This window comes from Choloepus didactylus, chromosome 3 (genome assembly GCF_015220235.1).
Source record: "Choloepus didactylus isolate mChoDid1 chromosome 3, mChoDid1.pri, whole genome shotgun sequence".
Classification (NCBI taxonomy): Eukaryota; Metazoa; Chordata; class Mammalia; order Pilosa; family Megalonychidae; genus Choloepus; species Choloepus didactylus.
Genome location: NC_051309.1, coordinates 199,176,317 through 199,305,028, shown reverse-complemented (window position 1 = coordinate 199,305,028; position 128,712 = coordinate 199,176,317). Strand labels below are relative to the sequence as shown.

General features: G+C 36.5%; 2 protein-coding genes and 1 pseudogene across 8 annotated transcripts; 2 read left to right on the top strand and 1 right to left on the bottom strand.

The window, feature by feature from the left end:
- Positions 1 to 7,063: 7,063 nt before the first annotated feature.
- TRAPPC11 (trafficking protein particle complex 11) lies at positions 7,064 to 92,846 on the bottom strand. 3 transcript variants are annotated; one of them, XM_037831077.1, is made up of 30 exons: positions 92,716 to 92,846; positions 90,208 to 90,432; positions 88,134 to 88,303; positions 87,409 to 87,479; positions 86,384 to 86,498; positions 71,486 to 71,585; positions 71,049 to 71,122; positions 69,256 to 69,352; positions 67,467 to 67,600; positions 66,661 to 66,808; positions 58,600 to 58,693; positions 57,786 to 57,865; positions 57,601 to 57,679; positions 57,463 to 57,517; positions 56,983 to 57,128; positions 56,483 to 56,544; positions 56,232 to 56,364; positions 55,504 to 55,634; positions 52,397 to 52,552; positions 50,745 to 50,932; positions 50,477 to 50,625; positions 50,181 to 50,302; positions 49,499 to 49,618; positions 45,959 to 46,024; positions 45,692 to 45,848; positions 26,154 to 26,265; positions 22,934 to 23,025; positions 21,581 to 21,714; positions 20,062 to 20,229; positions 7,064 to 9,097 (listed from the first exon to the last, which is right to left on the bottom strand). In XM_037831077.1, the coding sequence occupies exons 2-30, from the start codon at positions 90,409 to 90,411 to the stop codon at positions 9,053 to 9,055; spliced, it is 3,402 nt and encodes a 1,133-aa protein (XP_037687005.1). In that variant the 5' UTR covers positions 90,412 to 90,432; positions 92,716 to 92,846; the 3' UTR covers positions 7,064 to 9,052. The 3 variants fall into 3 exon arrangements, with proteins under 3 accessions (XP_037687005.1, XP_037687008.1, XP_037687007.1); XM_037831080.1 differs by having other exon boundaries at positions 92,755 to 92,842; XM_037831079.1 differs by having other exon boundaries at positions 92,731 to 92,834.
- A 227-nt stretch (positions 92,847 to 93,073) lies between these two features.
- Positions 93,074 to 108,068, top strand: RWDD4 (RWD domain containing 4). Of its 5 annotated transcripts, none has more exons than XM_037831076.1 (8): positions 93,074 to 93,354; positions 95,977 to 96,057; positions 99,700 to 99,805; positions 99,890 to 100,037; positions 101,406 to 101,523; positions 103,717 to 103,766; positions 103,907 to 103,909; positions 106,228 to 108,068. In XM_037831076.1, the coding sequence occupies exons 3-8, from the start codon at positions 99,780 to 99,782 to the stop codon at positions 106,258 to 106,260; spliced, it is 378 nt and encodes a 125-aa protein (XP_037687004.1). In that variant the 5' UTR covers positions 93,074 to 93,354; positions 95,977 to 96,057; positions 99,700 to 99,779; the 3' UTR covers positions 106,261 to 108,068. The 5 variants fall into 5 exon arrangements, with proteins under 5 accessions (XP_037687004.1, XP_037687002.1, XP_037687000.1 ...); XM_037831074.1 differs by having other exon boundaries at positions 99,696 to 99,805; positions 101,449 to 101,523; XM_037831072.1 differs by having other exon boundaries at positions 99,696 to 99,805.
- Positions 98,099 to 98,198, top strand: LOC119530698 (annotated as a pseudogene).
- Positions 108,069 to 128,712: the final 20,644 nt, after the last annotated feature.

Below are 128,712 nucleotides of genomic sequence, written 5' to 3'. Positions count from 1 at the left end.
CAGCCTTCACACACCTGACCTCCCAGACGACCCTCACAGATCAAGAGGAAGCATTCTGCTCAGGGCCCACCTACAGGCTTTTGCGTGGGTGAGTGGGGGGGGGGTCTCCCACTGCTGTTCCTTAAAAAATAGAACATTTATCATTCTCTTATTGTACAAAAAATGTTGACGGCAGAAAAAAATCAAGAACAAGTATGTAAAATGAAGAAAATGTAAATGATGCAGGATCCAACAATCGAGAAATAATGGTTTGGTAAATAGACTTCTGGACTTTTTCCTTTGGGTATGTATTTGTGTAGCTTCTTGCTTTGCTTTGTTTTACAAAACAGGGTCATATCATATATACTGTCTTGTGACGTGCTTTTTTCTCTCAACAATATGCGGGGACCGTTTCCCCATGTTACTGTGACCGGACCTACATATCCTGTATAAAGGGGAGTCCACCGAAGAGGAGGGGGCCCTTCTTACAAAGAAAGATTTGTCCGCCAAGGTTTCGGGCCCCGCTGCTAATCTGCCAAACCAAACAGAGAAAGAATGAAGGAGGGATCTGCGTTCCGAAGCCCTTCAGATCAGCCACGGAGAAGGCTCTCCCTTCTGGGAGCAGAAATTCCAGAGGCGGCCGAGTTTATCTCGAGGCGGAACCGCTTGCTGCTCTAGTCTCCTATAAGATGCTAGTCGCTCTCTTCAGAAAGCGATTCTTCCGCTTCTTTCCTTCAATTAGGAGTCCTAGTGCGGGAAGCGGGGTTGGGTGACGACGGGAGGGTGTTAGGAAACCGCGTGGAGAGACCAGCGCACCCCCCAGGCACGGCGGGCTCTGCTCCTGCTTGGCGAACCGAGTCTAATCTAGACAAACCCCTTCCGTTTCCGGACGAGGTTTCCTTCTGGAAAGGAAAGGTCAATTTAATACTGCCTCACTTCACAGGTCCGCTTTGCAGAACTCCTGGGAAGGCATTTTGATTAGGCCTCCGGAATGCCTGAGGCTGGGCCTCGCGGAGATTTGCAGCTGTACCTTTTTTCAGGAAGCTGCTGCCCCTGTATTTAAGGACGAGGCGGCACCGGCCACGTCAATCTCCGCGTGCCGGCCTTGGCTCTGCGCGCACTCGTTGCAGGCGGGGCTGAGAGGCGCTTTGGGGTTGTTATCTTGCCACCTCCAAAACCTCGACTGTCGCGGGCCGCGCAGAGGCGGTACCCGAAGCCTGGGGGCCGGGCAGAGCCCTGCAGGCACGTGGTCAGAGAGAAAAAGAACCCGGGGGGCGCAGAGTGCGGGTCGCGCTCCACAAGCACGAGTTTCTGCAGGTTTGTTTAGCTAAGTACAAGAAAACCTTTTGGTTAGTCACAGCTGGGTTCTTGTTGAAAAGCATAAAGGCGCATTATCCTGAAGTCACTCAGCCTGCCAAACCACTTTGCCAACTTCACTATGCTCCGCAGAATTTTGAGGCAGTCACCCACATTGTCCTGAGTAGTGAGGAGCGGTATTATAGATGCATGGAGGCCTTGCCGAGCGTAGCTCTCTAAAGAGGCAACGCTAATTTAATGTTCTGTGAGTAATGGAGAAGCAAAGCTTGAAAAGATTCAGCTTAGCCAGCACTCAGGCACACGGACTGTACGAACGGTAGACACTCCACTATGTGATGGAGGACGAATAATTCGCCTGAGAAATAAAATATTATGGTTAACAGTTGTGTGAAAAATAAAATATTATAGTTAATGGGTGTAAGTGTGAATCTCCGTGTGTTTTAGTATGTGGTAAAAGATCCTTCAGTCCATGATTACCTGTTTTCAAAGAATTAGCGTAAAATACATTTATAAACATAAGCTAACCTTTCCCCCCATGTTAGACTCTTACACTGATTTCTTAAGATAATCAGGCGTAACATCCATCAATTGATACTGCTTTTTAGGTGTATGGTTGATAAAAGTTTGAAGAAGTGAATGTCTGATACCAATTTGTAGAAAGTGTCTTGTTGGTTTTACCATTACAGCTGAAGAGTCCTTGTCAACTTTATTTTTGAAAGCAGAAGCTTTTAAACAAGCGGGCATACTGTATCCCCTTTTACAGTTATAGCCAGTAGAGGGCGGTGGACCTCCTTTAAAGAAGGTAACGGCTGCTATCAAAAATGCGGGAAAGTCTTCATTTCAGCCTTACGTTCATGTTCTCCAACTTTTCACCTACATTATTATTTCAAAGAATGGGCAGGGACAGAGTGGGGGAAAAACCCCTAAAGCTCTTGAATAACATTAGAGAAAGCTAGAGCACCAAGTCATTATTATGAAAATTATAAAGAGGATTAAGTTATTAAATTCTCTCTTTCCTATAGGAACTATATTTCAGGGTAATTAGGCAGACCTAGTGAATGAGGAAAAAGTTTCTGTAAAAAAAATTCCCAGTTAATAAATGCAGAGTAGCATTTAAAAATTACCATTTGGCATCTCCTAATGAAATAACTGGTTCAGACAATTGCCACTGATGGATGTTTAACTGAAAAAGGGGGTTAAGATGTCACCCCCTAAACCTATTGATCAATCTTAGCATCACTGAAAGTGAGACAGTTATTATGTGTGGTAGTAAGAAGTATAGCACACCACCCATGAGATATGAGAGAGAGAGAGAGAACTGGAATTTAGTCAAGCCTTTAGTTATCACTTTTGGTCTATAGGAAACACCAGAGACAAAGAATCAAGTTAAATGACACCTTGGGAAAGCAATCAGTGAAATCCAAAATGGGGCATATTTTACAAGACAACCGATCCCCATTTCTTCAACAAATCAATGACATGGGGATAAAAAGGGGGAAGGAAACTATCCTACATTAAATGAAACTTTAACAAGACTTAAGAGACATAACTAAATCAGAAGTGGCTCTTGTTTGGCTCCTGATTAAACAAACCAACTGTAAAAACACTTCATAATCAATTTTAGAGAATTATTGTTTATTAAGTGTAATAATGCATTTTGGTTATTTTTTTTTAAGTCCTTTTATTTATGGGCAAAATGATGTAAGAGGGGAATAAATGATAGCAAAAGTGATTGGGAATTTGTTACAGTCTATAGTTTTGTGTATTGTGGAAACTTTCACTGTAAAAAATGAAATTATATAAAGGATGGCAATCAGAAGTGGAGAAAATGTATATTTGACCACCTAGTGGTCACCTCTCATTAAAAAAAAAAAAAAAAAGATGAGGTGTCATGGAGTTCTGCCCATCCTAAACTTAAATAATTCAATATTTCATCCAGAATTTGGAACTTCTTTTTTCCTGTTAAATTTGTCATTTGAGATTCAGTTCTTTGTTGAGACAAAGTGGTTGTTGAATTATCACCCATGATCAAATATTTCTCAAAGTACAATTCTTCAATCCAATGTGTAGTATAAAGCTAAAAAGAAGACAAACTTCATCCCCCAAATAATTCCAGTAGAAACAGCCCTGCTCTCCAGAACAACGTGCTGACAGCAGGGTGCACTCTTTCAACTTTAAGTGATATTCATTTCCCCCTAATTCTCTTATCACTGAATATAAACCTCTAAGGGAGCAAACACAAGACTAGCATTACTCAACACTGGACAAGTCAATCTGTGCTAAAAGCACTGGCATAGTCCTCGCAGGAGTGGATGCCAGCATATTCTCTCATCACCTGGAAAGCTCTTCCTTGATTTATTTTGCAAACTTTTGTCCTCCAGAACCCAGCTCATATAACATTTTTTGTTCATGGATGTTGAAAACAGTACCATGCATCCAAAAAAGAAAAAAAAAAATTTAATTATGAATATAAACAAAACCACTCCAATGTGGCTCAAGGAAGCCCTCCCTCCTTTCTGCTTCCCCACTCGTACCTTTTAAAGTTAATCACCTCCCTGTTTGTTCCTCTCTACATTGTACCTTTTTATTTTAATGGAAACTTGCAAACATACCCGAAAGTAGAATAGTATACCTGACCCGTAATCCCCATCACTAATCTTTAATAATTATCAACATTTTGCATATCTTGCTTTATCCATTTCTCCTCCATTCAGTTTGTTGTTGTTGTTTGTTTTTATTTTCTGGAATATTTTAAAGCAAATCCCAGAGATCCCATCAATCCATGGGTAGCTGCGTAGTGTAGCGGTAAAGCATGCAGACTTTGCAGGCAAAGTGCCTTGACTTGAATCCCAGCTCTTCTGCCACTTGCTAGCTGTGTCATTGGACATAGACTGTATTTTCCAAAGATGGTTGCAACAATATCTCCTGTCCCACATGCTCTTCCAGGATATGGCAATTTTCTCATCAAGAGGTCGAGTTTACATTTGTTCCCCTTGAATCTGGGTGGGCTTATGACTTTGGCAGAAGTGGCTTTATGTGATATCTGAACAAGGCCACAAAAGGCAGTGGAGATCTGTGCTGCTCCAAAAGAGCACATGGAAGGGCCTAAAGACTAAATAGATAGAGATGCCTACCTAGCCCCAAGTTCTTCAGTTCCATCCTGTTCTAACAATATCCATTATTCTAACTCTAGCTACTCTCCTACCACAACTGAATGAGTAACCTCAAGCTCAAATGGCACAGCTGAACCCTTCCCAAATTCCTGACCCACTGAAACCATAAATGATAATAAAATGATTGCTGCTTTAAGCCACTAGGAATTAGGATGATTTTTTTTTTTTTAAGCAACAGAAAACGAGGACACTGGCCAAGTTACTTACCCTTTCCATGCCTCTGTATCCACATCTTTAAAATGGGGATAACAGTACCTATACCCCATAATCAGCTTTTACAAAGATTGAGTGAGACAAGAACATAACACAATGTCTGGCACATAATAGCACTCAATAAATGTTTGCAATTATCTGGACAAGACACATGGTTTAGAAATCCTGACCAATCCAACAAGGGTAATATTTACAAGTTCTCATTTGCCATGTATGCTGATAAGTTTTGGATAGGGGTGTATGCTATAAATGAAAAATGAACTTCAAGGTTGCTATGCATTTTTCATTGTCAATGATTGTGAGGAAAAAAAAATTGAATGTTTGGGGTATAATTTGCATGGTAGTTATGTCCTGAAATGCAGGACTGCTTGGCAGTTTTGATTTTGGTTCTGTTTCCCCGTCTGGTAAAACATGCTTCAGAAAGCAAAAACAATAAGGTCTTGTGACCATTTTCTCTATCGTTCTCAGGCAAAGTAAATCGAGTGGAAAGTTAAGTTTTGATCTTTGAAGAGGAGCTCAATATTATTAAACTATGAACTTCTTTGCTTTCATGAAAATATGGGATTTTACACTCATTTAGTGAATTTTATGGAGCTCTTTAAGTAGATGTGACCAAGAATAGCATACTTTAGAAGTTGGTTGTGGAACTCATCAAAGAACAGCATGAGTATCACTCATTAGAAATACTGTTAAACAAATAATCATATTTTAAAGTTTTTTTAATGTTGGAACAGTAAAGTAAGAATTTATTTTGCTATATGTATATTACTAGACAGGATCAATGTGTTTTCTTTTACTTAGAAAAATTCATAATTTTTTATTTGAATCCCAGCTCTTCTGCCACTTGCTAGCTGTGTCATTAGATATAGAGAAGATTTAATCCTTTAAGTTGTAGGTTGAATTCATATGGTATGAAAAAAGTGTACGAGAAGATAAACGGTACATTTCTACTTGATAGCATGATGTTGAAAATTAGTCACTAGCATTTATTCAGTCCACCACTAAACAATACAACCCATCTCTCCAATTTTCAAACTAGGAGTTGGGGCACTCTGTGCATTTTCTGGGGTTCTAAAGTCAAAAGGGGGAGCTTTACAGAAAGATTTGCTGGGACTACATGGACTCTTCCTATTAAAAGGGTGAGCTTAACATTTCCACTTGCAATGTCTCTTTCTCTATAAGCTTTCCCTCTCCCATTGCAATGCATGGAAATTACAATTCAGAATTCTTAGCCATTATTAGGGACCATATCACTGGAAGACTTATATATTTTGAGTGGAGTTATAACATGAATCCTGGAAGAAATGACTGACTTAAAACAAAAATAAAGAATCTTTCCTTTAAATAACGTGCAAGGCATTTTTAAAAACTCAAAGCAAGGGTCAGTTATTGGTTGAATGGTGTCCTCTAGAAAGATATGCTGGATCCTAACCTCCAGTCTCATGAACCTGACCTATTTGAAAATAAGATCTGTGCAGCTGTTACTAGTTAAGATGAGGCCAAACTGGAGTAGGGTGGGCCCTAATCCAGTGTGAATGGTGTCCTCATAAGGTGAGGAAATTTGGACACAGTCATGCCATAGAGGCAGAGATTGAGTTATGCCTCAAGCAAAATCCTACGGACTTCATAGGAAGCATGGCCCTATTGACACCTTGATTCAGACTTCTAGACTCCAGAATTGGGAAACAAAAAATTTTTGTTGTTTAAGCAACCAGTTCGTGGTGCTTGGTTAGAGCAGTCCTGAGAAATTAAGATAGTCGTGTTCTAAAAAACCCCTTAATTCTTAGGAGAATTCAAGGATAAGGAACCTAAGACCTTATGAGGAAAACTGAGTTGGAGGGACTAAAGTTGCAAGTTGAACTTTCAGGATCACTAAGATATACAATTAAGCAGACTAAACATTTTTCTCCCAAAGACACTATCTTTCTCATCCTCTTGGTAACACTCTGATTATTTACCGGTGCTTACCTTCATGATCCAGGAGTACATACACTTTTATACATACCTTCCCTAAACTTAAAATTCTTTATTTAAAAATCTGTATCCTGAGTGGTGTATACTAGTACAGGGCAATACTGAGAACCAAATATTTTCATGAGCATTAATATATTTTCATGAGAGACAGATGATTGTGGCTGATGGCACAGAGGCAGGAAGGGAAAGACTGGGAGGTCCTTCTTGACTCTTGTAACCTTGGTGAGTCAGCTGCTTCAACACTGAGGCTGTTTTGATTTTGGATCCAGGGAATTTTCGATTAAAAAAATACATAAAATAAGTTTCCAAATAGTTAAATAGAGTAAATTCAAAATAGAATTTAGAAAAGGCTGGTTGACGAAGGATTACTCTATTGCCCACTTTAGAAAAGGTCAAGGAAAAGCACAGACCTGTTTATTTAGTACATATTTCAAGCGGCATACACAGTTAACATGAGTCACACTGACATCAGTTAGTAATTTTAGTGTATATGTCAATGATCAATTTGTTCAAATGTACATTTCATGTTTAGACAATGGCACATGAAGTCTTTGTTATAAAAGCATAGAATCAAAGAACTGCAGAATTCAAAGGGACCTTAAAGATCTTTGTTCAGTATTTTAAAATGGCAAGTTACACCCCATTAGTGGGTCACGAAATCAATTCAGCTGGTTACAACCACAGAATATGAGTGCATAGCATGCATTACTTCCATGAAACTTTTGTTTGTAAATGAATATATTTATTTTACATATACACACACACAAATATATATGTACATTTTTATATACTGCATTACATAAAATGTATCTCTTGTAGGTGACGGACAACAAAGTCTAATAAACACAGACCCATCCAGCAGACACATACATATCCTCTTCAGCCTTCCCATAACAAGTAATTATAACACAGATGACACTGGTAAAGTACTAACTTTGGCACTATTCCAAGCTCTTCTCAAGTATCCATATATTAAATCCTCATAACAAGCCTATGAGAGCTAATTATTATTATCTGTATTTTCAAGATAAGAAATCTGAGATAAACAAAGCTTAAATAATTTGAACAAAGTCACCCAGTAGTAGGTAGCAGAGCTGGGATTTGAGCGGAGACACTGTGCCTCCAGAGTCATGCTCCTGTGGCATCTACCTGAACAGCTGTGGTAAGAAGGAACTCACTCCTCTCCAAGATAGCCTATTCCATTGCCCAAAGTCCCCAGAAGTTAGCAGAGCCAGTTCTAGAATGCAGATCTCCCAACTTCCAATCCTCAAAAGAGTACCCACTGCTTTCAGTTTTGTTGCTGCTGTGGCTGTTTGTATTCATGCACACATGCATATTCGTGTGCATGCTCAGGTGTATGTATGCACGTACACACGTGTGTGTAAGCCAAGGGCTTTGACATTCAGGGCAGGAATGGAACAAATGCTCCTCACTATACTTGATGAATAGTGTTCTTAGTAAAGCTGTTTTGTGAAGTTGATATCAAACAAGCTCAAAATAATAAAAGATATATACAAGTATATTTGAAAGAGAATAAAATTTATTTACATCACTTATTTCCTTTTTACAACTCCTACATGTTAAATAATAAAATTTTCCAGGAAACCAGGTAGTTTTACATTATTAAGATATTTTAACAAAGAAAATCTTCACATTAAGATTTTTATTTACATGAATTAAGAGCTTTCAATAGTTTCTTTGAAACTGCACAGCACAACTTAAAGCTCTTACTTAGACCTTATATCTTTTCCAAAACCTCTTAGTTTAGGAAATCATGCTTATAATCACACACTTATAAATGTGAACCTGTTTCATAAGAGATTCACATTTTGGCTGCAAGCTGAATCTATTTGATATGTTTTAGTGGTAAAGAAAGATATTTTTTGGACAACTTGTTTAAATTGCTTGCTTAAAACTTTCTGAAAGCTTTCTCTATCAGTCATACAATTGCTTATAAGTTGTTGTGATCTAGTCTGAGCATACATTAACTCTATGAAGATGGATGTATTTCCAGTTTAGACAACTCTGAAAAGAAACTCAGAAGATTTTTCCTGTCTTTGTTCAGCCATATTTAGGATGCTTAACTTTTCTCCTCTGATATTATACATGCAAATCACTTACTTTTTAAAGAATTTACTATTCATTAATGAACTCCAATAATAACAATGGTCTGACATCCTTTCATGTAGCACCGACAGTTTCAAATATTTATTAGTGAAAATAAAGAGGATAGATTTCCTTAATATTTTATGAGTTCCTCTGAACAGATGGTATACCATTCATTAAAAAATAGACAAGATAACTTTTTACCATGAACAAAGTTATAGTTCACAATGAAAACCTATATAGCTCTGCCTGACTTCTCTCTCAGAACAGCCAAGGGCCAGTCTTGAACACTATGCAGCAGCAACAGAGTTATCATCCATGAGCCGACCCTGTGGCTTTAAGGGGGCACAAAAAAAAAAAAAAAAAAAAAAAGAGTTTACAAAGTGATAATAACAACAGCAGCTCTTTCAATGGAAAGGGTTTTGAAATTCTTGGAAGTGTTTTACAAAAACAAAACAAAATAAGTATGTGTTAAGTACCAGGATAAAATTAATTTTTCTTCCTTTTTTGCCCCACATTCTTTTTTCTTTACCCTGCAGATGCCAGCTGCAAAGCATGGTTGCTGCCCCTCTTGTCTCCAACACCAATGGCAGACATCACCGCTGATCATGTCCCTCTATCTGCTGAATCCAGTTCAGTCACTATCTGTCTCTCAACCTTGCGTTCCAGCAGCTACTACCATCTACCACTGACTGCCTATGGAATGAAACCTTTTTACCACTCCTGTTTAATTGATAAATTTTTATCCTCTCTGCCTTCCTCAGGGCCCTACTTATGTCTCAAGCATTAAAAAGGTCAAAAAACTGAGCTGATAGAAAAGTTCCCTTTGGGGATTCAAGGTCTCCTGTTCTCCCTTTTGATAAAAGGGGATTTGCAATGAACACTAGGGTATTTAACAACAAATACTGCAAGGATAAAGGCAGATTAAAAACAAAAATTGTCCTTTCTTAAGGTAATTGACTGAAAAAGTTTAAAAATCACATCAGAAAAGTCAAAGCTAAAAAAAAAATGAATAAAAGGTCTCACAATTGTTTTTAGGTATAAAATTTCTGACAGGTTAGTTACACACACCAGAGAGTTACCCAGTAGCTAAAAGAAAGAAATTCTTACAAATAATTTTATTATACAGATGTACAATAGCAGATCTTTGTAAGGATAGCATGAGAAGGCGGGAATCAGGAAATGAAATCCAACTTTGTCACAACTTCACAAAGGCCAGTTTCTATATTTTAAGCAGAATGATGCTTGGGGGAGTTCCCTGAGGCAGTGAAGAGAATGGCTGTGGTTTTATGTATGGATGGATGTACGTATGTATGCGTGCATGCATAGGTCTCTCACATTCAAGGTGGGAATGGAATGAATGAAAGAATAGCTCCAAATCTTTTACATTTCATGTAATATTTTAGTACTGATGGAGGATGTTCAGTTTTAGAAACAAAATAATGGCTTGGCTAAATCCTTGCCAAACATAATTTTACAAACAGGGGCAGAAGACAAGAATATCATGCAATTAGAAAGCTGAATTGTTTCATTTGAAGGAAAATATTGATCCAACCTTGCTCTAGGGCAGCACTGTTCAATAAAACTTTCTGTGATGATATATCAGTGTTGTCCAATATACCAGCTACTGGACACATGGGGCTACTGAGCATCTGAAAGGTAGCTAGTGCAACTAATGAACTGATTTTTTAATTTATTTAATTTTAATTAACTTTAATTTAAATCTCAGTAGCTATATGTGGCCAATAGCTACCATAAAGGTCAACACAGCTCTAACAGTATGGTGGAATGTAAAATTTTAGTCAGTGATTGTTCAATGAGCAGGAAAAGGGTTATCTTCATTCACCATCCTTAGTGTGACAGATAAAAAATCTTAAGTGTAAGTTTCCCCAACCAATAAAGGGTCTGGCTCTGATGCTTTCAGTCAATATTTCTGGCAGTAGTTAAGTTACTTACATTTACAGGACACAATCATGGCAGTGAGAAAAAGGCACATTAGGTATGTTAAAACTTATGAGTAGAGGCGGGGCAAGATGGCAGACTGGTGAGCTGTATGTTTTAGTTACTCCTCCAGGAAAGTAGGTAAAAAGCCAGGAACTGCGTGGACTGGACACCACAGAGCAATCTGACTTTGGGCATACTTCATACAACACTCATGAAAACGTGGAACTGCTGAGATCTGCGAAATCTGTAAGTTTTTGCGGCCAGGGGACCCGCGCCCCTCCCTGCCAGGCTCAGTCCCGGGGGAGGAGGGGCTGTCAGCTCCGGGAAGGAGAAGGGAGAACTGCAGTGGCAGCCCTTATCGGAAACTCATTCTACTGATCCAAACTCCAACCATAGATAGACTGAGACCAGACACCAGAGATCTGAGAGCAGCCAGCCCAGCAGAGAGGAGACAGGCATAGAAAAAAAACAACACGAAAAACTCCAAAATAAAAGCGGAGGATTTTTGGAGCTCTGGTGAACATAGAAAGGGGAAGGGCAGAGCCCAGGCCTGAGCTCAGGCCCTGAGGCGCATATGCAAATCCCGAAGAAAAGCTGATCTCTCTGCCCTGTGGACCTTTCCTTAATGGCCCTGGTTGCTTTGTCTCTTAGCATTTCAATAACCCATTAGATCTCTGAGGAGGGCCCTTTTTTTTTTTTTTTTTTTTTTTTAAATCATTTTTTCTTTTTCTAAAACAATTACTCTAAGAAGCCCAATACAGAAAGCTTCAAAGACTTGCAATTTGGGCAGGTCAAGTCAAGAGCAGAACTAGGAGAGCTCTGAGACAAAACGCAATAATCCAGTGGCTGAGAAAATTCACTAAACACCACAACTTCCCAAGAAAAGGGGGGTGTCCGCTCACAGCCATCATCCTGGTGGACAGGAAACACTCCTGCCTATCGCCAGCCCCATAGCCCAGAACTGCCCCAGACAACGCAGTGTAACGGAAGTGCTTCAAATAACAGGCACACACCACAAAACTGGGTGTGGACATTAGCCTTCCCTGCAACCTCAGCTGATTGTCCCAGGGTTGGGAAGGTAGAGCAGTGTGAATTAACAAAGCCCCATTCAGCCATCATTTCAGCAGACTGGGAGCCTCCCTACACAGCCCAGCAGCCCAGAACTGCCCTGGGGGGACGGCACTCACCTGTGACATAGCACAGTCATCCCTCAACAGAGGACCCGGGGTGCACGGCCTGGAAGAGGGGCCCACTTGCAAGTCTCAGGAGCCATACGCCAATACCAAGGACTTGTGGGTCAGTGGCAGAGACAAACTGTGGCAGGACTGAACTGAAGGATTAGACTATTGCAGCAGCTTTAAAACTCTAGGATCACCAGGGAGATTTGATTGTTAGAGCCACCCCCCCCCTCCCTGACTGCCCAGAAACGCCCCATATACAGGGCGGGCAACACCAACTACACACGCAAGCTTGGTACACCAATTGGACCCCACAAGACTCACTCCCCCACTCAACAAAAAGGCAAAGCAGGGGAGAACTGGCTTGTGGAGAACAGGTGGCTCGTGGACGACACCTGCTGGTTAGTTAGAGAAAGTGTACTCCACGAAGCTGTAGATCTGATAAATTAGAGATAAGGACTTCAATTGGTCTACACATCCTAAAAGAACCCTATCAAGTTCAGCAAATGCCACGAGGCCAAAAACAACAGAAAATTATAAAGCATATGAAAAAAACAGACGATATGGATAACCCAAGCCCAAGCAACCAAATCAAAAGATCAGAAGAGACACAGCACCTAGAGCAGCTACTCAAAGAACTAAAGATGAACAATGAGACCATAGTACGGGAGACAAAGGAAATCAAGAAGACCCTAGAAGAGCATAAAGAAGACATTGCAAGACTAAATAAAAAAATGGATGATCTTACGGAAATTAAACAAACTGCTGACCAAATTAAAAAGATTCTGGACACTCATAGTACAAGACTAGAGGAAGTTGAACAACGAATCAGTGACCTGGAAGATGACAGAATGGAAAATGAAAGCATAAAAGAAAGAATGGGGAAAAAAACTGAAAAAATCGAAATGGACCTCAGGGATATGACAGATTATATGAAACGTCCAAATATAAGACTCATTGGTGTCCCAGAAGGGGAAGAAAAGGGTAAAGGTCTAGGAAGAGTATTCAAAGAAATTGTTGGGGAAAACTTCCCAAATCCTCTAAACAACATAAATACACAAATCATAAATGCTCAGCGAACCCCAAATAGAATGAATCCAAATAAACCCACTCCGAGACATATACTGATCACACTGTCAAACACAGAAGAGAAGGAGCAAGTTCTGAAAGCAGCAAGAGAAAAGCAATTCACCACATACAAAGGAAACAGCATAAGACTAAGTAGTGACTACTCAGCAGCCACCATGGAGGCGAGAAGGCAGTGGCACGATATATTTAAAATTCTGAGTGAGAAAAATTTCCAGCCAAGAATACTTTATCCAGCAAAGCTCTCCTTCAAATTTGAGGGAGAGCTTAAATTTTTCACAGACAAACAAATGCTGGGAGAATTTGCTAACAAGAGACCTGCCCTACTGGAGATACTCAAGGGAGCCCTACAGACAGAGAAACAAAGAAAGGACAGAGAGACTTGGAGAAAGGTTCAGTACTAAAGAGATTCGGTATGGGTACAATAAAGGATATTAATAGACAGAGGGGGAAAATATGACAAACATAAACCAAAGGATAAGATGGCTGATTCAAGAAATGCCTTCACGGTTATAACGTTGAATGTAAATGGATTAAACTCCCCAATTAAAAGATATAGATTCGCAGAATGGATCAAAAAAAATGAACCATCAATATGTTGCATACAAGAGACTCATCTTAGACACAGGGACACAAAGAAACTGAAAGTGAAAGGATGGAAAAAAATATTTCATGCAAGCTACAGCCAAAAGAAAGCAGGTGTAGCAATATTAATCTCTCACAAAATAGACTTCAAATGCAGGGATGTTTTGAGAGACAAAGAAGGCCACTACATACTAATAAAAGCAAGAAGAAATAACAATCGTAAATGTCTATGCACCCAATCAAGGTGCCACAAAATACATGAGAGAAACACTGGCAAAACTAAAGGAAGCAATTGATGTTTCCACAATAATTGTGGGAGACTTCAACACATCACTCTCTCCTATAGATAGATCAACCAGACAGAAGACCAATAAGGAAACTGAAAACCTAAACAATCTGATAAATGAATTAGATTTAACAGACATATACAGGACATTACATCCCAAATCACCAGGATACACATACTTTTCTTGTGCTCATGGAACTTTCTCCAGAATAGATCATATGCTGGGACATAAAACAAGCCTCAATAAATTTAAAAAGATTGAAATTATTCAAAGCACATTCTCTGACCACAATGGAATACAATTAGAAGTCAATAACCACCAGAGATTTAGAAAATTCACAAATACCTGGAGGTTAAACAACACACTCCTAAACAATCAGTGGGTTAAAGAAGAAATAGCAAGAGAAATTGCTAAATATATAGAGACGAATGAAAACGAGAACACAACATACCAAAACCTATGGGATGCAGCAAAAGCAGTGCTAAGGGGGAAATTTATAGCACTAAACGCATATATTAAAAAGGAAGAAAGAGCCAAAATCAAAGAACTAATGGATCAACTGAAGAAGCTAGAAAATGAACAGCAAACCAATCCTAAACCAAGTACAAGAAAAGAAATAACAAGGATTAAAGCAGAAATAAATGACATAGAGAACAAAAAAACAATAGAGAGGATAAATATCACCAAAAGTTGGTTCTTTGAGAAGATCAACAAGATTGACAAGCCCCTAGCTAGACTGACAAAATCAAAAAGAGAGAACACCCATACAAACAAAATAATGAATGAAAAAGGTGACATAACTGCAGATCCTGAAGAAATTAAAAAAATTATAAGAGGATACTATGAACAACTGTATGGCAACAAACTGGATAATGTAGAGGAAATGGACAATTTCCTGGAAACATATGAACAACCTAGACTGACCAGAGAAGAAATAGAAGACCTCAACCAACCCATCACAAGCAAAGAGATCCAATCAGTCATCAAAAATCTTCCCACAAATAAATGCCCAGGGCCAGATGGCTTCACAGGGGAATTCTACCAAACTTTCCAGAAAGAACTGACACCAATCTTACTCAAACTCTTTCAAAACATTGAAGAAAATGGAACACTACCTAACTCATTTTATGAAGCTAACATCAATCTAATACCAAAACCAGGCAAAGATGCTACAAAAAAGGAAAACTACCGGCCAATCTCCCTAATGAATATAGATGCAAAAATCCTCAACAAAATACTTGCAAATCGAATCCAAAGACACATTAAAAAAATCATACACCATGACCAAGTGGGGTTTATTCCAGGCATGCAAGGATGGTTCAACATAAGAAAATCAATCAATCTATTACAACACATTAACAAGTCAAAAGGGAAAAATCAATTGATCATCTCAATAGATGCTGAAAAAGCATTTGACAAAATCCAACATCCCTTTTTGATAAAAACACTTCAAAAGGTAGGAATTGAAGGAAACTTCCTCAACATGATAAACAGCATCTATGAAAAACCCACAGCCAGCATAGTACTCAATGGTGAGAGACTGAAAGCCTTCCCCCTAAGATCAGGAACAAGACAAGGATGCCCGCTGTCACCACTGTTATTCAACATTGTGCTGGAAGTGCTAGCCAGGGCAATCCGCCAAGACAAAGAAATAAAAGGCATCCAAATTGGAAAAGAAGAAGTAAAACTGTCATTGTTTGCAGATGATATGATCTTATATCTAGAAAACCCTGAGAAATCGACGATACAGCTACTAGAGCTAATAAACAAATTTAGCAAAGTAGTGGGATATAAGATTAATGCACATAAGTCAGTAATGTTTCTATATGCTAGAAATGAACAAACTGAAGAGACACTCAAGAAAAAGATACCATTTTCAATAGCAACTAAAAAAATCAAGTACCTAGGAATCAACTTAACCAAAGATGTAAAAGACCTATACAAAGAAAACTACATAACTCTACTAAAAGAAATAGAAGGGGACCTTAAAAGATGGAAAAATATTCCATGTTCATGGATAGGAAGGCTAAATGTCATTAAGATGTCAATTCTACCCAAACTCATCTACAGATTCAATGCAATCCCAATCAAAATTCCAACAACCTACTTTGCAGACTTGGAAAAGCTAGTTATCAAATTTATTTGGAAAGGGAAGATGCCTCGAATTGCTAAAGACACTCTAAAAAAGAAAAACGAAGTGGGAGGACTTACACTCCCTGACTTTGAAGCTTATTATAAAGCCACAGTTGCCAAAACAGCATGGTACTGGCACAAAGATAGACATATAGATCAATGGAATCGAATTGAGAATTCAGAGATAGACCCTCAGATCTATGGCCGACTGATCTTTGATAAGGCCCCCAAAGTTACTGAACTGAGTCATAATGGTCTTTTCAACAAATGGGGCTGGGAGAGTTGGATATCCATATCCAAAAGAATGAAAGAGGACCCCTACCTCACCCCCTACACAAAAATTAACTCAAAATGGACCAAAGATCTCAATATAAAAGAAAGTACCATAAAACTCCTAGAAGATAATGTAGGAAAACATCTTCAAGACCTTGGATTAGGCGGCCACTTCCTAGACTTTACACCCAAAGCACAAGCAACAAAAGAGAAAATAGATAAATGGGAACTCCTCAAGCTTAGAAGTTTCTGCACCTCAAAGGAATTTCTCAAAAAGGTAAAGAGGCAGCCAACTCAATGGGAAAAAATTTTTGGAAACCATGTATCTGACAAAAGACTGATATCTTGCATATATAAAGAAATCCTACAACTCAATGACAATAGTACAGTCGGCCCAATTATAAAATGGGCAAAAGATATGAAAAGACAGTTCTCTGAAGAGGAAATACAAATGGCCAAGAAACACATGAAAAAATGTTCAGCTTCACTAGCTATTAGAGAGATGCAAATTAAGACCACAATGAGATACCATCTAACACCGGTTAGAATGGCTGCCATTAAACAAACAGGAAACTACAAATGCTGGAGGGGATGTGGAGAAATTGGAACTCTTATTCATTGTTGGTGGGACTGTATAATGGTTCAGCCACTCTGGAAGTCAGTCTGGCAGTTCCTCAGAAAACTAGATATAGAGTTACCATTCGATCCAGCGACTGCACTTCTCGGTATATACCCGGAAGATCGGAAAGCAGTGACACGAACAGATATCTGCACGCCAATGTTCATAGCAGCATTATTCACAATTGCCAAGAGATGGAAACAACCCAAATGTCCTTCAACAGATGAGTGGATAAATAAAATGTGGTATATACACACAATGGAATACTACGCGGCAGTAAGAAGGAACGATCTCATGAAACATATGACAACATGGATCAACCTTGAAGACATAATGCTGAGCGAAATAAGCCAGGCACAAAAAGAGAAATATTATATGCTACCACTAATGTGAACTTTGAAAAATGTAAAACAAATGGTTTATAATGTAGAATGTAGGGGAACTAGCAATAGAGAGCAATTAAGGAAGGGGGAACAATAATCCAAGAAGAACAGATAAGCTATTTAACGTTCTGGGGATGCCCAGGAATGACTATGGTCTGTTAATTTCTGATGGATATAGTAGGAACAAGTTCACAGAAATGTTGCTATATTAGGTAACTTTCTTGGGGTAAAGTAGGAACATGTTGGAAATTAAGCAGTTATCTTAGGTTAGTTGTCTTTTTCGTACTCCCTTGTTATGGTCTCTTTGAAATGTTCTTTTATTGTATGTTTGTTTTCTTTTTAACTTTTTTTTCATACAGTTGATTTAAAAAAGAAGGGAAAGTTAAAAAAAAAAAAAAAGAAAAGAAAAACAAGGAAAAAAAAAAGATGTAGTGCCCCCTTGAGGAGCCTGTGGAGAATGCAGGGGTATTCGCCTACCCCACCTCCATGGTTGCTAACATGACCACAGACATAGGGGACTGGTGGTTTGATGGGTTGAGCCCTCTACCACAGGTTTTACCCTTGGGAAGTCGGCTGCTGCAAAGGAGAGCCTAGGCCTCCCTATGGTTGTGCCTAAGAGCCTCCTCCCGAATGCCTCTTTGTTGCTCAGATGTGGCCCTGTCTCTCTAGCTAAGCCAACTTGAAAGGTGAAATCACTGCCCTCCCCGCTACGTGGGATCAGACACCCAGGGGAGTGAATCTCCCTGGGAACATGGAATATGACTCCCGGGGAGGAATGTAGACCTGGCATCGTGGGACGGAGAACATCTTCTTGACCAAAAGGGGGATGTGAAAGGAAATGAAATAAGCTTCAGTGGCAGACAGATTCCAAAAGGAGCCGAGAGGTCACTCTGGTGGGCACTCTTATGCACACTTTAGACAACCCTTTTTAGGTTCTAAAGAATTGGGGTAGCTGGTGGTGGATACCTGAAACTATCAAACTACACCCAGAACCCATGAATCTCGAAGACAGTTGTATAAAAATGTAGCTTATGAGGGGTGACAATGGGATTGGGAAAGCCATAAGGACCACACTCCACTTTGTCTAGTTTATGGATGGATGAGTAGAAAAATAGGGGAAGGAAACAAACAGACAAAGGTACCCAGTGTTCTTTTTTACTTCAATTGCTCTTTTTCACTCTAATTATTATTCTTGTTATTTTTGTGTGTGTGCTAATGAAGGTGTCAGGGATTGATTTGGGTGATGAATGTACCACTATGTAATGGTACTGTAAACAACTGAAAGTACGATTTGTTTTGTATGACTGCATGGTATGTGAATATATCTCAATAAAATGAAGATTAAAAAAAAAAAAAAAACAAAAAACTTATGAGTATTTATTTTCTGGAACTTTTCTTTATGAACTTACATACTACCCAAAAGTTTACTGTGAAAGAAAATCAAAAGACTGACCTAGCATTAGTTGGGGTTAGGTTTGGGCATATGCTGAACTACAGGGAAAGAAGTGAAAGAGATTAATTGATGGAACTGAAATTCCTGTTTCTCAATATGATCAACTCTAGCATCTCAAACAAGCTATGTTTGTAAAGCTACAATATGATCAAGATGTATATGCATATCAATACATATTTCACACTGATTTAAAGCAGTACTTCTGAACTTAGAAACAGCAAACTTCAAAAAGTAAAACAGCTAAAAGGACATTACAAAGATTATCCATTCCCCTTCCCTCTTCCCCACCCTGGGCATGAGACTTTTCTCCTGCAGGATGATGTCAGACATAAGAGCAAGGAAAGGCAAATGGAAATGGTTTTAGAACACTATCAGGTAAAAATGTTTTAGAAAGCCACTGTTAAACATAAGGAAATCAAAAATTACAAGATTTTTCTTTTACAACCTAAAAGTATGGTGTGGGATAGGAGCTTGGAAGGGTTTATAAAATTATATGTTTTTGAGGATGTAGAAAAAAACTGTTAAGTCCAGAGAGATGAAAGCTAAGAAGGGTATGAAGGACCTACTAACACAGACCAGATTACCAAATTCTGGATTAAAATAAACAAGGGACAGTTCCCCAAAACATGATTAAGACAGACAATTTTTTTTTTTAAAGCAACAAGTAATGTAACTTGACGTCCCAAATAGGAACAAACCTAAAATAAGAAGAGGTCACACAGGATTCATATATATTCATGTATACCTGAGTTACTGAGGGAAATCAACTATCAAAGGGACAGCCATAACTTAAGGCATCTGGGAGTGACATATCAGAGGTGGAATGCTGAATTAAAAATGAACCATTTATCCAGCCCAATTGACTCACACACTGTTATATAGGATGAATGACTAAATCAGCCTACATACCCTTTTACTATAGAAACCTGAAAATCATGATTAAAAAAACCCTAAACTTTAAACCAGGGTATAGATTCTGACAGATGACCCAAATCCTGTATTACATAATTAGAGAGAATTAGGAAACTTACGGATCACATTTAGAAAGTTAATCCATTTTTACTAAGCACTAGTCACTAACAAACTACAATTTGAAACATACTTTACCAATCCAAAGAGAAAATATGCTTAAGGATATGATAAGGATAAACTATCAGAATAAAAATTTCTGAAATTAGATTCTATAAAATGATAGTAACTTTATAGAAATGAATTAGCAATATGGCCTATTCAATATAATAAAAGTCAAAACTATCACTATCACTATTAGTCTAAAAATATTATTTAGTGAAGTTTAAAGGGAAGTCTTTTGTTTTTCACACATTACATTTTAAAAGAACAAAATGTCTAAGCCTTACCTTTACAAAAATACTGGTAGGTATAAAACGTCTGAGCAGCTGATTAGTGAAGTTAGGAAATCTAAGCAAGTTGATGTTGAGAGATGGCAGCTGCTGGTATCCGGCCATTAGGGGATAGAAATTATATAACATTTCCTGTTCAGTGCCAGGTAGTATACGTAATCGAATCTAAATCAGAGAAAGTTATGAAGAAAGATGATCACATAACCATACTTGAAATATCTTTATGTTGTCCTCCCTTGATTATGTTTACATAATTGGACACCCAAACCCTTCTGGTGCAATGTTCCCTCTCTCTCCTATTCCATCTTCTAAACAGATCCCAAACTGTAGGGTAGAATTAGTAGTATGAGTTTGGACCAGGCAGATGGTAACTGTAAATATTATTATCTATGATTTCTCAGTTTCTGTCAAGATCTAAAAGGCAACTTGTACTTGCTTAAGAATGAGAAAGTTAGATGGGTCAGTATTTTCCGTCTTAGACCCAGTAGATTTTTATATTGAAAACATTATACGATCATTTCTAGAAAAGTGCCCATTTGTAAACATTATCAACATAATACAAGCTAGTTGTTTCTGGTTTTCTTTCAAAATTTTGCCTTCATTTTAACATAATTTCAGGGGGAAAAAAGATGTTTGAAAAGCTGTAACAATGTCTTAGGAAAAAACACAAACTGACAAGATGTTGGTATCTTCATATTTTCTATTTATAAGTCAAAATATGAAAAAGATCAGGACATTCAGGAAAAGCTTACTCTTTACAAATGAGTACATATATGCATATGACATGTCCAAGGTAATAAATGCACATGTATACCAATATACTATAGCTAGTTTTATATTCAATATCATGTATCATTAATTAAAAGCATTACATGGAGCTGTTAGTAAAAAGTATTTACTGACTACTGAACTCTGACAGTGGGTGACAATATATAATTTTGCCTGAGTGCTATGTTCACTCACTTAAAAACCAGATGAACTTGTCTACCTTAAATTTAATGGATCAATCAAAATACCTGGGCAATTTATTTTTAGATATAGATAAAAAATTGTATCTAAACCTACCAAAAATAAGTAAATTACATGTGAAATAAAAAATATCACTGACAGCTCAGAATAAAAATAGGCTTTAATATTGGTATAGCTATGCCTCTAGGCCTCAAATTAAAAGAGTCACACACGCAAATAAACTTATCAGTAATAAAGGGGAATGCTTAACTTTTTAGGAATTCTAATATAATATAGCTCAAGGATTTACGAGCTTTTGTTTTTTAGGGAGTAAGAACCTATATGACTGATATCAATGATGTGAAAAGATATGCACTGCCTATTTAATCCACCTCTATAAAAAGCTGTACTTAGTTTTTAAAAATGACTAAAAATTCACTATGATCAAAACAATAAGGACTACGGTCAGCCTTAATCAGTTCATTTGTAAAAAATAAATGTCCAACTACCCATTTCCTGACCATACTTCTGTATCCACATAAACAACTAAATGAGATATGACCTGTACCTGCTTCAGACCTGAGAACATGAAGGCATCACTGGGTTCCACAGAAATTTCTACATCTTGAACTAAACTAGTTTTATTCCGCAGGTGATACTTGACAGGTAAAGACTCTCGGACACGTCCAAATGACGGCAGGTCTGCAGAAGAAGATGACAATTTATTTTTCTCATAAAAAAAAAAAAATAGGTCACCATTTAGGGGGTTATTCTGTAAATGTATCTCATTATATAAACAAGGAATTACTTAAATTATAGCATTGCCAACTAAGAAAATTCTCTGGACAATATTCATAGGTCTATGACAAAACAGGCTAAGAAAAGCAGTCTCCTTATAAAAATAAAAATTGACTTAATAAGGGTCTTGGCTATCAGGAGTTGACTTACATTTTAAGAATTTTTTTTTAAATCTACAGAAGACTTCCCTAAATATAATGTTTCCTAAACCAGAATAAATAAAAACATATGTGTAGTGAAATTATCAGTAAAACATTCATATGTGTGCACTTTTTATTTCCAAAATTGTTATAGACATCAGGGTAACCAAAACCGTTAATAAAGGGAAGTTTCTCTTGCTATAAGTATTCAAGTACATAAAGAAAGATATTACATGTCTCCCAACAGGAGTACATATCATCAACTACGAAATATTCTTGGCAAAAACTTGAACTGAATCTGACCAAGCCAAAAGATTTAATAACTGATTTAGAAGGACAGAGAAACATTCAAAGCACACCATGCAATCAGCAAAATGCAGGATGTGGGAAGCTCTAAGGGAAAAATAATTTTTCAATAAATAAACCACAAAGAAAAGAGAGAGGCAGAGGCAATGGTGGCAGAGAAAGTAATGTCGGAGTTGGTGACAGAAAACCCAGAAGGGGAGAAGGGGAGAGAGAAGAAGGGGAGGAGGAAGAGCCAGCCTACAGATGAAAAGCATATAAGAGACTTCTATATCGATTGCAAAGTATAGACCTTATGTGTCTCCTGATTCAAACAAACAGTAAAAACCAGAGTCAACTGAGGGAAGTTCAAATACTGGAATTAGATGATATTAAGGAATTACTGCAAACTTTTTAAATCATGATAACGGTATTGTGATTGTGTTTAGGAAAGGAGCCAATAATTTTTAAAGATACTCACTGAAATATTTATGGATAAAATGGTATTTGTGATTTGCTTCATGATAATAGTGGTAGGAGGAGTGTTCAGGCATACAGATGAAACAAGACTGGCCATAATCTACTTTTGTGAAAGTTGAAAAATTTTTAAAAATAAAAAATTTAAAGAATAAAATCTTAGAAGTGAAAATAAAAATTACCATTGCATTCTTTTATCCAAGTAAAATTTGAATTACCATTACCTGCATTCACATGGAGAGGAATATTTTCTACAATCACATGTGGCAGAGTGATGATAGTACTGATGATAGGGATGTTTTCCATGGCCGAAGTCCTATGGCAGAAAAGATCATCTTTTAAACTTACATTGCATGTAAGAGGTTAATAAATAAAAAATAAATAGGGAATACGTATATTCACCAACTAGTTTCAAAGGAAAGATAAATTATCCATTTCCCAAAAGTTTATTAAGAAAACTAGCTTTGTAAAGTAAGAGCTTTTAGAATTCCATTTATGTTCTGAGTATTCCCAGTTAACAAATGTTATAACCCGACACTGCTGTTTGTTGCCAGTGGGTGATGAATGAAGGAACTGTGCCACAATGAAACACACCATTTTAATACAATGTGCTGGTACTTAAGGCTTTCTCGGTGCAGGAAGAACTGCAATGATCTACTCTGTTACACAAACTCTTATCTCCTTGAGGAGTGTTCACAGACAGGCAGAGGTCTGTAGACCACCCTTTAAAGAACACTATCATAACACTGCAAGTACACAGCAGAAACTGAAGAATTAAAAACAGTTTACTATCACTAAACATAGTGGTGTTCCAGTGTTTTCTGAGATAATGTAACACTATAAATCTCAAATATTTTCCCCATATTATAGTTAGGTGGGAACTAAAGGGGCAGCTGGTAACTATCTAACTGAAGAAAGTCCTTAAGAAGCATCTGCATCCAGGAGTGGAAGAGCTGTCCTGATGTGCAAATGCCTACAGAGCAAAGCAACAGGCAAAAACATGTAACCCCTCACCATTAATAAATAAATATATCCTTATAGTATTAAGGCAGCATGATGGAACAATTAAGCAGTGCCTTCAAAATGCTATTTCAACTCATACAACAACTAAACTAAACATCAATATAGAATTACACACAGATGATAAATTCAGACAGGGGAAAACAAGGACAAGGTAAGTTAGATTAGTTCTTTTTGTTCTTTAATGATGTTACTTATTTTTCTTTTCACATTTTTAAATAATAGAACTGTATTCCCTATTCTAATATTTATTATGAAACAATTAAAAATAAAAAGAATAACACATCAAATATTATGTATCTACCTTCCAGTCTAACAAAGAAAATACTACCAATACAGTCCTGGGAACCCCTTCCTACTTTCATCTCTTCCTCCCCTCCTGAAGTAACCACTCTCCTGGAAATTCGGTATCTATTATTCCTACGTTTTTCCTTACACTGTTCCAAATTATGTATGTAGCCCTAAGCAATAAAAGTATGCATGTTTTGCAATTTTATATAAATGGAATTTGTTTATATTTACACTACAGTTTGTTTTATTCACTTAACATTAATATGTTGATAGGTATAGCTTTGGTTCATTTCAGTTTCACTGATACATAGTCTTCCATTATATGAATGTGTCACAACTGATCCACTTTCCTGTCAATATTTCATTTGTTTCCAATTTTTTATTATGAATGTGTCACAGTTTATCCACTTTCCTTTCAATATTTCATTTTTTCCAATTTTTTATTATTATGATCAGTGTTGCTATGAACATTCTTAGACCTATCTGCTTTCTGTACCTGGTTGAGATGTCTCTGAGGACTGCAGAATACAAACATCTTCAACTTTACCAGGTGCTGATGCAAGTGTTCCAAATCAATTGATTCCATTTATAATTATTCAAATTAATAACCTTGGTATATTGTTAAACCATCTTATTTTTCTAAACTAGTGGGAGTACATTTGAATGTCTGTGTAGCTTTAATCTGTCATTCCCAATGACGAGGAAGGCTGAGCTTCTTTCTATGTTTATTGGACATCTAGCTTCCTCGGCTTAAGTTAAACTACCCTCTCAAGTATTTTGCTCAACCTCCTGTTAGGTTACTTGTCTTTTTCTTAGGATTTGTTGAAGTTCTTGATATGAATATTAATCTTTTTTCAGTTATATATGTTGCAAACATCTTGCCCCAGTTTGTATTTTGTCTTTTAACTTTCTTTATGGTGGTTTTTAACAAACAGAAATATTTAATTTATAAGAAATCAAATTCATCAGTTTAGTGGCTTCTACCTTTTGTGTTTTGTTTAAAGAAACTCTTCCCTACTCCAAAGTCATAAAATTTCTCTTTCATATTTTCTACTAAAAGTAACAAAATTTTGCTTTTTACAATCAGATCCTTAACATATCTGTAATTAATTTTTATTTACAGTGCAGTGCACAGTACAGATCATTTTTTTTCTTGAGTGGATAGTCATTGTTTGGCACTAATTACAGAACAGTTCATCCTTTCCCTACTGAACTGCAATGCTGCCTCTGTAAGATATTTCCATACATGGGTAGATCCACGGATCTATTTCTAGACACTCCCTTCTGTTCCACTGGTTTATTTACATATCCCTGTGCCAATACTACACTGTCTCTACTACTGCAGACTTATAATCAGTCCTGGCATCTGGCAAGGCAATTATCTTTGCCTAGTTTTACTTCTGGAGTGTCTTGACTATTTCTGATTCTGCCTTTCTGTGTAAATATTAGAATCAGAGTCAAGTTCCACAAAACAAAATAAGACAAAACAAAAAAACTGTTGCAACTTCAACGGAAAGTGCATTGAATCTATAGATCAATTTATAATATTAGATCTGCCCCAAGACCATCGTGTATCTCTCCCATTTATTTAGGTCTTCTTTTAATGTTTTGAAAAGTTTTATAATTTTCCTCATAAAGTTAATGCATATCTTCTGTTAGACATAGTCCTCAATATCTCATAATTTTTGTAATACCTAAATTAAACTGTACATTGTCTAGCAGTTTACTACTGACAATTGATTTTTGTATATTGATGCTAGATTCAGCAATTTTGCTGAACTCCATTACTCCTAATAATTTGTTCATTCCCTTGGGTTTTCTATGTAGATAATCTTATTGACTGAAAATAAGGACAATTTTGTTTCTATTAGCATTTTTCAGCAGTTCTATTTTCAGATTTAGTTTGGCTAAACGTTTATCAGCATATAAGTCACAAACTGTAACAAAGATAAATTAATGTTTAATTATCCTTTTCACTTTTTAATTTTTGTGTTTCTGACAGAAACTGAAGAGTAACTTCTATCTACTCTCCAGAATGACAGAACCTCAACTATTAAATGACGATGACAGAGAGTAAAGGTTTAAGACCAACAAAGACATTAAAAAAAAAGGTAGGATTGATATAATTTTTACCTCTTCCAGGAGATAATATAATGCCCAGTTGCTACTCCACCTTCAACATTTCCAACAGATGGGCACTGAAGACAAAAGCATTCACTAGCACTCTCTCCAGTCTGTAAGACAACTGTGAGAAAGAGCCTTTATAATCCTTATGCATGTAGGAAAGGCAAGTGTCATATCCAAGCAACACAACTAAAAAGAAACACTTTATCATTTATATATTAGTTGTAGAGACCTGGAAACTAAAGCTGAGAGATGGTTAAGTGACTATGTCAAGGTCACAAAACTAGTAAGTGCTTGAGGTGATAAATCAAATCATTTCCCTGATTTCCCTATTCAGTATTTTTCTAAAATATTAATATTCCATTATAGTAAGAACAAGTGAGGCATCACATGTCCATGGCAAGTTCCTACTGGAACAAATGCCAGGAAAACATCTAGAAACAGAAACATTTCAGGGTAGGGAAAAAGAAAAAACTTTAGCTACTCCTCAAAGTCTCAAAATGTCATTCCAAATAACTAGCTTTCTCTGACTCAACACATACTTCTGATACCATTCAACTGGAAATATATCACATATTGCCTCATTATTGCCTAAGGTGGCTACCCAACTATTATGCAAGAACGCTTTCTGCTTGTCAATTTTACAGTAATCCCTAATGACAAGATAACTACTCATCTATAGCAAGCCTTCACTACATTTCAGTACTTCACAACCTGCACTATCACTCTTTTATAAAAAAGTGAACAACAGTGCCTAATGCTAACCTTAGCAAATCTGTGAATGAAATTCTGAATACTACTAACAATAAAGCTCCTAAATATTTGTAATTGTTTTTATGGTTTTTCCAGTGAAGAAGGTTGTGACAGAGTAATGGAATTCTGATACAAGCAGTGGAAGACAAAAAAAGCTGGGTCAATCTTTACTTTAATGAACCAGTTTTAAGTTACAGTAGCAACTAGGACATGATATTGTAGCCTAGTAAGTGAAACATACTTGTCAGACCCCAAAAAAGAGAGTCTAACATATAGAAGGAATGTCTGATACAGGGGCCCTGCTGCTTATCTCATAGATACCAGGTGCACCATAAACTAAGGGTTGAACGCTGTTTTAGAAATCCCAGTCATAGTGGCACATAGACCCCAAAAGGGCAGATAAGGCAAGATCAGATAGGTCCATAAGATGAATGACCACAAACAAGCCAAAAGGCCTGCTTCCTCCACATAGATAACACAGTGCACATCAAAGAAGAGTAGTGTGTTAGAGCCCCAGTAACCAGTCAGCTCAGAAGCTGATAAGCCCTCAACCACTCAAAGCACAGGACACCCTTCCCTCCCCACATGGTTTTTTCCTTCAAAAAATGCTGCTCTCAGAGAGCCAGAGCCATTATCTTTCTTTCTTTTCTGCTGGCTCCCACCTGCTTTCTTCCTCTAATAAACCTTAAACTCTCTACTTAAACCATGACTCACTGTGTTGTATGGATTCCTGAACTACTCCGACCTAACATCTGGTGCCGTGACTTGGACACGGAGGTTCGACTGAAGCTTGAGTCTCCAGCCCCTTAAGGGGTAACAAGACAGCCTCTTTTGGTCAACCCCGTTCGGAGGACTGACTGAGATTTGGGTTTCCCAGCCCCTTGGGGCAACAGGGCAGCCTTCCAGTCGACTCCGTTCCTGGACTACATAGTCATTCAGGTTTCCATGCATTCAGCAGCTTGAGTCCATCAACTCAAACCACCTTAATGCGATGCCGCACACCCGCATGGCTCTCAAATATCTGCAACTAATTCGGCCTTAGGTAAGATCCTACTTAAGGATCTTTCTGCCCAGATCCTCCCCTTGAGAGTTTTGTTCAGTGTCCCATGGACACCCCAGCCCACTCAGTGTGGCGCCTAGGCCCGCTCTAACATGGCGCCCCAGCTTTGTAAGCCTAGCAAAATCTGAGCGCTTGTTCTAGTTTGCTAATGCTGCAGAATACAAAACACTGGAGATGGGTTGGCTTTTATAAAAAGGGGGTTTATCTGGCTACACAGTTACAGTCTTAAGGCCATAAAGTGTCCAAGATAACACATCAGCAATCGGGTGCCTTCACTGGAGGATGGCCAATGGCATCCGGAAAACCTCTGTTAGCTGGGAAGGCACATGGCTGGTGTCTGCTCCAAGTTCTTGTTTCAAAATGGCTTTCTCCCAGGACATTCCTCTCTAGGCTGCAGTTCCTCAAAAACATCACTCTTAGTTGCACTTGGGATATTTGTCGTCTCTCAGCTTCTCCAGAGCAAGAGTGCTTTCAAAAGCCATCTTCAAACTTTCTCTCATCTGCAGCTCCTGTGCTTTCTTCAAAGTGTCCCTCTTGTCTGTAGCGCCTCTTCAAAACATCACTCACAGCTGCACTGAGTTTCTTCTCTTTGAGTCAGCACGTTTATATGGCTCCACTGATCAAGGCATGCCTCCATGGAAATATCCCATCAGTTATCATCTACAGTTGGGTGGGGCGCATCTCTATGCAAACAGCCTAATCCAAACATTCCAACTTAATCCCCACTATTATGTCTGCCCCACAAGATTGCATCAAAGAATATGGCTTTTTCTGGGGGACATAATACATTCAAACCGGCACAGTGCTCAATCAAAACTCTCGATGCTCCGGGAGCATTTTTTCCCCACTGCAGCAGTCAAAGTAACTTGGGGGATGCCTTGAGCGAAAGACTGCAGGCAATTTCCTGACCCCCAATGACAAACCGGGGATGCCTGCTTGGTTGTTGTGACCAGGTTATATGGATCTGGGTTGTTAGTCTCACTTGAGCAACGTTTTGGGTGGCCTCTCTAAGCCTCCAGAGGAGTGGGGGGACTGTGAATTTCTCACAGGTGATCTCCGTAAGCCTCCCACGAGCATAGCCCCAACTCATGTCAGCCTCGTTCAGGGAAAACGTAAGCCTCTGAAGGAGCAGGAAACCGTGTATCTCTCACGGGTGATCTCCGTAAGCCTCCGGCGAGCAAAGTTCCCTAACAAACCACAAGCCTCTCAAATTTCTTAAATAATCATGGGTAATATACAGTCACTTTTCAGTAGCTCCAAAAGTGAATTTCCTCCTAAATCTACCTCCTCAGCTGTTTCAACTTCAATTAAAAGGGGAAGTAGAACCAACACAATTTGGCCGCAATATCCTTTAGAACAACAAAAACATTAGCCAGAAAATGGCTCTTTCAATTGGCAAATTCTCTCTGAACTTGATAATTTTATTCGGCGTAATGGCAAATGGTCTGAAGCCCCTTATTTTCAAGCTTTTTGGACTCTTTGATCCCGGCCATCCTTGTGCCACTCTGTCGCCTCCCACCAAATCATCCTCCTTCACAAAAAATCCTTCTAAGTCTTCCACTTTCCTCTCTACAAAAGTTAACCCTGAAAAGCTTTTAAGCAGCTTCTGCTTCTTTAACCCTGCAAGCCATCCCCCTCCTAACTCCTCTCTAACCCCTTCTGCTCCCCTCCCCTCGCCATTAACCCCCTACCCCCTTCTCGTCCCGTTGCCGCTGCCCTCTCAACTCACCCCGCCTGCGCCCAGCCTGCTCGCCGTCTGCGCGCCCCTCCCCCCGTCTCCCACATCAGCCCACCTCTCCCGGGCAGGGGTTTGCAGCGTAAACCCAGAGCACACATACCTGGCACAACTGGAGGATAAATGAATAAGGCGAAAACTCAAGTTACTGTCTCCTGCTGTTCTACTATCAACAAACCCACCCCATCCCTAACAACATTTAGCCTCTAATTACAAACACTGCATTTACATCCTAGTAAGCTGCTTCAATGTGTAGACAACCTCCTACTGTGCAGCCCCCCTGAAGCCTTATCGCAAAAACAGTCACTCTCCTTAACTACCTCCAACAGAAAGGATATAAAGTTTCCAAAACTTATTTCTCTATTTGATATGAGATCAGGTGAGCCTAACTATTTAAAACCGTGTTTTCAAATGCCCTGATCCATGTCTCATCGGCTGGACCCCTCAGCTCTGTGTCTACCAGCTGCCCAGAAATTTTTCCTAGAGTACTGGAACTGGGAAGTCCAGGTGGAAGCACCCACCACAGACAAACACCAAACACATCTGAGTTAAGGTAGCTTTGCAATTGAGACTTTCCCTGTGCTGGGTAAGTGTGTAATCTTTTGTTTATTATGTTCACTTTGCTTTCTTTTGTTTCAATTAGTCTGTTGTACAGTAAGGCTAATTAAGTTGATCCAAGGGTCGTGCATGCAAACTCAGTGGGTTTAAGCCCCACTAACTGTAACCCCAAATTTGTAGCTGTCCTTTTAAATTTTGTGCAGTTTGCACAGTTTGCATTTGTGTGAAAAACCAGTTACATTTAAACAGCTTCTACTCCTGTGTTCTGTCTTTATAATTTCTTTTGCTGTTGCTCAGCCATGGGAAACTCTCAAAATATGCCAGCTACATCTCCCTTAAAAACTATTCTTAATAATTGGTCTAAATTTGGAAAGTGTCATTAAAATTGTTAATGAGCCACAGCTGCAGCCAACTGGCCTTTATGTGTGGTATGGCTAGCTACAGCAAACTGTCTCTGTAAGTTAAAAGAAAAGTGACAGTTTAAAAAAAATATGCAGACTTCCACCTCTGCTTTAATATAAAGATTTTCAAAGCAATTAAATAAAAGAAATAATGTAAATGTGCTAGCCTATCAGTTTTTAAAATTAAGAAGTCAAAAAGACCTAGTCAAAAGGGTCTTTGCAAAAAACGTAAAATTGCTGGAAGGACATCAAAAGTAACTGATACAATTTAAAAATCAGCAAAAGCGCAAACTGTCAAACCAGTGTCATAAAATAATATCTCTACTAAGGAATCTGATAATGAGAACTTTCACTCCCTCTCTCTATAAAGAATGTTTTGTTTTAAATATTTAGCATCATTCTAACAAGTTTGATTTTGGTGGTAATAGCATGTTGTATAAAAGGTATAAAGAATGTTTTTCTAATTAAGGGGAAAAGGAAAGTAGCTTTGCCCTAAATGACTGATTGTTTAGGAATGTGAGATAAAGCCTGGATGGACAGGAATGTGGGATAAAGCCTAGATGGATACAGAAAGTTGCAGAAGGTTTGTAGAGTGGAAAATTTATTTCTGTAGTCAAAGTTGAAAGATAGATACAGAAAGCTGTAAAAAATCTGTGAAAACAATTATTTCTGTGGTCAAAGTTAAAAAATGGTAAAAACTAGTAATAACACTGCTTAACAACAGAACCTCAGAACTTAAAGACAAAAGTGGTTTTATAAAACAAAATAGCATTAAATATTTTAACCACCACCCAAAGCAGTAATTAACCTTCAATGTTGTGGGTATGTGCCTAATAATTCACAAAATATAAAACATTCCTCACCCTACTGCAAGCTCCTCACGTTACGGTCTTCTGCTGTTTTTATTATGAAAAAAGTTTCCTTAAATTATTAAAGTGTTATTTCTTAATAAAAGGTTGTAGAAGTGTTTTTCTGAGTAATCAGTGTAGGGAGCAAATAGTCTATTTTATCAAAATAACTTCTTGCACTTCACGTTAACATTATTATGTCCTTGATGGTTTATTTAAATTCTTGTATTAAGCACTCTTTACTTTTAAACATTGTCTGTAAGCACTCTCTACTTTTAAATTATTGTCTGTCCTTATACTCTTATTTGAATGGGAGATTACTTAATGAAACCCAAACTGGCTGAACCACTACCTATTAAGGCTCAGGCCTTTTCTAATAGAAACCATAGGTTTAAAATGTAACAAACAAACCTGTAACACTAGCACAAAGTCCCTTTAACAGCCTTGTTTAGCCAGTAAATAAAACTATGTTTACTCGTTTTATATTAAATAAAACTTTGTATAAAAATATTATTTGTTTTCTAAGCTATCCATGCCTCAAATAAATGTATCCATCAATTACTTAGTAATCACTGCAGTAAACCTGGAGTATATAGAGAAAACATCTTCACTTCAACTTGTCATCAAACCTCAAATATTTAACAGTATTAAGTTAGCACATGACATTAAAAAAAATAATAATAATAAGAGAATACTTTGCCAAGTAATTAATTAAATTAGAAAAACTTCTCCTTGTAATCACAAAGCAAAAGCTTTAACCCATATCCTCCTAATATGTCCCAAACCTACCAAGAAAGCTGCCTTAAAGCACATAAAAAGGTGGGCATAAAAGGCAGCCAAAAAATGGCAAATAGCAAAACCCTCTCAAATACTCTAATTTAACAGTTGTTATACAAGATTATAAAGCTTATTCATAACTGCACCCTTGTTCAGTAATATAGTAATCAACATATTCATAGAGCCAATATGCAATAAAAATTTAACAAAACTAAGAAAACAAAATACTTTCATGAATTTCAAAATACATGCAAAGTTAAACCATTGCGTGCATTTTTTTAAGAGAAACAACGCAACACCTATACATTCCATTAATCCTTGCCAAAAATTGTTTACTACTATTTCAAGATGCATTAACTAAAGTGTTTTAATTATTTAGCAATATTCTAACAAGTTTAAACCTATGTATATATTTTTTAGTCAAATGTTATAAAATGTTTTCCTATTTGAATAATCAATGTAAAAGGCAAAAAGTCTATCAAAACAACTTATTGCACTATATGTTAACTTTATCATGTCCTTGGTTGTTTAAAAATATTGTCTACTCACTTTTAAAAGAGCTAAGTCTTTTCCTTAACTTTAATTAAAAAAAAAAAAATACTGCTTCAAACCTAGTAACTTTTAACATTTTACTTTCTCAAGGTCAAACCCTAAAGAATATCTTTTTATTCTCAACAGTTACAAAGAATTTGTTCTTTCATCTTGGAAATAAATAAATAAATAGATAAACAGATAAACAGACTACTAAAAATGATTAAATTCATGTAATATAAGTTGCAGAAGAAATGTTTAGACAATGTTATAAAAATTAAAAACTTCTAACCTTCTTTTGGTTACTGATGTGTATAACATCAAACAACAATGTAGTACTGCTAGTTATAATTTCAGTTATTTTTAAAGAGTTATCTGTCACAAAACAGCCAAATTTCCTTGTAAGTTACATTGTTTTACTCTGATGCTTCTCGGAAAGTGCTTGCAGTTAGCTACAAGTCAGAGCTTCATCTTCAACAACAAAGAAACACTTTCACAAAGAAGCAAGGCAAGTATATAAATTATGTTCTACCCATTATCTAACATAACCCTAGTAAAAATGTAAAGAAAAATTAGACCTCTATTTTAATTGAAGTGCTTGCATGTTTAAACCAAGCTCCTAGTACTGTGCCTGCATGCTCTCTCCCCATCAGAGTTATTGGTAAGACCCATTTCTGTGGTCCCTAAAGCTATAAGGGTTGTCAACCACATCACACGGACGTGCTCCAGAAGTAGATGGGGACATGCTGTTACTGGAAACACCTTTTACTACAGACACCTTTGCCTCTGCCCACCAGACAAGACTCGATCACTCTGGCTTTTCAGTGGCCACTGCCTCCAGACTGGCACTGTAAAACAGCCCAATGGAACCCTGGAGCCCACCATCCTCTTTCCCAGAGGACCAACGACGCTGCGCTACAACTATACAAAGAAGATACCTCCCGGAGCTGTAATTGCCAGTGTGATGTGGTTGAAACTTAAAAACATAATTAACACTAAGGCCTGTTCTTATGAGGGGACACCATGTATGATATTGTAAACTTAACACCCAATGCAGCTCAGGAAAAACTTGAGCATTCATTAGCATTCAGTGCTACACTTATATACCAAATAAATATAACAATGTCTCTTCGATATTAAATCATATGCAAAATAATAATAATAATGTTAAAATTATAATAAACCAAATGCATTTTCTAAGTGGTTAATAAATTTACCATGGAATAGAAAATAGCCCTTATTACCATGGTTTTTATTCTGCTTGTCACTTGTTTGTCTTATTGTTGCCTGTATCTGTAAGTTTATGTCCAGAGCATCTTCCAAATTAATATAAGAACCTATTCACCTTTGCGTAGCAAAAAGCAGTTACAAGGGAAAAAAAACCTCCACCCACTTTTCCTTTTCAGAAGATGCTCACAAGATACCATTTCTTAAAAATAAGAAAATGTCTCATAAAAAGGAGGGATTTAATTATTGAGTAAGTCTGAGTAAGTAAGCAATATTCAATAAAACTTTCTCTCAAATTTTCTTTCATTCTTTTCTATGCAATATTCAATAAAACTTTCTCTCAAAATTTTCTTTCATTCTTCTCCATGCCTCTACAAGCTATTCTACTCCCCCTTATGGGGCCAGTAATTATCCTTATATTAATTTTCCTTTTTGCTCCTTGCCTCTTACAATGTCTAATTAAATTTATCAATAGGTCAATAACAGCTGTGACTAACCAGCAAAACTCCGAAAACATCCTACTGCTGCAATGAAAATTTGAAAATCTGCTCTTGCCGCAAAAAAAAGCCTCACTACCAGCTAGTTCCAGCAAAAAATAACTAAACATCAATCTAATAATGCTAGAACTTAGTTCAAAGCAACTCCTCCCCAACTCCGTCCATGCCCAGCCGGAAGTAGCTAAGAGACAAGTGCAACGTCCCTTTTCCCTACAAAGGTTGCTTCGAGCTAAGTTAAAGCGTTAACCCAAAATCAACCCAAACCCGTACCAATTTTTTATTAAAAATAAAAGGCAAGAATGTCAGACTCTAGGAAAAAAAGTCTAACATACAGAAGGAATGTCTGATACAGGGGCCCTGCTGCTTATCTCATAGATACCAGGTACGCCATAAACTAAGGGTTAAAGGCTGTTTTAGAAATCCCAGTCATAGTGGCGCCTAGACCCCAAAAGGGCGGATAAAGCAAGATCAGATAGGTCCATAAGATGAACGACCACAAACAAACCAAAAGGCCTGCTTCCTCCACATAGATAACACAGTGCACATCAAAGAAGAGTAGTGTGTTAGAGCCCTAGTAACCGGTCAGCTCAGAAGTTGGTAAGTCCTCACCCACTCAAAACACAGGACACCCTTCCCTCCCCACACGGTTTTTCCTTTAAAAATGCTGCTCTCAGAGAGCCAGAGCCATTATCTTTCTTTCTTTCTTTTCTGCTGGCTCCCACCTGCTTTCTTCCTCTAATAATCCTTAAACTCTCTACTTAAACCATGACTCGCTGCGTTGTGTGGATTCCTGAATGACTCCAACCTACTAATACTGAAGGGGGAAAAATGCATCAATTTAAATGTCTTGAGATAGCTTCCTCAGTGCATTCATATTTAAATCCCCAAAGGTCCTCCCAAATTCTGGGAAGTTAATGAAAATGATCACAATATTTATCAACGATTAACATTAGGGAAAAATTTGTGATATAGAAAAACTGTGTTTTTAATGTACTAAACACAAATTCTACAGCGCATTGCTATTCCTGGAGATTCAAACTAAGGAGTATTCATTAATGTAATAAACATTTATTGACCAACTACTATGATGCTGGCAAAACTAAACTAATACACAGTTCTGTCTCTAAAGGAGCACATAGTCTTGCAGGTGAGTCAGATCTATAAATAAATATTTACAATATGATGAAATAAGTGTTATAAGAGAAATATATACAAAATACCATGGAGTAAAGAGGGAATAATACTTAGCTCCTTTGAGAGGATCAGGAAGTCAAAGCTTACATGGCCTCTAAAGAGCAAGCAAGAGTCCAACAGGTTGAAAAAGAGGAGGAAGAGGATTTTATATAAAATAGCATGTTCAAAAGAAGATGGGAGCAATATTTGGTGAATGAAATAAATTTGGCTGGCTGAAGTCTGGGAAAGAACACAGGGAAGTAGAGAGATTGGTGAAGAAGAGGCTGGGAAGATAAGCCAGAGACTGATTGCAAAAAGTCTGGTATATTGGGAAAGTTTTTTTAAGGAACAACAAGCTCCAATTAGTTTTTCTGAGAAACCAAACTCTGGCAGCAGTATGAAAGATGGACTAGAGGAGAGGAGAATGACTGGCTAGAAGGAACCAGCTAAGAAGCTATTTCTAGAGGCCTGGTAAGATGATATGAGGATAGCAGACTGGAGATGAGAAGCCAGATTTAAGAGTTGTTTGCAAGTAGAACTTGGTGTCAGTCTGGATGTGAGCATGAAGAAGTCTAATATTTTCTCTGCAGTTTCTCTAACTGAACTATAGTATACAGGCAGCCAAAGGCAGTTGAAGACATATAGAGAAAGAAAAGGGGGCCCAAAGTTAGGATCTTGGAAATGACCAACATTTAAAGGCCAAGAGAAGGAATCAGCAAAGAATGGGCAGATAACCAGCTTTTGCAGAGTACTTGTTATGACCATTGGGCTAAAATATTTCATATATGTTATTTCCTTATTTCATGTATATTATCTCCTTTAAGTCTGAGAAATAAGTGATAAAATGAACCATTCTGAGAAGTAGTCAATGAAACAAAACAAACTATCCAAGTTAACAAAAGAACAAGTAACAGGGATGAGAACTGAATCTAGTTCAGTCTGACACTAAAGCTAATGATTATTCCAAATTAGCACAGTGAGGAGACAAAGGAGAGGACAGAGAAAGGAAGCAGAATCAGAAATAATGATGTCCAGAAATGCTAGAGAAAAGCAAGTTTCTAGAGAGAGAATGACAAAAACTTGGCATTCTGAAAGCATAAAATGTCTTTTGTTATTATTGTTTTATTATCATTACTATAGAATATGAAACATATTTTTAGTATTTAAATAAATAAGAGACACTTTGGGGCATACTTTATTTTTATCTTTTGATCTTACATAAAGATCCGATGCCTATCAGATTCTGAGGGAAAATGATGCCTCCTTTATGATGCAGTTTCCTAAGATGCATAGAAGCAAAGCATGGAGACTGCCTGTTGTTTCTGGTGATTTATTTTTGATTTATTGATGATTTACTGATGTATATGGAAACTGATTTTCAGGGAAGATGGAAAAAATATGATGGAATTCTGGTAACTGCTCATCTAATTTTAATCTGTATCACCAATCAACTATAACCCGTAACACTGAAGTCAAGCAGTGGATAATACAGCAAATAAAACAACTCATTTATATATGGTTTTAAGAACACATTACGATTTTTTTTTTCTCAGAATATTTACCTTTATTATTCAGTTGAGTACAATTTTGCTTGGGTTAATATTAAAACTACTTTCATTCCCCCAAAAAACTCAAGAAGCATACAACCTAAAAGTACACTGCACCAAAAAGATATCATCCTAGGATTCAATGTGTTCTATAAAAAATCATTTTACTTGATGATTTAGAAAAGTTATCTTTTACTTTTCTACAGTTTTCCAAATTTCTAATAAACAACTTTTCCCATCTCAACTTAAAAAACAAGAGAATTCCTTAATTAAAAATTACTAAGAAAAAACAATCAGGGAGGCGGGGCAAGATGGCGGATTGGTGAGGTGTATGTTTTAGTTACTCCTCCAGAGAAGTAGGTAGAAAGCCAGGAACTGCGTGGACTGGACACCGCAGAGCAATCTGACTTTGGGCATACTTCATACAACACTAATGAAAACGTGGAACTGCTGAGATCAGCGAAATCTGTAAGTTTTTGCAGCCAGGGGACCCACGCCCCTCCCTTCCAGGCTCAGTCCTGTGGGAGAAGGGGCCATTAGCGCTGGGAAGGAGAAGGGAGAACTGCAGTGGCAGCTCTTATCGGAAACTCATTTACTGATCCAAACTCCAACCATAGATAGAGACCAGACACCAGAGAATCTGAGAACAGCCAGCCCAGCAGAGAGGAGATAGGCAAAGCAAAAAACAACAAGAAAAACTCAAAAATAAAAGCGGAGGCTTTTTGGAGATCTGGTGAACATAGAAAGGGGAAGGGCACAGCTCAGGCACTGAGGCTGATTTGCAAATCCCGAAGAAAAACTGATCTCTCTGCCCCCTGGATCTTTCCTTAATAGCCCTAATTGCTTTGTCTCTTAGCATTTCAATAACCCATTAGATCTGCCAGGAGGGCCCTTTTTTTTTTTTTTTTTTAATCTTTTTTTCTTTTTCTAAAACAATTACTCTAAGAAGCCCAATACAGAAAGCCTCAAAGACTTGCAATTTGGGCAGGTCAAGACAAGAGCAGAACTAAGAGAGCTCTGAGACAAAAGGCAATAATCCAGTGGCTGAGAAAATTCACTAAACACCACAACTTCCCAAGAAAAGGGGGGCATCCGCTCACAGCCATCATCCTGGTGGACAGGGAACACGTCTGCCCGTCACCGGCCCTATAGCCCAGAGCTGCCCCAGACAACCGAGTGTGACGGAAGTGCTTCCAATAACAAGCATACACCACAAAATTGGGCGTGGACATTAGCCTTCCCTGCACCCTCAGCTGGTTGTCCCAGAGTTGGGAAGGTGGAGCAGTGTGAATTAACAAGTGCGATTCAGACATCATTTCAGCAGACTGGGAGCCTTCCTACACAGCCCTGCAGCCCAGAACTGCCCTGGGGGGACGGCACTCACCTGTGACATAGCACAGTCACCCCTCAACAGAGAAGCAGGGGGTACAAGGCCTGGAAGAGGGACCCACTCACAAGTCTCAGGAGCCACATGCCAATACCAAGGACTTGTGGGTCAGTGGCAGAGACAAACTGTGGCAGGACTGAACTGAAGGATTAGACTATTGCAGCAGCTTTAAAACTCCAGGAACACCAGGGAGATCTGATTGTTAGAGCCACCACCCTCCCTGACCGCCCAGACACACGCCCCTTACATAGGGCGGGCAACACCAACTACACACGCAAGCTTGGTACACCAGTTGGACCCCACGGACTTACTCCCCCACTCACCGCAGAGGCAAAGCAGGGGAGAACTGGCTTGAGGGGAACAGGTGGCTCATGGACGCCACCTGCTGGTTAGTTAGAGAAAGTGTACTCCATGAAGCTATAGATCTGACAAATTAGAGATAAGGATTTCAATTGGTCTACAAATCCTAAAAGAACTCTATCAAGTTAAGCAAATGCCAAGAGGCCAAAAACAACAGAAAAATTTAAAGCATATGAAAAAAACAGACGATATGGATAACCCAAGCCCAAGCACCCAAATCAAAAGATTAGAAGAGACACAGTAGCTAGAGCAACTAATCAAAGAACTAAAGATGAAGGATGAGACCATGGCACGGGATATAACAGGCATCAAGAAGAGCATGAAACAGGATATAAAGGACATCAAGAAGACCCTAGAAGAGCATAAAGAAGACACTGCAAGACTAAATAAAAAAACAGATGATCTTATGGAAATTAAAGAAACTGTTGACCAAATTAAAACAATTCTGGATACTCAAAGTACAAGACTAGAGGAAGCTGAACAACGTATCAGTGACCTGGAAGATGGCAGATCAGAAAATGAAAGCACAAAAGAAAGAATGGGGAAAAAAATTAAAAAAATAGAAATGGACTTCAGGGATATGATAGATGACATAAAACGTCCAAATATAAGACTCATTGGTGTTCCAGAAGAAGAAGAAAAGGGTAAAGATCTAGGAAGAGTATTCAAAGAAATTGTTGGGGAAAACTTCCCAAATCTTCTAAACACCATAAATACACAAATCATAAATGCCCAGCGAACACCAAATAGAATAATTCCAAATAAATCCACTCCGAGACATATTCTGATCACACTGTCAAATACAGAAGAGAAGGAGCAAGTTCTGAAAGCACCAAGAGAAAAGCAATTCACCACATACAAAGGAAAGAGCATAAGACTAAGCAGTGACTACTCACCAGCCACCATAGAGGTGAGAAGGCAGTGGCATGATATATTTAAAATTCTGAATGAGAAAAATTTACAACCAAGAATACTTAATCCAGCAAAGCTCTCCTTCAAATTTGAGGGAGAGCTTAAATTTTTCACAGAAAACCAAATGCTGAGAGAATTTGCTAACAAGAGACCTGCCCTACTTGAGATACTCAAGGGAGCCCTACACACACAGAAACAAAGAAAGGAGAGAGAGACATGGAGAAAGGTTCAGTACTAAAGAGATTAGGTATGGGTACATTAAAGGATATTAATAGAGAGAAGGAAAAATATATATGACAAACATAAACCAAAGGATAAGATGGCTGATTCCAGAAATGCCTTCACGGTCATACCGTTGAAAGTAAATGGATTAAACTCACCAATTAAAAGATATAAATTCGCAGAATGGATAAAAAAAAAAAAAAAACGAACCATCAATATGCTGCATACAAGAGACTCATCTTAGACACAGGGACACAAAGAAACTGAAAGTGAAAGGATGGAAAAAAATATTTCATACAAGCTACAGCCAAAAGAAAGCAGGTGTAGCAATATTAATCTCAGATAAAATAGACTTTAAATGCAGAGATGTTTTGAGAGACAAAGAAGGCCACTATACACTAATAAAAGGGGCAATTCAAAAAGAAGAAATAACAATCATAAATGTTTATGCACCCAATCAAGGTGCCACAAAATACATGAGAGAAACACTGGCAAAACTAAAGGAAGCAATTGATGTTTCCACAATAATTGTGGGAGACTTCAACACATCACTCTCTCCTATAGATAGATCAACAGACAGAAGACCAATAAGGAAATTGAAAACCTAAACAATCTGATAAATGAATTGGATTTAACAGACATATATAGAACATTACATCCTAAATCACCAGGATACACATTCTTCTCTAGTGCTCATGGAACTTTCTCCAGAAGAGATCACATGCTGGGACATAAAACAAGGCTCAATAAATTTAAAAAGACTGAAATTATTCAAAGCACAGTCTCTGAACACAATGGAATACAATTAGAAGTCAATAACCAGCAGAGACTTAGAAAATTCACAAATACCTGGAGGTTAAACAACACACTCCTAAACAATCAGTGGGTTAAAGAAGAAATAGCAGGAGAAATTGTTAAATATATAGAGACGAATGAAAATGAGAACACAACATACCAAAACCTATGGGATACAGCAAAAGCGGTACTGAGGGGGAAATTTATAGTACTAAACGCATATATTAAAAAGGAAGAAAGAGCCAAAATCAAAGAACTAATGGATCAACTGAAGAAGCTAGAAAATGAACAGCAAACCAATCCTAAACCAAGTAGAAGAAAAGAAATAACAAGGATTAAAGCAGAAATAAATGACATAGAGAAAAAAAACAACAGAGAGGATAACTAACACCAAAAGTTGGTTCTTTGAGAAGATCAACAAGACTGACAAGTCCATAGCTAGACTGACAAAATCAAAAAGAGAGAAGACCCATATAAACAAAATAATGAATGAGAAACGTGACATTACTGCAGATCCTGAGGAAATTAAAAAAATTATAAGAGGATACCATGAACAACTATATGGGAACAAACTGGATAATGTAGAGGAAATGGACAATTTCCTGGAAACATATGAACAACCTAGACTGACCAGAGAAGAAACAGAAGACCTCAACCAACCAATCACAAGCAAAGAGATCCAATCAGTCATCAAAAAGTTTCCCACAAATAAATGCCCAGTGCCCAATGGCTTCACAGGGGAATTCTACCAAACTTTCCAAAAAGAATTGACACCAATCTTACTTAAACTCTTTCAAAACATTGAAGAAAATGGAACACCACCTAACTCATTTTATGAAGCTAACATCAATCTGATACCAAAACCAGGCAAAGATGCTACAAAAAAGGAAAACTACCGGCCAATCTCCCTAATGAATATAGATGCAAAAATCCTCAACAAAATACTTGCAAATTGAATCCAAAGACACATTAAAAAAATCATACACCATGACCAAGTGGGGTTCATTCCAGGCATGCAAGGATGGTTCAACATAAGAAAATCAATCAACGTATTACAACACATTAACAAACCAAAGGGAAAAATCAAATGATCATCTCAATAGACGCTGAAAAAACATTCAACAAAATCCAAAATCCTTTTTGATAAAAACACTTCAAAAGGTAGGAATTGAAGGAAACTTCCTCAATATGATAAAGAGCATCTATGAAAAACCCACAGCCAGCATAGTACTCAATGGTGAGAGACTGAAAGCCTTCCCTCTAAGATCAGGAACAAGACAAGGATGCCCGCTGTCACCACTGTTATTCAACATTGTGCTGGAAGTGCTAGCCAGGGCAATCCGCCAAGACAAAGAAATAAGAGGCATCCAAATTGGAAATGAAGAAGTAAAACTGTCATTGTTTGCAGATGATATGATCTTATATCTGGAAAACCCTGAGAAATCAACGATACAGCTACTAGAGCTAACAAACAAATTTAGCAAAGTAGAAGGATACAAGATTAATGCACATAAGTCAGTAATGTTTCTATATGCTAGAAATGAACAAACTGAAGAGACACTCAAGAAAAAGATACCATTTTCAATAGCAACTAAAAAAATAAAGTACCTAGGAATAATCTTCACCAAAGAAGTAAAAGACCTAATACAAAGAAAACTACATAACTCTATTAAAAGAAATAGAAGGGGACCTTAAAAGATGGAAAAATATTCCATGTTCATGGATAGGAAGGCTAAATGTCATTAAGATGTCAATTCTACCCAAACTCATCTACAAATTCAATGCAATCCCAATCAAAATTCCAACCACCTACTCTGCAGACTTGGAAAAGCTAGTTATCAAATTTATTTGGAAAGGGAAGATGCCTTGAATTGCTAAAGACACTCTAAAATAGAAAAACGAAGTGGGAGGACTTACACTCCCTGACTTTGAAGCTTATTATAAAGCCACAGTTGTCAAAACAGCATGGTACTGGCACAAAGACAGACATATAGATCAATGGAATCGAATTGAGAATTCAGAGATAGACCCTCAGATCTATGGCTGACTGATCTTTGATAAGGCCCCCAAAGTCACTGAACTGGGTCATAATGGTCTTTTCAACAAATGGGGCTGGGAGAGTTGGATATCCATATCCAAAAGAATGAAAGAGGACCCCTACCTCACACCCTACACAAAAATTAACTCAAAATAGACCAAAGATCTCAATATAAAAGAAAGCACCATAAAACTCCTAGAAGATAATGTAGGAAAACATCTTCAAGACCTTGTATTAGGCAGACACTTCCTAGACTTTACACCCAAAGCACAAGCAACAAAAGAAAAAATAGATAAATGGGAGCTCCTCAAGCTTAGAAGTTTCTGTACCTCAAAGGAATTTCTCAAAAAGGTAAAGAGGCAGCCAACTCAATGGGAAAAAATTTTTGGAAACCATGTATCTGACAAAAGACTGATATCTTGCATATACAAAGAAATCCTACAACTCAATGATGAATAGTACAGACAGCCCAATTATAAAATGGGCAAAAGATATCAAAAGACAGTTCTCTGAAGAGGAAATACAAATGGCCAAGAAACACATGAAAAAATGTTCAGCTTCACTAGCTATTAAGGAGATGCAAATTAAGACCACAATGAGATACCATCTCACACCAATTAGAATGGCTGCCATTAAACAAACAGGAAACTACAAATGCTGGAGGGGATGTGGAGAAACTGGGACTCTTATTCATTGTTGGTGGGACTGTATAATGGTTCAACCACTCTGGAAGTCAGTCTGGCAGTTCCTTTGAAAACCAGATATAGAGATACCCTTCGATCCAGCAATTGCACTTCTCGGTATATACCCGGAAGATCGGAAAGCAGTGACATGAACAGATATCTGCATGGCAATGTTCATAGCAGCATTATTCACAATTGCCAAGAGATGGAAACAACCCAAATGTCCTTCAACAGATGAGTGGATAAATAAAATGTGGTATATACACACGATGGAATACTACACGGCAGTAAGAAGGAACAATGTCATGAAACATATGACAACATGGATGAACCTTGAAGACATAATGCTGAGCGAAATAAGCCAGGCACAAAAAGAGAAATATTATATGCTACCACTAATGTGAACTTTGAAAAATGTAAAACAAATGGTTTATAATGTAGCATGTAGGGGAACTAGCGAAAGAGAGCAATTAAGGAAGGGGGAACAATAATCCAAGAAGAACAGATAAGCTATCATGGGTAAATTTAACGTTCTGGGAATGCCCAGCAATGACTATGGTCTGTTAATTTCCGATGTGTATAGTACGAACAAGTTCACAGAAATGTTGCTATATTAGGTTACTTTCTTGGGGTAGAGTAGGAACATGTTGGAAGTAAAGTAGTTATCTTAGGTTAGCTGTCTTTTTCTTACTCCCTTGTTATGGTCTCTTTGAAATGTTCTTTTATTGTATGTTTTTTTTTAATTTTTTAATTTTTTTATTTTTCATACAGTTGATTTAGGAAAAAAAAAAAAGTTTAAAAAAAACAAGGAAAAAAATATGCAGAGCCCCCTTGAGGAGCTGGTGGAGAATGCTGGGGTATTGGCCTGCCCCACCGTGATGGTTGCTAACATGCCCACAGACATAGGAGACCGGTGGTTTGATGGGTTGAGCCCTCTACCACAGGACTTGCCCTTTGCAAGACTGTTGCTGCAAAGGAGAGGCTAGGCCCCCCTATAATTCTGCCTAAGAGCCTCCTTCCGAATGCCTCTTTGTTGCTCAGATGTGGCCCTCTCTCTCTAGCTAAGCCAACTTGAAAGGTGAAATCACTGCCCACCCCCCTACGTGGGATCAGACACCCAGGGTAGTGAATCTCCCTGGCAACATGGAATATGACTCCCGGGGAGGAATGTAGACCCAGCATCGTGGGATGGAGAACATCTTCTTGACCAAAAGGGGGATGTGAAAGGAAATGAAATAAGCTTCAGTGGCAGAGATTCCAAAAGGAGCCGAGAGGTCACTCCGGTGGGCACTCTTATGCACAATATAGACAACCCTTTTTAGGTTCTAATGAATTGGGGTAGCTGGTGGTAGATACCTGAAACTATCAAACTACAACCCAGAACCCATGAATCTTGAAGACAATTGTATAAAAATGTGGCTTATGCGGGGGGACAGTGGGATTGGGGGGGCCATGGGGATCACACTCCCGTTTGTCTAGTTTGTGGATGGATGAGTGGAAAGGTAGGGGAAGGAAACAAACAAACAAACAAACAGACAAGGGTGCCCAGTATTCTTTTTTACTTTAGTTGCTCTTTTTCACTTTAAATATTATTCTGGTTATTTTTGTGTGTGTGGTAATGAGGGTGTCGGGGATTGATTTTGGTAATGAATGTACAACTATGTAATGGTACCGTGAACAATTGAATGTACAACTTGTTTTGTATGACTGCGTGGTATGTGAACGTATCTCAATAAAATGAATATTAAAAAAAATCAATAAGAAATCCAAATGTGAAAAGATACTGTTATTTTACTTTTAAGTATATATTCTTAGTAGTAACTTCCTTAGAGTAGCGAAAAATATGATCTTTTAAAATAAGGTATAATCAAGCAAATTAGAAATGTTAATTCTACATTAATTCTAAATGTAGTTGGTTTTACGAATCTAAGTCTCAAGATCCTTCACTTAGCAAAAATCTCTTACATTGCTAACTTTCACACACACATACACACACGCACATATCTCTTCTGCTAATTAAATGGGAATGATATGAATTCTCACCTTTGTCCACCTCGGACTCTAGCTGATCAACTGGGGTCATAGAAGGTGCAAGCTGTAGCTCACTGGATACAATAGTGAGGGCCCATGGTGAGGCACTTAAAATGTCTGTCATCAACAGAAAGGGGATGTCAGCATACACCCTTTCCAGGTGCTCAAACTGTCACAAATGAAGAGAAAAGGTCTGTCAGCAATTACGTTTAATCCATATCATTCTGTCGTCAACTCTTATAAACTAACTGATTTTCAATATGGTTCACAGGAACCTACCTTTGTAGAAACAAATTTAACTGCAACATCAAATGGAAAGACTGTTTCTATTGTTACAGTTTCATCCTGGAAGAAAATTTAAAGGGCACATTCAATGTCTTCTCTAAATCTTAACAATAGATAAAGTTTTTAAAATATAATGTATACAAATACAATCTATTACTAATTAGCAAACAATCCCAGTTTATATATTAAGAAGGTGGGGTTTTTCCCTTAGATAATATTTTCATTAGTAATATAATATTTTCAATAGTAGCCTATTATTTCTAATAAATTATCTTACATAACACTGCAAAGGACTTTTTCTGCATTATTTATCTCAGAATCTAATGATATGGACAGGACAAGCATCATCATTTTACAGAAGAAGAGCCAGAGACTAAGATTCAATGACTTGCCTAAGGCCACAGAGCTAGTGTTGCCAAGCCTAGAATCTGGGTCCTCTTTCTAAGTTCTTTACTCCACCTTGACTCAAGATGACTAAAATAATAATAATAATAATAATAATGTAAAATGACAGGCATTGTTACACTCACTATACATGTATTATATAATGCTCACAATAATTCAAGGAAATAGGTGCTCTTACTATTATTTCAAGATGAGGAGGTCGCATACTAATAAGTAAGTGGAAAAGGCAGGAAACAAATCTAACCTCAGAGCCCATACTTTAAATCATGCGATGTTGCCTCTCTCAAACAGTAGGTTCGAAAAATAATGGGGTCATATCTTTCAAAACAAGCAATCCACCCTGTTAGTCAGAATCTGGTCATGCAGAAAACTGGTTAAAAGCTCAGGCTTTAATGCCAGATAGATCTGGATTCTAATCCTGGCCAGACACGACTTACAAGCTGTGTGATCTCAGACATGATGCTGTGACTTTGGGAAAGTTTTATGACTTCTTTAAACCATAATTTCAGTAATCCTCACAGGGAGGTTATGAGGATAAAATGAGATAATATAATATAAAGCATTAGTAAAGTATCTAATTAATTATTACTATATACTTCAAATTATTTTCTCCCTCACTTTTTGAAAAGAGTGTAATAAGATAAGTAAGACAGTCATACTCATACTATTGATTGCAAAAGTGTGCAATGGTTCCATGTAAGTCTAAAGTCTAGGATCTCAAGATTTTTCCACCCAAAAGATCTATGAAAATGAATAAGCAACAAAACAATTGGCTAAGATTTTGCCTACTTTTTAATTTCTTCAAGACCTATAGGGCAGACACACTTTTAAGAGAAAAATGAAACTTAATCTAGTGAAGGGAAAAGCATTTACATTTACTGACCATCTATTATGTAACAGATGGCTTATATAAATTCTCACATTTAAATGTCATAGCAAGCCCCTGAGGTAGGTTCCATTATCCCAGTCTTATAAATAAAGTTAATACTTTGCACAAGGTCCTAGACAGTAACAGAGCTGGGATTTAAACCTAGATTTCCATTATTCCAAAGCTGATACCATGCCAATTTCTACAACATGCCAATTTCCTAAACATTGTATACGTCTTTCCTCTCTACTATAAAAAATAATTCCTATCTATAACTATAGTATCATAGACAACACGGCATGCTGCAATTTATGCAAATTCAAATACTATGAAGAGTTAAGGTCATAGTCCTTTGTCAAAAGAACATAATAACAGAGATTGCATTACATTTCCACAATGATAACATTTCTTTCTACATATTAGAACTGTTGTTTCTTCTTTTAGGTAAGACAGTTTCTCTTTTTGTGTCTAAACTCTCTCTCTCAACTGGGGTTTCTTGAAAGAAGTATGCCCTAACGTCCCTTAGAATCCTATTGTTTGTAATGACTTAACTTCTCCCCAAGGTATCCACATGTACTATCCTTCAGAGAATAGGATTTGAAAAAAAAAAAAAAAGTCACTCTAATAAGTTTCTGTGTTCCGTGTTTGGTTGTAGAACCTCAAATGAGAAAGGCTGCTGGACTGCTCTCTAGTGATCATTCTTTGGGCTGGAATGGGTAGTCTCTATAATCTACAACAGACATTCCCAAAATGTCTTCTAAATAACAGGACCTGTAAGACATTCCATGAGAAATTTTTTCCTGGAAAAACAGAAGATAAAAGATAAAAGATACAATGCCTTTTGTGGAAATTCTTGAAACATAAGCAAATTAAATGCTCTGCTAAGTCCTATAGTAAAAATAATCACTTAAAATCTTATAATCCAGTATTTTCCAAACATACGTGACCAATTCCTTTTTGTGTAACATCTTTTCTAACCCCAGAACCAGTGTCCCTTAAAAATGTATCTTAGGAGTGGACTGGCTGGTAGAAGCGTAAATATAGCCTTCTCTAACAAAAGATGCATGTAACCTCAAAACTATCATGTCTTGAGAAGACAACATTGCTTAAAGATACAGCAGCATACCACTTTAGCTTTATTCAAGGATAGTTACTAGGCAGTACGTAACTATTAAAAAGAAGGTATATTCCAAGTCTACTATAAACTTCAAAACCAAGGTTTAGGACTCTGTAGCCAAAGAGAATTTTAACATTCTTATTTTATGGATAAGGAAACTGAAGCCAAAAAAGTTAACTGACTTGCCTGAGTTCACAAGTTAGGAGGTAGAACTGAGATTAAAGCAGCACCCTTTCTCCTTTTTCACCTTCTAGAACTCTTTTTATTATACCAGGCTATGGGAAATTCTTGACAGCATATAACCTTTTTCTCTCCCACTTGGGAAACACTCCTAAATCTTTTGGAATTTTTCTCCCTCCTAGTGATTTATACATAGCTCATGGCCAGGCTCTATGCAGTATCCAAACCACAAACTCCCAATTTTCTTCTTCTCTACAGGGATGGGGAACCAATTTCCTAACAAGAGGCCTGACACAATACTGCTGCCAGGACTGAGAAGATTTTTAAGAATTATTATTTTTCATTAAAAAGAGAGGACACATGTACTATCTACAATATGTTTAAATCTATATAGAAAAGGACCAAAAGAAAATTCCTAAAATAGAAGAGACCAGTGAGAAATACAAAAAAAGAGTTAACAACAGCAACTGCCTTTGGATTGTTGGATTATGATTGTGATAGCTTTTCTAATTTTACCCCCTTCTATGTGCATTAATAAAAAATAAAAAAACAAGGAAATAAATAAAAAATTAACAAGAATCATTTCTAGAAACAGAAAAGATATTTCAAAAAGGGAGAGCTCTCTTCCTCCAAAACCTTCTACAAAATGACAGGTTTTACCTAATATGTGATTTTATAAAGAACTAGATATGTTTAGTTTCAAGGCTTTTTACATGCGCTCTCAAACCTGTCGATTCTATGTATGACAAGCCATGCAGGCCCCTTTTATCAGTTTAATGCTGGAGCAAGGAATGCCAGTATAAACAAATGTAAATATAAATGATTTTTAAAAGCCAAAACATGTTTAATTAAAACTTAGACTATAAGCACCTAAGCTGCTTACTTTACAGGTTAACTAAAATAACACAAAATAGAGGAACAATCAATCTATGATGCTTCATGAAGTACTACGAATAAAAAATACCTTGTGACATTTGCAAACAATTTCTTTTTCTTCAACAGTTGTATTGACCAGGTAAGAAACATACACAAGGAACATTCTTGAACCCACTGTTCCACAACGAACATATAACATTTTTTCCAGCTATAACAAAATAAAAATGATATAATTTAATTAATATTAAAGCGATTTCTCCTTGACATATATTCTAGGATAATGGTCCCACATTTCAAAGTTTACCATACCAACTGACTAAACTCTTTAATACTTTTTACAGGCTGTTACAGTGTAACTAATAAAAGATCCCACTGTGGAAAAGTATATTGAGTCTACACAACCCTGCCATAGCCTAAAAGAGGGATTGTTACTACTCCATCTTCTTTTTATCATTCTCATCTCCCCAAGAATTCCCTGTGCTTGGCTTGGAAATGCAAGATGCCTGAGGTGTTATTTCATTAAATTACAAACAAGTTATTTTATCAGGCAACTAATTATCCATAATAGGGTCATTTGTTCTAAAGGCCCTTGATGAAAACTGCTTAAAGCATTTCCCACATTTAAATATGTAAAATGAGTGTCAAAGTTCATTGTAAGTTTTAGTCCCAAGGGATGCTTTTAAAATGGCCTGAAATTGTCTAAAATTCACTGTATATTTAAAACTACAAACTAATTTATTTCCTCTCCAGTCACAGTTGGCCAAGTTCACCTGTTGCCCTGGATGTAAATCTCCAACAGGAATGTCAGTGAGTAAAGCAGGGTAGGACTCATCACATAGTTCTGTTCCATGGAGAGTCATTTGAGTTTTCTGAGTTAAATTGGCATCTTGTCCTGAAAGTGTTAATATTTGTGTTTTAATATAGATAGAATTCAAACATTATCATAATAACCAATACTGTATAAAGAGCACTATATCATAACCATATTTTAAACAAACTCCTACATTTCACACCACTGATACTGTTCTATGCTGATTTAACATTGAGCTTAAAAAAGAATGTTTACCTGGTTTTAGACCAGCAGTGAGCTTCACGTCTCTGATTTGAGTCTTTTCATGGGACTGAACAGTCACAAGCAAACAATACATTTCATTAGTCAGGGCAGGAGGCTCATGCCGCAGACATACAGAGATGTTTGGAACTCTGGAAATGATCCTTTGAAAGAAACCTTAGCTAAATAACGGTTTTTTTAAAAACAAACAAATTATTTAAATAAGGTACTTAAAAGAAGTTCAAGATGACCTTTAACAACTTGCCTACCAAGGTGGACTTACATTGTGCTTGCCTGAATGACTATGCTGTCCCAGGGAACCTCACTGTCGGGTAGCTTAGGCCGTCTTTTGAAAGAACGCGCTGCCAGTAAGGCTTCTTGGGCAGAAGCGGCATCTCCTCCTCCTCCCTGCCAATTTAAAACTACACATCTTCCTGTTTCATTGCCTAGAATCAGATCCACTGAAGTAATCTAAAAGAGAAAGGTCTATCAGAAATGAGATCTCATACTTGTTTGTCACCATCTCCTTACAGCAAAATGACACTGCAGACTGCTACTGGATGGAGTTTATCAAGAGAACCACAGTATAACAACTCAGAACGCCTGCTCTGAGTCTTATTCTGGCCATCTATAAGCTGGGACACTGGCTAACTGTCCTCTGGATCTCAATTTCTTCATCCTTAAAAGACAGGTAAAACCTGACTTTCTAATCTAAGGGACTGACTGCAGAGCACAGTTGTGATTCTAGCACTTAGCACAGTGCTCAATAAAACAGAAGCTCACTTAGTGTTGTTGAATGAATTAAACGAATGTTTTGATGATAATTAATACATTCATAACTTAATTTCTAATTCCACAAACATTCTTCTTCCTAAAAACATTTATAGTATTAGCAATGAAATTCTTTCTTATTTGAAGAAATGTTTCCTTCAATTAACTCCATTAATAAATAGAATCAAAACAGGATTATTAATTATATTTGTGTCTGGTAGGCTTGCTCAGGTACCAAGTAAAAATTAAAATATGTAACTGAGGATTCAGTCAATATCAGGAGGTAATTAAAAAAACTGGATAAGCAAAAAACTCTGGATATTGGTTAAACTGTTATGGAAATACTGTAGGCCAGCCTTATGTTTCTTTCTTAGAAGTGATCCAAAGTTTAAATTAGCTAACTATTCCCATTCCAATCATGGAAAACCAGGCACTTAGTGAGCACTTACTATTGTGCTAACTGCTATTCCAAGCAATTTATTTACATTAATGACTGATTTACTCCTCAAGAAACCCTTGGCAATAGGTACTATTATTATCCCTACTTTGCAGATGAACAAATTGAGAACCAAAGGGATTAAGAAACTGCCCTGAGTCACAAGCTAGTAGGCTGGAATTTAAACCCATGTACTTCTTCTTTACTTTAATAACAAGCAATGCAGCAATGTTTAAACATCAAAAAAGCTACAGATCTTTAATCTGAATTATATTGTATAATATATAATTGTTATATTATGTAATATATATATTGTTTAAATCTCTGATTATTTAGTACTATAAAATGATCTTATGTACTAACACAAAATGATGTCTAATATACACTATTAAGTGAAAGAAAGCCAGTTACAAAACATTATCGATGTTATACTCTCAATTTTTTTTAATTCAAAAAAATTTTTAAACTACAAATATGCTGACAGAAAAATGTCTGGAAGGAAACACCTAACTATTATGAATGGTTTCCCTTTAGAAATCCAAGGGGAAGATTTTCAACTTTTACTTAATAAATTTCTGCATTATTTAAATTTTTTTCCCAACATAAACATACTACTTTTCTAATTTAAAATATTTTTAAAACAAATTTCAAAATTAATCTCAATATTTCCAACATAAACACACTACTTTATAATTTAAAATATTTTTAAAACAAATTTTGTAACTAACCTCAATTTTCTTTCCCACATCTTCAGTTTTTGCAACAAACTTAAATAAAAATTTTCTCGTTTTACCAGGAACTAAGCATATTTTTCCCTGAGCCAAATTTTCTAAAACTTCACTTGCTTTGGATGCTTCTTCTAGTACACAGAACTGGTTGTATTCCTGAAAAAGAATTTAACAAGGGTCACAGTTTAAAACATCAAACATCAGATGTGCTAACACTAAACACCAAGTGAACTAGAGCTTATTAAGTTTTACTCCACTAAAATTTCAGCATTATGAAGGGTTATTAATAAAAGGAAGTGTTTACATGACAGTTGGAGGCATTTATCAATTCACTGCTGTCAGCCAAAAATGACCACTGACTACAAGAAGCTAATTTCTGAAAACATTTTGATGCCTTTTTCCCAGAAGGAAACAAAAAGATTTGTTCTTATTGCACTGGACACTACTGACTATCATCTTTTTTTTGAAAAGCTCTCTTTTTTACTTGGCTTCTGTGCAACACTATACTAGCATCTGTTTCTCACCCTCATTGGCTTCTTACTGTTTTTCCCTCAAAAGCATTTTATTCCTTCTTCCTGTCCCCTCCTTAACTTGAGGTTCCACAAGTTTCCGTCCTTAGCCTTCTAATCTTCTCTCTCTGTTTGCGTCACTAGAAAGTTTATCCATTTCCACATACTCTGCACCTCTGTGCTAATATCACTCACACAAAAACTACTGAGTTTTTAACTTCTATCCTATTTCCTTACCTACAAGCACATGCCCATAACTGTGCAGAGGACATGCCCACTATCATCTCAAACCCAGCATGGTCCCAGTCTGAATGTATTTCTGCCTTCTCTGAAGAGCAAATGCCTCACAGATGAACAGATGGAAATATCTTTAATGTATATTATCTATGGGATCAACATTCTCATCTATTCAATAAATACCAAGAACTTTCCAAGAGCCATCTTCCATACTAGCAGATAAATTACCCTCACCCAAAATTCTTATATGGTTCAAATTTTATACTTTCCCTCTAATTTTCATATCCATCCTATGCTAATGAAACCTAAGTACTATTTTTTTCTTGTAATTTGTAACTTGAATTTCAAATAAGATATTCAGAATAAATATACTTTTTAAAGCTAATTGTTTACCATTATATTTTAGCATTTTTACTAGTTTTCAATTATAAAAATACTATATGTTTATTGTTAAAAAAAAAAAAAAAAAAAAAAAAAAAAAAAAGGAAGATACAAAGGAATCATACTATTTAAAGGGGAAAGTAAATGAGTCCCAAAATTGACACTCCAATCCCAGATTTAGGGGTATTTCATGATGAGCAAAAAAATGACCTATCGTCGTGGAACTTAGATCCTAGTAGGGAGAACAAGTAATTTACTAAATAACTACACAGATAAAGGTGAAATAATAGCTGAGACAAGTACTATGAGGCTATGACAGGCTGGTTAGGTGAATCAGACATGTAGATTGAAATAGTAATGCTTTTAAGTGGAGAGATAAAAATCAAGGAAGAATTAACTTTTCAAGAAGAGGAGGGAAGACAAATCCAAGCAGAGGAAACAGAATGTAAAAAAGCTCCTGCCCTTTTTTCACATTATTCCCATTATATATACTCTATAGACACACAGCAATCTGGACCTATCTATTTTAAATGCCTCTTGTATTCCTCTATCTCCATTCCCATCACTATCATCTTAATTTAAATCTTCATGCTTTTGCATCTGAATTAATATGAAGCAGTCCTGGTTAGTTTCCATACCATTTCTTTCTCTCTATTTTGCTACTCAAATAAAGTCTCTTAAACAAAAATTTCATGCTCTTGCTTTAAATCCTCAAACTAATTAGAAGGAATTCTTGGGTTTGGGTTTGAAGTTGAATAAAACACTGATCTTCAGGCAATCCAGGTTCATCTAACTATTTTTCAGTTCTTATGAGCCAAATCCTTTTATAATGTATAATATCCTTTCTTCACCACCCAATAAACAGTCAAATGGGTGGATCGATAGAAAGAACAAGAAATGAACGAAAAAATAAATTTTAAAAGACTTCTACTTACTCTCCATGTGAGTCGTCAAGGTTCCTTCAAGCCATCCAGCCTTACTTCTCAATAGTGCCCATTATAAACCCTCTGCTTTAGTGAGGCTGTTGTCTTCACTTATCCACAAACACAGAATGAGCCCTCCTTCTTCCATTCAGAGTTTTCATTGCCATCTCCCTCTCCTATCTTCTTACATCTAGTTTCATTCCAGAAACTTCTTCCCTTTTCTCTGGCATGCCTATTGTAACTGTACTTCTAGCCTATACTAAACTTAGTCTTCATTACCTAATCAGGCAATCTGTGAGTTATCCTTGCCTCTTGTCCCCAAAATGCTTACATTTTAATAAGCTTGAGATGTGCTATATTTTCTCAGGTTTACCCTGATGCTAAGAACACAGTAACTCTCATTAAATGCTTGTTGGTTAAAGACTCCATGTATCTTGCGGATAACCAGAAGATGATTATCTATTAAGTGAGCTTACACTTGAAAGAGCTAGTATGTAATCAAGTCTTTTGGTGCTTGTCTATAAACTGTGTCATACTTCAAAAATGTCCAAATGTAGGAAACACGGTACAATCCCAATTCTGTAGGAAAAAAGTTGCTTACCCAGAAAATGCCTAGACCATTCAAGAAGTTAATGGTGATGCTCTCTGAAGAATGGAAATCGTATGATCACACATCTGCACATTTAACTTTGTATCAACCTATTCCATTTCAATTTTTTAACATCAAACTTGTGTTACTTTTATTAGGAAAAATTAATATACATGTTGAAATAGAATATAAAGCAAATGATTTTGAAAATTAGATTGCATTCATTCTGAATATATCTTATTTGAAATTCAAACTACACATTACAAATAGTTCTTAGGTTTCAATAAGCATGGAATGAAAGTAAAAATAAGAGTAAGGAAAAGTATAAAACTTGAATTCCTGGTATAAAAGTTTAGAAGTAAAAATACATTTATTTTAAAAGACCTAAAAATCACTAAGTTCATTCTAGTTTAATGCAAGCTACAATGAGATTCACAAGTAGTACCAACACATTAAAAGGAACATTACCTGATTGTTAAAGCTGACACAGAGTTTGGAAAACCTAATGGGATGTGGACAATCAGCCTTCAGATAAATATCAAACTGAACAGGAACATCAACATGAAAACTTGGAGCATGAAACTTGGCTTTGCATTGTACTAGAAATAAAACAAAAAGGTCTGAGTTATACACTATAAGATACTCTAGACCCACATACATTATTCTCTGAACTACATTTACTCTTCAGAAGAGACTTTAGAAAGGACCAGCCAGTCTTATTGATATCTGCACTTAAGACATTTCAACAGACATTAAGTACAGCTCACTTTTTAAAAGCAAATGAAATCTAAATAAATCATAGTCAAAGATCATCTTTAATTTTAAAAACATAGTAGCCACCAAAACGTAGGTGCACAGGATTTTAAAGAAAGAAAAAACAAGTTTTTTTTAAAAATTATTTCAAAATACCTGTCAATATTAAAGCATAAATGTTAAAAATAACTCTTTTCAAATGCATTTCAAATAATACCTACACTACAAATGAACAAAGTATATTTTAAACCTAAGCCTAGTATTTAAGATCTTGATCATCTTTATTAAGTAAATGGGAAGAAAGAAAAAAAAATCATATTCAGATTATCCATAAAATGATTGCACTTTAAAAATTCTTTCTTTGACTTTTATACTGTATCTGTTCATTTTGTAGAAATAAGGGCCATTTTTCTCAAATAATACTTTAGATGTTGGCTACTCACCAAATGGTACAAAGTCCTGTACTCCTATTGTGAAAACATTGTTGCCAGCCAGAGAAACACGGTCCGCCCACAGCTTCTGAGCAGTCTTCACAGCTAAGATATCACAGTCAGGTTCAGGATCAGGACTTTCATTCTGCACCAACACAGAGTTAAACATTTGTTCAATCAGCTTAAAAAAACACATATATGCAGATATAAATTCAGGTATAAATAGTCTAAGAAAATACTTTATATCAATAACTTCAACCTACCATTAAAACATTTATGAGGTTCTTTTCTATCCGAGATTTCTGGTCATCTTTCAGAGTTGATGCTAATATTAAGAAAGGAAAACAATCAGAACCAAAAGAGAAGCAAGTAAGTCTACTCCCCCATTTAGTGTTTTTAAAATATTATAGAATAAATACCTCCTTTAAGATGGCTAAGAACAATTCTAGAAAATTTACAGAAAACACAGCTTTCTAAAAGTTGGCCCCAATACTTTATATACTTGCATTTGAACCCTATGTGAAAAACATCTTATGCCATGTTTAAAGAAATAAAGCAGAATAATTTTGACCTCCATTACCAAAACCCCCAACTGTAACAGTACCATTAGGATATGAATCCCTTCACTTAGCACAGTGACTTGCACATATGAAGTACTAATAAATATTTGAGAGAATGAATATTATTCTTCAAATTTTAAAAAGCTTAAAGATGCTATGTAACTTTAGAGATTCAGAATTTTACTGAAAGAACATGGAATTACCTCTTCCAAGGAGTTCCAGGGAGTAAGTAATATAATCCTTCAACTGGGCCATGAGGTAGGAACATTTCAGAGCTGTGGTCAATATAGATGTGAGGAGAGTCCACCATCCTTCACTCCGGTAATCACACATCACATAATCCAGCAGCCTAAAGGAAGACAAAATGTAGGACGTACTGAACCAGTTTCACAATATAGGATTTAAAGAGTTCTTGGAGGAAATAAAGTACTTTCCTCATTTTATATAAACAAATAAAACCTCACCAGGATCCTTTAACAGGTATTTTCAAATATAGTTAAACATGAGGTTTCCTAAGACTGAAAAAGACTGTCAGCAGATGGCACTTGAAAGTATATCACAGAAATGGGTTTAAGAAAAGTAGAAATAAATACGGGAAATAATACATCTTCAATAAAAATTCATATTCCAATTTCTCTATAAGGTAATTTGAATACTCATAAAAAATAGTGAATAGGACTTACTTTAAAGCTTTGGTATAATCCTTTGCATAATAATATTCTTCTCCCATTTGAACCACTATAAAAGAAAAAAAGATTTTATGTATATAATTTTAAATTATTCAGAACTGTATAAAACTGTGCCGTGCTATGGATACATACTTAGATGACTTTTCATTCTTGGACACTTATACTTTTTAAATTGTGCAACAGCATTACTCAGAAGAGTTATTATTATTTCCTGTAAGAAAACATAAAGTGTGAAACATTTTAATAAAAATAATCTCATGTTTTCCTAAAACATTGTAAAAAAAAAAAAATAGTTTATATTAAAAAAAAATACTTACAGAGTGAACAATATTTCTCTCCTTCAGCTGAATGGCAAGAATTCCTCCCTTCTCTTTTTCAGGGTCAGAAAGATCAAAACCTGTATACGATAAGACACAACCCATTTTAGATAGCTCATTTAATATAAATCTTTCACAAGAAAACTGTATGTGCACACTCCTTGAATCATTACTTTAATGTATCATAGATTCTTAAAACATTCTAGAATTTTAAAGATTCTAAAGATAGCTGTATTAATATGGAAACTTCTCTGTGATCTCTGTTCTGAAGAGAACATTGTTGAGTTCAATTTTTTTTAACCAGAAATCAACCACCTGAAGAATAATATCAGCATCATTCTCTATATAAAATACATTCACTGGAGATTAAAGTAAAAAATTCCTTACATTTAAGGTTTGATTGCCACAGAAACTGCTCAAATTATAGATAAAACATAAAGATGCAGAGAAACTATTTTTAAGGCAATAGAAATTAATGACATTTTAAAATGTCAAATATAATAAACTGTGAACACTAACTGGAATTAAAATATTTAAATAGACCACAGTGGTTTGTTAATTTTGTTGTCTAAGGCAAGAGGAGTCCAAATGCTTTAAGCACATCTTTAATCATACTCTCAGGTATAGTGATAAAAACAGAACATTCTGAAAATTAAAGAAACTACAAATCTTTAAAAAAAAAAAAAAAGTTAAAAAGCAACATCTTTACCTCATATATTTCTTATGCCTAATGCAGCCAGTGGAAAATTTATGACACTTATCTTTGCCTCTACTCTGAGGCTGAGATAAAAGGGGGAAGGGAAAAAGTATTTACTTAGTATTCCTTGCCGCCATGATCTTTGTCCATAAAAGTCAAGAACACCTGTTTCTGTTTCTAAGGGATCAGGACTGGGATACATTACAGATGCCTGTAAATGAAAACACAACCCTAAATAACACATCACAAACTAATTCTTGCCCAATCTTTGTATAAATTTAAAAAATTTCAAAAATACAATCACCAAACATATATTCAAATATCAAAATTGTGAATTTTATTTTAACATGTTAAATTTTAACTAAACCTAAACTTAAAAAATTTCATTTACTAGTTAGTCTCATAAAAATTAAACTGAATAAAGTAAGTCAATATGATTCTAATAAAGATTTCATAGTAACTAACATTTTTATATTTTCTTTTTTACACTTGCCACAAGACAGTACAAATATATTACAAATTATGCAAACCAACTGGATAATTTTTCAATGTTTTTTTCATATAAATATATTCTGCACATTTCACCATATCATACACTATTTCTAAAACATAATTTTTCATGGTTGTCTGCTGTTTCATATTTTAACAAATTCCTCATAGTGATTCATCTTATTTCTGTTTTATATTACAAGGAATAAAACTGTGGGAACAACTTTATAAATTGGTGAGATGGTATTTATCTCTTAGGATCACTTATATACCTTGGGATTCCTGAAAGAGTAATTGGGGATCAAAAGAAATGCACATTTTTAAGGCTTCTGAAATTATTATTTATATTATTTAAAGGAAAAAAACCCATTATTTAAAGTACTAATATGCAAACATTAGTTTTTTAGAACGGGGTTTTAATAGTTCTATTATCAGTAGGAAAACATTCACCTGTCATTAGAGAAGAAAACTGCAGATTTTAAGAGAAAGTAAACTGATGAAACTATATGAATGTAGAATTTTGAAAAAAAATAAATAAAAAAGAGAATCAACAAAACCAAAAGTTGGTTCTTTGAAAAGATTGTTAAAATCTACAAACCTTTAGCCAAATTGCACAAAGAGAGAAAGGACACAAATAACTATAATCAGAAATGAAAGGGAGAACATTACTACTAACAACACAGAAATAAAAAGGATTATTAAAGGATACTATGAACAACTGTACGCCAACAAATTATAAAACCTATATGAAATGGACAAATTCCTAAAACACACAAACTATCAACAGTGACCCAAGAAGAAACAGCTCTCATTAGACCCATAACAAGTAAAGAGATTGAAACAGTAATCAAAACCCTCCCATTAAAAAAAATAATAAACGAGGATCAGATGGTTTCACTGGTGAATTTTACAAAACATAATGGGAAAAATTAAAACCAATCATGCTCAAACTCTTCCAGAAATTTAAAGAGGAGGGAGAACCTCCTAACTCAGTCTGTAAGACCCAAATCCCCAATACCAAAGCCAGATAAAAATACCACAAAGAAGAAAATTATAGGCCAATATCTTTTATGAATATAGAAGTGAAAATCCTCAACAAAATACTAACAAACCAAATTCAATAGCACATTAAAAGAATATACACTGTGATCAAGAGGAATGTATCCCAGGTATGCAAAGGTGGCTAAATATAAGGAAATTAATTAATGTAATATACCACATTAATAGAACAAAGGAAAAAACACACACATAATCATCTCAATCTGAATAAAAGCATTTGACAAAATCTAGCACCCCCTGATAAAAACACTCAGAAAGGAATGTAGACCTGGCATCGTGGAATGGGAACATCTTCTTGACCAAAAGGGGGATGTGAAAGGAAATGAAATAAGCTACAGTGGCAGAGAGATTCTAAAAGGAACTGAGAGGTCACTTTTAGACAGCCCTTTTTAGGTTCTAGTGAACTGGAGTAGCTAGCAGTAAATACCTGAAACCATCAAACTACAACCCAGAACCCATGAATCTTGAAGACGATTGTATAAAAATGTAGCTTATGAGGGGTGACAATGGGATTGGGAAAGCCATATGGACCATACTCCCCTTTGTCTAGTTTATGGATGGATGAGGAGAAAAATGGGGGAAGGAAAAAAACAAACAAACAAACAAAGGCATCCAGTGTTCTTTTTTACTTTAATTGCTCTTTTTCACTTTAATTATTATTCTTGTTATTTTTGTGTGTGTGGTAATGAAGGTGTCAGGGATTGATTTTGGTGATGAATGTACAACTATGTAATGGTACTGTGAACAATCGAATGTACGCTTTGTTTTGTATGACTGCGTGGTATGTGAATATCTCTCAATAAAATGAATTTTAAAAAAACACTCAGAAAACTAGGAATAGAAGGAAACTTTATCAACATAATAAAGGGCATGTGTGAAAAAATCCACAGCTAACACCATATTCAATGAAAGACTGAAAGCTTTCCCCCTAAAAGTAGGAAAAAGACAAGGATGCCCCTGTCACTACTGTTATCCAACACTGTACTGAAAGTTCCAGCCTGAGCAATTAGGCAAGAAAAAGAAATAAAAACCATTCAAACTGGAAAAGAAGAAGTAAAACTTTCCATATTTGGAGATGACATGATCTCATATACAGGAAATCTTGAAAAATCCACAGCAAAGCTACTTAAGCTATTAAGCGAATTCAGCAAACTGGCAGGGCACAAGATCAACAAACAAAAATCAACAGTTTTTTAAACATTAGTAATGAACCATATGAAGAAGAAATCAGGAAAAAATTCCATTTACAATAGCAATGAAAAAAATCAAATACCTAGGAATAAATTTAACCAAGGATGTAAAAAAAAAACCAAAGACATAAATGTAAGGACATTCCATGTTCATGGTTTGAAACACTACATACTGTTAAGAAGTCAATTCTACCCAAAGTGACTTACAGATTCAATGAGATACCAATCAAAATTCCAACACCCTTCTTTGCAGAAATGGAAAAGCCAATTACCAAATTCATATGGAAGGGTAAGAGGCCCCAAGTAACTAAAACCATCTTGAAAAAGAAGAACAAAGTTGGAAGTCTCACGCTTCCTGATTTTAAAACTTATTAAAAAGCCACAGTAATCAAAACAGAATGGTTCTGGCACAAGAACATACATATGGACCAATGGAATCAAACTGAGAGTTCAAAATAAACCCCCACATCTATGGTCAACTGATTTTTGACAAGGTGCCAAGTCCCATTTAATGGGGAAAGAATAGTCTCTTCAATAGTACTGGGAAAACTGGATATCTATATGCAAAAGAACGAAGGTGGACCCCTATCTCACACCATATACAAAAATTAACTAAAAAATGATCAAAGACCTAAATAAAAGAGCCAGAACTACCAAACTCCTAGAAGAAAACATAGGGAAGCATCTTCAGGACCTGTGTTAGGCAATGGTTTCTTAGGCTTTACACTGAAACATGAGCAACAAAAGAAAAAACAGATAAATGAAACTTCAACAAAATTAAAAACTTTTGCACATCAAAAGACTTACCACGAAAGTAAAAAGACAACTTACTCAATGCAAGAAAATATTTGGAAACCACATAACTGATAAGGATATATGAAACAATCAACAACAACAAAAAAATAACAATTAAAGTATGAGCAAGAACCTTAGACAGACAATTCTCCCAAGAAATGTACCAACAGCCAATAAGCACACAAGCAGATGCTGCACTGGCCATTAGGGAAATGCAAATCAAAAGCACAGTGAGATACCATTTGCACCCACTAGGATGGCAACTATTCCAAAATGGAAGATAAGTGTTGGAGAGGATGTGGAGAAATAGGAACACTTTTTCTTCCTTGGTGAAAATGTAAAATGTTGCATCCCCTTGGAAAACAGTTTGGCGGTTCCTCAGAAAGTTAAGTATAGAATTACCATATGACACAGCAATCCCACTTCTGGATATATACCCAGAAGAACTGAAAGCAGGGACTCAAAGTGATATTTGCACATCAATGTTCATAGCAGCATTATTCACAGTAGTCAAAAGATGAATGGAGAAACAATGTGCTTATATACACACTATATTATTCTGCTGTAAAAAACAATGAAGTTCTCATACATGCAACATCAATGAACCTAGAAAACATTATACTAAATGAAATAGGCCAGACACAAAAGGACAAATACTGTATGATTCCACTTATATGAAACATGTAGATCAAGCAAATTCATAGAATTGGAAGGCAGATCAGAGGCTACCATGGGCTGTGAGTTGGGGTGGCAAGTTAATGCTTAATTGATAGATAGTGTCTGTTTGGGTAATGGTTGGTGGTGATGGTAGCACAAAACTAAATTAACAGCACTGAACTGTATATTTGAATGTGGTTAAAAGGGGGAAATTTCAGATTGTTTGTATGTTACCAGAATAAAAATTTTAAAAACCCACAGATTTGTACAACACAAACAGTGAGCACTAATATAAACTATGGAATGAAGTTAATAGTATAATTATAATAATATTGTTTCATCAATTGGAAAAAAAGGTGCCACACTGATGCAAAGTAATAAATATAGGGAAAACCATAGGGAATGGGAGTATATGGGAATTCTGTACTTTCTGCATGATTCTTCCATAAACCTACCACTTCTCTAATAAAAAAAAAAATGAATGTAAATGTATTTATACACACATTCACACATATACACACCATGTTCTTATTTTAAAGTTGATTAACATATCTAAATGTAATCATCCAAGAGGAAAGCAAAATGAGTGTCATATTTAAGAAACTATGGAATTATCACTATCTCAAACAGATTCCTAAGTGTTTTCCATAGTGGAAGAGAAAGAGGAAAAGAAGTAAGTCAAAATTATCCTTTCCAGTTGTCAAAACAGAGCACATTCCTCTAGTCTCCTGTAAACTTTCACAACAGTGATCACAGAAACAAAACAATGGGTTTATAGTGTGGCAGATATTAAAATGTGGTTTTTACTGTTAATCATAAATCAACTCTTCAAAGAAAACTTCTGCATAATTCACAGGTAAAATGGTGTTCCCAGACTAAAACTGAAAATAAAAATTACTGAAAATATAAAAATTAAAAACTGATTTTATTCCAGGGCTTAGAAAAAATTACCAACGCCAATCAGTCCTATCATCTTTCACAAGAAGATTAATGAAGCAGGGCAAGATGGTGGAGTGGTGAGGAGCAGAATTTCATGTCTCCCCTAGAGCAGCTGGCAATTACCCAAGAACTACATGAAACAGTGTTTTCGGGGTCTCCAGTAACCAGTCACACATTGGACACAAGTTTGGAATTGGAGGAAAAGCTGAGATCGCAGCGAACATTGTAAGTTCCCCGGACCAGGGGTCTGGCGCCCCTCCCCACCCAGACCTCACAGACTATCTTGCTGCCAGCTCCCTGAAAGGGGGGAAAAAAAAAACAAAAAACAGCAACCTGCTGAGGGCAAGAAGGGAGGCTCAACCCAGCCTCAACTGCAGAATTAATTAACAAATTAATTAACTAACTTTGGGAGCTGGGGTGCTAAAGAAGGGCTGGGCTCCGAGAAAGTGGGGGCACGTAAAAGTGGGCACCCATTCCCAGACTCCAAAAAAGTCATTTTTTTTCCCCCTACATTTTGTCCCTCTGGCTTCTCACTGATCCCTTATCTTTTTGCATTTCAATAGCCCCTGGCAGGGGTGGAACTGAAGCGGTTGGAGAGTAATTATCAGACAATAGCCCAAAGCATATCTTTAAATGCTCTATTCTGACACTGACAAAACTTCCAGGCTGGGGAAAGACTTTTAAAAGAGACTCTTTTTTTTTTTTTTTTCCTTTTTTCTTTTTCTTGATTTCTTTTCTTATTATTATTATTTTTTTTTTAATCTGAAAGTAATATATGTGGTTATTTTCTATTGGAAAGCCCAGGTTGAGGGACTAGGCTGGGCTTGGGGGAGACAGAGTACCCACAGTGTTTTTGAATGCCGTATTCACTACTGAAGGCCTCCACCTCCATCTTTAATTGGCAACTCAGGCTGACCAAGGAATCTACCTGGAGAGGCCCCAAAGAGGAGAGGGGAGAAGGGAATAGTGCCCCTGAGAGACAACTGGAGTTCTGAGGATTGGGAGAGTGGAGGGAGGTCCAGCTCAACTGGCAGTCCTCCTTCTGGGAATTCAGACCCTAAGGGCTGGAATTCAGATTCAGGCTTCAGTCAGCCACGCCCCTGACAGGATCAGAGTCACCAGGAGAACTAAAGGCTCCATACCTCCTTACACTGGTGGCGGAGCTGCGGGCTGGCCAGCGCCACCTGCTGGACAGAAGAGGAAAAGCACCAATTCTAAAGGCCTCATAGGAGGGTCTCATTCTCAGGAAAACTCCATACCCTCCCAATGAGACCTGGGCCTCACTAGACTGGGAAAATCTGACTAGGGTTGACCATATCTGAGGAGACCCACTCACAAAAAGGTTACATAGAGGCAGAGCAAGAAACAGAAAAAACAAGAGGGGAAAAATTCTGATCAACTAAATAGAACCTAAGTTAGAGGTCTAGAATAAGTTGAACTGAATAACAGAGGCCAGAGAACAAAGCCAACCAACAAGAAAACCACTAGGTAAAAGATAGAAAACAAGCTCCAAAATAAACTAATCAAGAAAATCAGATGCCTAGACAACTTAAGATAACAAGCCATACCAGGAAACACGAAAACATGGACCAGCCAAAGGAACAAACTAATAGCTCAGCTGAGACACAGGAGTGGAGGCAACTAATGCTAAATAAATTTGATGAAATGAAGGAAGATACAGCAAAAGAGCTGAAGGACATAAAGAAGACACTGGCTGACCATAAAGAAGAATTCATAAACTTAAAAAAACAAATGGCAGAACTCATGGGAATGAAGGCCACAATGGAGGAGATGAAAAACACAATGGAGGGACACAACAGTAGATCTGAACAGGCAGAAGAAAGGATCAGTGAACTGGAAGACAGGTCATTCGAATTCATACACACAAAAGAACAGCTGGTGAAAAAAATGGAAAAATATGAGCAGGGTCTTAGGGAGCTGAGTGACAACATGAAACGCACAAATATACGTGTTATGGGTATCCCAGAAGAGGAAGAGAGGGGAAAAGGGGCAGAAAGAGTAATAGAAGACATATTCACTGAAAATTTCCCAACCCTTATAAAAGACAGAAAATTAGAGATTCAAGAAGTACAAAGTACCCCAAACAGAATAGATCCCAACAGACCTACTCCAAGACACTTACTGGTCAGATTGTCCAATGTCAAAGACAAAGAGAGGATTCTGAAAGCGGCAAGAGAAAAGCGATCCACCACATACAAGGGAAGGTCGATAAGACTATGTACAGATTTCTCTGCAGAAACCATGGAGGCAAGAAGACAAAGACAATGGCATGACATATTTAAGATACTGAAAGAGAAAAACTGCCAACCAAGAATTCTGTATCCAGCAAAACTTTCCTTCAAAAATGAGAGAGAGATTAAAACATTTTCAGACAAACAGACACTGAGAGAGTTCGTGAATAAGAGACCGGCACTACAAGAAATACTAAAGGGAGTGCTACAGGCTGATAGGAAAAGACAGGAGAGAGAGAGTTGGAAAAGAGTGCAGAAATGAAGATTATCAGGAAAGGTAAAAGGAGAGGAAAAAATAAGATATAACATATAAATTCCAAAAAACAAAATGGTAGAAGAAAGTACTGCCCTTACAGTAATAACACTAAATGTAAATGGATTAAACTCCCCAATAAAAAGACACAGACTGGCAGAATGGATTAAAAAACAGGACCCATCTATATGCTGTCTACAAGAAACTCACTTTAGACACAAGGACAAACATAGACTGAAAGTCAAAGGTTGGAAAAAGATATTTCATGCAAATAACAACCAGAAAAAAGCGGGAGTAGCTATATTAATATCAGACAAGTTAGACTTCAAAAGCGAAACAATTAAAAGAGACAAAGGACACTATATATTAATAAAAGGGTCAATTCATCAAGAAAACATAACAATCATAAATATTTATGCACCAAGCCAGAATGCCCCAAAATTCATGAGGCAAACGCTGCGATCACTGAAAGGAGAAATAGATACCTCCACAAGAAGATTAATGAACTTCCAAAATGCTAGGTAGTACAGGATCAGCAACTTACTTCATGGTTACAAAGGGTTTTCGCAAGCTGTTTCCGCTCCTGAGAATAGTATGCTGCTTGCTGGTAATAGAAACCAGGATTCTGGGTCTGAATAGCTGTCAATCCTAATTTAATAGCCTCATCAAATAAATCACCAAAGGCCTGGAATCTTTAGAAGGAAAAAAAAAATGAAGGAAAAATTAAAAAGAAAATAGAAAGGAAAGAAAAAGAACATTACTTCTGGTAATTATTCATCTTGGAACTCATAACCTCACCTGAGTGTAAAAATCAATTGTGCTTTTGATTAAGAGTTAATTCTGTTGCAATTTCTTTGTAAATATTAATACATGCTAACTGTAGGTTACAAATAAATTCTGTATTTAAGTCAGCTCTTAAATTCCGCATTAAGACTTTAGTCCTCATACACATAATATCAAACTAGATCTCAACATAGTATCCACCATTCAAATACACCTATGTTTCTGTAAACAGTTTCATTTTATCAATTTTTAAATCAGTCTCAAACAGTAAACTCCATGACAGCAAGAACTGTGTTTTATTCACTGCGATATCCTGGACACATGGTGGAAAGTCAAGAAATATATGTTGAATGAAAGAGATGGTACCAGGAATTAACTGACTTCCAATAAGGAACTGTATGAATCACTATCTACTATTACTGGAAATATACTTAAGTTAGATCATTAAAACCTACCTACTGACAGAACACTTTCTTCAATTTAGAACCAAAGACCATGCTAATTCCATTCCTCCAAATCCATGTGTTATTTTTTAAAACATTCTAAAAATACAGTTTCAAAACATACTGTTTAGACATCCATGCAGCATGCTCAAAAGACAACTCGGCACTTCCAATTTTTTTTTTACACAAGTCGATGTGTTTTCGGAACTGAGCAATTGCATCCAATGGGGTGTTGTGCTGAAAACACAGCCTACAAATCTGCAAAATATAAAATCAAGCACCAAAAAAAAAAAAGTCAAAAAGGCATATTCATCTTAAAATATACAAAATTTGAGAAAACATAACAAAAAAGACTGGAAATTCCCTCTCTAAAGTTCTTTGAAACAGAATTGATTCTTTCCATCAGAATGGTTATGCTAAATCAGAGCTTATGGCTCCATAGGTAAGTGAAATAAAATTAGTATTTGTACTTAATTTTATTCTATATGTTAAAATAGCTTTATAAAACAATAGAAATTATTTAAATGTTATACCCAATGAAGATCATAAAGATGTGCTAAAATAAAATATCTCCAACAGGTAACTGAGATAGGACAAATTAAGTTTGTTTTACAATTGTCAGAAAGCTGAAGATTTTCTATAGCACAATTAGAACATAGTAACCTCCATCTCAAACAAGGATTACAGAAATTCTTTAAAACTTTTTATCTGGGATGCTGTTTCAATGCACTAATAATCTATATGTATTTGGAATAAAAAGAAAAACAGAAAACGAAGCCTAAATTTATTTCCATAAGCTTATTACAATATTTTAATTTTTTTAAGGTACAAAGGGATATACCATGAAAAGTAAGTCCTTATCCAGCCCTATCCTCAGCCATCCTATTACCCTTCTCAGAGGCAACAATGTCCAGCAGGTTTTCTGACATACTCTATGCCAAGACAAGTATGTGCATGCATTTATATATAAGCTATTTTTAATACAAATAGTATCACACTAAATACGCCGCTCTGTGCTTTACTTTTTTCACCTAACAATATATCTTGGAGATCATTCCATATTAATTTGCAGAGCTCCCTCATTCATAATAGCTGCAAAGTATTCCATTGTTTGGAGTTATAATTTATATTGCTGAGTTGTTTCTAATCTTTTGCTGTTTTACAAGACATAATAAATATCTTTTATATATGTTATTTGCAACTACTATATCTATATGAGATAAATTTCCTAAAATGCAACTGCTAGTTCAAGGGGAACCTGCACTTTAAATTTGTACAATCATTGCAAAATTGCTCTCTAAGGAAGACATATCATTTTACACTTAAAACAATGAATTGAAGTGTCTATTTGCTCAGACATCACCAACTCGGTGCCAGACATCTTTGAAAGATGAGTGCAGAAAGATTAAAGCAAACTTACCACCCTCACCTGCCCTCAAAGAGCATCCATCTCTACCATATACAATCTTAAAATAAAATTCTCAACAGATATAAAACAAGTATAAGTTGACTAGCTATACCTCCTTTCCTTCGATTGTGTAATTAAACCAGGAAAGGCTTTACACTGTTCTAACATGTTGCATCTTTTAACATGCAATGCTATAAGGAGCTTTTCTCTCACTCACTCTGCTCCCACTTAAAAACCAACCAACCAACCAAACATAAAATACCCTCCCAAAGGAGTTTTACAAAAGGAAAGTGAGAACCATAGGACCCATAAACTTAAAAACCATTTATTCTAATTAGGCTTCTAAACACCAAGACCTTTTCTGAGAGAAAGACAATAAAACAGGAGAGCATAATTAATCAAATACTAACTTTCAGAGCAAGAAACTAATTTTGATTTTCAATTTTTAAAAAGATAATTTAATATTTAAAGAAAAATTTCCTTTACTTGGAAATAGAACTATTACCTTGTAGTTTATAAATCCTGCCATAGTCTTAATTTCCAGAATATTAGTTTCATGGGCTCTCAATTCATGTACAAGATTATAGGCGGTCTTATAATTCCTAATATAAACATGGGGAAGGTAGTAATTAATTATGATATAAATTGATTTTTAAAACTATTCCTATAAACAAAATTATTATAATTAATAGAGACAATATTTACTCAACATTTCTTAGCAGTAAACAGCTCAATAAAAATACATACATATCACTACACAATTTCCTGAAAAATGATGTACTGATTAACAGCATGTGTGGGAGGAATCACTGACTTTTCACTAAGAACAGAAACATCACAATGTTGCATTGAGTTTAAATGCAATGCAATGTTCTGTCATTAACATCTGTTAATAACTGAAAAGTTGAAAAACAAAAGTAAACAAGACAATTTCCCATAATTACACTGAAAGACCAGCATTTTGTCAACAGTAAGGTTTTCTAAAAAAGTACCATTACTAGCTTCTCTAAACAAATAGAAACCATATTAGGTAAGGAGAGACTATCAAGACTGAGCACAGATCAATGAATGACTTTTTAACCTTCAATATTTCTCTAAGTTAAGTGGATATCACTGGCTTCAAGAATAGGCTAGAGAGGGGGGAAATGTCCTTAGGGCAACTAGTGCTGAAGCAGAAATGTGGTGAAAGAGAGGATACTCTGCAGGCATGACCAACCAGTCCTGCCTTAGATGGAAGGTAATGGGAAATCTCAAAGCAGTCTTCTCCACAGAAAAAATGCTTGCTCTTAACTTCCCTAATCAATTTTTTTTTTCAGAATTGTTTCTGAAGAGAATTGGAAGTCTTTAATACCAGCTCCCCCAAAATGAACTACATTAAAGCTAGTTATTTTAAGTATGTGAGGTTGCTGAGTCTCAGACAACACGATTTGGTGCTTAGCACTTCACAACAAAGTAAATAGGTTTCTGCAATATTCCTCTGATTAATAAAATTATTTTTATTTACTTCTGTATTTTTCTCCCCTATACGCTTAGCCCCCTCGTCAATTTCAGGATACAGCTGGGTTTTGTTTTTTTTTAAATCCCTTACACTGCCACTGTCAATCTTGAAAAACTGAATTAAGGCCAGAAAAATATTACGGGTTATTTGGTTGTGTTTGATAAAAGCAAAGAAATACAATGTTTAACCATGGCTAACACATCTGTAACTAATCTCCAAAGACTCTGAGCAAGAGTCTCTGAGTAGAAAATGATGCTTCTGACAGGCATTATAAACTTAAAAAAAACATTAAATTAAAAATAAATTCATAGTTGAATTGTAATAAGGGCACTATAAACTTTAAGAAATTCACAGTCTGATTTAGATAATGTTTACTGTATATAATACTTTGGAACTCAATCTCTTAAGAGTTTATACTGAATATACAAATAAGAAAGTCAAAAGGATGGGAAAAATTTTAATGTATTTCTAACTAAATATAATATTAGATATATTCTATCTAAGTACATATCTAAAATTATATATTTTAACATATTCAAATCATAAAATTTAATTAAATTATTATTATTACTAGAAAACTCTGACACTACAAAATTTATGCAGATTATAAACCAGAAACTTTTTTAAATCCCTAAATATTATATTCCATTCATCTCTGGACAAATTAAATATTAAATTCCTGAATCTAATCAATGTAAACATTTTAAAATTAATTACAGTTTAATCAAGATTTAGAGATTTGTCATTAGTATTAACATAAAGGTCAGAAAAATTTAGTTTAATAACTGTCAGAAACTTACTTCAGAGCATTTTGTGTATCTTGTTTCAATTCACTGAAGAAAGCTATTTTGAACTGATGTCTAACAAATAAAAGCTGGAAAAAAATAGGAGAAATCATCACTATTTTACATAAACTCTTAAAAATGGGAAAATTACAATGTTTATTAAGAGGAGACATAAATACATGAAGGAAAAGATTCAAAACAAAAGTACAAGAATAACTCTACCAACCAAGGATAGAATTCAGAAAGTCACAAAAATTCATCTTTAAGAACTTTATGGGCAAAGAGTATAGAGACAAATTAGTATTTAAAAGTTTTAAAAAATGCTTTACAAGTAACAAAGCCAGTTAAAAAGTCAAAGTATTAAAGACATTAATAATCTCAAAAATAATAAATGATGAATAATCTTCTCTAGAACATTTCTATTATTTCCTTATTTAGGAAAGAACATGTACCTGGTGTGTTGTTTTATTCAAAAATTCTTTATGAGATTTCACTCTTCTGATCTCAGTGTAATAATAAGTCTGTGCATGTTCATAAAAGGCATTTTCTAATCTGTAAGAAAACCCAACATTTGAACATAAGTTATTTTAAATCAAATGGTTTTCAAGAATCACATTCGTGACACCTGAAAGCAAAACCCTGACAGAGATAACATCAACTATTTCACCTCATGATTAAGACAGAGTGAAGCAAAGTACAAACTCAAACTCTAAAGTCTAAGATTCCTCCAAAGCCATTTACAATCGCTTACTATCTAAGACATAACCGACAAAAATAACTTTATTTTCTAAAAATTAGGCAACCTCTAAGATTACTTCCACCCCTATAATTTCATTAAAAATCTGAAAAAAAATAGATATGCAATAATTAGATTTCAATATTTTTCATCATTTTAATACTTAGGGTTTAAAAAATAAAAAAAAGAAAAAAAACTAATGGGAAAAGGACTAAAAATGAGAACTGGCAAATGAGGTAAAAGTATCATTTACATGATATAAATCCTGATTCATTCCAGAACTTTAAAATTATATAGAAACAAAGAAAGTCTGACCAGAGGTAGATAAAAAATTCAAAATTTCTTTTGTGAAAAGAAGTATAAATCAGGAGTATCTTCCTAAGGCATTAAAGAAAGCTAAATTCATAGTCACATAAAGGCTGAATTTAGAAAGCATTTTCTTCCTCCAAATAACATAGAATTTTGAAGCATATTCAAAGGGTTTATTACATCTAAGAAACCTACATAAAGGGAAAAAAAGCAATATAATGGGTAAGTCAAAAATCCAAAAATTTCTTATATATGTATATATATATATTTTCCTCCACCCCCAGAACCATAGAACACTACACATGTCAGATCTATGCAATGCCAGCTCCCAACAGAGAAAGACAATTGTCAACTGATGCCCACTTTGGGAATTCTTTGTTGTAAAATTGTGGCCATAAGACTACTAAAAAAAATCTTCACATACACAAAAAAGTGCAATTGGGAGATATTATATTTTTAATTGGATTTTCTAGGTTACTTTATGGTAGTCAGAAATAAGTCTATAGGTATTCTAAATGATTAAAAAACAAAAACAAAAAATTCTTCAACAGAGAAATCAGCATTATCAATTTAGATAACCTCACCAAATATCAAAAATAAGCTGGATTTCAGTTTTTAAGTTGGCTGTGTAACCAGAATTAAAACATCTGTTACACAGTAGTATTGAGAAGTGAGAGCAAGCAGTTCTGATAAGTACAATTATTTTCTCTAAAATTACTTATACAGAATCAGATCCTTCTCTCCATTTGAATATAAAAAATTAAATAGTCATAGAGTTATTTCTGGATATAGATGAAGTTTTGGAAGATGCTCATTTTTAAATTTATACACTTCTATTTAAGGGGTTTTGTTTTTCTGTGTGTGTGTGTGTGTGTGTGTGTGTGTGTGTGTGTGTGTGTGTGTGTGTTGTTGAGAAAAAAAAACCAAATTCAAAAACATAAATAAAAAATGACATGTTTATAAAAATGGGAAGTAAGTGAAAAGACTGATTACTTTAGCAAACAGTTCAAAATTTTATTTCCAAGTTAACAACAAACAATTAAGAATGTTCTTTTGGGAAAGCAGACCTTGAATTCCTTTTCCCGTAAGAGGAAATCCAACCAATTCAGTCTTCCCATTTAATGATTTAAAATAGCTGAATTTTAAATGTCCATACTCTCCATGATGTTTTCTCCACCCCCAAAATAACTACTACTTCTTTCCCATGAATGTAAACCTTCACAGCATAGCTGTAGTTCTTTCTTAAAGCATTCCTAGGTACCCATTTATTGTCTGAAATCCTATAGCACTTATAACAGTATCACAGAGTTGATACTTTCAATGTTCTGTGGTATGTAATATAGACGTTTTCAGTGTCCCCAATTAAATTAATCCCATGAAGATAGGAATATCATCTACTTGTTTTCAACCAAACAAGACACACACATACACACAAATACACACACAGGCCTATATATTTTAAATTTATTATTTGCCCTGTCACAAAATAAATTTCATCCTACTAGATTCAGATGAAAAAAATTGATTCCAAGCAGCTCTCTACTCTATTTATCAGAAGATACGTGGAATTCTTAGCAAAATTCATACAAAGATGAGCTGGGGTCCATTTTCTGCTATCACTGCACTAGCACATAAAGTAGGCACAATTTTTTTTTTTTAAGATTATAGAAGTCTATATTTTAGGCAACTACAGCTGAACTTGAAAAGCTACTAACTCTATGAAACAGATCTATCAGTTTTCAATCAAAATTTTTCTTGTTTTATTTTAAATGCAATTTTAGTGAGATATATTCACATACCATATAATCCATCCAAAGAATACAATCAATGGTTCATATTACCATATAGTTGTGCATTCACAGCCACAATCAATTTAAGAACATTTTCATCACTCCAAAATAAGGAAAAACATAAAAAAGAACACCCAAAACATCCCATACCCCTTATTCCCCCCCATTATTTATATATTTCGTATCTTTATTTTATTACTATCTGCCCATACACTGGATAAAGGGAGTGTCAGTCACAAGGTTTTCACAATCACACAGTCACACAATAAAAACTATACAGTTATACAATCATCATCAAGAATCAAGTCACTGGATTATAGTTCAACAGATTCGGGTACTTCCTACTAGCTATTCTAATATATATATAATGCATAAGAATAACCTCCAGGAAGTCCTCTCGACTCTATATGTAATCTCTTAGCCACTGAAACTTTATTTTGTTTCATTTTTTTTTTGCTTTTTTTTAAGAAGGCATTCTCAATCCCATGATGTCTGGGCCAGGCTCATCCCTGGGAGTCATGTCCCATGTAGCGGGGAGGGTAGTGAGTTTATTTGCAGAATTGGCTGAAAGAGAGAGGCCAACTGGAGAGCTACAAAAGGGGTTCTCTAGGGGTGACTCAGGCATCATTATAAGTAGGCTTAGCTTCTCCTTTGCGGGAATAGCTTCATATGAGCAAGCCCCAAGATCAAGGGCTTGCCTTATTAAATTGGAAGTCCCTAATGCTTGTGAGAATATCAGGAATTCCCCAGGTGAGGAAGTTTAATATTTCCCCATTTCCTCAGTCCCTCAAAGGGACTTTGCATATATTTTTTTTATTTTCTGCTCAAAATACTTTGGGATATATCAAGGTATTATATTAACCTGTACAGAATTACAAGATCTCCTTCCTTATTCCAGGTTCCATGTAATTATGTTGTTTAAATAAACTGATGATACAAATTAAATTGGATAGTATGCTAAAGAGAATATAAATTTTGTACCAAATAAACATCTCTCAAATAACAGTTAAAACCCAGGAACAGATATGACTGCCGTAAGAGCTTACAATCTAGAAACCTGTACAATAAGCCTTACTCAACATTCTGTACTCCTGCACCATCAATTGCCCAGTCTCTGCCCATGTGATATCCCCTGATAACCTATGCTTTCAATTCAATAATCAGCATGTACTCTTTATAGTTTATATTAGTGAGGCATTACAATATTTGTCCTTTTATTTCTGGCCGATTTTACACAACATAATATCCTCAAGGTTCATTCACCTAGTTGCATGACTCATGACTCCATTCCTTCTTGCAGCCACTAAATATTCTGTTATATGTATACACTGCAGTTTGCCCTTTCGATCACCCATCGATGTACCCTTAGGTTATCTCCATCTATTGCAAATCATGAATAACGCTGCCATAAATACCAGTGTGCAAATGCCTATTCATGTGCCTGCTTTCAGTTCTTCCAAGTATATACCAAATAATGGGGTTGTGGGATCATATGCTAACCCTATATTAGCCTCCTGTGGAACCACCACACTGCCTTCCACAGGGGCTGCACTGTTCTACTTCCCTATCAACAGTGAATAGATATATATCTCTCTCCAATCTTGTCTAGCACTTGTATCTCTCTGTTTATTTCTTAAACAGTTTTATCCACACACCATACAATTCATCCTAAGTTAACAATCAATAGCTCCCAGTAAAATCACAGTTGAGCATTCGCCACCACAATCTATATAACATTCTCATTTCTTCCACAAAGAGGAAAAAATAAAAGAATAAAGAATTAAAAAAATAAAAAAGGAGAAACACCACCAATAACAACAAGAAGTCCATATGCTCTCTTACGTCCCGCTCTATTGACATTTAGCTTTTGTATATTGCCTTTGTTACAATTAATGGAAGAATATGATAATGCTACTGTTAACTACATAGTAATCCTGGTTTCATTGATTGTATTTTTTTCCATATACCATCTCATTTTAAACACCTTGCAATGTTGACATTCACTTATTCTCCCTCATGTAAAAATTTTCTTATATTTCTACATTTAATAACCACCGTTGTCCACTCTAGGTTTTGCTAAGTTATACAGTCCAGTTTTTTATCCTCTATCTTTCTGTATGGTGTCATACATGCCACTAGCCTTCCTCTTTCAAACCTGTTCACCCTCAGCTTTGTTCATTACACTTATAATATTGTGCTACTATCAGATAGCATTGTGCTATCCATTTCTGGATCTTTACAATCAAACCTGTTGAACATTCTGTACACCTTCAGCATCAAATGCCCAATCTTTACCCTCTTTCTACTTTCTGATAACCTGTGTTCTTAACTTTACCTCTGAGTTTGATCATTATAGTTAGTTCATATTAGTGAGACCACACAGTATTTGTCCTTTTATTTCTGGCTGATTTTCCTCAACATAATATCCTCAAGGTTCATCCATGTTGTTGCATGCTTTGTGACTTGACTGTCTCACAGCTCCATAATACTCCTTCAGATGTATATACCACAGTTTGTTTATCCACTTGTCTGTTGATGGAACATTTGGGCCATTTCCATCTCTTAGCAATCATGAATAATGCTGCTACAAACATCAGTGTACAAATGTCCATTCATGTCCTAGCCTCCAAGTATATACCTAGTAATAGGACTGCTGGACCATACAGCAATTCCATACTTAGCTTCCTGAAGAACCGCCAAACTATGTTCCAGAGAGGCTGCACCATTCTACATTCCCATTAACAGTGAATAAGTGTACCTCTTTCTCCACATCCTCTTCAACACCTGTAGTTTTCTGTTTTCTTGATCATGGCCATTCTAGCAGGTATGAGATGATACTTCATTGTGGTTTTGATTTGCATTTCCCTAACAGCTAGTAAAGTTGAGCAACTTTTCATATGCTTTTTGAACCATTTGTATTTCCTCTTTGGAAAAGTGTCTATTCATGCCTTTTGCCCATTTTTTTTAAATATCCATTTTATTGAGATATATTCACATACCATACATATATGGGATATTCACATACCATCATCCATGGTATACAATCAACTGTTCACAGTACCATCATATAGTTGTGCTTTCATCACCCCATTCTATTTTTGAACATTTTTCCTTGCACCAGAAAGAATAAAAATAAGAATAAAAAATAAAAAACAGAAAACCCAAATCATCCCCCATCCCACTCTAATTTTCATTTAGTTTTTGTCCCCATTTTTCTACTCGTCCATCCATACACTGGATAAAGGGAATGTGAGCCACAAGGTTTTTACAATCATACCATCACAACACGTAAGCTACATAGTTATACAATCTTCTTCAAGAGTCAAGGCTACTGGATTGGTGTTTGATAGTTTCAGGTATTTACTTCTAGCCATTCCATACACTAAAAGGCGATATCTATAAAGTGCATAAGAATGCCCACCAGAGTGACCTCTTGACTCCATCTGAAATCTCAGCCACTGAAACTTTGTTTCATTTTGCGTCCCCCTTTTGGTCAAGAAGATGTTCTCAATCTCACGATGATAGGTCCAGGTTCATCCTTGGGAGTCATATCCTGCATTGCCAGGGAGATTTACACCTCAGGGAGTCAGGTCCCACGTAGTGGGGAGCTTTTACCCACTTTTTAATTGGGTTGTTTGTCTTTTTATTGTTCAGTTGTAGGATCTCTTAATATATTCTAGATATGAAATCCTTATCTGATACGTGGTTTCCAAATATTGTCTCCCATTTCATAGGCTGCCTTTTACTTTCCTGACAAAATCCTCTGACGTGCAAAAGTATTCAATTTGAGGAGATCCCATTTATATACTTCGTCGTTCACTGCTTACACTTTGGTGTAAAGTCTAGGAAACCCCCTCCTATCACAAGATCTTTAAGATATTTCCCTACATTTTCTTCTAAAAGTTTTATTATGGTCTTAGCTCTAACATTTAGGTTTTTGATCCATTTTGATTTAATTTTTATATCAAATGTGTTAGGGGTCCTCTTTCATTCTTGTGGATATGGATATCTAGCTCTCCAAGCACCACTTGTTGAAGAGGCTGCTCTGTACCAGCTGAGTCAACTTGACCACCTTATCAAAGATCAATTGTCCACAGATGAGAGGGTCTATTTCTGAACACTCAATTCAACTCCATTGGTCTATATACATATCTTTAAGCCAGTACCATGCTGTTCCGATCACTGTAGCTTTGTAATATGCTTTACATCGAGTAGTGTGGGACCACCCACTTCATTTTCCTTTCTCAAGATATTTTTAGCTATTTGGGGCACCCTGTCCTTCCAAATAAATTTGATTATTGGTTTTTCTATTTCTGCAAAGTAAGTTGTTAGGATTTTAATTGGTATTGCATTGAATCTATAAATCAATTTGGGTAGAAATGACATCTTAACTATATTTAGTCTTCCAATAATTCATGAACATGGTACACCCTTCCATTTATTTAGGTCGTCCTTGATTTCTTTTAGCAATTTTTTTTTGTCGTTTTTTTGTGTACAGGTCTTTTACGTCCTTGGTTAAATTACTCCTAAATATTTGATTCTTTTGGTTACTATTGTAGATGGATTTTTTTCTTGATTTCCTCCTCAAATTGCTTCTTACTAGTGTATAGAAACTCTACTGCTTTTTGTGTGTTGACTGTGTATTCTGCCACATTGCTGTATTCATTTCTTAGCTGTAGTAGCTTTGCTGCAGATTTTTTGGGATTTTCTACATATAGAATCCTGTCATCTGCCCAAAATGAAAGTTTTACTTCTTCCTTTCCAATTTGAACGCCTATTATTTTTCTTGCCTAATCACTCTAGTTAGAACTTCCAGCACAATGAATAGCAATGGTGAGAATGGGCATACTTGTTTTGTTCCTGATCTTACAGGGAAAGTTTTCAGTCTTTCCCCATTGAGTATGATGTTAGCTGTGGCTTTTCCATATATTCCCTTTATTTTTTTGAATAAGTTTCCTTCTATTCTTATTCTTTGAAGTGTTTTCATCAAGAAAGGATATTGAATTTTGTCAAATGTCTTTTCTGCATCAATCGAGATGATTATGCGGGTTTTTCCCCTTTGATTTATTGATGTGGTGTATTATACTGATTGATTTCTTGTGTTGAACCAGCCTTGCATACCAGGAATAATTCCATCTTGGCCATGATGTATAATTCTTTTAATGTGCTGCTGGATTCTATTTGCAAGTATTTTATTGAGGATTTTTGCAAATTTTTGGTATAATTTTGATCTTTGCAAATTTACAGAGGCTTGCTTTGTGACCCAACATGTGGTCTATTCTGGAGAATGATCTATGAGCATTTGAGAAAAATGTGTATCCTGCTGTTTTGGGATGCAATGTTCTTTAAATGTCTGTTAAGTCTAGTTCATTTATCACTATTCAGACTGTTTCCTTGATGATCCTCTGTCTAGATGTTCTAGCCATTGACGAGACTGTTATTACAGAAGCGTCTACTTCTCCCTTCAGTGTTGTCAGTATTCACCTAATGTATTTTGGGGCACTGTGGCTCTGTGCATAAACATTTATGATTGTTATGTCTTCTTGATGATTTCTCCCTTTTATTAATACATAGTGTGCTTCTTTGTCTCTTTTAATTGCTTTACATTTGAAGTCCAATTGGTCTGATACGAGTATAGCTACTCATGCTCTTTTCTGGTTCCCGTTTCCATGAAATATCTTTTCCCAGCCTTTACCTTTCTTTTTTTTTTTTAATTCATTTTATTGAGATATATTCACATACCATGCAGTCTTACAAAACATAGCGAACATTTAATTGTTCACAGTACCATTACATAGTTGTGCATTCATCACCAAAATCAATCCCTAACACCTTCATTACCACACACACAAAAATAACAATAAAAATTAAAGTGAAAAAGAGCAAAAAGTAAAAAAGAACACTAGGTGCCTTATGTTTGTTTGTTTTCCTTCCCCCATTTTTCTACTCATCCATCCATAAACTAGACAAAGGGGAGTGTGGTCCATATGGCTTTCCCAATCACACTGTCACCCCTCATAAGCTACATTTTTATACAATTGTCAAGATTCATGGGTTCTGGGTTGTAGTTTGATAGTTTCAGATATTTACTGCTAGCTACTTCAATTCACTAGAACCTAAAAAGGGCTGTCTATATTGTGCGTAAGAGTGCCCACCAGAGTGACCTCTCAGCTCCTTTTGGAATCTCTCTGCCACTGTAGCTTATTTCATTTCCTTTCACAACCCCGTTTTGGTCAAGAACCAGCCTTTCCCTTTCAACCTATTTTTGTCCATGGGTCTAAAATGTGTCTCTTGTAGACAGCATATAGACGGGTACTGTTTTTTAATCCATTCTGCCAGTCAAGTCTTTTGATTGGGATTTTAATCCATTAACAGTTAATGTTATTACTGTAATGGAAGTACTTTCTTCTGCCATTTTGTCTTTGGGATTTTATATGTCTTATCTTTTTTTTTCTCTCTCCCTTTTTACCCGTACTGATGATGTTCATTTCTACACTCTTCTCCAAACCTCTCTCTCCGGTTTTTTCCTATCTGTCTGAAGCATTCCCTTTAGAATTTCTTTAGAGTCAGTCTCTTGTTCATAAACTCTCTCAGTGTCTATTTGCCTAAAAACATTTTAAACTCTTCTTCATTTCTTAAGGATAGTTTTGCTGGATATAGAATTCTTGGCTGGCAGTTTTTCTCTTTCAGGAACTATGTCATCCACTGCCTTCTCACGGCCATGGTTTCTGCTGAAAAAACTGCACAGTCCTACCGACCTTCCCTTGTATGTGATGGATCGCTTTACTCTTGCTGCTTTCAAAATTCTCTCTTGGTCTTTGACATCTGACAACCTGATTAGTAGTAGGCCTATTCAGATCTGTTCTGTTTGGGGCATGCTGTGCTTCTTGTATCTGTAATTTTTTGTCTTTCCTAAGGGTGGAGATATTGTCAGTGATTATTTCGTTATTCTTTGTGCCCCTTTTCCCTTCTCTTCTCCTGGGACACCCATAACACACATATATCTATGCACTGCATGTTGTCATTCAATTCCCTGAAACCCTGCTCATATTTTTCTATTCTTTTCCCTATCTGTTCTGTTGTTTGAAGGATTTCTGATGTCATGTCCTCTAGTTCAATAATCCTTTCTTCCACCTCTTCAAATCTGCCATTGTATGTCTCCATTATGTTTTTCATCTCTTCTGTTGTGCCTTTCATTTCCATAAGTTCTGCCATTTGTTTTTTCAATCTTTTGAGTTCTTCTCTATGGTCACTTAGTGACTTCTTTATGTCCTTCATCTATTTTGCCACATTTTTCCTTCAACTCATTGATTTGATTTAGAAGATTTGTTTCAACATCTTTAATTAATTGTTTCCACTCCTGTATCGTATTTGGAGTGTTTGTTTGTTCCTTTGACTGAGCCATATCTTCATGCTTCTGGTATGACTCGTGATTCTTTGCTGGTGTCTGGACATCTGAATTCCTTGATTTGTTTATTCTGGAAGCTGTTTTCTCTCTTTTACCTAGGGTTTTCTTGTTGGCTGGCTTTGTTCTCTATTTGTTCTTTGACATTCCATTCAACTTACTCTATACCTCTAGCATAGCTTCTGTTAACTGATCAGAATTTTTCAGCTCTTGTTTTTCTGATTTTTGCCATGGCTATATGGAAGTTTTGGGGGTTTTTTTTGTTTTGTTTTGTTTTGTGTTTTTGAGGAGGGTCTCCCCAGATAGGATTGACCCCAGTCAGAGTTTCCCAGACAAGACAGGCCCAGGACTCAGGAAGATGGTGTGATCAGTATCAAGGTTCCCTGGGGGATGAGATCTAGCAGGGTACCCATGTTTCCTGTGAAGCCTCTTGATTCTGTGCTTTTCCTATCCTGCTCAGCAGGTGGTGCTTGTCAGCCCACAGCTCCCCACTGGTCTAAAATGGTATGGTGCCTTTAATTCCCAGCAGACTCTGTCACTGCCAGGGATGTGGTTGATACAGAGGCTGAGAAAGTGGGCAGGCTTAAATTGTTTCTGTTTTCCAGCCCCTGCAGTCTGAATACTCTGAATGAGCCTGCTACTTGTGCTGGGCCCTGACCACCTCCTTTCTTGGTGAGGATATGCCCTTCAGAGAATTATCTTCTTAACCTGACTAGTTACTTTGTCTCTCAGATATTCCTGAACTCTGTCCTTGTCTGGGGCAGTGACAACAACTGAGAAAGCCTGCTGCTTTCTTTATGCTAAAAAGTTAAAAAAAAAAAAATTCTTTTCTGATCTGGTACCCAGTCCTTGGTTAGCCAATCAAGAGCCACAGTTGGTACCTGGGACTATGTGCCCCTTTTCTTGGGGCACAGCCCTTTTCTAGTATTCTGCACTCAGCCAACTCCAAAAAAAACTCCTGTTTTTTTTGTTGTTGTTTTTTTTCCCGGTCAGCCCCACCTTGTCTCTGTTGGGGAGAGACCTCCAGGATCCTTTTGTGCTTTTTCCAGGTTTATATGTGCTCAGAGCTTGTATTCAGCAGTCTGAATTTGTTAATTAAATCTGCAACTGGAGCTTGGTTGAGCTTCCTTCCCTTGCTCCTAGTAGAGACTGTGTCTTTTACCCATAGGGAAGTGACTCCAAAACAGCCTGCCATGCTAGTGGGGGAGGGGCCTCCACAGACTGGAAGACTTTACTTCCTGTTCTGTGCTGTGATCTTGGCCCTTCCACCTGTTCTAGATTTCTGTACGATGTGTGTCTGGTCACAGAAGTCTCCCAAAACAGTTGTAACAAACAGTTCCTGGCTATTTACCAGCTGTCCTGGAGGGTGATCAAAATTCCACAACTCCCTATGCAACCATTTTGCCCCCCCACCCCAGCCCTTCAATGAACATTTGAGCATCCAAGCTATAAATGGAGATTTAAGTCTAAAAGGAAACAGGCTTTCTTATACCTTGGAAACTATGATTTAGGCAAAAATATTCACCAAAGTTTGGTGAGAAAAGGAAGGAACTACTGTGTTCTTAAAGTAATTTACTGAAAGTAGATCCCAGACCACAGGCTGAAAATAAAGGGATGGTAAGAGCAGCAGAAGTCACAGTAGCAAGTAAATCCTGGTACTTACATCCTATTTCTTCTTATCCTTTTCAGTAAAAGGGGATGGAAGGGAAAATTAAATATTGCTTCAATACTGTCCCCACACAACAAAAATGCTTACAGCAGCCCCAATTCTTACATCAGGGGAAAGCAAACAGATAAGAGATCCAAAATCTAATTATATGCATCTGTATAGTTATATATGTTGTTTTATATTTTTTAAAAGTGAATTCAGACCCATTGAAACTCTTTGTTAGAAAATTCTAAACTAGTTAGAAAATTGTTTCCAAGTTTTTCAAGAGTACAGGTGATGATGCTGACAGCAAATATTTCTATATATCACACATTAAATTGATTTTGGAAAAAAATATCATATAGATGAAACATTTCCAAACAGCCATTTTCAGAGCATTCTCTATACAGCACAACTCTCCTCTGCAAAGTATCTGCTTTCTTATTCATTACTAAAATGTCATCTTTGTTTTGAAAGGCAAAGTGTGTGGTCTTATTTTTAAATATCTGCTAGTTACCATGCCACTGACAAAGTAATGTCATAAGAGAAAATGTGTAAAAATTTGGAACACTTATCTAAAAGAAGAAAAAAAAAAAAAGCTTAGCTCATAAAGTTTGACAGCTTTATTAAGTATTCTGCCTTGAAATGATCAGTGAAACCTCTGCAGTATATAAAAGGTTTTCACAATACTCTACAACACATTACAAAAGTTTTATAAACAATCTACCACTTCTACATTTTTTTAAAGTAAACAAATCACTGACATCCTGTAGTATGTATAGTATGTATACTTAATACATCAAAATGCTCTGAAAGCATAAAAATGAGGGTGCCACCAGTATCTGTGGTACTTAATTTCCTCCCAGATCAGACACTATGAAGCTTTATAATATTCAGCTTTACTCTGTTTTAAGATTAAAAAAAAAAAAACATGACAAGCCCTCGACTTGAGGCTTACTCTTGTGAAATTTAGGGTTTTAAATGGGAGGCTCAGTCCTCCTATAATTATGCCTAACAGACACCTCCAGGGAACCTCTTTTGTTGCTCAGATGTGGCCTCTCTCTCTTTAAGCCCAACAAGGCAAATAAATTCATTAACCTCCCCCCAGTGAGGGACATGACTCCAAGGGGAATGAATCTCCCTGGCAAGGTGAGACATGATACCCAGGAATGATCCTGGCCCTGGCAGCAAGGGACTGAAAATACTTACTTGACCAAAAGGGGGAAAAAAAGAAAGGTAACAAGCTGAGGTCACAGTGGCTGAGAGATCCCAAATAGAGTTGAGAGGCTATCCTGGAGGTTTTCTTATGCAAGATCCAGTTAGACATCCCAAATAGCCACAGTTTACCATGCCCTTACCAAAAGTAGTCCCCAAATACCTAGGTCCCTACCTGAGGTTCTATAAAAGATGCACTCACTGAGTTTATCTTTTAGAAACTTAAATCAACCAGAGTGTTCCTATACCAAACAAGTCCTAAAACCAGAGGCAACAGCCTCTTTAAGACCAACTATCAGATGCAGCCCCCTTCCCCATAATATTGACACAACCATTCAATATGAACAAGTTAGAGTGCTCACTTTCTAGATACCCCTAAAGTTGGAGAAAGAGACTTAAAAGAGAGGAAAGTGAAGCAACAAACAAGGTAAGATTTAACAAAGGTCTAAGAATACTGAAACTTTATGTAATTATAGATTCTTTTTTTGGATGCTGGGGTGTTGGAATGGCTGGAAGGAGGTAAATGACATGGTAGAACTGTAGCCTATAGCATCCTTTGGGATTTGCTCTATAACTGCTCATTGAATTGTGCCTTGAAGGTCTCCAGCCTTCTATATATACCTTGTATTGCATAATAAGGAAAGAACTGAAATTGTGAAACTGTAACCCATAATAATTTTTGAAATTACCTATATGACTGCTTGTTGGGCTCTACATCAAGAGATGACACCTTTCTGTATGTGTGTTATATTTTAAAATAATGGAAATGGTTGAAATTGTGGAACTGTGACCCATGACATATTTTGAAATTTGCTCTGTAACTACTTGTGAAATCGTACCTTGAAAGTTATCACTGTTATGTACGTATGTTAAAGTGCACAATAAAAAATAAATAAATAAATATGAAGAAAGGTTCTAATAATGTCTTCCCTCATCTCCAATGTACTCCCAGGCGAGCCATCTACATTTTGGAGGCCATGGGTCCAAAACATTTGCTTTTTACATCAGTCATTTTGACACTACACTCCTTATTTAAATGCTTTTTTATCCATAATTTAGACCACAGATGGTTAAGAACAGAAACTGCATCTTCTATTTCTCCTGTACCCATGATGGTACTAACTCTGAAAGCTGAAGACGGCAGGATTACTAACAGTTAAAGCATAATTTCTCAACCTTGGTACCAATGACACTTTGGACCTGGTAATTCTCTGTTGTGCCAAGCCATCCTGAGCACAGAAGAATGTTTAGCAGCATCCCTATACTCTAGCCAGATGTCCTTAGGGCAACCCCCTCAGTCATGGTAATCATACATGTCTCCAAGCATTACCGAATGCTTCCTGGAGGGCAAAATTGCCCCTGGTTGAGATTCACTGAATTTATTCTTCTCTTTCTTAGAAGTCGTACAATTTATATGCCAATGAGAATAACAGGTAACTTCACGTAGTAGAATTTTTTCAGAAGTTTGCTTCTGAGAGACAAGAACAAATCCAAGAGAAGCAATAATCAAAGTAAACTAAAGTGTTCTTGAATTTAAGAAGGACACATGCAGAATGAAGGCAAAACATATTCGTATCTAAATACATCCTAGCAAAAAAACACAAGACTTTAATTTTCAAAATCCAGTAACCATCCAGACAGAGAAATATTAGGTTAAATGAACACTATAAAAGTTTGAATGACGGGCTTAGAAGTTCTCTGCAATAGACAGTGGGGCTCAGACTCTTCTTTAAAAATTAAATACACACACACACACAAATATCAGCATTATCAAGAATGCAGCAAAAAAGAAGCCAGAAAAGGAGACACTGTCATACAAAAGCACAAATATGAAATATAAGGGCATTTGGAGAGTATAATGGAATAACATGTAGTCGCCAAAAAGTGAAGTTGACCTAGATGTACATATGGAAAACTCTCAAGAGGTAATGTTAAGTGGCAGTTCAGTATGTACTATATGATTACATTTATTTTGTGTGTGTGACTATGTATTAAAAAGATATACATATATTTATTCCTATATAAAAAGGTATTTTTTGGAAAGAAATTTAAGAAATCATTGACACTGGGAATTGGAGAAGGTTGAGGAGTTGACAAAGGAGAATTTCACTGTTCACCTTATACTCTCTATACCATGAGAACTTTTCCATGAACATGTACTACTTTTTCTTAAATAAAGTCTAAGCTACCAATTGCTCAATGCCTAATCAACAATCTAACCAAAAACTTTAAAAGATCTGTTATTACCTTATAATATAACCCACAAGGTGGTCGGTGTGGGGTAGTACAAACAAAGACTTTCCTGAGAGTTCACACGCATTACATAAAGCTGCAGCCCTTTCTGATGCAATGACATCTTCTCCTGTTGATAAGTCCCATAAAGATAAAGAGAAAAATAAAATAATCAACATATTTTTCTAAATGAGTATTTCCCCAAATCTAAGTAATATAATTAAGAACAAATACGCAAACCACTCTTCACTACATCGACAGGACTTGAAGGCAAGCCTTAAGGTGGGGGTCAAGCAGAAACATTTTCTAGTTCTAGCAGCATGTTCTATGGGCTATATTCTGTATATGAACCCTTGAAAGCTATGTGGAGTTCTCAGAAGTTACATAGCATTTGCCTTTAGAAATGCACTGCAGAATTTTTGACAGAGCCAGGATAGGTAAGCGAAGTAATAAGTAATGTTAACAGATATACCACATAACCATTTCAAAAAACATAACTAAAAATTGCAGCAATAATTCACAAAAGAGGTTTCCAAGATCAGTTAAGATGCCACAGGTTTCAATATAGAAACAAAAAAATATTTGAGGCTGTTAAAGTCTGGAAAGATAGAGGAAATAGCATTTGAGACTATGACGTTTTCCCAGAGGAAGTTATAAATCTTACAGCATTTTCCAACTCATTACGAAAAAAAAAATCTTATGTAATGAATATAATTTCAAATAAGTCTCAGATAAGTAAATAACATCCTTTTTTAAAAATCAAGAGAACAACTGTTTCATCAGTTAATATATGCCTATGGGGAGGTAAGTGGAACAAGGCGTATAGTACTTAAGAAGATTTATACTATTCTTATTTTTAATTTTTTACAATAAACATTCATGTACTCTTGGTATTTTTTTAAAGTTAACATACCATCAGCCCCATAACTAAATGCAAATAAGATTTAAGCATTAAAAAAATATATCCCCTATAATACTATAATATTAATTAGACATAATACAGGTATAAGCAATTAATTAATTAATCAACTTTTTGATACCTGGGGGTAAAGGAGTTTTCTTCTGAATCAGAACCACTGCAACTTTTGTATTTCTTCCTTGTAAACTTTGCCTGCAATGGAAGAAAACAATTTAATTAATTACTACACTGTTTTAACTAAATATTGTATTCAAGATTTTACATAAAATACAAGCTTGGTAAGTCAACTGAACAAAAATAAATTTCAAGTATACAAACTTAAGAGGAAATCTTTTCCTGCAACAAAAAAACATACATGTCACAATGATTTAAATTTTAAAAGAAATATAATCTCACATCAAGTTCCTAATCCTTACAAAGTCTGCTTCAAAAGCAAAGGTGTTAATACACATTTGTATGTAAAAATTATAGGATAACTTACTTCATAGCAATACAATACACAGTAGTCATCCAAAAGGATAAATTATTTTGAAACTGAGATGTGATAAAGCAAAAGTGTTTTATGTGTCTAAATAATAAATTACTATATCTCCAAGAAATATAAATACAATAAAAGGCATTTGGGAATCCAGACCAATTTATCTTCTAAATTTCTTCACATACCCTAGTATAATATTAATGCCTAGGTAATATTAATGCTTCCTATTAGGAATTGAACAATGAAATCCCTAAAGTAACCACTGGAGCCTAAACAGCACCCAGTTACCTTCAATAAATGTTAGTAAATAACAGACATGTGCAAACCAACATGATTTATGGAAACCTGATAAATGGAAAAGATCATACCTGACTATTTCCACTCGGGTAGCACATTCAGACTGCTTTTCTTTCCACTGAGGCTCATCCCAGTCCAGTTCATAGAACACAACCACAAGGGCTGGCACCAGATTCAGATGCTTATTCATCCAGCCAGTCTTTAAGACTCCTTTAGGAATATACCATTCATATGAAGTTCTCTGCAAACAGTGGCAAAAGTTGAAAAGAGTTATTTGATAATAATAACAACAGAAACCTTGAGTGCCAGGCACTTTATGTGCAGTTACCTCATTCAACATGCACATATCCCATTTTTTAGATGAGGAGATTCAGGTTTAAAGACATTAAATAAGAGCTAGCAAATGGTGGAGGTAAAATCTCAACCCAGAGCTTCTATACCTCCCATGTAAAGAACGATAAAAGCCAGAGCTTATAATGACTACAAAACTCTCAAACACCCTAGAAATATCTGTCTTTTTCCAGGTAAATCTATTCATATTCCTCACCCTTCCAGTTTCTGTTCTAATAAAAACTATGCAAATAAAATACTACCTAAAACCAAATGGTTTCCTTTCCTTCAAACATATAGTGCCATGATAGCAGTTCACCTCACTTGCGGATGAAATAAAAAATGTAGGGCAAGTCTTAAAAATGGAAGCATTACAGCAGTCACTTGGGTGTCAGCACTAAAGGCCACATAGCAGGAAGAAGATGTGGTAGATCTGAGTACTGGCCTTGAAGAACACAGATGAAATCTCAAATTACTTCCAAATCACATGTACTGATGCAGACAGCTCAATGTCTACTTCAGGTAATGAAAGATAAGGACAGTAAGGAAGCCTAACACAAAATAACTTGGGGTCTCAGGGAAGAATAAGGCAACTGGAAAGCATCCTGAATTGGAGAATTAAGGGAGGAGGAAAAAAAGGATTAGTTGTGCTTCAATTGGCCTTCTTGCCTTCCTTGACACAAATACGTAAAAAACAAATATGTAAGGTCCAGGGCCAGGGGTGCCCTGGACAATTTCAGAGATAACTCACAGTTACTAGGATTGTTATGTGGAACTGGGTCTTCTGGGTGGGATTTTCAAATGCATAAGCAAAAGAATCAAGTAGGGACCAAATCCACAGGTCCCACCTTCCTAGAGTTTAACTGAGATGGCTTAGCATCTATATTTTTAATATATATTCCAGGTGATGATGACATTTTTGGTCCAGAAACCACACTGTAAGGGGCAGGGCAGGTGGACCCAAAATCCAAAAGGGGCTTATTTTGATTTATCTGTCTTTTTACCTGACTTTCATATATATCTCATAAAATGATAAATTAATAAATATATATAAACTACTTAAAATAGTAACTGGCACATATTAAGCACCATCTACATGTTGGCTGCTATTACTAATATTATCATCATTATAATAACTATTTTCCTATAATTATTTATTTTCCATTATAATTATAGTCTCTGATGTGCCATTCACCCTAAAAGTTAATTTTGAACAAAAAACCTTTCCTGATTTCACACTGAATGAACTGTTTTAGTTTATACAGAACTTTTCAAGAACAGGGAGCATCTCTTATTTAAATTTGTATCACTAGCCTGTTTCATGGATCCAGGTACCAAACACAAAGCAAGTGCACAGAAAATGTGTAGGAGATTGAACCAAACTGCAGAGACCATGGATTCTATAATGATATTGATAATGATGAATGGGGAATGTGAGAGCTTCCTTTTAAAGAGGTCTTTGTTAAAACTACAGAGACTTAGGGCTTTTTCCTACAAATGAAAAAAGGAAGAAAACCTAGGCTCATAGGATAGAAAGCTTTATAAAGTAATTATTTCTCAGGGATTTAAAAAATGATATTATTATGCATACGTGTAGTGTACTACAGACATGAAAATACCTAAGGTATTCTCTATGCATCACTGTACCCACCACCTTGACAAACTTAAGTGTTTCAATGCAGACAACAGGAACAGCCACCAAACAAAATTATATACGTATGTATGTATATGTGTGTGTGCACATGTGTATACACACACCCACACACAGAGATAGAGTACTCACACACAGCATAATATCATTCATAATATCATTACCTTGGGTCTACATTTGGGGTACTCATGGTCACCTGGAAGAACCTTGAAAGAAATTGGTACTCGATCAGCTCTCCGATTGGCACAGAAAGCATCCCAAACAGCTCGATGTACAGCATTATAAACTACATCTAGGCCCGTAAGAGTAACAAAAGCCATAGGTCGACAACATAATTCCACAGGGAAGTCCCACTGTGTGGGACTCATGTTCAAGGTGTCAGGAAAAATCTGAAATATAAATGTTAATATAAATACAAATGAAATACAAATATTACAATTAATTTTAAAAACCCATATCCAATTTAATATATGAACTCTAACATTTACTAAACATTACAAAATGGCAAAAGGCTTGGAGTGTCTACAAACTGTCAAGCAAATTTAAGAAAAGAAAGCAAAAAGGAACACTTTAATTACTGAACTGGACTTACTAAATTTTAATGACTGTTTGTATTAAATTGTAAGAATATTATAGTCAAAACTTTGGGATGAACACACCAAGAAAGCAGGAAGGTGATCAAATTCAAATAAGTTCTACATGAGGCAATTATTGACTTACATATTTAAGAAAGTATAACTTCCTCTAATTTTCTGTAATTGCTAACATCTAATTTCTGAATTCCTAGAATATTATTAAAATAACATGCAAAATATCTAAATAATTGCTATGTTTTCACCGTTCTCCAGTTAACATAAAATGTACTAAAGGAAAATTTATAAGCTCCTAAGAGAACATATTTTGATTATATCCTTTAGCTGAGAATAAGTTGATAATAAACCCAAGTATGCACTGACTTTAGAAAAGCTGTTATATAAAAACATATGTTTATTCCAAATTTACTGTTAATTTTAAAAATAATTTCTCATTACAAAAAGATGTATCTGAGGTTCTTTTAAAAGGAATCTTCACCAGTATATTCCATAGAACTCAAACACAATCTATGTAAAAAATGAAAAGCACTTACACCACCACTTGATACCCAAAACATGGAATATTCTTAACAGAAAGGTTAAAAACTATTTTAAATGAAAAACTAAAGACTATTAGGCTTCTGAAGTTTAAATACTGAAGGAACAATGGGTACTTTGAATAAATCATTTGGAAAGCTTACCAGAATTGATAAATGTCTACAACAGACAGAAGTTTTAGAATATACATAAACCAACATTTTTAAAACAGGATTAAGCTATCAGGGCAAAAGGATTACATGTTCAGGGAAAGAACTATACTAGTCCTAGGGAATTTGGGGGATAAAATTTGAAAAGAGGTGACCAAAATACAATTTAGGTACCTTTGCTTGATATCAGTCTGATACTTGAGCCCCAAAGGCCCATTTCCACTTACTAATCTCAAAAGTTCAAAAGAAGTAGTTGTGGTCTTTGAATACTCATAAAGCTTCAAATCACAGTGCTGTCAAGCATAAGCAACATAAATTTAAAATTTTCTGGTAGTCACATTAAAAATGAAAAAGACACAGGTGAAATTAATTTTAACAGTGTATTTTATTTCACCCAGTATGTCCAAAGTATCAGCATTTCAACACTAATATAAAAGTTACTAATGACACAGTTTACCATTTTTTGTACCAAGTCTTCAAAATCTGGTATGTAATTTACACTCAAAACACATCTCAATTCGGAGTTGCAGTATTTCAAATGCTCAACAGCCACATGTAGCTACTGGCTACCGCACTGGACAGGGCAGCACTAAATTCTGGTAAATTTGTCCCAAAATTATGGTATGAAAATTGTATCAAACTCTTGCCACACTGCACCTTAAAAGCTTTGGCACTTGAAATGGTCGCGCTTATTCTGAAGCAAAGAGGTGGGAACGAGAAGAGGAACACCGACAGAGGACAAGGTGCGGAGACCAAAGGGATTTCGACGACAGCCTGTGCAGAAATTTTTCTGTTGTTGAAGAAGCCAATGAAGCAACTCCCCAAATTATAACACGGAAAGAAGTGCAGAAGTAACAAGTGAATACCATGGATGAGAGGCTATGTAGTGCAAGGAAAGTAATTTGAAAAGATAATAATGAAGACTCCTGAAAAGAAGAACCATCCCATTTGGAGGACACAGTGCAAAGAACGGTGACTTAAAGCGGCAGGTAAAATAATGTGGCTGTTCTTTACTCAGCTGGACGCTCAGCGTGTTGGAAACAAGGATGGTAACATTGGATTCAGAGAATTCTGTGTGACTGCAAAACGATCCAAGCAGGAAGACGGTTTGGAGCTGAGACGGTGGAGGGAAAAAAACCTGCTGCTGAGGACGTGAACGAACAGCCCGCCTTAGGAAAATACACCAGTTCCCATGTCGCTGTATTCTGCCCTGGTGGCTCCAAGGAGGAGAGGAGGAGAAATAACCCGACAGTCCTAAGGGCGGACGCTACCTTCCTCCTTCCCTCCTTTAAACCTAGGAGGCCTAGAAATACACCCGCTGACGCTGTAGGAATGCGCAAGCCCCCAAACCAGCAATGTTAAGAACTAGCTCTCCGTCTCTCGGCAGTCTCACCTGGCCCGGACTCACCCAAGCCCCACGCCCCGAACCTACGGCAGCGGTGACCGGTCAGATAAGCCGGGAAAGGATGAAGGGAGGCAGGCAGGGGTGTCACACAAGACCCGACACCGTCCCTACCGCGGCTGCCCAGACCCGCCTCCAGCAAGCGAGACTTCCCTATCTCCACCTCCACTGCACAGGAAGCACTTTCTGGGCCTGAGTGACAGCGTCCTCCACCAATCGCTGTCTCCGAACTTTACGCTACTGCACAAAACGTAAGGAAGATGGTGGATTTTCTAAAAGCGAACGATTTGGGGGCGGAGAGAGAAGGAACCAATAGGAGAAGCGAGGGGGAAGAGGCGGGGCCTCTGGCTTACCTCCCTGCTGCCGCTCCTCAGTCGCCCTGGCGCCCCTCCTTCGGCGGCCTCGCATCCCCGCCCACAGACCCCTGCCCGCGACTCCCAGCCTCCTGAGACCCCCGGGCGTCCCTGACTCCCGACTGCGGGTGCGAAGGGAGTGCCGCCGCCGGGGGCTCGGAAGGGGTCGCCCGGGTCCCAGGACCACCGCCCCTAGCTGCTGCTTGGTCCTCGCAAACGCGTTCCGCCTGGGAGGCGATCAACGGTTGGCGCGATGAGTGCCAACGAGGACCAAGAGGTGAGTCTCCCGGGCTGGACGCCCCTCTCCCCGCGCAGGCAGCCCCGCACGTGTCCTTCGCCCCTAGATCCGACGTAGCCTGGCTATAGTCCCCGAAGTTTACCGGTGCCGTGCGAGGAGAGCCACGCAGGCTTGAATGGGTAGGAGTCCGTCTCTGCCTCCCCACTTCAGCAGTTGTCATGTTTGCACACCCCGGGGTTACCCCAGGTTTCCTTAATAACAAGGAAGACTGTCCTTGATCCATGACCCGGGTGCTCTTGGCTCGCCTTTAATCCCGCTTGTTGTTTAGTGCTGGTATACTGAGTTATGGATTTGGAACCAAATTACCTTTCAATTTTAAAATCTGTTGGCTGGTAGAAAGATGGTTAATTGAGTTAGTTAAATTTCTGGTAGAGAAAAGTAATGACTTCCGTATCTCCGGTTTCTGTCCATATTGTTTGGTGGAAATCATTTGCCTATTTGACAGTTGTCCATAGGATACGAAGTTTATTTTAAGCATACGTGTACCACCTGAATTGCATGATTTATGCTCAGTTATTTTCTTGTGAAAGGTTTCTTTGAAATCGAATCATAAAATATTAGAATTGGAAAGAATGGTACAGGTCATCTCTAAGGGAACCTTCTAATTTTGTAACATATACAAAAAGTGCAATGTGGGGAAAAGGGTTTACAGAGGTAAAGTGATTTGCCCCAGGGCTGCACAGTGAGTTATATGGTAGAATCAGAACTAGAACCCAGGTCTCCTAGAAAAGTAGCATTCATTCATTTTTCGTTTAGAATATATTGCTTGAAGTTAGTGCTTTCACATGATAGATTTAATATAATCTCTGAATTGGCATTTACCTTTAAAGGATCCAAAGTCCAATAAGCTGGTTGCTATCTGAATCCCTTCTAAAATAGTCCTGCCAGGTGAGTTTCCAAGCCAGTGCTTCAACTGTTCTGTCTCTCTGCAAAGCAGGGAGCATGTAGTGGAATGTTTCTCAAAATAGAACCCATGGCCACGGAGTTACAACCACTTGAGTGGTTGTTAGAAAAACAGATGTTCACATTCCACCTCTGAGCTGCTAAATCAAAATTTCTATTGTGGGGTCCAGGGATCTTCATTTTAACCAGAAAATTCCATTCCTCTTCCACATGACTGACTTTCAGATCTTTGAAGAACAGTTTCCACACCTTTTCTCAGACTTTCCTTTTAGCTTTTTTTTTTCCCATACTTTTTAGTTCCTTCACTATCCGGGAATCCTGTCTGTAGACAGGTTGTGAGTTTATTTATATTCTGTTTTAGATGTGGCATCACACTGTTTTCTACAGCTAAATTTACTGTCAACTAAAACCCTTTAAGTGATTTTTATATATATGTAGCTGCAAAGGAATATATCTATCATCCTCTACATGTGTATTTACTATCCTAGTACAAGTTCTTCTGATCCACCATGTTAAATTTCATCTTGTTAGATTGTTTTTCAACAATTGTTTTCTGCTACCAGCATGATTTACTGTCCCATCAAATTGTCAGCCACAAATTTGATAAGCCTGGCTTCAAATTTTGTTCCTAAGTCATTAATTAAAAGACAGGAAAAGATTAAGGTTAGAAGGTATAGTGCTATCTTTTGGGTAAAGTTCATTCTAATCTGATCTTCTTAATTACTCTTTGAATCCAGTTTGAATTCCTGTATTCTTTTCTATAAAGGTAGCAAGAGAAACCCCCTGGAGCCTTGCTGAAATCCATATAAGCTGTTCTGTGTCTTTTCCTAATGTCCAGTCAAATTTCCCTTTCCAAAAAGGGTATGGGTTGTTTAGATATGTCTTGTTTTTCATGTGCTTTCTAGGTTTTAGAAATTACACCTTACTCCCCTACACTCTCACAATTTCTTTGATAATCTGTTTTAAAATTTTATTCCTGTAGGTCAAGCTCACCCATCTTTGGTTTGTAGAATCCATGACAAGCATCGTTTTGAAAACGAAAATATTTATCCAAGTGCAGTTTTCCTTAGCTTTTTTCGTCTTAGGGATTCTTCAGAGATCACAAACAGTGACTAGAACTTCTCATTTAAAAGCCTACAATGTTCTAAGAAATATTTCCAGGCAAGGATTACTAGTTACATTTACTCTTGCGGTCCTGTCTCCCATCTTGTCAACCTTTTTCTACCTCCCATTTTTTTTAAGTTATTTTTATTGTCCTCAAGTGTTTTTTTAATTCTGTGGAAAAGATAACAAATGTACATTTTTTAGAAATAATGGGAAATTATTGTGTTTCACATTTCTCATCTCCAAGTTTAATGTTATTTTTACCCCAGGCTGTTTTTTAGCAGAGCAACAAAGGGCACATGCCCTGAAGTTGCTTTAAACTGTATCTCATTTTTTATTCTCCTTAGTAGAAAAGAGAAAATAATAGGATCCTCTTCATAAGACTGATGTGAGGATTGAGTGAGATAATACAGTGTAAACTATGCTAAGCACAAAGTTTCAAAGTAATATTACTATTATTGTAATATGTTGGTGGATGCAAGTATATTATAAGTAACTGTTACATAGTTGAGTGGGCTTGAATCAGAAACTGAAGACACTATTTCTAATCTATTTATACCACAAAACCAAACTCATTTAATTCATTTCTTTCAGATGGAACTAGAAGCATTACGTTCGATTTATGAAGGAGATGAAAGTTTCCGGGAATTAAGTCCAGTTTCATTTCAATATAGGGTAAGACATGGCATGAGTAGGAGCACTTACTACTTTGCCAGAAAATACTAAAGATTGCTAAAAACGGTGATTTTGTTTTTTAAATCCAAGTGATTTATTTTAAATCTATTATGTTGTCATATTTGCTGAAGCATTTAAATAAAAACTCATCTCCAAAATATGAGTTATTTTTAACATTTGAAAACTTAATTTAGAAATTTTTGAAAACCAGCATAACTTTTTATTATAACAGAATCATAAAATGTTAGAAACAGAGGAAACCATAAAAATTATATGATTTTACCTTCTTATCTTAAAGATAACTTCTCTCAGTGACTTTACCATGTTCCCACAGCTGATATTAACAAATATTATGATTAAAATTCAGGTCTCTGAATTCCAAGTCCAGTATTCTTTTTACTGTCCTATAAAATGGTCAAGAAAATTATGTTTTCTTAATTTTGTATTCCAAATGTGTATAAATATTTTTTACCAATGTGAAATGTGGCTTTTTCTTTAAATGCAGTTGCCCATTAATCTGTCTTCCATATAAAACAGTGTTAGTATTTTATGAATAAATAATATAAATCATTTAAATGATTTTTAAGTGTCAATGGGTGGGAAAGTTTTTTGGTTATCATTTACACTGTCACCATTTAAAATAAATTGTATGAGAAATGATCCTTAAACATGATTTATTATAGATTTCTCACAATAAGTATATTCTTTAGAGTTACTTCCTTTGGATACTCTCCTCTCTGCTCAGCTCTTCTCAGTTTCCTTCCGTGTTAACAATCCTTTCATTATCTCCATATGTGTAATAATCAAAGGACTTTTAATAGACAAAGTTAACAGTGGAGTTAACTCCAAGACCCTTCTTTTTGAATTCAGCTGCCTCCCAGACTTTCCCCAACAACCACTGCCATCCTCCCCTCAGCAAGTGGGATATTGAGAATTCCCCCATGCTTTCCTGAATGTCTTATTAATAGCAGCAGTTAATTATTGAGTACAATGTGCAGAATGCTGTTGGACTTGTGTATGTCCTGTAGGATAGACACTGATGTGACTCATAGGATGGATTTAAGAGGGATGAAAAGTGAGGTTGGGAAACAGTTTGTAGAGAGTCAAAGGATCTGGAGCATAGTTCTGGATGTGTCCTCGTGCAGAGTAGTTCAGTAGCCTCCTAAATTATTTCCCTGCTCTAAGTGCTTTCTTCAGCTTCCCCCCTGGTGCTCCATCATTAGTCTTCCAACAGATTACTAAATAGCCTTTTAAAACCAACATAAGTAGTCATCCCATTCCCCTGTTTAAAAAGGTTTCTCCACGGTTTCCTCTTGCCCATAGAAGTGAGGACTAGATTCCTTAGCTTGACACTCAAGACCCTTCCATTTTATTCCTAACTCTCCAACTTTGCCAACCACTGCCATCCTTTAGGCCTAATGGAATGGTGAATGTTTTCCAGCTGTTTGGTTTTTTTTTGTTTTGTTTTCTTGTTTGTTTTTTTATCATATGTGCCTACTTCACCTTTAAAGCCCACCTCAGGCCTCCTCTGTGACATATTTGGGCCATATCTTCTGTATTTACCCTGACTGGTTTAACCATCCCCCATTTCTTCAGACTTGATCCTGTCACTTTGAAATGTTACTCATACTGCATTTTATTGAGTCATCTGAATATCTGGGTCCCTTAAAGTCAGGAGTGGTCTTAACACAGTGTGAGGCATGTGGCAATTTGTTCCTAAATGCACTTGACTAAGGACTTAGTGATCGCATAAAGCAAGTAACTTTTATTACTTTTTTATTATCTATTTATTTAAAACACAAGCACAAACTGATGAAGTCCATTATGTAGGTAATAGACTCATGTAGGTATATCAATAGATCCCTAAATTTATTTGACGTGATATCTGAGCCTCACATTATGTTGGTACAGGGTAAGATTGAAGATGAGGGATGAAAAATTAGAGGTCAGAAAAAAAAGGAAAAGTTAGTAATAATTTGGGAATGGAAATTTCAAAAATCTTGTTGCTGTTATTTTAAGTTTAAAAAAAAAAACCACAAAAGTGCTGCTTTTACAACACATATACCAAAAATAATACAGAGAAGATTAGCACAGCCATGTGTAAGGTTGAGATGCTTATTTGTGAATCATTCCATAGTTTTTTAGAAAATCATCATTTTATGAATAACTACCATTGTAATAATTGATTCAAGCAAGGATCAATAATGGATGCATAAACCTTTGGGTGAAAGGTTGTTGAAGAATAAGATATTCACATGACTTTTTAGTATCACCCACATATCACTTTTTAATTACAAAATGAAAAAGATACCTTCACAATGGAGAAACATGGCATAATACCACCTTAACCAAGCACTCAAACTTAGTATCACCAATGATGATTCTAAAAGACCTTGTATGATACTATGAAAGTACCACATCCTATATAGCATACTTACCAAAAATGTTTAATCAGAATCTGAATAGAGGAAACAGTCCAGATCTAGGAACATTATACAAGAAAGCTGGCATGGACTATTTGTCATAAAAGTCATTTAAAAAAAAAGAGAGAGAGAGAGAGGCCTGGCGACTGTTTTAAACTAAAGGAAAATAAAGGGACTTGCCAACCAAATGCAATTCATGACCCTTCATTTGATTATGGATATGGGGGTGGGATGGGGATCTATTAAATGATATCATGGATACGACTGGGGACTTAGTATGATTTGTCATTAGATATTTTTCTATCATTGTTGAATTTTGGGGGTGTGATAATGTTACTGGAGTTATAAAGAAGCATGTCCTTAGTCTCAGAAGATACTTTACTCCTAAATATTTGAGCACATCATGAAGTCTGCAGTTTACTTTCAAATGGTTAAACACAAACCAAAGAGAAAAATCACACACATAATGAAGGGGGAATGCTGTGATGAGAGAAAAAAGATAAAGCAAATGGGGCATAAAATTTCTGTTTGGTGAATAAGATAAATGTCAGTGAGTGTTCATTGCATTATTTCAGATTTTCTGTCAGATTAAAATTCTTCAAAATAAAAAATTGGGGAAGAAAGAGAAACAAAAGACATCTTCAGGTTATTCAGGAGTTGACTGGCCAATCCAAGGCATTCCTTTATTTCTTTGCCTTTTCCTTTTGTCCTCTTAATTTTACATTTCATTTTCTGACCTCTTTGAGATTGTACTAAGAAAATGAATTTACTGATTCTTAGAACTGCTTCTTATAGTTTAGCTATTGGAAAACCTAAAACAAAGATGAGGTGCTTCAAGTTTGTGCGTTATTATTTTTGTCCATCCATCCTCTTCGTGTTCCCCACAGTGATGTATATTATCTTCATCCTCAGAAAACTTTGGTGAAGCAAACAAAAATATATAAGACATAGTCTTGGTGCTGGAAATGCTGGTGGGCTGGTTGGACAGACAGGCCATGGCACAAACTAAATGCATTAAGACAGACTAGGAAGTCAGGGTGTCTTTATACTCCCCGCACCCTCTACTCAGTCTTACCCTGTACCCCTAAATTTTCAAAATACTAAATTTCTGGTCTGAGAATGAGCATTGGAAAGAAGTCATCATTTTAAAGATCATAATTTAGTGCTCTGTCTTTGTATCACTTTTTACAAGCCTAAGATTTCCCTTTTCTTCAGATAGGTGAAAATGGTGATCCCAAAGCCTTCTTAATAGAGATTTCCTGGACAGAAACATATCCCCAAACACCTCCAATTATATCTATGAACGCTTTTTTTAACAACACCATGTGAGTAGTGTTTCATTTTCATTGTTTTCTGCTTTGCTCTCCCTTTTACTTTTCTCTTAGCGATCTGTTTGTTGTTCATTGTAGATCATCAGCTGTAAAGCAGAGTATATTGGCCAAATTACAGGAAGCAGTTGAAGTTAATCTTGGAACTGCTATGACATACACATTGTTTGAATATGCCAAAGACAATAAAGAACAATTCATGGAGAACCACCATCCTGTTAATTCTACGGTGAGTGTGTGATTTGTGTTTTGTTTTGTTTTGTTTGTTTTGCTCTGCTAGTGATTTTTACTAGTTACTATTTAAAAAAAATATATTAGAAGGGGACTTTGTGTTAGATTTAGAAGGAGTTACATCTGAGTTCAGTAAGAACAGTGAATTTTCAATTTCTTATCTTCTGTTTCACTTAGAAAATAAAATTATGTTCTCTAGATTTTGTTCAGCATCAAAGACTAGAATACTTCATGTGTCCATCAAAACTGAGACATTATAGAAACTACTATTTTTAAAATTTATTTGATCTCTTTATAAAGCTTAGATAGTTGGAGATTTCTTATGTAGGCCTAAAATATTCATGAAATTGCTTTCTCCATGAGGCTTCTTTCATTATAAATAACCATGCCATGGTTCAAATTGAAAGTATTGCAACATAAGGAGACTTAGTTGAATAGAAAAAAATAATTGTTTTATTTCTAGAATAATTTTAGAAATTATCATCTTTTATGACATTAAGCTTCTATGTATTAACACCCCTTTGTACCAAGTCTTGACCAAAAGACATTCAATGGTCAGTATTAATTCAGTTTTGTCTTGTGAGCCAAACTGACCACAAAGGCCAGGCCTTCTGCTTGAGTGGCTTTGGCTTCCATATTCCCCATGGGACATAGAAGAACATTGAGAAGCAACAGGAGGAGCAGTAGGGATGGTAGTTAGGATTATAGACTCTGGATCAGACTGCCTATTTTCATATCTTCATTGCACCACTTGCTGTGTGACTTTGGACAAGCCTCTAATCTCTATGCTCAGTTTCCTCATCTGTAAAATGGGGATTATAATAGTATCTACTTTGTAAAATTGTAATGAGAATCAAATGAGTAATATATGTCAAATATTCAGAACAATACTTGGCACCTAGTAAGCATTTTAACTATCATAAACTCTAACTATATGAACTCAAATGTTTTAAAGGTTTTTTCGTTTTTCCAGGAAACAGTATATTCTAGGCAGGTACATGTGATTTTTCTAAAGACACACATAATTTTCTAAAGACATGTTTAAATTTCCAAATTATAGCAAATTAACTGAATTATAAAACTACCTTGGAGCCTCAACAAAATGCCAGTGTCAGATCTTCCTTCCCAGGAACCTGGTTTTAAGAATTGCAGTTTTTATTATGTCCTTCAATGTGAACTTTTCGAAGAGTGAAACCAACAATGTAGTAAGGACACCTGACTTAATAAATGAATAATAATAATAGAGCACTCTTTTACTTCATAAATCTAAAAATTATCAGCCCATTTCAGGAAGTAGCTATAGTTAGTATACTTCAGTAAGTTTTAAGGCATGAGTCAAAAAATTCTTTCTTTTTTCCTTTTTTAGACATCCATAAGTAATATCATCTCTGTTGAAACTCCTAATACAGCCGCATCAAGTAAGAAAAAAGACAAAAAAGAACAACTTTCAAAAGCCCAGAAACGTAAGCTGGCAGATAAAACAGGTTTGTGTTTTTTTTTCTTCTGTAACACAGATCAGTGTGTTGCTTTTTAGTGTGATATGGGGGCTTAATATATTTTGATTTAGAAAATTAGGTCTCTACTCTCTTCTTGTAAAATTTGCATGAGACACTTGTCTTTGGTTACATATATATATTGAAAATATTTACTAATACTTCATCATAAGAGAGAACCATTTGAGAAGAAAGCAAAGTGGTAAAGCGTGATAAACGAGTCTTGAGATTGAAAAACATTAGAAAAGTATACAAAAACTTGTTTCCTACCTGTGTGCTCTTAACACATTTGGGGTTTTCCTACTTGTTTACCTCTATGGCAGGTTGCAAATTCTTGAAAATTTGTTAAAATAGAACTTTCATTTGAGATGAAGTCTGGTATCCCATTAGATCGTAGCACAATAAATAATATAATATTTTGTCTGCAGTTGACTTATTTACACAACAGCAATAAGATTTAAAAATAGAATTCTTGTGTGTCCTAAACTAGAATCCTTTGGTATAGAACATTAGAAGAATGTTATAAACTCCAGCTTATATTGACAATAGTATTTGGTCTCTTTTGCAGATTGAAACCCAGTCTGTAAACCTTTTTCCCAGTCACGGAAAATAACGCCATCACATGTGCACATAAACACTTTTGCTTATACTTACACTTGTACTTACCTTTATACTTACACTTATATTTATGCATGTATGTGTGTGCTATTGGTGTAAGATTACAAGCTGCCATCTAATGAGAAGAACTAACCCTGTTAATTTGGGAAGGAAGGTTACCATGCCCTTTTATAAAGTGATGGTGATGGTAGTTTTGGGCTGTTTATGTCTTGTGTAATGTCTGTTTGTAGCAGAATAAAAAGATAGTAACCCTGTGTTGATTCTCAAAAACATTTTTGAAATTGTAAAGATTTGTGAGATAAAAAATCTGGGAATCCATTATGCTAAATACCAAACCAGCATTAAAGTATAAACAGCTGAAGCAGTAAATTGTTAGCCATTGAAGTCTATGTTTTAGAATTTATAGTTAATTTCTTTTTGGAATGTTTTAGCATCTGTGTCAGTACTTACATTTGAAAGTAAACATTTTCTAGTATCACCCAGTTATCTGTCGCTTTCATGCAGTTACGTAATGACCTATGATCATTCCCTGTTGTTGATATCTCCCTGCTCCATCCCCTAGATGATGCCCATGTAAGGTCATTAACTTCTATAATTAGTATAGAACTCTGTGACTGGCAGCTGTCATTCTGAATAGAACTTTAATGGGACAGGCATGGGACTGTGTGTAAAAATCGTAGTTACTAAAATTGATCTGCCCCTGTGCCCTTTATAACCAGTAGCCAGTGGGATAAGATTCTTATTAGTATGAGGGAGAAAAGAATCATTAGCATCTAAAATTGAACTCCAGTAATATTGTTTCTATACTATAAGAATCATGGGGTTAGTTTCTGTTTCCCTTGCTATAAAGTTAATATAATCTTGTTTTGAAGGCAGATTTTGAAGTTTCTATAAAATGATTTTTTAATTGTATTTATTTTTTAAACTATTCTTTAAATTTAAATATTCTGCTAAAAGCACTTTATAAGCTGTAAATTCCTGTATAAAGGTTGAGTTTGGTTTTAAACACCTCCCAAAAGATTAAAGCCCTTTCTAAAATAGTCTTAGATTAAATAATGAATATTTGATCAGAGCACAGCAAGGAATAAATAAGTTAACCGGCCCTTCTCTTAGTCCTGAAGCATGACTTTTGTTTATAAGTCCTCCTGTCTTGAGCCTAGCTTCTTGGTGTGAAATGCTAACGCATGAAACAGTAAGCTGACAGAGCTTCTTACTTAATAATCAGTAACCTTGTAGAAAGCAATAAAACTTATGTAAAGGCATGCAGCTTATAAATTGATTAGTTCCTCTTCCCTGGCATTACCAACCCACCTCCACATGTCTTCCATCATGTCGAGTTTTGTCTTGATTGGAAGATTGGGTAAATGTAAAAAGGAGGTATATCTGAAATACTTTGCAAATATCTCCAGAACAGTGCTTTCAGTTCATGATGATGATAAATTATTTTTCCAACTTTAGTAATATGTGATTTTAAAAAATAGTAAATAAAATCTTATTTATTAGATGATAGTTGATTTTAAATTAACTTATTGGTCTTAGAAACATAACTGTTTTTGTATCCTCTAGATCACAAAGGGGAACTTCCTCGAGGATGGAACTGGGTTGATGTGGTTAAGGTATATATATTTGTCTTCTAGTTTCCAAAAAAATTGTTATAATCATTGCTGTCAAGTAATGAAATTTGTATCTTCCATCCCACCCCGGCTCTGCAACCTTTGGATTTTACTGGGATTTCTGTTTCCTTTTTTACATTAAGCATGTAAGTATTTTTGAAATATCCTTCGCATTCTTCTCTTCCTTATACTCTGTTTTAGATTTTCATTTTTTTATTAATGGATAATCTGTAGATGTAAGTTAGAGCTACACTAAAATAATGCTATTTATGTAAATATTTCTTAAGAATTAACATGCGTAAGTATAACTAAATTAGCAATAATACGGAAAATGAGGAAAACAAGTCATGGAAAGGAATGTTTTGATTTCAACTATTTTTTTAGGAGAGACTCTAAATCTAATTGCCAAGAAAGATTTCCTGTTGTTTAAAATTGTTTACATTCCATTTTGGATTTTTCTGCCGCTTTCTCTCAATATATTTCTTGTATTATTTGTAATTTTAAATGTATTAAACTGATACTTAACCCAATAAGTTAATTCTCTTTGCAAGACTTCATAAATAAGTTTCGCATGCCAATTTAGTGCCACTGTTGCTGTGAGAAGTGATTAGTATGATCCAAGAGTAGTTAAAGATTAGGATTTTAGGGAGGACACACAAGTATTGATAATTTACAACTTTTAATTCCTAAAGATTATTTTGAATTCAGCTTGTTGGGCCATGGAATGCATTTTTTATAGAAACTATTTAAAATAATATTTGTGCTTCTAGAATCTAGTTCAAAAAATATTACCTGGGAGTAGGGAGCCAGGAGCTACAATTGGAATAAAGAAACACAGTATATCTTCTCTCTCTCCTGAGCAAGAGGTTGACCCTATACACGATTATTTGCATGGGTGAAGCTTCTTTGGCATTCTCTTATTTACCCAGGCCCCTGCCTACTGATGCTCGATGCATGCTTCACTTTGTCTGAGTTGTCCCTTTAGGTAGCTCGCCTGCTATATCTGTTCTCTCTTTGAAATGCTCTGTGCTCCAGAATGAACTATTTCCCCAGTCAGAATGCCTCTTCTTCTCAATGCAGCAGATCTCAGCTGAAAGTGAGAAGAAAAATATGGTAATAGTGCTCCTCCTTCCCTAGCTCCAGAAGTTTTCTGTTTTGTTTTTTTCTTTAAGAGAGTCCCTTTTAATATAAATTAGAATTTATATTCTAATTCATAGAGGAAAGTAAAATTTAAATAATCCAGTAATCTTGGGAGATGGGAGAGAATATTTTTAGGAAGGAGGTTACCAACTAGACATGGTATGGTCTCAGAATCTGTTATCCTAAGCCAAACTGTGGTCTGTGGACCCCTGGGAGATCTCTGTGACCCACTCAAGAGGTCTGTGAGCTCCAAACTATTTTCATCATAATACTAAGACATTGTTTGTCTCTTTTACTATTTTTTCATGAGTGCCCAGTGATGTTTTCCAGAGGCAGCATGATGTGTAATGATATCATCACTAATGTCCTATGAGAACACTAATAGAATGTGTGCATGTATGTGTATTCTTGTGTTTTCCAGAGGTTTCTGTGGTCATAGGTTTAGGATCTAAGTATGCATTTTTTTATATTATACATTTTTTTATATCATGTATTTATCTAAGCAGCTGGTTCTTTATTCTGGTCAGACTTGCCTTTATATTCTTTGGAAATTTTATCTGGCCCCAAAATTCGCCAGAAAAAAATTGTAATTTAAGATTTTTATCATACTTTCTAAACTGTACTTTAAGAATTTGCCTTCTGTAATAGAAAACAAAAGTAGAAGAATGTCATTCATTTTTTAAATGCTTTTTCCTATTTGTATATTTTTGTTACCAATTTATTTCATGGAAAGCTTTAAGGGATTTCCCCCCACACACACACTTATTCTGTTGAGGTTATATACTTTTTTTAAAATTTTTTTGTATTAGAGAAGTTGTGGGTTTACAGAACAATCATGCATAAAATGCAGGATTCCCATACACCACCCCACCAACACTTGCTTTGGTGTGGAAAATGTCTTATAGTTGAAGGTAACACTTTTTCTTTAATTCTACTTTTTTTTTAACAGCAGTTATATTTGTTACAGTTGATGAAAGACTATTAAAGTAATGCTATAACCATAGTCCATAGTTTACATAGGGGTGTATTTTCCCCATATTCCCGGCCTACTTTTTTTTCACGTGTGTATCCACTTTATTACTCATCTACCCTTACACTGGTGAGGTTATATTTTTAAAGAATCCTGTTTGAAGTAGCTGTACCTGATGTTGAAAAGTAGTTATGTATGGTAAATGGTATAGATGTTTTAAGTTTCTTAAACCTTGTTGTCTGTTCTATTAACTCTAAATATTTAATTTTTATACTAAGTGGAAATAATTAATGAAAATAATATGATAGCTTAAACTTGTTGAATATTTATTTCCTTCTGTCTTTTTTTTTATAGTTAAGCAAAACTGGTTCTAAAGATGATGAATAGTATTTGGAATCTGAGACAACAAAAGAGCATCCTTTACAAAAGTAAACTGGATTCAAAATCTTTCATCACTCTTTTCTGGTATTGAAGTGGCTTTTTATAAAACACAATTTTTTGTATGTTTCTTATGTGAAAAATGTTGTAAGCTGTAAGTTCATTAAACGATCTGGTTGTATTAAATTATTTTCACAAACTTGCCTTAATAAAAGGTGAAAATGTTACTATTTAGTATACTTTATGAAGCCTATCAAGCTTTGTAAGTGGACAAATATGGGGGATAGTACATAATCAGTGTTAATTTATATGATCTTATTCTAGTGGATGTGATATATTTTTAAAGGAGAATGAACCCCTTTGAAACTCTCATCCCAGTGGAGCAAAATACTGAGCAAACAATTATTCAGCAGCCTGATCCATGTTAATTAGCTTCTCATCTTAAATCAAGTCTTCGTCCCTTCTTTCTCTTAATTACTTAAGCATAAATTGCTCCAGAGAAATTTACATCCTGGTATTTGTAGTTCCTTTTTATTTTTCAAGGATGAACTGCCTCCCTTTAGTAAATGGATATCTATTTATACTTGTCTCTTGGTTTGCATCAAGATGTTTGATCATGAGAGATTTCAATGCTTTGTGAAATAGGATAATATAAAAAACAAAAATCTGAATACATTAGAAAGTATTTTGAATAGCAATGATGGCTTTTATTTACATTTCTCTTTGCTACATATACCATAATGGAGTAAAAGATGCCTTAATATTTAATTTTTTATTGTTGGAGACAATGATTTTAATGAATTCCTATTTATCTGCTATTGTGTGTTTTTAATTATTTGATAACTGAAGTCTTCTGAATGGCTTAACAGAGAAACAAGTCTTGTCGCTTTTCAGAGCATCTCTTCAACTATACAAATGTATTTCTCAACCTGAGCATCTTTGCAATAATAGACATAGAAGTCTTTCAAATGCTGAATTGTAGTACATGCTTGATTTTAAAAGAAATCATTAATAGAGGAAAATATTGGTGTAGTTTTACCTTATCAGGAAAAATTATTGATGTTTATGTGTGATTTATAGTGATTTTGTATATATGTCCCATAAGAACACTTAGAACTACTGCTGTGGTACCCCGAAGGGTAGAAATGTTAGTTCCTCAAGTTATAGCTGTGCAGCTTGGGTCTGAGTTTTTAAAGAATAATGAACTTTTAAAGAAGTTACCTTAGAATAAGAGCAGTTTCTGGAGTTGTATTCTTGGTTTTTACTGGGTTAACATTAGCTTCAGTTAAAACTTTTGAATTATAAACTGTGTAATTAAAAGTGAAAGAGCTTAGTCTCATTTTCAAAAGCTGAATCATGATTTATTTCTTGAATTAATATGATAGAAACATTAAAATTCAGGACCACTGAAATAGGCCAACTTTTGTTTTCAGGTTGTGGTGTGTAAGTTTTGTTGTGTTTAATTGTTTGCTTGTGTTTTAAAGAAACTGAAAGAGCTAGCTCTACTAGTGGAAGAAAAAATACATTGTTTTGCTCTGATGATTCTAAAACTGTTCAGGCTTATTGTGGTTCATAGATGATTACCAAGAATGCTAGTTAAATACCAATGAACTATTTTTACTGTTTTATACGATATGTATGAATTTCTGTGAGTGATGGTGGTGGTGGTGCCTCCCATTACCTTATGTCAAATAGTTAAGCATTCTCGTTGATGTTGCCATCATCTGTTTAACACTCCCAGTATGTTTTCTGAATGTCTGTTTACTTAAAATGGTTTGGAATGACAAAACTAACAAGCAATAAAATCTTAATTCCAATGTTTTTTCTATGTTTTATTTAAAATCACTTGAAGAAAGAATCGATTTTACAAATCTCCATAACTTCATGGTGTGAAATGAACCCTCCTACTAGAAACTAGTAAAAATGTTGCATTAAAAAATATTTATTAAATGAGCTGACAAGAAAGTAAGGAATATGCAGAAAGCTAAAATTTTAAGTGAATATTGGAACCTGGAGGTTAAGGACAGCTTTAGTTTTCATAGCTTCCCAGGGCCCAAAAGACAGGAGATGAAATCCAGGAGCAGTCCAGAGTAGGGAGTCAGACACGCACACAAACAACACACACAAGACCCACCCCCCCCCCCCCCCCCCCCCCGAGGAAAAGCTCCTGTCCCAAACTTTGGTTCTGCTTGGAGGGATAACATGCAAATTTGCATATACATGCAAATTATATGTGTGCATACATATGCAAATTATGTGTATCTATATATATATAATTTTTTCCTGAAAGTTTGTAACCAAACTTACCTCACCCTTGGATTTAAGCCAAAATTCCTCCCCAAACGGGTGATCTTTTTCAAAACCCTTGAGCGAACAATGTAGTATGAAGTAGTACCAGTGGAAGAGCCTCTACACAACTGGCAGCAGTGAACACAAATCTCATGAAATGTGAGCTCACAGTCAGAAGTCACACAGTGTTCATAAGCAAGGCATCATGAGAGCCTGCTGAAAAGAAAATCAGATGGGATGATAAGAATCAAAGATATCATGTTGACATTACATAGAATTTTAAGTGGTTTTTTTTAATTAAAAAAATGAGGGAATTAAGCAACAAGAAACTATTACAAATCACATCAAGCAGAATTGGAAAAGAACCAAATAAAACTTCTAAAAACGAAAAATAATTGAAATTACAGTTCAAAGGGGAGTAAAACTAGTTATAATACTGCTTGCAAAGTGTACGTCGGCAAATTTGAAGCTTGTAAATATCCTGTGGAATGAAATAGGTACTAAACTTGCACTTTGGATTTTCTCTTTTTTGATTGTACCATTAGAATCTCAGTCATCATGTGATTTCTGCCTAGGCCACAACATATTAGAGTAGTTGGGTTATTCAAGCCTTTTCCAAGTTCTGCTTTATACTACAGCTACGCCCACCCTGGACCTTGTTTCAGAAGAGAAAAATTATGATGAGGATTTGGCCAGTGTTTCCAGAAAAGCTGATCACTTTAAAAATAATTAATAAATTTTTGAATCATGCTTTGTAATAACAGTATTTTGTTTTGTTTTGTTTTACCATTGGATCTTCTGCAGAGTAAAAGCAACAAGGGACCCTGATGATTATGATTCTGAATTTCTGTGTTTATCAGTTATGTGACAGAATTAAAAAGTCATGTGTTCTCTAGAGCGTTTTTCAAACTGTAGATTGCAATCTATTAATGAGGCAGGAAATTGAGGGTCTTTTCTAGCATTTTTTTTTTAATGGAATGGAAGAGAATAAAATGGAACAGAAAATACCAGCATGCTCTGTATGTTCTAAGAGTATGATTTGTGTGTAAATCTTGTTTAGGTTTTGGTGTGTGTATGTGTGGGTACTGGATCACTATGTAAAATGTATTTCTTAAAGTGAATAGTGCAAAAAGTTTGAAAGCCACTGATTGAAGCGTACAAAAGATGGCTCCTGTAACAACTTTGTATGAAAACTCAATTGTTAAAAACATAAAGTGTGCTTTTCAAAGTGCCCATGACTTTTGTCATTAATTTTGCTTTATTCCTATAAAAAACAATTAAGTAAAGCTACACTACACAATATTATGGGAAAGGAGCAAATATTTGATTTAGAATAAGATCTTTAATGACCTTGTAAATCTGTAATACAAATTCTTGCATAGCAATTTTTGCCTGTATGAAGAACTGAAGGGAACATTGAAGAGGCAATGCCTGAATAGATAAATAATTTTAATAGCTTTAATTTCTCACTGAAGGGATCTAAAAATAAGAAAATTATCTCACTTTTCCCACTATTTCTAGATGAATAATCATTTGCTTGCTGGGTTTCCTGTATAAATCTGTATAAATTGTCCCTAATAGGCTGATGGTGGTGATAAAATAGCCCGGAAACATTCCCACCCCTGCCCGTTTTCCCCTATTTGTTACTGCTGGCACATGAAAATTTGTGAGTGATCTTGCACGTTTCTCTGTGGCTTTCCATGGATATACTGTAATCTTTTCTGAGCTTTCAATAGAGATTTGGCCTGTTGGGAAACTATTTTTTCTTTTAAAAACAATAAACCATCTCCATGCCCGGATCTTTTTCCTTTTGTTAGTAAATAAGAATTCAACTTATAAAAATGGAGGAAACTGTCCACAGGAAAATAATGCAGGTAAAAACATTTGCTTCACAATTAAGTGGTTAGAAGTTAAACCATGAAATTATAAATATTATGGCAGTGTTTAGAGTACAGAATAGAGATAGAGAGAAAGGGTTTTGCCATTATAATATGTGTGTGAAATCAGCTTAAGAGAAATAACAACAGCCTTACTGTATGTAGACTGAAGATTTTCCTCTTACATGCTCCAGCACATCTTGCTTCTGCAAGGTGAAGCTGCATGACATTTGTTTTTACAGAGGGCAGTAGGTATTCTGAGTGTCTGTCTCACTTGTGAAGGAACTTTATAACATGGTTAGTCTCATTCTTCTGTAGCTTGGGAAGGTTTTAATCCCTCTGAGGTTTCTTCACTAGAAATGAGTACTTTAATTCCCACATTTTTTTTGCTGTCTGTTTTGTATCCTTGAAGTCACACTTTTTTTTCAAATACCTAACCGATAGTGTAATTTTTTTAAAACAGGAAAGTGAAAGAAGTTAAAACTTGGTTGAAAGCTTTTTCACCTGTTTCTGTTCCAAATCTTTGAAGATCACTAAATCTAGAATTTGTTTGTTTGCCATTTCACTTACTATATACCCTGAATACCCTAACTAAATATTCCTTACCTTCCAAGGGCTGCTCAAAGATAGAATTGGTGAACGTTAGTTATTTTTTAAATTCTCATGATAATTGAGAAATAATGAAGTTTTGGTTATAAGAATTGTCTCCTAAGAGAAAAGCTTAATCCCCACTACATGCTGACAAAGACCATTGTTAGTTCACATTTTTCCCTTAATTTCTATATTTTTACTTTGTATGTCCCTTTTTGAAAATTCCATAAGTTAATTTTATTAAAGTCTTATATGTAGATAATTTTTTTTAAGTCAAATAGTTCTGCAAGGCTTTTTGTTTTGTTTTTGTTTTAATGTTGTTTTTCTTTAGCTGTAAGTCTTTTAATGTAAAAAGATCTGTTTTCCTGCCACACCCCTGCTCCAATTCCCACTCCACATGGGTAACTACTTGAGAACTATTTCAGGCTTAAACAGCCTGTAAGGCATGGGACCATGACCTGCTGCTATGTGTGTAACCCCATCTCCTGTTAGGCTCCCGCATGTTCCTGCCCTGTGGCCTTTTTGCAATCTCCTCTGCCTGGAGCACCCTTTCCCTGACATAGTCACATGGTTAACTCACTTGTTTTCAGATCCTTATTCCAAGGCTGTGTCTCATTCTGAATGAGGTGCAAAGCCGTTAGACAGTTTTGAGCAGAGGAGTGACGTGATCTGACTTATGTTCAAACTGTTTATTCTGCCTGCCATGTTGAGAATAAATTGAGGAAAGTACGAAGACAAGGAGACCAGTTAGGAAGCTATTGCAGAAATGGGGGTGAAAAATGATGATGGCTTAGATTAGGTTAGGGACAGTGGAAGTAGCTGAGTAATGGTCAGTTTCCGGATATGTTTCCAAGGAACTGCTGACAGGATTTGCTAATGCATCAGATGAAGGTTGTGGGAGAAAAAGATATCGGCATCAGGGATGACTCTTTAGAGTTTTTGATCTGAGCAACTGAAAGAACCAACAACTGATAAAGAGAATAATTCTCATTAAATTAGTATGTAAGTTTAAGGCAATCTCAGTTAAAATATCAACTGAATAAAAAAAAAAAACAACTAATTTTGAAGTCTTTAAGGAAAATTAAGCATACTAGAATAGCCTGAAAAATTATTGAAAAAGAAGGATAATGATGCAAGATCAGTTATACCAGTTAATAAAACATATTTCATGCAACAGGAATTAATGTAATATGTTGTTGGCACATTCTCAGATCAATGAAATAGAATAAAGTCCAGAAATACATCTAAAAATAGTTTGAGTAGAAATATAATTTCAATGAATCATATTAGGACACTTGGATAACCATCTAGGAGGAAAACAAGTAGATCTTAGAAATTGCTAAGAAAAAGGCCAACAACATAATAGAAATCTGAACAAAGAATATGACAGTTTCAGAAAAGGAAACATAAATGTTATACAAATGAAAAGACATTCACCCTCATAAGAGGAAAAAACTGCAATCAGATTCAATTTTTCTATGAGACTGGCAGACTGAAAAAGTTTGATGACACTTTGAAGATGTAGGGAGACAGGTTCTCTCTTACAACATTGTTTTGAGTGTGAATTGATACAACCTCGGTCAAGGGCAACTCAGAAATATCTATCAAAAGCACGTACCTTCTGGTCCAGTTCCTCTTCTAGGAATTGTTCCCACTTCTACACTTGACTATGTGTGCAATGATCCATGTACCAGGATAACGTTTTGTATCATTACTTGCCTATAATCATTATCAGTTGGTGCCTTTAGGTATATCCTGGGTGACAGGCACCAGAGTAGATTTGGGATCAATTAGAGGCAGTGTGATAAGGTGAAAAGAGCATTTGCATTAGAATCAAATAGAGGTATTAGAATGTATACCCTGTCATCTCATTTGTATGAATTTAGGAAAATGCAGTGTCTCTCAGCCTCAGGTGCCTCAACTACAAAAGGGAACTGTTGGACGAGGCAGTCCACCTGGGCCCTGAGGACCCTACATGTTCTTGCTGAGTATGCCAAACCACAAGGCCTAGCCGTCCTCTACCCCTGGGCCATTTCTGTAGTTAGTCACCGAAGCAACCGAACTTGGCTGCCTGCAGCCTGGTGTGTTCACTGCTTGCTGTAAAAGGTGCTGCTGAGCCCTTGACCCTGGGTTCCTCAGCTGCAGCATCATCCATTATATGCTTAGCTGCCATCTGGCCCATCAAGTGGGACTTGGGGTCAGGGAGTTTGACTGTAGCATGATGTGCTGCTGCTGTTGGCTGTGCTTGGAGTAATAAACGATTATTCTCTCCATTCAGTGAGTCTCTTGGTCTATTTCCAGCAACTATGGAGTTGTGACAACACACCTGCTTGCTTAATCGTCACCTTTGGAGTCTTGTTACTCCTTGTCATCCCCTCTGATGTTAAGATTCTTCCCTTGGCAGGAATAATAGTACCTTAATTACAAGGTTGTTTGAAGATTAGAGGAAATGTTTGTAAAGAGCCTGATACTGTAATGGGCACAAAGGTAAAGAGTGGTAGTTACGGGTTTTGGTTTTGGTTTTGAATTGTGGTAATGTCTCTATAGCTTAAAAGTTTCCATTTTAACAATTTCTAAGTACAGCAGTCAGTGGCATTAATAACATATACAGTGCTGTGCTATCATCACCAACATCCATTACCAAAATGCTTCCATCGCACTTAAACAGTAACTCTGTACCCAGTAAGCCATAACTCATTACCCTTTCCCCCAGTCCCTGTTAACCTCTAATCTACTTCCTGTCTCTATGAATTTGCTTATTCTAGATATTTCCTATAAGTGGAATCATACAACATTTGTCTTTTTGCGTCTGACTCATTTCACTTAGCATAACATTTTCAAGGTTCATCCATGTTGTCACATGTGTCAGCGCTTATTCCTTTTTGTGGATGAATAATATTCCATTGTATATGTATACAACATTTTGTTTATGCATTCATCTGTTGATGGACCTTGGGTTGTTTCTACCTTTTGGCTATTGTGAACAATGCTGCTGTGAACACTGGTGTGCAAGTATCTGTTTGAGTCCCAGCTTTCAATTCTTTGGGGTATATACTTTGCAGTGGAATAGCTGAGCCATGTTGTATTTCTATGTTTAACTTTTTGAAGAACTACCAAACAGTTTTCCGTTGCAACTGCACAATTTTATATTCCCACCAGCAATGCAGAAGGATTCCAGTTTCTCCCCATCTCACCAACATTTATTTTCCATTTTTTTCCAATACCCATCCTAGTAGTTGTGAGTTACTGTTTTTTAAATAAATACCTTTGTCACTGTTTGTTGCAAGAGCTGACAAAATATACCAGAAATGGACTGGCTTATTTTTAACAATGGGAATTGATTACCTAATAATTTACAGTTCTGAGGCCATGAACAGGATGATACCTTCTTCCCAAAGACCAGCTACCAGCGATCCTCTGCTCCTCTGTCACATGACCAGGCACATGGTAACATCTGCTGTCTCTCCCTTCTCTCCTGAGTTTCCTTGCTTCCAGCTTCTGGCTTCAGTAGCTTCCCCTCTGTTTCCATGTGTCCTTCTCATTCAGCTTCTCTGGCTTTTCTCTCTGAGCTTCTCTGTCCCTCTTAGCTTCTGTGTGGGTACTTCTCTCTTAGCTTCTTATAAAGGACTCCAGTAAGAGGATTAAGACCCACCTGGGTCACACCTCAACTGAAATAACCTAATCAAAGGGTCCCACCCACAATAAGTCTATACCTACAGGAATGGATTAGCTTTAAGAACATGATCTTTCCTGGGTTCCATAAAATCTCCAAACCATCACAGTCACCTTTGTTCTTCAAATCAGACGTTCTTAAACATCAAGAACAAATATTTTCTAGCTCATAATCTTGGCTATCATTCTACAAGATAACTAAAATAGGCAAAAATACATTTTCTAAACCTGTGTTTTCAAACTTTCACAGTCCATTAGTGGGCATAAATTTAGTAGTGGGTTTCCAGCAGCATTTTTTTAACTGAAATATATTCACATACCATACAATCATCCAAAGCGTAAAACAGTTGTTCACAGTATCATTATATAGTTGTGCATTCAGAGCCACAATCAATTTTTAAACATTTTCATTACTTCAAAAATATAAGAATAAAAATAAAAGTAAAAAGAACACCCAAAACATCCCCTACCTCTCCTCCCCCATATTATTCATTTACTTTTTGTCCCCATTTTTCTATTCATTTGTCCATACACTGGGAAAAGGGAGTGTGAGCAACTAGGTTTTCACAATCACACTGTCACTCCATATAAGCTATATAGTTATATGCTTGCCTTCAAGAATCAAGGATACTGGATTGCAGTTCAACAGTTTCAGATATTTCCTAAATATTCTAATAAACTAAAAACTAAAAAGGGGTAGCTATATAACGCATGAGACTTACACATGAGAATGACCTCCCGACTCCATTTGAAATCTCTCAGCCACTGAAACTCTATTTTGTTTCATTTCTCTTCCCTCTTTGGTCCAGAAGTCTTTCTCAATCACATGAAGCAGGATCCAGGCTCATCCCTGAGGGTCATGTCCCACGTTGCCAGGGAGATTTACACCCCTGGGAGTCATGTCCAACGTAGTGGGGAGGGCAGTGAGTTTACCTGCTGAGCTGGCTTAGAGAGAGAGGCCACATCTGAGCAACAAAAGAGGTTCTCTGGGGGCGACTCTTAGGCACAATTATATGTAGGCTTGGCCTCTACTTTGCAGTAACAAGCTTCATAAGGGCGAGCCCCAAGATTGAGGTCTCGACCTAGTAAGCTGGTAGTCCCCAGTCCAGCAGCATTTTTTAAATGACCAGAACAGAAAAGATCAGAATGCAATACATGTTTCCAAGAATAGATACTGTTTGGTGAAATTTTTCAGCTTAGTTCAGAATGACTGTGTTTATTTATATAAGTACTGATCAAAATGTAAAATGTACTGCAAGTTCTGTTTTTAAAAAGAAAAGAAAATCACTTTTCTAAATCCTAAGTTGCTGCTGGACTTGAATATTTGTGAGGGTTTCAATGGAATCAGATCAAATGACCTTGTTTTTAACCAGAACCGTGCTTAGATTGGACAAAGATAGCAGAAAGTCTCAGTATGAGGGAATTTTTAAAACTCAGCCAGCCAGAGAGGTTCTAAAGTGCCTTATCCCTAGCACCAACCCATCTAAAAGAGTAATAGTGCTAGAGACTAGCTCAATTTCAGAAATTACAAGAAAAATTACCACTTTTCATTGCCAGCAAATGGATTCTTGCTTTATAATTTTATTTTCAATTTAGAGCAGAATCATGCATTTTATTTAAACCTACTGTTTCCTTAGTAAGCACCAGAATTAATTTGTTGTATGCTGTTTCCTACTTGAGCTCTACTTCTGAGTCATTCTAACCATGTCATGCTTTATAGCAGGACATCTACTTTACTACTGGGTTGACTCAGTGATTAAAAACAAAAATATACTCAATTTCTGCACCCACATTGTCATTCTTTAATTTAAGCAAAAGGAGAATGTCATTGTGAAGCAATTGATAATCAGCTTAAAATTTCTTTTCCCATCTTTCTAAATTTCACCCTTAAGTAATTCCTCTTTTCCACATGCAGTGATTATATTTATTATTGAAAGAATGATGGTGCTTCAGTACGAAAGACCTGTCAGACATTCCCATTTAGACAACCCAGTCTGGCTGGCAAAGCAAACACCTAAATCTATGTAAATATCTGGCTTCAAAGATTTTTACCAATCTTCCTTAGACTGTTGGGCCAAGGCAGATCTCCCAGCAATTGTCTTAACTCATCTTCCTGGTGGGTGCTATACTTTTTTGGTCATTGATTGACTCAACAGATTTTTGCTTCTTTGAGGATTAGCAATTTAGATCTGGAGTAAGCAATCTATGGGTACTTAAGTAAATGATTCTGGTGAATGTTCCTTAGCCCAAAACTTTCAGTGCTATTACAGGCACCCTAATTATTTCCCACCTTCCTTTTGGCTCCTTCCCTTGCCTATGCCCCTCCTCTGTTCCACAGGTTACCACATGGTGATGCCTCTGCTCCTACTCGGGGCACACTTTCCCCTTGGGCTCTAAATATCATTGCCTCTAATGTTCTGAAGGACTTCTGCAGTTCTCTTCTTCCTCTTTTGCATCATCAGTTTCTATCTACTGGGTCATTCCCTTCAGCAAACAAGCATACTGTAGTATCACCTCCTTACATAAGGAAAGTGAAAACCTTTCTTTGATCCTCCTCCCCAGCTCTGCCCCATCTCTGCTTGCTTGCACAGCAAAGCTTCTCCTTTACAACTGAAGCTTTACTGAGTGCTTGGTAAGTGCCAGAACTGTCCAAACCCCACACGCGGGACCTCATCTAATTCTTTCATCAACCCTGTGGGGTAGAAACCATTGTAATTCCATTTTATATAGTTCAATCCATTCCAGCTACCCTCTGACTTGCCTCAGCACTACAAATTGATGGCCTTTCCAGCACTACAGATTGATGGCCTTTTGGCACCTCTGAATACCTGCTATTTCACTTCACCAGGTGCTCAGTGCAAGGCACTACAAGCATCTTCCCTGATTCAGAAGAGATGCATCAGCTTACACAGTGAGTCACAAAGCAAGCTGTGCTCTACTGGGAAAGCTGGAACACCGTGGGGGGCTCTGACCTCCCTGCTCTGATGTCCCCCAAAAGCCAAGTTGCCAAACACCCCAAGTGATCAAAATCAGATCTGGCTTCTTTGGAATAAGTTCTTTCTGTTTTGTTTTGTACTCCTTGGGGGATCCCTACAATTTTAGCGTTCAGCAGTCAGGAATGATGGCCTTTATTTCAGCAAGTGTTTCTGGTTGGAAGCTTCTAGAACATGGGCATCACAAATAGCATCAGCCAGTGTAGAAAGGAGGAAAAAGTCCTAGCCAGAAGAGTCTTCAAGAGGGCCCCGACTGCTGCTTCTCCTTCCTCACCCTGCGCCCCAGTTTTTATTCCTCGCCTCACTCCCTCAATCTGCATTACTTACTCAGTTCCTCGGTGCCTTTACCCTTTTCAATACATGGCTCAAAAACAGTGACCCCACTCCCCAGAAGCCCGACTCCCCCATTTCCTCTCTGCGCTGGGCAGACTCCACTGTCTCAGCTTTGGTGGTGGAAAGGTCCGACGGGGAACCCTGTGTGTGATGTGGGCAGGGAGAACAGCAGAGGGGCCCGGGTAGCGGGAGCCCCAGGGGGAGACCCGCGGCCCCTGCTTGCCCTGCCAAAAGGGGCTTCCCTTGCTCCAGGCCCGGCCTCGGGTGGAAGAGTCTTGGGTAGAAGAGCCAAAGTGGAAAACAAACAAGCTGATTAATCTACATTTTTTTAATGCTTTTTTTTTTTGGGGGGGGGGGTAGTTTTATTAACAGAGGAGGCAAGAATGGGGATTTAATTTTGGAATCATCTGTGCAGGAGGATAAAAAGAAAAAGCACAGCTTGAGGGGTCAGCTGTGGAGAAAAGGGGCTGCAGAAATTAATCAAGCTGTTATTAACTCCATCTGGCCCTGCCGTGCATTGTCCCGTGAGGGGTGATGGAGGGGCAGCTCCCATTTCTCTAGTCTTGAAATTGGGGCTCTGGAGCCACTGTACCCTAGGACCTTGCTGGAGCTGAGGAAGGAGCCCTCAATTCCTTTCTTCCCTTATCTCTTTACCTGAACCCACTTGAGAAGCTTCGGGTGCACAGTTAACGCTTAGTAGTCCTGTGTTGGCAAGCCGGCACCAATGCCCTCGGTGGGAAGAGGGAGGGACTAACACACAGCACCAGACAAAGACAGATGGGAAGTGGGGGCTTTCAGGAGAACGTGTAAGCACATCTTCCTGGGGGACATGACTTCAGTTCCTATTCATAAGAAAAAAGCTTTAAGCAAGTCCTTTGTCTTAACATTTGCATTTTACACCATATCCAGATTTTGGGTAGTACAAAATAACATATACCTGTGAAATGATAAACTCAGAACTTGAAAATATTTGGCTAAATTGTTCATAGTATCAGGGAAGGGTGGGGGAAAGCTTAACTAAGTATGCCAGATATATGCACATTTTGTGTGAATTTTTCTTTCTTTCCCTTGAGACAATAATTAAAAATCATTCTGCAAGAGTGTGTTCTGGACAGCAATTGCGTCTGTATGTGAAATACATGTCGAAATGCATGTTGAAAGTCTTGTCGCTGACCATTCTGTTCCCAGGCACGCTGAGTGTTCACACAGTGTGCACAATGGCCACAGGCTGTGAAGGGAGGGTGGAAGGCTAGCCCACAGCTCTGCAAGGCGAGATGAGGGCCTGCCCCACGCAGAAGCACCTTCCAGGCCATCTAGCAAACAAGCCCACAGAAGAGAACAATTTTCCAGAATTGTGTGGTGGCTTCTTTTCAAATGTGCAGACTGGAGGAAAAGTGCTGTAGGATTTTGTGAGTGTGGCATTTGTGGATTTTTTGATAAATCCTCCCCAAGTAGAAGATTCCAAGAATGGGAACAATCAGAATCTTGACACAGCTGGTTGTATCAGTTTCCTACGACTGCTGTAACAAATTACCCAGAGTAGGTGGCTTAAAACCACACGCATTAATTCCCTCACAGTTCTGGAGGCCAGAAATCTGAAATCGGTATCACTGGGCTAAATTAAGGTTGTTGGTAGAGCTGCACTCCCTCAGGAGGCACTAAGGTAAGAATCTGTTGCTGGCCTCTTCCTTCTGGTGACTGCTGGCAATCCCTGGTTTGTGGGGCATTGCTCCAACCCATCAGGGTCAACATCTTCAAATCTCTTTCTGCTCTGTCTTCATATTGCTTTCTCCTCTAAGGGTGTGATATCTCCCTCTTATGCATTTAGTGTCCTCCTCGATGATCCAGGGTAACCTCCCGCTCACAAGATCCTTAACTTGATCACAACTGCAAAGTCTCACTTTGCAAATACAGTAACATTCATAGGTTCTGGGGATTCGGATGTGGACATTTTTTGGGAGCCGTTACCAGCCGACCATACTGATGTTACTCAAAAAGGCCCTAGAAGCTCAGTGTATGTGTGACTTATAATTTAGTCTGTTCATCTGTTTATCACCGTTGATTCATTTTGGCATACACTGAAAGAAACATAAAGGGACTTTAACGTGGCTGCACAAACGGATACCCAGGCAAGTATTTACATGAAATGTTGAATTAAGGAACAATCTCATTAATTTTTGGTGGGTTGGGTTTATTGAAAATACTTGCTGGCATGATGTGAATAGGGTCCACAAAGGAATTTTCTACAGGAAATTTGCCACCAACTTGTCACTTTTAAATGAAAATCTTCCCAAACATAATTTATTACATGTATTGCTGATTAATAATTGTGGTGAGTAAATGCTTTGATCAGCTTCAACTATTGAAACAAAGTCTTCTGGGCCAAAGGTTTTGTTGTAATGGTGTTGTGTTTTTGTAATAAAGGAGTAATTTCATTCATATAAACAATTTAGGATTCTAGTCAGGATATTTTATACATAAGAAGGTTTGTTGTGTTGATACATCTATAAAGAGATTACTCTAATTCACCAAAGTTTTTGGAATAGTATCTGCCTGCTTTAGTCAAGAAAGCAGACTAAAGCTTAAGTTCCCTGTGCTTGAGTTGTAAATCACAATTATTAAAATAATAGTATTTCTCTTTGTTTATGGATATGATCACTCAGTTTCTATAGAATTTGGTTATACTGAATTTTAGCTGGATTTTCATTGGAAATAATAACATATATGACAACTAGGTAAGGGAATGAATTCACTGGTTCAAAGAAACTAGCATCAACATTCTCCCCTCCCTCTGTGTATTTATTTTATTTTTATGTAACCCTAAAGAACTAGATTGACTGATTCTAATATCTGAATTATATTTTTGATTGGGAAAATGGTTTCCTCTGTCTGTTTTATGAGATTATAAATTTCTAGATGAGAGAAACTACTCTTTATTATTTTCTTTACAATGCCAAACATAGTTCCACTAAGGCATTAAAGTATTCTGTGTGTGCACATGAATGTGTAAAATCTCAAAGAAGCCACCTGACATATCTCATTCTATAAAATAAATAACAGAGCCATCCTCCTGCTTTGGGGCAGTAGTAATAAATGTCCATGATGAGGGCTAATCAATTTCCTACCCAACTGTGAAACCTAAGAAAATCAAGAAAAGACTTAAGCAAGATTTCCACCCTGGTCAAATAGCGATAGAGCCATGTTTCAGTTATTTATTGCTGTGTAACACATGACCCAACACTTAATGATTTAAAACAATGACAATCATTTATTTTGCCCATGAATCTGCAATTTGGGCAGAGCTTGATGGAAACAGCTTATCTCTACTCCATCTGGAGTTAGCTGGGCAGCTCAGCTGAGGCTTCAGGATTCACTTGCAAGATGGCTCACTCACTTGGCTTGATTCTGCAAGGAAACGCTGGAGATGAGTAATACGTCAGAGTCGTACCACTCCAAGGCAAGAGAGCCAGGGTTTTCGTATTCCCACATGGTCAGTCATTGGCTGAGGTTGCAAACTCTCAGATGCTCTGTCTCTCTTCATGGTGGGCAGTGTCTCCAGTAGCCCAAGGGCACTCCTTCAAAGAAAAGTCACAGACACAGGTCTGTGCAAGCAAGAATACACCAAACCCAGGGAAGAGGGTGACAGAAAGGGTAAAGGGGTCCCAGGGAATCTGGGCTGAGCACCAACGAGTGTCTGTTACACTTGTGTCAATAAACAACTTATTCTCGTTTTCTACAGCAACTTTCCCCAAACTGTATTCCAATGAGCACTAGTCTCAAAGATACCTTGCAAAAAATTGTCAATTAAATGAGAAAAACTTCATACTCTGCTCCCTCCTTTTCATTGTCATTGATTGAAACTTATATTAGCACACTTAGTGCAGTCTGTTTTTTGCACTTTGGACAGCAGAAGTTTGAAAGCATTATAATTCACCTGAAATTTAAATAATTTATTTAAATAAACAGATAATGTATAAAATTTGAATACATTATCCTTCCTCCAAACCACTGTAATCCTTACGTCACAAAAAATGTGAGATTGCAAACAAATAAAGGAACACAAATGTAACATTCATGTGGTCTTGTAAAGTTTGGTCTGTTCCTACACAGAGCCAATAATACACAATGAGATTTGGTAGAATTGTGAGAAATAGGCTAGAAGGCTTGGATTTGGTTCTCTCATCTTGTGATCATAGAAGGACAGTCAGATTGTAACAGAGGCTGAATACTTAAAAGCCTGAGCAGGTCACCAAAGTGAATAAAGCAAGTTGGATTTAAGAAACGCAACAACGCAGAGCATTAACAAACAACTTTCTACTCAGCCTCCAAGTCAGTGACAACTGGGACCGATGGGAGAATGGTGACTCAAAGAGAACAAAGTTAGCAGCTGCTACTTGACTCCAGCCAGTTGTTGCAATGGAATAAGGAAGGGGGGGTATGACCAGATATTTTTAAAAGAAATCCAAAAGCTATATTCCCATGGAAGCTCTCCTGATTGTTACACGTTGGTAATTAAAATAATTTCAAAACAAGCCAAACAGAATATAGCTGTGGGTAGATTTGAACTGTGATCCAGGCAAAGCAGGGCCGCCAGGTTTGTACCCAGCAGAACGGTGCCAGGCCAAGGGTCTCAAGTTGGGGCTAAATTCCATCTCACATACTAATCACCCATGCGTGTGCCCACGCCTGGAACTACCTCAGGGTGGAGGAAGAGAGCCTTTTCTTGGGTAGTCTGCCAAAAAGCAGGGTCTCCTTTTCCTAATTTTCACAAAGATACCTATATGTAACTGCATTTTTTTTTTTTTTAATTATGGTAAAGCTACTGAGGAGTTATCTGGGACGCAAGAGGACCCTGAGGGATAAAACCAGGAAATTGCAGACAAGTTTGCTCTCCTCTGTGTGACTGTGCCCAGCGTCTGTTCATGGTGTACTATCTTTGGTTTCAGCATAGCTTTGTTTCCATCCATGCAAGTTTTTACGTTGAAAGTTAAGTAGAAGTACTTCTGCTTGTAGCTACAACTTATGGTAAATTTTTTGAGAAAAAATAGCAGGGCTTTATGAGATGGGTTGACAGAAAGAATTGCACTTGTTTGGCAATAGACAGATGAAGGAACCATGTGCCTTTAGCCAGGCTCTGGCTCACCCATCACTGCTGCAGGAAGGCTGCCTCGTCCGTACATGTCTAGGGCTCCAGGCCTGCCAGGCCAGCCTTGGGTGGTGGGTGAGTCGTCAGGACCTGATCATCAAGTAAATACAACAGCTCTTTATAGGTACCATTGTTGAACAAAGATTACATTTCTCTACTCAGTCTCTCACTTACGGATAGGCATTTTCAAGTTTGCAATTTATAGCAGTCTTTCTTTCCCCTTAATAACAACAGGGGCAAAAATAACCAAATATTCTACCATGCTAATATCTGTTGCCATATTTGTGACTCCTTAACATTTTATTTGCTAGCTCCCCACTCCCTACCTTTTACTTCTCCAATATCATACATGAGAGCAGCATCAATTAGTACAATTGGCCCAAAATTATTTATATAAAAAATTTCTTGTAGGGCCAGTCTAGTGGTGACAAAGACCCTCAGCTTTTGTTTATCTGGGAGTGTCTTAATTCCTCCCTCATTTTTGAAAAACATTTTTGCCAAATACAGAATTCTTGGTTGGCAAATTTTTGCTTTCAGCACTGTAAATACACCTTCCCACAACCTTCTTCCTTCCATGGTTTCCTATCAGAAATTGGCACTTAAGCTTATTGAGGCTCACTTGTACTTAACACGAAACTTCTTTCTTGCAGCTTTCAGAATTCTGTCTATCTTTGATATTCAACAGTCTGATTTTAACATAGTGTGGTGTGGGTCTATTTGGGTTTATCCTGTTTGGAGTTTGTTGAGCATCTTGGGTGTGTATATTCATGCCATTCATTAAAGTTGGAAAGTTTTCAGCCATTATTTCTTTGAATACTCTCTTTGCCCCTTTCTCTCTTCTTTTTCTTCTGAGAGTCCCACCATGTACATATTGTTACACTGGATGATATCCTTTAGTTTCCTCAGTCTCTGTACACTTTTCTTCATTCTTTCCTCTTTCTGCTCCTCAAATTGGATGATTTAAACAGTCTTATCTTCAAATTCACTGATTCTCTCTTATACCAGCTCCAATCTGCCGTTGAATCCATCTAGGGAGTTTTTAATTTCTGTTACTGTGGTCTTATGTTCTGTAGGTTCCTTTTCAAAATTTCCATCTCTCAGTTGATGTTCTCCTTGTGCTCATATATCATTTTCCTGATTCCCTGTAGTTTTTTGTCCATGTTTTCCTTTAGCTCTTTGAGCATATTTAAGACTATTTTTAAAGTCTTTATCTGGAGAGTCCCAGGTGTGATCCTTCTCATTGATGGTTTCTAATGCTTTAATCTTCTCCTTTGCCTGGGCCGTCACTTCCTATTTTTTGTACGTTTTGTAATCTTTTGTTGAAACCTGGACATTTTGATAGTTTAGTGTGCTGTTGCTGGAATTTAGACTCTGAGGCATCTGTTCCTTAAGCTTGTATCCAGGAGGTATTATGACAGGTTTCCTTGAATACCAGGGAGAAAGAAAGAAAAGAAAGAAAGAAAGAAAGAAAGAAAGAAAGAAAGAAAGAAAGAAAGAAAGAAAGAAAGAAAGAAAGAGGAAGGAAGGAAGGAAGGAAGGAAGGAAGGAAGGAAGGAAAGAAAGAAAGAAAGAAAGAAAGAAAGAAAGAAAGAAAGAAAGAAAGAAAGAAAGAAAGCGAGAGGAAGGAAGAGAGGAAGAAGAAAAGAAATAGGGAAAAAAGAAGGAAAAAAAAATCTTTCCCAGTCTTTTCAGATAGATCTGGGCAAGTGTCCTTCTTCAGGTTGATCCATACAATGAGTCTGAAGAATAGCTCCAGGACAAATTGTAGGTACCCCCTGATCCTTTCTGTGCATGTGTCTTATCTGGGGCATGCACCTGTGTCCCTCAGAATTCCCCTTTTTACAGAGATACAAATGTTCCCTCTTCCCTATGAAAGTTTCCTCATGGTCCCCTGCACTGCACTGTGTGTCCTGCAGCCAGCGATTCCTTGCCTCAGGCAGCTGCTTGACTGCTCTCCCACAGCCTTCCCTAGGAGAGCTCTGTGAACCACCTTCTACCTGCAAGGCAAGTTCTGGGACGGTGAGTCCCTCACGCCATCACCAGACAGATTAGGCCAGACACACATGTTCCCAGTTGATGCACAAAGGTTATCTCCTCCCTCGAGACCCAGGACCAAGGCTCTGCACTGGGAATGCGGGCCAGCCCCACTCCAGTCAGGTGAGGGGTGGGGAGGAGCCAGCTAGGGCGCCATGAGATCTTAATGCTTTCCATGGCCCTTTTCTTGATTTGGCACTAGCCCTGTTACTGCAATACTTTAACCATTTTCTGGAGCTTTTAGAAAGGTGTTTCTGCCTGTTCTTGCTGGTTGTTCAAAGCTTCTGTGGGGGCACAGAGCCCTGAAGCATCTCGCTCTACCAGTGTAATTGGAAAGGAAAAAGCCTTTTAATTTTATTTAAATTCTTCCTTCCTTATATATTTTCATATGCTAATTTAAAAATTATAACAATATAATGTGTGCTTATATTTATTTTTGAGGTATTTAACTATTGTCCAAGAGGTAACCCTACAGAGGAGATCTTTGTGCAAAAATGGAATGATGCTGTCCTTCCCTCCCTGCTTCTCTGATTCTCACTTTCAAGAGGCAGTACAGCGTAGTGAAGAGCTCCAGCTGTGGAGACGGACCACCTGGGTTCAACTCTGGGCTCTCCCACTTTCTAAACTGGTGAGATGGTGTGCTCCTCACCACCTCCATACCTCAGTGTACCCATCTGTGAAACGGGAAAGCAGCGTGGGCAGCCACCTGGTGGGGTTCATGTAGATTAAATAAGATAGGGACTGAAAAGTACACAGAACAGGGCCTAAAAGATAGAGATGCCAAATATAAAGATGTTGTTACATATGCATTGGCCCACAGAGGATTTGTGGCAGATGAAGTACAAACGAAAACTAAAGTATCAGTACTAGGGGCATGTAGGAAACATAGAACCATGTTAGAGGTGAGTGGGGATAGAGCACAGGAAATTTTCCATAGGGTCCTATATAGTTGCTATAGTTGGCCAGAAAATTAACCCTGAGCTTTCTGGAGATCAGGTAAAAAAGAGAAAGAGTTACACATTTTAATAGGCAAAAACAGAAACTAAATAGTTCTTTGGAGGGGATCAAAGCATTCATAGCTTTTAACACTGTAAGAATGTTCTCACAATTGTATACAATGTAGCATACAAGGGGTAACAGTGTGATTGTGACAGCCTTGTGGATCACACTCCCTTTATCCAGTGTATAGGTGGATGAGTAGAAAAATGGGGACAAAAACTAAATGAAAAATAGGGTGGGGGGGATGATTTGGGTGTTCTTTTTTACTTTTATTTTTTATTTTTATTTTTACTTTTTCTGGTATGAGGGAAATGTTTAAAAAATAGATTGTGGTGATGAATGCACAACTCTATGATGGTACTATGAACAGCTGATTGTACACCACGGATGATTCTATGATATGTGAAAATATTTCAATAAAACTGAATTAAAAAAAAAAAAGAAAGTTCTCATATTTTTTCACAAAGTGGAGGAACTGCAGCCTAGAGAGGAACGTCCTGGGAGAAAGCCATTTTGAAACCAGAATTTGGAGCAGACCCCAGCCATGAGCCTTCCAAGCTAACAGAGGTTTTCCAGACACCATTGGCCATCCTCCAGTGAAGGTACTCGATTGCTGATGTGTTACCTTGGACATTTTATGGCCTTAAGACTGTAATTGTGTAACCAAATAAACCCCCTTTATAAAAGCCAATCCATTTCTGGTGTTTTGCATTCCGGCAGCATTAGCAAACTTGAACACATACCTTTTCAGTTTTTACCATTTTTCTCACTAATGTCTTTAAAAAAAAACTCCTGCTTCAGGATGCAATCTAGGGTCAAACTTGCATTTAGCTATCATGTCTCTGTGGTCTTTAATCTGGAACAGTTCCTTGGTCTTTCTTTGTCTTTCAAGATCTTGACATTTCTAAACAGTATGGGCCAGTTATTCTGTGGAATGTCCCTCAATTTTGATTTGTCTCGTGGTTCCCCATGATCAGATTCCAGTCATGCATTTTTGGCAGGAGTATCTCAGAAATAGTCATGTGCCCTCGGTAAATCCCGTTTTGCACATGATATCTATTCTTCCCAATACCGGTGTTGTTAACTTTGAACACTTGGTTAAGGTAGATTCTGCCAGGTTTTTTCACTGTGAAGCTTACTATTTTTTACCTTTATAACTAATAAATATTTTGTGAAGAGATACTTTGGTATTATGTAAATATCCTCTTTCATATCCAGCTTTTACCCACTAGTTTTAGCATCTATTAATGATTCTTGACTGAAACAATTATAACTGGTGGTTGCCAAGTGGCGATGTTTTAATTCCATCATCCCTCCTGCTTTTGTTGGTTGGCATTTTATCTTAAGGAAGAACTTGCCCTTTTCCTCTACACATTTACTTACATCAGTATGAACTCATGTTCATACTGGATTTCTTCTATAATCTGTTTATCATTATTTGTTTTGAAACTCAATTTCTCTAAAATTTGACCAGCGAATGCCCTGTCAAGCTGCTTCCTGTATCATTTTGACAGGCCCCCATCACTCTTGAGCAAATCTTTACTTTCTAGCACAACAATATTCATGGGGTTATTTCTTAATGAGTTCTTGGACAAAATCCCAAAATGTGGCTCAATGAAAGCAGTTCTGTAGAGCGCCAAGATTCTGCGATCCAAAAATGCTGCCAATGGTTTTGCTTGATTCAAGGCTAAAACTCAAGCCATAGTAATGGGCACTCTTCCACCAATCTTCCGTAAATATTGCTTCTCCTAAACAATATCGTAGGCTTTCAATAAGACTTGGACATCAGACAATTCAACATATTCTTTCTCTGCAAAGGTCAGCTGTACTGTCCATTGTAACTTTCTGCTGATGGAAATGTTCCATCTCTGTGTTATCCAACAAGATAGCCGATAGCCATCTGTACACATGTGGCTACTGGAAATGTGAAATGTATGCTCGTGTGACTGAGAAACTTAATTTAAATGTAATTTAATTGATTTTAATTTCTATACTTGCATGTGACTAGTGACTATTATATTAGATAGCACAGGTATAGAGGGTAGATTAAAATATGTTGGAGGTGAAATGATGAAACGTAGCCCTAAATTACTAAACAATTAAAGAATTGTGTTGAATTAACTCAAACCCATTGAATTGTTTATATCTATGCATTATTTCAATAGTAGATTATAAAACCTCCATGCTACGTTGGGGCTACTCCTGATTCGTGACAATCCATCCTGGCATCAATTCATGGGATATTTATCCCTGTATTCTTTCTTGCATGGACTGTGCACCCAGATCATCTAAAAGTTGTTTTAAATCAGTAATATCTGGGAGCAGTGATGGAAGGAAGAATGGGGAAAAATAAAGTTATGTCTTGTGTCCCCTCAACAATCTAAATTTTACTTAAAATATGCTTTATTTGTAAATTGTGTTTGTGGAAAGACAAAAAGGATAGTCTGACTGAATGACCCTAAGACCTAGATTGCCTGGCAGCAACCTAAATGGGACCACAGCCACCCTCTTCCCCCCAGTAGGAGGA

Bases quoted from the DNA above. Each gene is read 5' to 3' on its own strand.
- TRAPPC11 (XM_037831077.1), bottom strand. From the start codon at position 90,411: ATGAGTCCCACACAGTGGGACTTCCCTGTGGAATTATGTTGTCGACCT. The intron at 86,499-87,408 runs GTATCAAAAAGT...ACTTATCAACAG, and splicing joins GAAAACTCCTTTACCCCCAG to GAGAAGATGTCATTGCATCA. The intron at 66,809-67,466 runs GTATGTTTTGAA...TTCCTTCTAAAG, and splicing joins GCTGCATGGATGTCTAAACA to ATTCCAGGCCTTTGGTGATT.
- RWDD4 (XM_037831072.1), top strand. From the start codon at position 93,331: ATGAGTGCCAACGAGGACCAAGAG. The intron at 99,806-99,889 runs GTGAGTAGTGTT...TGTTCATTGTAG, and splicing joins GCTTTTTTTAACAACACCAT to ATCATCAGCTGTAAAGCAGA. The intron at 100,038-101,405 runs GTGAGTGTGTGA...TTCCTTTTTTAG, and splicing joins ACCATCCTGTTAATTCTACG to ACATCCATAAGTAATATCAT.